Genomic DNA, 118,475 nt, shown 5'->3' with positions numbered 1-118,475 from the left:
CTCAGGTAAGTCTGGGAAACTTGTCAGCCTTCACTGTGTTTCCTCTGGCACTGAGGAAACATGGAGGAAGGAAAGGGCATGAGAAGTGCCACTGTTCCCGTTGTGCAGCCTCCCCTTAGCCTGCTTTCCCCTTGCCAAGCAAGTGGTGAGTTGAAAAGTGGAGGTCCCGCTCCAGGGCTGACGTTTCTGGGTGCGCGTAGCGCGCAGATGGGAGGCACGGAGGGCTAGAGGAAGGGTTGCCAATGGACAGTGCCCGGTGTCAGCACTGAGCAGACAAATGCACCCAGGCTGCTGCTGCTGCTGAAATTGGCTGAACCCCACAAGAAAGGCAGCCTACACCTCCCAATGTCACCTGGGGAGGGGTGGACAGCCCACTCACAGCAGGCCAGAGTCTCAGCTGGGGCTGAGGTCAAAGGGGCTTCTCCTCCCTCTCCCTTTTCATCACTCTTCATCCCCATAGCCTTTGTTTGCCCACAAGCAAGGGCAGGCAGCACCTCCTACATGTTCTGACTTGGTGACATCCCTTTGCACCAAAGACACAGATTGTGCACCCCCTGTGCAATTCTGTTGATCCTCCAGATGTGTCAGGGCTCATCCCCCAGCATCCCCCACAATGACTGCTATGACACCTTGCCTGGAAAAAGAAGACTTGAAGAAACCTGAGCAAGTTACACATCCACAAACCAGTTAATAAGAATCCTTGTCTAAGTCTATCACTCCGTCACTCTGCTGTAATGTAAAGACCCCGTGGTAGCTGCATTAACTGCTGACCAGACAGAGCTTCCAGGAGGCTCTTCTGAAGTCAAGGGCATTGCTGTTCCCAGCCAAAAGGCAGGAGGACAGCCACCTCCAGGGGCTGGAGTCAAGTACAGCTCACTGAACCACAGTAGCTGTGTAGCTGTGGTCACTGGTGAATGCCTTCACAGAGAAGCTTAGAAGCAGGGGCTGTGTTGTAGCCTGGGAGTAGGTTTTGGGGGATTATGAGGGCACACAGTCAGTGTTTGGGGAGTTTCATGGCCTCATGGCAGCTCTGAGATAGGGTTTTGGGTCTCCAAGGGTCCTGAAGCAGGTTTTAATGGGGCTTCAGAGCCCCTGGGCAGGACTATGGGACACTGGGAAGATTTGGGCGCTGTGTGGAGCAAATGGGGTAACTGAGGCTGTTGGGCAGGTATGGGAGACCTTGGGTGTACATTCTCTGAGGAGTGTTCAGAGGTACTTGGGATGCTTGAAAAACAGGCTTCAGGAGTGTACTGGAGCAAAGTTGGTGAATGCTGTGGATATAGGGTGTTTTGGGTTGTTGGCACCGGGATCAGGGCATCTGGGGACATTTAAGCAGGATATGGGAAATAGGGGTGGAATGAAGACACTGGGACCGGGAGAGAAGGGAGGGACCAGGAGAGGACAAGACATGCAAGGCCAGAGGTGGGATAGAGAGAATGAAACAGGGACAAGAAATGAAGGAGTGGGTGGAGAGAGCAAAAGGGAGATGGTGATAGAGAAAGAAGGGGGCAGACAGAGAGAGAGGGTTGAGAAGCTGAACAAAAGGCTAAAGAAAGTCTGAGGACACAGTGGAGAGGGGGCAGAGAAAGAAATAGGGTTGTGACAAATCCAGGAGCAGAGCAAGATAAACAGGGAGTGGGTCAAAACGAAAGGCATGAAGAAGAGCAGGGAAGGGGAAAAGGCAACCAGGTGCATACTGAGAAAAAGCAGTATAGATAGGGGGAGCAGGACACATAGGAAGAGGAGGCCCACAGTTGTCTGGAGCACAGGTGCTAGTTTGCCACGTTTTTCCCCTCCAAAACAGGGAAAGACCTCTCTCCCCTCCTCACTGCCCCTCACCATTGAGGAAATGGTCTCCAGCAGCCTGTGGCAAACAGGGCCAGGAGTGAGGGATGAAGCTCGGGGCCAGCATGGGTGCAGCAGGAAGGGATGCTGCATCTTGCACAGTGTTTTTTTCTCCCACAGGTCAGAGGAGAGCAGGGATGTGTTTTGGGCCCTGCCACTTCTCCATGACAGCCAGGGCTGCGCCCAGGACAGATCCCCTGGGATGGAGATCTTCATCCTACCCAGCCCTGTGGACTGTGGGAAGCAGCACAGCAGGAGGCCAAAGTGCTGGGATCTGTGCTGATGGGGGTGGTGGAAGCACAGCTGGTGAGCAGGGCACTGCCAGCCCCTGCCACAGCTGGCAGGACCTCTCTGGACACAGGGCTGTGCTCCCTTGCAGAGCAGATGCAGGGGCCCTCCCTGGGCCCATGCTACACAGCCGCCCTGGTTGCACATATTTGGCAAGCAGTCCCCAGCCCTCCCCTGTCAGGCCTGTTCCAGCACCTCTGCCTCCTCTCACAAGCAGGCTAGTCATGACAGAGTGCCTGGGAAAGGGAAAAGTCCAAATCCCTGTGGCCACAGCAGTCTGCCTCTGAAGCCTCCTTGACCCCATGCCAGAGTGTACCTCCCCATGCCCCGGGCACCACCCTTCACTCTTCTTGCCCCAGAGCTGCTCCTCCAGCTGGGGTGAGCACTATTTCTCCTGCAAAGCAATGGGCACACAGTGCAAGGCAACCAGGCTGAGACGCAGACATTGTTGATTGTCTCCAGCCCAAGCACTGCACCCCTCACTGCCTACACCCCTGCCCCAGTGCTCAGAGACAACTGCTGGTGACTCGCAAGGCCAAGAGGAGTGATGAACATTGGGACCGATGCCTTCCCCAAGCTGCTGGCTGAAGGGGCTGGGGTGCACAGCCCCAGCACAGACACCCCATCTCAAGCACTGCCTGTACCTTGTCCAGGTCTTTCAGCGGAGTGGCTCTCCTTCACTGCCTGCAGGAGTGAGAGGCAACTGAACACCACTGGGGGGTGTGAGAGAAGCGGAGCAGAGGGAGTGGCACTCCCGTGAGAGCTCTGGCTGGACAGAGGTCCTTCCATTTCCCCTCGTGCATCCCTTCAGGTATTGCCTCCACACTGGGGACTCAGCAGACAGGGAGAAGCAGCCCTTGGTGTGGGTGTGGACCTCATCTCTGGCTGTGGCAGCAGCTACTGCAGCTTCCAGAACTGCTGGTGTCTGAGGAATGGCCCTGAAGCTCCCAGCTGAACTCTGGCGTGGTACCGTGCACCTCTTGCTTCTCTTTCTCCTGTGTGGGGAAACAGCAGAATAGAGACTGCAGCCTTAGCACCTCAGGGGACACTGTGTGCCTGACACTGCTGGAGCTCCTTGCTTTCATCATGCAGCTGTGCCCCATACGCCCTTGGAGCATACAGTGCTCTGGCAGCAGCTCCATCGCCACGCTGGATGCCCACTGGGGCCCCTGCTGCCTACGGTAATGAGGAGCAGTGAGAGCACTAGTTCACACAGACCCTCCTGTGACCGTCTGCTGCCCTTCACACCAGCACTGGCCCAACATTGCACCCTTCCCCATCCTTGACTGCCCCAGTACCCAAAAACGGTGGGATCACCCCAGCCAGCTCCCTGCGCCACCAACCAGATGTTGGCATCCTGTTGTGCTTTCTTGTCCTCCTCCAGCATTCCCAGTCTCGCCAACAAGGCCACCACTGATGACCAGTGCGCTGCAGAGCATCACTTGACACCTTTGCCAGAGTTCCCCAAACCAGTCCTAAAACACTCAAGCCCCTCCTAGGGAAAAACAGCATTATGAAAGTCAAAGGCTCTCATCATGATTTAAGACAGCCACACATCTTTTCCAGGGAATCAAAGCACAGGGTCTGGTACCTCTGCTTTGGCAGGGGGGTTGGACCTGATGATCTCATGAGGTCCCTTCCAACCCCTACGATTCTGTGATTCTGTGATATTTACCATCTTAGCAGAGTTAAGTTGATTATGCTTTCTGAGGAGGTTCTATAATTATCCCTGTGTAAGGAAAAATTTGTTTAAACATAAACAATCAAACCTATAGGTAACTAAATTATTCGTTCTAAAGAACAACAAAAAAATAGCTTTGTGAGCATTTAGTCTCTATTTAGGCAAGTTGTTGTTTTTCAGGTACAGTTCATCAAGGTTTAACTTCTCAGTCGGTGTAGAGGTCCATTCATCTTCATTACGCCTCGGTGCCCCTTTTATAATGAATCCAGGAATTAATTCTTTCTATCTTGACCACAGTATAAGTCTTCAATAGCAAGGTATAGGGTTCTTTCTATTCCTTTTTAGTGGTTTGTCTTTCCAGGTCTGTATGTAAACATCTCCTGGTTGGAATGGGTAAACTGGTGTGTCCAAAGGAAGGGAAACCTTTTCATTTAGGTACCTGTGTGGTGAAGATAAAGTCTGCAAAAGAGAAATCAAGTACTGTTTAATTGCTTTTGTATGCACTTGGTCCCCCCTGATGTTTAAAAGGTTTGTAGGATATGCTTTCCCATATATGATTTGTTTCCTTAACCCTGGGGGTTATTTGAATTCACAAAAGACCCCTGGGTAAGGCCTCTGTCCACTTAAGCTGTGCTTCCTAACAAATTTTAGAAACTTGTCTTTTGAGAGTCAGATTCATTCGTTCTACTTTCCCACTAGACTGAGGCCTCCAAGGGGTGTGTAATTCCCACTTAATCTGCAAAACTTTGGAAATTTCCTGTACTATTTCTGCAATAAAATGAGGCCCAGTATCAGAGGAGATTCCCTCCGGAATACCAAATCTAAGTAAAATTTCTTGTAACAAGATTTTAGTTACTTCTCTAGCTTTGTTGGTAAGACAAAGGAAAGCCTCTGGCCAGCCAGAGAAAGTATCTACCAATACCAGTGAACATTTATACTGGTTGTGTTAGCGGTCACAATCGCAAAGAACTTACCTACACAGAGCAGGTACGCAGGCACTTCTTTATTCCAGCACTGGGGAACACAGGGGTAGCTCCACCAAAGACCTGTTCCCCAAAAGGTACAGAGCACAACATTTTTACACAATTTTTAGCCAAATCATTGTGCAAAGATGCTCGCTGTTTAGCTTGACCTTTGCAGTGATTGGCTTTTGACTGCTTCACTTTTTCTATATTCTTATTCTATGAACATCATTGGTTGACTTTGCTGATTGTTTTAAATACAAAGAGGGGAGGGTGTTGATTAGCATATTTATGTTATTTCCTGGAGATCAGTATCATATATAAATGTCCTCCCTGCATGTGTAGTTGTGTTGAGTGGGGCTCCTCTGGTGGCGGTCGATAGTCTTCCTCACAGTGTCCATGAGTGAACCCCGCTCTTGCGCATGCTCATTTCATCTTCGACTGATCTTTAGTAACCACAAGCAGTTTCTTCTTGTACCTATTGTTTTGTTGCAAGGTCCATAACCAGTACCCATTGTTTTAATTTGCAAATATAAGATCTGGGCATGATGTAGATGGTGTGGAAAAGGGGTGGATAATGCCCTGGTTCTGGCTAGGCCACAGTCAACCTCCCCAAGAAGTCAGCACAGGTGAGCTGAGTCAGCACGGGCTGTTTTTCACACCACCTGACACCACTTCCTCACAAAAAGGGCTGGTTAGGGAGGTGCATGGCCTTGGTGCTTCCAGGGCAGTCTGAGTGTGGTTGGTTCTTGTGTGAACAGCATACCAGTTGTTGGGTTGGTAAGGTTCTCTGTGTTGTCACTGGGTGTGAGTGTAATTGGCTGTTATTGTTCCACTTTCACGGTGCTTTTGTCAGTAAACTGTTCTTATCCCCACCCCTGGAGGTTCTGTCTGTTTCTCCTCTGGGGTGAGTGGTGTGTGGCGCTCAGCCGCTGGTTGGGGCTGATCCACCACACATTCTGACCACAAACCTGGAAAGTTACTTCTGTGTCACCTGGAAGATGTGTTAATAGTACATGATAATTTCTAGCTGGTATGTTCTTTTTAAAAACAATAATTAGATGTGAGAATTATATGCAGAATTAAAAGTGTTCTTATGTAAAGTTTCTTGGATGCTTAGCTCATGCAGGAAACTTTTTTCTTACTGATATCTGTTCTCTTATTGGTACCTATCCTTTCAGATCTATTTTAATCTAACTGGTAGAAATTCTGCTGCCCTTGCTTTACATTTATCTTAACGAAAATGTCTCATCTTGAAATCTTCTGAAAAACTGGTTTGGGTTTCCACAGCATTTTGGTAGTGGTGGGGGCAATGCTTCTAGAGGAAGCTTAGAAGCTTCGCCTAGGTCTGACACAGACAACGCCAGGTGGCTCAAGGATGGACCCACCACTGACCAAGGGTAAGACAATCAGTGACAGTGGTAGCCCCTCTGAGATAACAGTTGTCAGGACCTGGAACGAGCTGCCCAGGGAGGTGGTCGAGTCACCATCCCTGGATGTGTTCAAAAAAAGGGTTGATGAGGTACTTAGGGATATGGTTTAGCATAGGATGGGAATGGTTGGACTTGATGATCTGTGATTCTGTGGTTTAAGAAGGAAAAAAGCCGCAGGTTTTTTGCTGCCAGAGAAATGAGTGAAAAGATAGAAGAAAATCTGCAGACACCAAGGTCAGTGAAGAAGTGGGAGAAGAGGCCATCCAGGTGCTGGAGTAGAGATGCTCCAGCAACCAATGGCGAAGACCATGTTGAATGGATTGAGCTCCTGGCAGGACCTGCAGCCTGTAGGTAGAGTTATCTATGCCAGAACAGGTTTGCCAGCAGGAGTGTGACCCTGTGGGGGACCCACACTGGAGCAGTCTGTTCCTGAAGGTCTGTACTGCATGGAAACCACACTGAGGCAGTTCATGAAGAATGGAAGCCCCCATGAGAGACTCCCTCCTGTGAGTGGGACCCCACACTGGAGCAGAGGAAAAGTTTGAGGAGTTCTCCCCCTAAGCAGGAAGGTGCAGCAGAAACAATGTGTGATGAACTCCATGACCCCCATTCCCTGTCCCCACTGTGGCCCTTGTGGGGGGAGGAGGGAGATAAATCATGAATAATGTTGGGTCTGTAAAGGAGGGAGGAAGGGATGGGGGGAGGTGTTTTGACATTTGTTTTGCTTGTTTTATTTTTCTCATTATCTTACTCTCTTTTCATTGGGAAATAAATTAGATGCATTTTGTTCTGTGTGGAGTCTGTTTTGCCTGTGCCATTAGCTGCTGAATGATCTCTCCCTGTCCTTGGCTCAGACCTGAAAGCCTTTCATTATATATTTTATAGGTGAGGAGAGGAGTGATAGAATGACTTTGGTGGACCTCTAGCCACCAGCCAGTGTCAACCCACTACAGAAAGACTCAAGAGAGTGGCAAAGTAAGAATGGAAACATAACTACAACCTTTTAGAAAAGGAATTTAGAACTAGGATGTATTGCTGAAATCTATGTTGTGTTGACAACAAAACGCATAGCAATGACTCTTCTGTGGAGGCAGCTGTTTCTCCCAGGTGTGGATATACCTGTAGAAATCTATAGGTACATAGGTAGATGAGGACATATTTTGTGAACACAGTGTTATGGATTGCATGGACAATCTTCGAACAGACAGTGGTTATCAACATCTGTAGTTCCTGCTGCCAGGGGATGAGGGTGGCAGATGTATGCGGAGTAGTGTGCACAGCAAATTCCAACAATAAATACAAAACCCTACATTAAGGAGGAAGTTATCACATTGACCAGTAGTATTAGCTACTTTGTAGAATGCATTAGGTTGAAAGGGACCTTTAAAAGTCATCTAGTCCAAGCCTCCTGCAGTAAGCAGGGGCACTGCTAACTTGATCAGACTGCTTGGCGTTTCATCAAGCCTGATCTTGAATGTTCTCCAGGCATGAGGCCTCCACCAATTCTCTGGACGACCTGTTCTAGTGTTTCACCACCCTCAACCAAGAACTTCTTCGTAATGTGTAATTCAGTCAAAGAATAGCTTCCTCATTCCATGTGTCTACTCAGCCTTTTTCCAACAATTGCCTAAAATTTTTCATCTCCTTTTAAGGTCACTGTCTAAATTGTTCACTGATCCACACCTGATTCTGAACAACCTCTGAGACGTTTTAGTGAGACAATGAAGTAACTTTCTTGTCTTCAAACAGCTGGTGTCATAGCAAGTTCTCAACCACAAAGCTCTACATTCTACTACAGTACATTTTCTTCTTATATGCAGATCTGGCTGGAAAAAAAAAAATAATGGAGACTTTCCACTATGTCGAGAGCATATTTGTACATTTGTGTGGCCAAATCTTTGTTCCCCTCACCAGAAAAATAGAACAGACCAAAGAAGGTCTGAGTCATATTTCTTGCTCTCCAAAAGCTGAAATACCTCAAGCATTCTTAGAGAAAGCAGGTCTTCAAAAACAAGAAAGAGGCAGGCTTCCTAGCAATCATTTTACTCCATGGAAAAGCCTCAGTTAAGATATTTTTGAATGGAAGCTGCCAAACGAAGATGAAATGTGTCACTAGAGGTGTTTTCTTTAAGTATATATTCAGGACTTTAAGTAATTAAAGCAATGTTTTATTCTGCACCTAAAAAACCCAAATGACATTGTGGTACTGGTTGACTTGAGGCCTGAAAAAATAAATTCTTCACTTTTATCTAACAATCGTACCACTAAACTGTAGCTAAAACCTGAAAAGGATCTGAAAGTTTTGTAGACAATATTTTTTGTCATACCGTAGAAATTCTGGCTTTTATCAACTGCAGAAAAACTGGAGCTTCAATTCTGCTTTAAATGATGTTATACAAAATTACACTGAAACCTTTTTTACTGTAATATTGTACAGAGGCAAATGGGCAGTACTGTGAAATAATATCTGCACCTAACTTCATCTATATGAATATTCCCCTTTGTAGTCCCTGACGTATGGAACTAGCCTCTGTAACTCGGAAGTTACAAAGTAGGTATGTTTATTGCCCACAGATGCACGGGGGGGGGGGGGGGGGGGGGGATCGCTCCATGGGGGATCGCTCCACCACAAGCGTGCATGCCTGGAGTAGCAAAACTGTCCCATATTTATACAATGAAACAATGAATATTCAAGTGACGCCTACACATATTCATTACCTAAAGCCACCTACTCCCGCTTCATATGCTAATTAGCTCATCAGTCCTTCGGGCTTGTGCAGATTCTTCCAAAAATTGTGTGTAAGGGTCTTCGGACGGTGGTCCTTGTTAACCATCCTAATTCATGTCCTTGTTAACCACCTGTTTTCCTTTAGCAAGGATGTTTATTGATGTATTTGTGATGGATGTCATCTTGGTTTCGAATTCTTGCTCCTTATAATCACTCCCTCAAGATAATGTGAGACTGTTTCTTACTCCTCACAAGTAAGCCCTTTGTCAGGGAAAGAAAAACAGACTTCTTCCTCCATTAGTTGTTTTCTGCAAACTATGTGACTAAGTTCTATGACTACATTCTTTGAGTACACATACATAGTTGTGATTAACTTATTGTCCCTATTTCTATATGGCCCCATATATCACTCCCTTATAACTTGATTTTAATAGGAAATCCAGATATGGAAATTTCTGCCTGTGTAATGAAGCATTATCTTATTTTAGCTCTTCTGCTAGATATGTCATGCTAATTAAGGATTTTGGATTGGTAAAAACAAAGAATGCCGCAAGTAAGTGATGACAAGTTAAAAAAAAATGTTATTCAGGCCTCTCTGCAGTCTTTGCATGACACTGCACAGAATCCCAACATGGGAGAGTTATCTATGATTCTTTAATGTATTTAAATATAGTCCAGACAGCAACAATTCTTAGAAAACAAAGGTCATGCTATTAAAGGAAATGCTTTGCCAATTTAATAATGTAGTAAGCTTCTGGGGATGGGCCGTTTTCATATGTTACGGATTGTCAAATAGCCTGTTGATGAATAAATGGTCAGTTCTGTGCCCAGCATTACGGCTAGTATTAAACTCCAAGGAGTTAGTATGAAACATAATGACGGCCTAATTTATGCTACAAGGTTGTCAACGTTAACTGTGCGAAGCTCCCTAAGATGTGTGAACCGTGCAGCTGTAAGTTTATGAAACAGTGAGAACAGGTACAGGCCTGGGAACAGGGCCTGGACTCTTGTGGACATCTTGCCTTTCCCACCCAAAGTACCCCTAAGCGTAGATTTCTTCCAGGTTTTTTCTTTTTTTCAAAACAGCGCGTTTACATTTGGACATCTTCAGGATTAATCAACTGTTTTCTTTTCCAACAGTCAGAAAACAAAATTTTTCCATATTAAAGAAAAAAAAAAGGTATTTAGTCATCTGATAGCAGAAGTGATCAGGGAGGGGAGGCCAGGTGAGGCAGTAATAAAGAAAAAGGACAGGCGAACAGCGGGAACAGAGCAGGGCTGTGAGCTCAGGGAAATGTGGCCTGGCCTGGCTCAACAGCACTGCCACAGAAGCTGGTCGCCTGCAAAGCTTCTCGGCTCCTGGCCGGGGAGCCCCAGATCCACGGAGGCCTGTGGGACAGCGCTGGGGTACCGCTGCGGCCCGGCAATCCCGCCCCTGCAGCCGCAGCGCGGCGGCCGACACTCGGCTCACCCAGGCGAGCGGAAGGCCGGCACACCCACACCCGCTCCCCAGCGCCACAGGGAGCCGCACAGCGCGGCGCCCGACCCAGCGCCTTCCTCGTCCTCCCCAGACGTGAGGCGGGAGGGAAGGCGGGTCTGTGGGAGGAGTAGCCTGTGTCGGGGGGTGAGAGGGAAGTCGGTGGCAAGGCCCGGGCAGATATTTGGTAGAGCTCGCTGCCCTGAAGGAGCAGCTGAGCAGGGAGCCGCTGCCCGCGCCGGCGGGAGAGGCTGCGTAACGTCAGCGGTGACTCTGGTGGGCCACACCGGGCCAGGAGCCCGAAGTAGCGCCCGTCCTTGAAGCATGCTGCGGCCGGAGGAGGAGTGAGTGAGAGCTGTGGCTCCGCCTGTGCGCGCCCTCCTCTCCCCATCCCAGCCCTCGCCAGGGCTCCGTTGTCGGGGGCTGCGGGCGGATTCCGGGCGGAAAATGGAGCAGTTTCCCAGCGGTGAGTTGCCGCGGCTGCCGCGGGCGCGCGTGCCGGGCGCGCGCGGCCTCCCCGCGCGCCGAGCCTGCCTCCCCGGCTGGCAGCGGCGCCCCCGGGCGGGCCCCTGCACCGCAGGGCCCGGGCGCCGCTGGGACTGCGCCCGGCTGGGGAGCTGCTGCTGAGACGAGTAGCGGGGAGGAGGGGGGGGTAAGGTAAGGAGGGGGGGGGGCTTCTTGCTCGTGTAAACCCCACATGTCCGCGGCTTGAAAATCACATCAGGTCTGGATTTGGGTTGGTCACGCACGCAGTGCCTTGAGGTGAGAGGGAACTCCCCCCTCTCCTTCGGCGCCGCTGCGGCTTTCATTGCCCTGCCGTAGTTCCACCGCGGCAGGTAACGGCCGGTAAGGAGCCAGGACAACTTCTACAGCAAGCTGTGCCTATTGCCGCGGGGAGAGAGCCTTGTGCGTGCGCTGGGAGTGCCAAAGCCGTCATAGTTCTGAGGTGGAAAGGAGGAACCGGAGCCTCTTGTTGACGCCGGTTCCCTGGCCGAGGCACTCGTAAACATCGTCTCCTGTCGGCGAAGGAACGGGGAAAGGCTTTCGTGGTGTTCCTAGGCGCCAGGAAGCTTTCCTAGCTGCCTGTGCATTGGCAGAAGCGCTTGAAATAACTAGGTGGCTGCAGCTTGGAGGGAGACGTTGGCTCGCAGAGTGACATCCTGCGCTGGTGACGAGGCGGAGCCATGTGTGCCGCCGCCGCCTCGCCGCTGCTAACACACTTCGCCGCCCAGGGCAGAAGGGGAAATCAAGCTGCGAGGTCAAACTGAAACTAAAGTGTGTTCTGTTAGGCACAAAACTATAGCCAAATATGGAATCAAGACGAGACACCGGGTAAAACAACAGCCCTGCTGTTGAAAACGCAGCACTTTCTGGGGTGGGGGGGTTTCGACCTGTTGTTAAGTGACAGACGTGCTGGGTTGCCACAGCTAAAGCACAGGATAAGAGTTTGCTGCACTATATTTTAACTCTTCAGTGACCTGCCAAGGCCGATTACAAAACTTTTTTGCGAAATTCAGAAACAAAAATGCAGTAATAATATTAAATTTTCAGTTTCACTTAAGAAATGTGCTGCCGTTGCCTTGTGCTTCCCTCTCTAATACACTAAAAATACCCTATCCTTTATACGATACTGCTTTTAGAATCCAAAGGTTATGGGCATGTGTTGTTGGGTTAAGGAGCAAGATGGACCTTTTTTTTTTTATTATTAAATTTCTATGCAGGATTTTTATCTTCGTGTTAAAATAATAGTTCATACAAGCAGTTGGTGTTTTGGTTTTGTGCTTAATCCTTAGTAGAAGGTCTTTCAACTGCAGTTTATTACGGGGTTGTAATTTGCATTCCCGTGTGCAGGGTAAAAAGACTTTGTAATGCAGTTTTAGGGAGAGGGTTTTTTTTAAAGTGATCTTGTTGCGGTCATCCCCTTTGAGAGACACAACCATCGTGTGGCTATCGCTTTCAAAGTCCTTTTTACATAATACTGTTACTCCATTGTGCAACAAAACATTTTAAAATATCTGCTTTTTCTGTGCAACTAGAAGAAATCGTGTTGTGGGCTTGAGCATACAACTCAAAGGTGCTGTTGCTGAGAGCAACATGCACAGAGCTCCCTGATTTTGTTGTTTGAAGTGAAAAGCCTGGAGGTGATGGTAGGAAATGTGGAGCCGAAGCATGTCAGTAAATTTCCTTTACAAAGCTAGCTCTGGTGGAGAATACACTAAAGAGGATATGAAAGTATTACAGTAGAGATGTTCCTTATTTTCGTGATCTTGAGGCAAATTTGGTACTCAGTCTTCTAAAATACAAAGTGAAGAGGATGCTTGGTTCTTTAATAGTTTTCATTTCCATAGCTGGTGCTCTGGAAGCTTTTGTGGGCAACAAGTCTTTTATGTAAATGGAAGTTTAAGTTTGTTTTATACAGTAGTAATTAGTTTTATTTATGAGTATGTATGTTGATTTCCTGTGCAAGGTGCCATGTAAATTTAGAGGAAAAGATAGCTATCACAGGAAGCTTACAGTATTATATTTGTAACTCTCTGAGTTCTTCGTGGCTTTTACCCATGTAAGACAGAGGGAGTGGGCTTAATGTCAAAAGTATTTCCGTTGGATTCAGAACTCTGATGAACGTTTGTCAAACTGGCAAGAAAACAATTTATCTATATCCTGGGCTGGGAGGTGATTTTCATCTGCTACTCTGCTCTGGTGAGACCCCCATCTGCATCTGGAGTACTGCATCCAATTCTGTGGGGTCGCCAGTACAAGAGAGGTACTGAGTTGTTGGAATGAGTCCAGAGGAGGGGCATGAAGATGATCAGAGGATTGGAGCACCTCTCCTCTGAGAGGCAGTCTGAGAGAGTTGGGCTTGTTCAGCCTGGAGAAGAGAAGGCTCTGGGGAGACTTTATTGCAGCTTTCCGGTATCTAAAGGGGAGTTACGGGAAAACTGGAGATGGGACTGTTTATCAAGGAATATAGTGTTAGGACAAGGAGTACAGGGTTTGAATTAAAAGAGAGTAGATTTAGATTAGGCATTAGGAAAAAAGTTTTACTGTGAGGGTGGTGAGTTACCGGAGCAGTTTGCCCAGAGAAGCTGTGGTTCCCCCCTCGCGGGAAGTGTTCGAGGCCAGGTTAGATAAGGCTTTGAGCAACCTGGCCTAGTGGAGGGTGTCCCTGCCTGCCCATGTTAGGGGGGTTTGGAGCTAAGTCATCTTTAAGGTCTCTTCCAACGCAAACCATTCTCCCTTCTCCAGTGGCAAAATGCAGCTGCTTGCATTTTTTTGTCTCCTAAATGTAATTCCCAGAGGCATTGTGACCATTGCTGATTGGCTCAGCATTGGTCAGCAGCGACTCTGGCCTTGAGTCGGCCGATGTTTACTCTCTGGGGCCTGCAGAGAGCTTCTAGTTGCTTCTTGCAGCAGCCATCCCTGCAGCCCCCCGTTCTCTGCCAGTACCCATCTAGGCAAAACTGTGACACACCACCCCTCGCCTCTGCGAATCACATATTGGAGAATCATCCTTAAAATCCCCATCCCAACAGAAATTCTGTACAATTATTATACTACCCAGCTATGTTCAGTCTGTTCTGCCCATTCCCTCATCAAGTTAGTGTCCTTATCTCAAATTCCTTGAGCCCCATGTTGGGCACCAAAAAGAACTGTGGTGGTTTAGGCCTGTCTGGAGGCCAGATGCCCACTAAAGTTGGCCTATCACTCCCCTTTTCAGTTAGACAGGGGAGAAAATACATCTTGAGAGGCGAGATAAGGACAGGGAGAGAACATCCTGTAACGAACGACACGGACAAAATGAACTCAACACACAGTGAAAGAAAGAAAACTCTCTAATTTATTACTCTACACAGTGACACCAGAGTCAGATAATGAGAAGTGTGACCAGATCTTAAAGAAACTCGACCAAATCTTAAAGCTTCTTCCCCCACCCCTCCCTTCTTAGCAGACTTCTCTTTAGTTATGATTTTGCTCCCTTCTTCCTCCGCATTGTGGTACTGGGGAGAGGTGGGGGGGGGGGGGGGGAGGGAGGGCAGGGACTAGGGAAATAAACCAATAAAAGCTAGGATGAAATCACTTGTTGTTTAACCAGATTTAAAAAAAAATATTTGATGGGCATTGGTATAATTATTACCTACAGAGAATCTGAATTTATTTAATGCATGTCTCTGATTTCAGTAGTGATGAATAGAGCTCCATTCAGACAATTCAAGTTTTCCTCCTTTACTAAGTGATTTGAGTGAAGGAAGTTCAGTGAATTTCCAGCTCTTATAGATAATATTTTTTTCATTAAGTACAAAAGCAAACTTGTGTACCTTGTAGCCAGGAAGAGCGAAAACATATGGAAACTCTTGAAAGAAATGGGGGGAGAGAAGGGGAGGGAACAGCTCTCAAAACTCATCCAGGTGATCAAAGAGAGGAATTTCAATGTAAAGTGGTATGATGGGTTCTGCGCAGGTTGTCTCACTGGAACTTAGCTGATGTTTTATTCCATCATGAGGGCTGTCTCACAAAAGATGCTGAAAGAAGATCTCAGTGCCCAGTTTGTCTATTGGATTATTCAGGATGTCCCATATCTACACATAATCAGTGAAAGCCATCCTTGTGGAGTATCTAAAAGAAAAATATGTAGATTCTAAATCTTGTCTTTGCCAAAGTTGGGTGTTTTTCACAGAAAGACTGGCCCATATTGTGGTAACTTTTCATGTGTAAAAATTATGATTGTGGGATTGAGACCTATGAAGACAAAAACACCTCATATATGGAACAGTACAGAACTGTTACTATGAGGGGTCGTATCACTGGCAGCACTATGATTTACAGAAATTCATTTCTAAATAAAAATATGATGTGCCTAGAGAGGAGCAAAGGGTTGTATTTTTTGTTTCTGTTGTACCGTTTACATCTCTTCCTCTCATCTTGCTCTTTTCTTTCTTTTCTTGGTAGCAGCATATGTATTCTGAAATGTAAATACAGTGTAGTAACAGTGGTGTGGCCAAGGGTACACTGCTGGGCAAAGTAACCTAGAGCACTCACAAGATCAGAAGAGCTGTCTGTGTACACAGCTTGTTGATTCAAGCTCCCTCAGGCTTGGCTCATGATGCTTGGTGTTTCTGCAGAAGCCTTTCACAAACCCTGTGCAGCATCGTCATCTGCTTGATCAGAACTCTTGTGCAGTGTGCAAGCTCTTCCATCTGCTTTTTCCATGGCAAGAATGAGTGAAAGGCACACTAGGTTGTTCAAGATGAGAGAATAGTTTTAATTTATTGCTTTAATCCGCAAACCCACAAGCAAAAAAAGCTTAACAAGCATAAGGTTCTACGCGGTTTGTCAGATTCTATGTTTGATAGTCTGCTAGATGTTTTTCAGAGTTCTCTAAAATTTTTCCCTCTGAATGATACTGCCAGAGAAGTCTTTTGTAGCTTCAGCTATGATAAGCCTGCAATTTATCAGTCATTAAACCGAATGACAGATACAGCAAAGAATATAGTTACCAGTCCTGAATATAGGAGGGAGTTCAGTAGCACAAGAAATTTGAGACACAACCTCCTGTTTGTCTCCTCATTTCAGGGCTTTTTCATTAGACCCTGTTGCTTAACATCTAACATTTTAATTGCAAAACATGCCCATGAGTAGATTTGAAACAGGAAATTAAACCGCTATGTTCTAAACTGAAGTTCAGAGACCTCTTCCCCATTCTGTGTTTTGTTCAGCTAGTTACTGAGGGTGAATTGACATGATATACCTGTGTTGGATATCAAAATCCAGACTAAGTTTCTATTGGTTAGACTTAAATTCTTCAGTTTTATCCACTGACCTCCAAAGAAATACTTATGAAAAATGTTACTTATTTTTTTGCCAGTTGAAGAGTGTTTAGTAAATGAACCACACTTTTTTTTTTTTCTTCCACAATGTTTTCTTTTTGTTGGTGACATGAAAGTAAAGATCTGAGAAGATGTATCAGTAATAGTCTGGCTATCTACTTATAAATTTAATTTGTAAATATTGAAATGGAGTTGATCCATATGATTCTTCAGCCTGAACGTCTGTCAAAGGAAACACACTTGTGCTTTGCTTCAAAAGTTTGGGAAGAGACTTGCAGAAAACCTTCTAGAAGTATGGAAGACTAATAAACAGTGACTTACATGAGATTGCAGTCTTAGCTCCTGTTTCCTATGTAATTTAAGGTAAGGGTGGGTATTAAATTAAGTAATCTTGTAATGTTTTAATTCCCATGATACAGCCCCATTGGCAGCATTTTGCTCCAGTGTATGTGCAGAAGTTCGCTGTTGCATTATTTGATCTCACATTCTTAAAAAAAAAACAAACCACCACCCAACTAATCAAACAGCAAAAGCAACCTTCCAGTACAGGCTGAAGAAGGGGGGAGTAGGGTCACCTTGTATAGCTTGGAATTTATGTTTCTTTGTTCACTTTCCATAGGCAAACAGCATTTTTTTTTTCATTTGCAATACAGAGAAAGTAGTCATTTTCAAGTTAGGATGGTAGAAAAGTTGTGGAAAAAGGAGTGGGTTTTTTTTCCCAAACCAGCATCTATTTTACTCATTTTTCATCCTTTTGCAGCTGAATTATGGAAGCCATGATACATGCTTAACTAGACAGATTCTTGTAAACGTCTACCAAAAGGATTACCCTTAGCATTACAGCCTCACCTGTTCCCTGAAATCAAATAGTGTCAGCTTTTTGATAGAGTTTACAGTAAAACTGTACAGTCATCATATACGTTTGTATGTAAGTAATGCCAGTGCAGAAAGCAACAGACCCTGTCTTGGTTTTTACTTCTTCAGCGAATGGAAGTGTTATCTGTGTCAGTGAAAGGCAGTGACAGCCGAAACAGAATAAATTCCCAGTTGAATTTAGTGAGATTGTTGTTTTATCTGAGGCTTTTTGGAGTTTGTTCTGAGTCAGTATGCATCGTTGTCTGGTTGAGGGGGTTTTGTACTTAAATAATATTAAGAGGACTAGAAAATACTGGTGTAGGCTCTTTATCAACAGGAAGCACACATGGCTTCAATGTTTCTGTTTTTTTTTTAAATTATTACATTCAGCATATAAAAGTAAATGTGCGTATATGTAGGTGGCTTAGATCTATTAAAAATGTTACTTAATCTTGCAACACTGCATATTTCCCAGTATTTCTAGATTGTGCTTTTTTCTATTGGATTATTCCCTTCTGTCTTCTGAATTCGGTAATTTAAGAGAGACAGTGATGACACCTGTTTTGTACCAGCTTGATTGTTCCTTCCCCCCCCCCTCCCCCCCCTCCCCGAAATGCTATTCTCATGTAAAGGATCTAAAAACAAGATGTAACATGTAAAATAAATGGAACATGAAAGCTTTTATTTCCTGTGGCATGTTGAAAGTGACGGGCTCGGCTGCGGTGAATAACAACCGAGCAAACTTTTATACCCTCTGTGTGGCTGCCGTGGCAGCCTGGAGTCAGGTTTCAGTACCGGTCATTAACACAAGAACCACAGCTTTGTTATACAAAAGGTTGTTCCACCCTGGGGAACTCACGCTGTGTGAGAGTCTTTCTGACTACACGGTCCTTCACGGTACAAAGCACAACGTGCCACCTCCCTGCTAAACACCACACAGACTTAACGGCTCTACAAGACCCTCCATCTCGTCCTTTACTGCTTTTTCTCTTGCTTTCACAGCTTCCCTCCAACAAGCATAACTGTGTCTCTTTTCCACGATTTCCAAATCCAAAGATTTGTAGTTTCCTCTGAGACTGTATATTGCCCCTGTACATTGGCTATCCCAGTAAATAAACCTCTGCTTAAAGTTTCTTTTTCTGGGTTAACCCCATTAGGCAGCTGTGCCCCTCACAGCTGCTTGCTCACTCCCACAGAGTGGGATGGGAGAGAGATTTGGAAGAGTAACAGTGAGGAGACTTCTGGGTTGAGATAAGGGCATTAAACAGAGAAAGCAAAAGCTGTGTGCACACCAGCAAAGCTGAACCAGGACTTCATCCCTCCACTTCTCATCAGCAGATGTTTAGCCATCTCTAGGAAAGTAGGGCTCCATCGTCTGCAATGGTTACTTGGGAAGACAAACACTATTGCCCTTTCCTTCCTTCTTCCCCCAGGAAGCATGACATCATACAATACAGAATATTCCTTTGGTCAGTTGGTGTCAGCTGTCCTGTCTGTGTGTTCCCTCACAACGTCTTGTGCACTCCAAGCCTATGCACTTGCAGGACAGTGTGAGAAACAGCTAACACCTTAGTGCTGTGTAAGCACTGATCAGCAATAGCTAAAAAATGGATGTGTTATCAACACTGTTTTGATTGCAACTAAAAAAAAAAAAAAACACTATAGGAGCTACTGTGATGAAAATTAACTCTATCCCAATGAAAACCAGTGCATTGCTGAAGGACAAAACTTAATCCAGAACAGAGCAACAGGAAACAGTGGACTGTAAAGAGAGACAGTTAACACTTTTCAGTGAACAGCAATTGCCTTTTTGGTGTAAAATATTGTATGCAGAGAGATATGCTTTATACAACGTAGCAGTGGTTAATGTACTCCCTGCACATACAGGGCTCTGAATTCATGGACTCTATGTAGGTGCATACCAACATAATTAAAAGTTTCTTAGAGGAGTAAAATATGTCCTGGACATAGATTAAAACCTTTGATGGACCTCAAATTCAGATTTGATCTGATGGGAATAATAAGGTTATCACTTACAAGCTTGTCTGTTGTGTTCCTTCTTGAGGATTGTTGGGGTTTTTTTAAGTATTAATATGCTTGTGGTATTTAAATGATTTTCAGAGCTGACATCCTATAGTAGTCTTACTAAGGCTGGTCATAATGTGTTTGTGGCTGACAGTCACCCTAGGTATAAAATTGGATAGAATGGCCAGGCAACTTGAACAGATTCACAAAGGTTGTTCACCGTGTTGTCAGCGAGGCTAAATAAAAAACAAAGGGAAGACCTGTTGAGGGATATTAGTTGTTTAGTGTAAATAAGAAAGTTTTAATTTGAATAAACACTTAGGATTACAATAGGGTATGATTTATGCTGTCTGCTTAGCTTTACTGAGCGTGAGTAGCTAGATTTACCGAAGCCTTTAGATTATGGTAGAGGTAGCGTTTTTCCCGAGTCTGGGACTCCACTTCTCTGTGTTCCACCAGCAAGGGCAGATGCACAAGGAAAGTAAACCAGAAGAGAAAGAGACTCCAGCCTTTGGCTGAAACTGCAAATCAACAAGAGAAGAATCCAATTAGGCATCAGAAGGCCCCAGATCAAAAATGACTAAAGGATGCATGGGCAGTGCATGAAGGGCACGTGAGGGGCAGATCTATGAGTCCCAAGGGTATAATTGCCCAGGGATTTCTTTGTTCTGGTTCCCTGGTATCCAGTCCCAGGCTGTTCTTGCTGTTTTATCCTTCAGATAAATTTTATAAAATCTGAGGCCTGAGGCTCTGCTGCAGGAAACCTAGAGTTGAGTGTTGAGGAAGTGTGTGTATGTGTGCAACATCATGAATTATATGTGAATGCTCAGGCAGCAGCTTTGTATATATACTGCTGTTGTCTGTACTTCCATTGCAAAATTAAGATGGCTTCAAAAGGAGCACACAGTCATGAGGATGGAGAGGTTTGCATTCTTCAGAGTTTGCTTCTGAAACTATGTAATGCCAGTAAAGAGGAGCAGGGGAAGGGTAGCAGCTTAACTTTCTCACCTCTTCTGGTCGGTTCCTTTTGGTACCAATTTTGCTATCCCAGCCTCCAGCTACAGTGTTTTGTAACTTTTTCATTGTATTCTTCAGTGCTGAAAGGATTATGAAGCAAGCTGAGTTTCCCACATACTGTTGCATGGGTGTTACTGTTAGACCACTAGGAAACATAGTGAGGAATGTCTGTAATCCTCAGACAGGTGGGAATTTAGCTGCATAGCTCTCAGTGGTCATCATGAGAAGTGAACCAAAATCAGTGCAATACTTCAGCAAGGTCTAAAATTAAAATTCTTTCCTTTCAAATTAAAATGCTTAAAATCCTAACTGTTGAATGCAGAAAAAACATCAGTTCCTGTTTTGGAAGATGGAAACTGAAGTATATAGTGGGTTTGGGGTTTTTTTTATTGATATATTTATTCTAGCTTTCAGGCTGTTTTGCAACATATCGTGGCCTAACTACTGGATGCTCTTGGTCATTTTTCCCAACTTGAGACACACTTGTATGAAATTAGCTTTCAGAGGACTTCGTTCACGAATCAAGGGGGACACTGAGTCTGTTCTTCTGATACTGGATTCCTCTGGGTCTGTGTTGTATTACTGTTTTCAGAAGGTACTTCTGTATCTGTTTTTTTGCTTGAATGTTAACTTCGTACCGTAACTGAATTAGTAATTTGTTGTTATTTTATGAGCTGGCGTATCAACAGCCCTAGATTGCAAGTATTAATTCCTGTGAAGCCAACTAAAATATTTGGAGGAGTATATGGAATACATATAAGCCACTATTGAGTCAAATCCCTAAGCTATTTTGATATTATTCAAGTTCACTCTCTAATGTGCAGTTCTGAATGATTCCTGTGTCTCCTGCTTCTCTGCGTAGTGATTGAAAACCACATACAGTTTGAACATTCAGAATAATGCATGTAATGTTTCCATCCAAACCAGGTATTTACAGCTGTGTCTTATTTATACTTACAGAGCTGACCTGCCCTTCTAATGAGTTTCACGCACAGGTCTAATTTTAATCATATTTCTACCTGTGTAAAAAACATAATTCTTAAGAGGAATCTGTTGGTTCATTGTTTTCCTTCCACAAGTAGAAGGTGTTGTCATGACCCTGCATTCAAATGAAGCTGTAGTAGCAGAGCCACAGAGATGGGAAATCTGTCCAGCTTTTGCTAGCCCTTTATTAAGGAAATGTGGGTTGCTTTGGTGCATCCTGCATGTCTGGAAAGGGGTGCTTCAGCTGCAGGCACTGCACCTTAAGTTGTGCCTGTGGAAATGTCATAGAAACTGGGGACTTCAGCCACTTGTGGAGGTAGATGCTGATTGTAAATTACATGGACAGCATTGTCTATTTTTCTCTAAAAATAGCAAATACTTTTTTTTTATTAGAATTGGCTTTTCTGACTCAAAAGGAATTTGAAATGCATGAAACACTTAGGGAGACATAGTAGACAAGAAGGAAATGTTTAATCAGGATCTTAGCATAACTGACATGTTTGCAGATACAAGCTTTGTTTGCTGAACAAGCTTGTTAAAAAAGATAAGATGAGCTTTATTCTTCCTCCTCCCCCTCCCCCTCTCCAAACAAGTAATAGTTTTTTTATCAGTGAGCTGGAGACAGACCAAAGCATGACAGTGCAGGCAACCTTTTGCATTATAGCAGGAAGAACTACATGGATATGACAAGAAATAATGACCATAAACGAAAAAGTATCTGGTTTATAACAAGCTGAAAGATTGTAAAATTAAAAGCCTGCTGTTGAATTCTAAAATTTTAATCTGTGATATACCTGTTAATACTTATCCACAAGAAGAAACAGTGTAGTGCAGTATCAAAGTATGACCTTAATTACTGCTCCAGCATCACGCAGTTTTGGGGCAATAATTTGAAAATACAGAGATTTATTTTTTACTTGCACAGTTTCCTATAAATGTGTGCACTCAGAGATTTGAGCATATCTTGAATGTAAGAAGTTTATGCCTTATATAGAATCTATGTAGGGTATCACTGTATAGAGTATTTTTGTAAGCTTCAGAGGCAGAAATCCCTTAAGATCGGTAATTTGCAGTCATGGAGACTGAATAAATGTAACATACTGTTTGAGGTTCTCCCTCCCACTCCCTTTCCTCAGGGAGGGAAAGGCAGTAAGCAGAAACTTTACAACTTGCCTGACCCTCCAAAGCATGAGGTTTTGGTTAGGATTTTACATAGGTTTTCCAGTGTATTCAGGGGTTTGCCAGTGAACATTAAAAGTCTGTGCCAGTGCCCTTCTACTCTTTCTGAAAATTACTTTCTGTGTCTTAGAGAGCTGTGTGCACATGAAAATAGCAAAAGAGTATTTGCTGACTATGCTGTAAATCTGTTGTCCATGGGTAAAATACAAGTCCTATATAACTTCTGCTGGGGGGGTATTTTAGAAGAATAACAAAGCAATTTTTAAATTACTGTTTGTTATTTGAGTACTTTTTTTCTACTGTCTACATCCTCCAAAGTTTTGAGGCATTTATTTCCAAACTGTGACAAGGCATATTATGACAGAGAGGAAGAGCTGGCAGTGAGAGGTGAGGAATTAGTAGTTGAGTGAATCCTGTGCCTTTGCTTGGAAAGTAAGGTAAGGCAAGAACTAGTTAAGAGTTTGTGACCATCCTACTCTCCAGAGTGAGTAACCACAAAGTAATTCCGATGTTAATGGCTACTGGAAATAGGTGTGCAGTCCTTGCAATGAAGCTGTGGATGTGGTGCTCACAGGAGAAATAGGAAGAGCATACTCATGCTTTTAATCATTTCATACTCTGGGTAGCAGCAGTAGGAAGCCCAAGAGCTGTAGCTCTGAAAGGTGCAGAGGAACAGAGAGTAGGAAAACACATCTGCATTATCTTCGACACAGGTGTCCAGGGAAGGATGATAGGATGTAGTGAGAGGATGATGTATCTTTCTGTTAGAGGTGAAAGTGGTGAGTTAGAGAAGGAATAGCCACAGTGACGTTTATTATAAAGTGTTTACAACTAGGTGGCCTATCCAGGGTGAGTTCAAGATGATAAAAGTGTTACAATAATGGTATTTATATTTGATTAAGATTCTGGTTAGAGAGCACTAGAATGAGTCTGGAAGACAGACTAACTGACCATTCCATGGTCTCTGTGTAGTGGTGCATTCTGCAGTATATTAAGATAGTGATTGACAGGCAGATCAGTAGTAAGAAAAGTCCATTGCCAGCAGAATTTTTCCTTCTTGTGGTGGTTTGACCCTGGCTGGAGGCCAGATGCCCACCAAAGTTGCTCTATGACTCCCCTTTTCAGTTGGACAGGGGAGAAAATACATTTTGAGAGGCTTAGGAGTCAAGATAAGGACTTAGTGTCATGGGCAAAACAAACACAGAATAAAGGAAAGAAAACTCTCTAATTTATTACACTACACTGCACTCTCAGTGAAACCAGAGTCAGATAATGAGAAGTCTAACCAGATCTTAAAGCATGTCCCTCCACCCCTCCCTTCTTAGCAGACTTCAGTCATGATTTTGGTCCCCTCTTCCCTCCCCACTGTGGCAGGGGGAGGGGCAGGGACTGGGAGAATGGGGGTTTCAGTCAGTTCCTCACAAGTTGTTTTCCTTCTTAGACTGGGGAGGGCATTCCTCACACTCTCCCCCTGCTGCACTGTGGGGTCCCACCCACAGGAGACAGTCCTTCATAAATGTCTCCAACTTGAGTCCTTTCCCACAGGGCTTCAGCTCTTCACCAACTGCCCCGGCGTGGGTCACTGCTATGGGGTGCAGTCACAGAATCGTGGGTGCATCCCATCCGGGCCCATGGATTTGTGTGTGTTAATCCCTTTGAGACGCTCCTGGACCACCCCCACCTCAACCAGAGGGAAGCTCTTCATTTCCCAAACTCTATTACTTTCTTCCAGTGTCTGTGGGTCCCGGGGGACCTTTGAAGTGAAGACTAAAGTAAACAAGGCATTCAGTATCTCCACCTTCTCAGCATCCCCCGTTAGCAGGACACCCGCCTCGTTCAGCAAGGGACCCACATTATCCCTGGTCATCCTCTCACTATTCACATATCTGAAAAACCCCTTTCTATTATCCTTTATGTCTCTTGCCAGTTTCAATTCCAAGTGGGCTTTAGCCTTCCTAGTCACATCCCTACAGACCCTGACAACTTTCCTATATTCTTCCCAGGTGCTCAGACCCTTTTTCCACAATTCATAGACCTTCTGCTTCCCTTTGAGTTTACTCATTAGCTCCCTGCTCATCCAGGCAGGTCTTCTGCCTCTCTTTTCCCATTTCTTGCTCGAAGGGATGCACCGGTCCTGTGCTTGGAAGAAGCGCTGTTTGAATGCTACCCAGCTCTCACAGGCTCCCTTACCTTCTAACAGCACAGCCCACCTACGTTTTGGCTTGCTTCTTCCACTCAGGATCTTGACCTCTACCATTTCATGGTCACTTTGTCCCAAGCTGCCCCGACCTTCACTTCCCCGAGTCCCTCCTTGTTGGTAAAACAAGGTCCAGCTATCAAGTAACACCCTTATCTCTTTTTTCTTTTTTTTTTTTTTTTTGTTTTTTATAAACTCTGTTTTACAGAAGAGGAGAGAGTTTTGTATCTTTAACAGAGCTGGTAACATAAAACCACTGTTCCTAATCAGAGCCTTTGAATTTTTGTTGTTGTTGTCTGCATCAGCAATTTCAGAAATCAGATGTTAGACATTTGAGTAAAGACAATTTTTTAATAATTGCTCCATGACTTCAAGAACTTCTTTAGCTCCTGGAAGCCTGAGCATTCAGTTGACTTTTGCTCAAAGCTTAAAATGCTCCCTCTGACTCTACAGATGTCACTGAAAGGTTCTACTGTCACTGAAGCCTAATGATAGGCCATACTAAATACTGTCCCAAGTATTTTGCATTACTGAATAAGTATTTAATTTCCACTACACTGTTTTTTGTTTCTTTTTTTGTTTCTTTTTTACTGTTAAAGACTTTTTCCTTGATTTAGTGAGTAACCAGTGAAATAGACAGAAGGCAGTGCTAAGGTAAGGTAAACAAGTTGCAGGTCTGGGCTTCGGGCTCATATTTCTGTAGATTATTTCTTTCTTTGTTTTTGAAAATAGAATTGCGTGTACAGTCTCTCTGGATTGACCATTAGCAGTTTTGGTTGTCTTTAACCAAAAGAACTGGACTGCATTGCTCCACTGGCTCCAGTCAGTACTGTATTCCTACTGTTTAGTTCTCTTGATTCAGCAGAAGGGAATTCTGTTTCACAAGTAATTTGGGACACAATCTAATTTCAATTGTGTCAAAGGGTGATGAAGCTACTATGTATTCAGTGTTCAGGTGGATCGAGAGGCTTCATTCCATTCTTCTGGACTAGCCATAAATATTTATATAACAAGCAGATGAGTGCAGATGAGTGGGTCTGTTTATTTCTTTGCTCTAGCTATTTGAAAGCTAGACTCTACTTCACATATATACTCCATGCTAAGAAAGTGTGGCTTTCCTTTCATTGCTGCTGATGCTGCATCAACAGGGAACCACGATTTAAATCAAAGTTAAGGTTAACTACCAGTACAGTATCTCTTGTATAATTCTTTGTGAAGTGAAAATTATTTGCCTAAGGAAGCAACCAGTTGTAAGGCTCAAGATATGTGGTGATTTAATAGAATTTCTGCTCGCTTGTCTGGTGCATTTCTTCGTTGTGGGCAAACACAGTCGAGTCTGAGAGCACTTTTCATTTAAATATTTGCTCTATATATTTTATATTTTATCTAAGGAATCATGTTTGGGGATTATTACAGAGCTGAGTTTATTTCTGATCTAACAGAACTCATAAGCACTTGCAGACTCGTAGCTGCATTGGTATATGCAGCTAGGAATTAGTCAATGATAATTGTTTGTATTCTTTGATCCTTTCTTGGGGAAGAAAATGGATGTCATATATATTCAAATCCTGTGCCAAAAGTCTTATTATACAACATAGGAGATAATAGATAGATAGATATGGATTTGAATAATGCCTAAACAAAAAGGGAAGAGGGCATATACAAAAAAAGAAACCATTACCTCAGTATCCATCTCTTCTGAGGACTTAATTATCAAATATTTATTTGTCTTTCATTGTTACAAAATACTGTAGATTTTCTGCATTCTCAGTTCTGTTTCTTGATCTTTTTTTTTGGTCTTAGTTCATTTGCTGAAGTGGCTATGGGTGGCACATAACAGCGTCTGAGCCACTTTCTCCTCTGCTGTTTTTTTGAAACTTCTTTTTGACTAGAAGATTACACAGTTCATAAATAGCATTAAGTAACATTTGTAGCCTTACTTTATCTTTGAATTTAGAAAAATATCAAGTTTCTTTCTGTAACAATGACAGTTTTAAGCATGTGTTTTCAAAGACTACCAATTCAGATATTTTGTTGTCAGTTAAACCTCTACTACTTTGCAAGCTAAGGAAGTTTTATTCCTCATCTGTCAAAAAACTCTTAAAGAACAAGTTTTACTTATATACACCGGGTATTCTTATTTCTGTTGACTTTAATGGTTGTTTGCAGTGATAAAATTTCTAAGTAGTAGTGTTTGGAACTAGTGATTTTTAGTTGGCAGTCTCAACCAATGATGTGATTGGACTTTCTGAAATAATTCTCACATTTTGAATTTCCAGTGTAGCATTTAGAATCTTTTTCAAGTGCCTCTGTATGCCAGTTTCAGCACCTGTGACAATGAAACCCCCTTTGGGCTGCTTGTCTGCCTTCTTTCCCATTAGCTAAGGCAGAAACAATAACTGCAACTATAGTTTTGTGTAAAAATAAGATCAAGATTTGGAGCAAGACTCAAGAAAGGTGCCTAATATGCGGCTCACAAGAGTGAAAATTTTATTGTTTTGTGGTTTGGAACTGTGGAGATTGATTCACTTCCTGTTAAGCAGAATAGTAAACTAAGATAAGTAGAAGCAGAGCCTGGGTATATAGTTGTAGTTTTTACTATTCTGTTGAAATTATATTTTTTCAAGTAACTCTGCATAAACTAATAAATTTATGGCTTTGAATTGATAAATGTGGGAGATGAGTCTATGTCAAATGGAATTTAGAAAAAAGCTTAGAAAAGAGTGATTGAAAATCATGCACTATGTTTTTTTTTCTGTAGAAATACTCCAAAAATTTTAGTCAGGACAATTCAGAGATTTGGAGTAATAAGAAAACGTTACTCTCTCGCTACTCTCCTTCTTTTTAAAACCTGAGGCTGAGGATGCAGATTTAGGGATATACAGTTTAGGAGAAAACGTGCAACCCTTCAGTAGTCTTTCCAAAGCCTTATTTTAGATAGATATTTAATGTGAAAAATTACATTTTTGTTTCTATAGTCACATCTAAACTTTCTCTCCTGGCATGCATTAACAGTATTTTTTTTCTAATGACAGGCTTAGTGGTTTGTATATTTAAAATGTAGACTTATTTTATATTTAAAATTAAAGCTGGTATTTGTTTATATGTTGCTTTAATCTTAACAAACCCATTAAACTTCTGAAAGCTTGCTAAATATTTATGTTGTTTTCTTATAGCTTGTTTTTCTCCTTCTTGCGTTCAAACTATACAAGTTCCTCTTTTTCTGTTGACTCTCACGTTTCGTGTTGTTCTTGTCTGTAACATGAAAGGACTGATGTCATAAGATATGTGTAAGGAATTTCCCTATGTAAACCTGAAATAGGTATATTTTTCTTTTCCTCTTATACATAAAAAATACTACTGTACTATAACATGTTCATCCTTTTCATAAAAGATCAGCTATTATTCACAAAAATTCTAGTCCCATGTCTTCATAGAATTATAGAATGGTTAGGGTTGGAAGGGACCTTAAAGATCACCAAGTTCCATCCCCACTGCCTTGGCCAGAGAAATGTCTCACTAGCCCAGGCTTCTCCAGACTCCATCCAACCTAGCCTTGAACACTTCCAGGGAGAGGGCAGCCACCACCTCCTTGGGCAACCTGTGCCAGGGCCACACTACCCTCGTATTGAAGAACTTTTTCCAAATATCCAATCTAAATCTACCCCCTTCCAGTTTAAAACCATTGCCCCTTGTCTTATCACTACATGACCACCGAAAAATCCCTCCTCAGTTTTCTTGTATGCCCCCTCCAGGTACTGGAAGGCCACAGTAAGATCTTCCAGGAGCCTTCTCTAGGCTGGACAACCCCAGCTGTCTCAGCCTGTCTTCATAAGAGAGGGGCTCCAGCCCTCTAGTCATCTTTGTGTTCCTCCTCTGGACCCATTCCAACAGTTCCATGTCCATGTTATGTCGGGGACTCCAGAACCGGACACAGTACTCCAGGGTGGAGTCACAAGAGCGGAGTAGAGTGGGAGAATCCCCTCCCTTGACCTGCTGGCCACACGTCTTATGATGCAGCCCAGGATGTGGTTGGTCTTCTGGGCTGCGAGCGGACATTGTCAGCTCATGTCAAACTTCTCACTCACCATCACCCCCAAGTCCTTCTCTGCAGGGCTGCTATCTTATCACATCATCTCCCAGCCTGTATTGATGACAAGGATTTTCCCAACCCAGGTGCAGGACATTGCAGGTGCTTGTTGAACCTCATGAGGTTCACATAGGCCGGTTTCTCCAACTTCTTCATGTCCTTATGAATGACATCCTGTCCTTCTGGCAAGTCAACTGCACCACTCAGCTTGGTGTCATTTGCAGACTTGCTGAGGGTGCAGCATACCAGTCCCAGCATGAACCCCTGAGGGACACCACTTGTCACAGATCTCCATTATCAAGAGATTGTCAACTACGCTTTGGGTGTGACCATTCAAACAATTCCTGATCCACCAAACAGTCCACCCATCAAATCCATATCTCTCCAGTTTAGAGAGAAGGATGTTGTGGGAGACTTTGTCAAAGGCTTTACAGAAGTCCAGATAGATTACATCTATTGCTTTTCTTATGTCCACTGTTGCTGCCACCCCTTCAATGAAAGTCACTTGGCTGGTCAGGCAGAATTTGCCCTTGATAAAGCCATGCTGACTGTCTCAAATCACCTCCCTGTTTTCTAGACATAGCTTCTAGAAGGATCTGTTCTTGTTGCTTTTTGCCCCACTGGATGGTCTTAGCAAATGCAACCAGCCTTTAGTAGGAAAAAAATCCATGTGGTTTGTCTATGGAATTTTCTGTTTGGTCAGCACCTGATTCTATGAGGAAAAGATCAATGCTTTCAAAGTTGGACATAAAAATTAGGTAAACCACTATTATGGCCCTGAATAGTTAACCCTATTGTTAAACACCTGTAGCAGCTGCTAAAATTATTGGACAGAAGTATTCTTTGAGGTGATACCAGTGAGTTGCTTAGGAATGAGTCACTTAGATTCACATAAGAATTTTCAATGTTGAAATTTCAGTTCTCAGATAGAATACCCAGATGTGAATCCTGATAGATAAGAGATTACTGATTTTGTTTCTAGAGGGAAAATATATGCTTCTAGCATTACAAAAAGTTATCAGTAGCATTATAGGAAGATACTAACTCTGAAAAAGAAAGGAAAATTATTTCTTGTATTTTACAGAATATTTGTAATGAATTCCAAAACCAAAGCATCATTGTTGCATGTAGTGAGACTCATTACATGGTGTTGTCTGAGGCTTTTACACTTTGGGAGAAAGCTTACATTTCGTTGTTAATGGGAATGAAGCTCTTCAGACAAAATGAATACTTAGAGTAAATATAAGGCACTTTTACTGCAGCCCCTGATTGTCCCTGCATGACCATCTTTTATACTGAAGTTGAGTATTGTAGTAAAGTTGCTTTGTAAGTAAAATCACTGATTTGTGAAAAGTTATAGAAATGAAAGATAAATGTCTTGTAGGAACAAGGTAAAGGACATCCTTCTGTTTAGCTTGGTCTGATTAATTACTCATTGTTGTATCCTGAAGTCATGCCACCTTTTACCACCTGGCTATGACTATGCTGTTTACATTAGCAAATGATGCAATACAGACAGGAAGCTTATTGTACTGTTGGCTTGACTTGTGAGCTGCATGTCTAAACATTCGGACCTGTTTTCAGAAAAAAACAATTGGACTTGATGATTTTAAAGTTCTTTTTAAACCCAAATGATTCTATGACTCTACAATAGACCAGGTTTTTTATGGTTCCCTGAATGTTGTAATGAGGAGATATGTTGTGATACGGTTTTGGGCACCTGCAATGCAGGAGGCAGATCTAAAGAAACTTCCAAATCCACTAATTTTGAGAACGTGTGCCTTCTTTCAGCTTTGCAGTACTGGGAAGATTTGCTTTCTGGATTAGTTTATCACATTTAACTTTTAAGCTCACATCTCTTCTCAGGATTGTTTCCAAATTGAGCATTCCTGTTGTTCTCTGCTGGATGTTGCAATAGATCATCTATTGAGGAAGATGCTGAAAATCTCTAATTTTCGGATTACAAATTTCTGGAAGAGTGGTGTTAAATCACTTTTACTGAGGTGTGTCAGAGTTTTTAGCTGGTCTGGCTAAATGTTAAGCTGTAAACTTCTAGCACCATTTTAATAGTCCTAGTTAGGGAGCAACAAGACTCAGACCCATGCCTTCTTTTTTTTAACCTCTGTTCACTCTAGCAGTTGGCTTATATTTGGTAATGGCTTAGAGTTAAATTCACATGCCTGATGACAGATTATTTTTGTAGTGCTTTTTAGAAGCTTCAGTGAGTACTTCCTTAATTGTGAATTTGCTTGTCCACAAATGCCTGTAGTGCACTTGCAGCCTCTGGGCATGGCAGTTGTAGCTCACTGGAACGATGCTTCTTTACAGGTAAAGGTTACAAGACTTTGATTGGGGGTTTTTTGCAAAAACTTCTGTAGAAATTGGTCTTAACTTCCTAGAAATTAATGTCTCTCAGGTATTAAAACTATGATTTGACTTGAAACTAACTTATGTTTTCTATCTAATTTCAGTTCAACATTTTTGTGTAATCCTTTTTGACTGAGTTGTCAGTGCTTGCATACAATTTTGAAAATAGTAAGGTAGTTGGCTTTAAAAGAAGCTTGTTAGATAATAAGCTCCACAAAAAGGAAACTGTAGAGTGAGCGGCAGAGCTAATGAAGCACACCTTCTACTGGATTTATGCTCTTTCTCTTTCTCCTCCTTCCCTCTGCAGTGCCTCCCCTGTCTTCTACCTCTTTTGCCTGCCATGCAGCAGCACATGCCATGGCTGAGTTTGGAGCTGTGTACTGATTGGCTGCTACCTTTTGGAGTGGTTAAGATGTGAGTCTTCCTTTTCTATATATCAGATACTGATTTGGTTGTCTTCCACCAGCAGCTGGTTGTTTTGGAGTGGGATTGTACTGAATTTGAAGAAATTTGGACTTGTGTGGGTTTTCAAATTTGACTTTTGCTAGCCAGCAGATTAGAGAAGGAATCAGCTGAGAGAGTGAGAAGAATCTGCTAGAAGTAGTTAGTGAAATTTTGATAAACAACTGTTTGGTGGAGGAATTGTAAAAGAACATCCATTGCACAATACTTGGGCTTTCCACTTATTTTTCTCCACTAGTTTATCTGTGTGTTTTCATGTGTAAATTAGCTTTCTGTCCTCTTAGCTTACACTGTAAGGACTACAGTCTGATATACAAGTGTACATGATCCAGTGTAGAGACCATAGTGCTGGACCACTGAACGGCAACCACAGCCTTAAGGCTTGAGCATGCACACTGTATTGGCAAATGTTACAAGGACAGAAAGTTTTAGAAGCTGCTTTTGCCTGGATGTTGAAGTAGATGATCTCCATGAGTCAATTCCAACCTCAGATATTCTATTTCCCTATGATCTTATTTTCCTAGTCAGCAGCATGTTTACAAAAGGACAAAGGGTGAGCAGGTAGATCAAAATACCAGCAAACTTCTTGGTTTCATCCATCTCTATATGCTTGTGCACCTTCTTCTTACTGACTTTTGTGAGATAGGGTTTTTTATTTTCTTATTTTAAAGTGTTTGCAGAAAAAATGTTCAAGGTTGGTCTTTTTTACAGTAATGCAGTAGTTTTTTGTTAGAGATGCAAAGTGCTGATTCAGCAAACTATTGTTTGTTTTGAAGGTGTCTGAATAGTCTGTCTAACTGAAATAAGTGTCAGGCATGTTATCAGAGGTTTGATACACAGATATCACTCAAAGAGAAAAGCATGGTAGAACATGGGCTAGAATAAAAATTCTTGCTCCATCTTTTTCAGTGTTATGGCTACTGACACAATAGTGTTACAGTTCTTTGAGTTTGCGACCTTGAAACAGTCTTGATATATTTTAGTGTAAATGTTGAGGAGTTTGGGATATCTGGATTGAAAAGATTCTTGCCATCTTTTCTTTAAGATTTTTCATTTTCACCTTTGAGAATTTCATCCATATAGAAATCTGTTTTAAAAAAAAAACCCTAATACTACTAAACCACAAATCTCCACACTCCAAATATCTTCCATTAGTCGGTTTCAATATTTTAAGTCCTATCAGACCTATATATAATTATATTCCTGAAATCATTAATGTAATTTCTTTCTCTTTAATATTATTATTAGATGGGAATTTAACAATATAGATAAAATCAGTAATGTATTACAGGTGCACCGATACACTAAGCTGTATACAGGTTGACAAAAATATACATTCTTGTCAGAAATTAATAGAAATCAACCTACTTTTTGGTAAGTTTAGATCCAAAGAAAAACTTTATCTTTCTCATTCTGGAAATACTGAATGTGGCAGATAGAGTTATCATGTGATTACTGTTCAGTTTGCAGTAGACCTTTATGTCTGAGAGAAATAGCTTAATTTTTGAAGTATTGCAAATGGACAAAAGCTTTGTCTAGTCCCCTACAAAGAAACTGTCACAGGGGACTAATTCAAATTAACTGTAATTTCAAGGCTCTGTAAAGTTGGTAATGAGATCTCATTGGCTTTTTGCGAGAGAAATCTCCATAAGACTGCTTTTCCATATGAATTGTTTTGTTCTCTGAGCAGCTCAGTGGTATCCTAACAAAAGCCTATACACATTCTTTCCATGTTGTTTATAGTGCTTTTGATGAAATACAGAATGAAAAAATGTTCCTTGCTCCTAAGTTACCTACTTTTAGGGTGTCCATGTCCCATTCCCTATTTTTTCTTTCCTAGCAGTGTTCTAATTTTTTGCAGTTTCTGATGAGCAGGGTAGCTGAAAAATAAACTTTTATATAAACGGTTACAGACATGGCCAGAAGTTTGATTAAAATATAACTGCATGTAAAATATGAGAATATGCTTTTAAAATTTGGTACAAATTTCAGTTCTTCAGTGATCTGTTACACAAATTTTATGGATACAAAGAGACTGATTTGCACTGTTTTAACTTCTTACTTGTATGGATTATTTCAAGGCTTATATAAACTAGATTTTAAAGGAAGATGTCAATTAGAATTGTAATTTTTTACTACCATTTTTATGTGAGAAATATTTTTAATATTATTTTTTATTTTGGGGTTGTGTATGAAAAAGGAAGTTTAAAAAATGGATTTTTAATTTTTGTAGCTGCCAGTATATTGGCAGATTTTTCTCCCCTATAAAGAACTCATTAACTAGCCTGTTCAGAAACACCTCTAGGTATTGGCTACCTGTGCTTTACCCTGCAATGTAAAGGATATTCTATCATATCCAATTTAGTTGAATATAAATACAGTTTACTGGGGTAGAGGAAATGTAGTCAAGACCCTGACATCAATGAACAGGGAGAACCATACAGTGATATACTTGATCTCTAGTTATGGGCAAGATGTGTGATTGAACATACTAAACAAAAAAATTACAGGAGTCAGGAAAGTATATAAATGTTTTCTGGAAACAAACCGGAGAGAGAAAATTGAAGAACCCTTGATCATTTGTGCTACATAAGTATTTTACATTCTGTAATTCAGTAAGCTATCACTGAGGCATTGTAATCATGCCTTTTGTTTATCGTGTAACACATGGTCTTTTATTTTTCAGATCAAATTCAGTTACCCAGGAACATGATTGAAAACAGTATGTTTGAAGAAGAGCCCGATGTGGTTGACTTGGCAAAAGAACCTTGTTTACATCCCCTGGAGCCTGATGAAGTGGAATATGAGCCAAGGAGCTCACGGCTCTTGGTGCGTGGCCTTGGAGAGCATGAAATGGATGATGACGAAGAAGATTATGAGTCATCAGCAAAACTGTTGGGGATGTCCTTTATGAACAGAAGCTCTGGTCTCCGGAATAACATGTCTGTCTATAGACAAAATCCAAATGGATCATGTTCATTGTTGTCTATAAGGGCTGTGGTGGTTTGCACAGCTGTTTTTGCGATTGTAGTTTCATTAATACTGGCAATTTATCTTCTTCCTACATGTACCTTTACAAAGGAAGGCTGCCATAAAAAAAATCATACAATGGAACTAATATACCCTTTGGCAACCAATGGAAAACTGTTTCCATGGGCAAAAATTAGACTTCCTTCTGATGTTGTACCACTGCATTATGATCTTGTCCTGCAGCCAAACCTAACTACATTGACATTTTCAGGCTCTGTAAAGATAGTGGTTAACATTGTTCAGGTAACTTGGAAGATCATACTTCACAGCTCAGGACTTAATATCACCAACGTAACCATTACTTCAGCAGGAGGGCATCAGTCAAAGGAAGTTGAGTTCCTGGAATATCCATTGCATGACCAGATTGCAGTCATGGCTCCTGAGGCTCTCCTTGTAGGGCAGAATTATACTGTCTACATAGAGTATTCATCTAATTTATCAGATACCTATTATGGCTTTTACAAAATTTCCTACAAGGATGAGAATTCTACACAAAGGTAGGCCCACAAATGCAGTTTCTCTCTTCTGTCACTTCTAGGTTGTGTTTTGATAATGGAAATAACAAGGGTTGCTTTTTCTGTTGGATGTTTCGTACAAGTGATTTAATGTTGATCAAAATAGATATTTAATATCTTGATTATTCTACCTGAAAAATGCCTTTCATGGATGAGTTCATTAAGTTAGGGCAGCCTCTTCATCAGATAAATGTACTACATTATAGTTGTTGTAGGTATATGCAGTGTAGCTTTTTGTTTGTTTAATTTTTAGTTTCTCTGTTGAGCAATCTTCCCACATCTCTTGAATCACTGAGTCTCAAGGCAGGGTCTGGGTTGTGTCTCAGCATTGTAGGTGAAGGCCATGTTTGAGACCATCTAAAGAACAGGAACATACATGAGATTCATCCCACAGTCCTGAAGGAACTGGCAGATGTAGTTGACAAGCCATTCTCATCATATTTGTAAAGGCATGGCAGTCAGGCAAAGTCCAGTGACTGGAAGAAGGAAAATTTCACACTCAGTTATAAAAAGGGTAAATCTGTGCTTTTTTTACCAAGAATATTAATGAAATTGCCATTCACCACCACCCATTTAAAATGTGCCTTCCAGTGGTTATGTACATGAGTGTTTATACCTTTGTTGGCACATAATAATTTTACACATAATTATCTACACAGGTTTTCTAAAAACAGAGTGGTGCAATAAATAAAGATGGAAAGAGCAGTATGGGTCAGTCCAGGGTAAGCTGACAGGAAAGTAGATTTGATATAACGACAAAACAGTTACTAAATAAGGACATAAAACACTTATGAGCTTGTGCTAAGAGATGCTAAAATCTCATGCTTTAAAAAAAGAAGTTAAATGCAAGGTAAAGGAAAAAAAACAATAAAATGTTATCAGTGTTACAAATCTTTGCAACACCAGAGAATTTGTATGGAAAATTCCAAAATATTAATAAGGAGATTTTGTTTCCTGAAAGGGAGAGACAGAACTTACAATTAGGAACATCAACCCAACCTTTGACAACATGTCAATGTAAAAATTTTGTTCTGGGAAGAGGATCATGTGGAGATTTTGTTTCCTTTCAGTTACTTAAATACCCTTCATTGAACCATTGAAAACCTTTTCAGTAAGACTGCTGGAAGAACAAAACAGAAGTGTTGAGAACGTAGACATATTTTTTCATCTGATAACTATATGCTGCTGATATTTGAATTATTAAGTCCCTCAGTGATATAGCTCATCTTTTAAAAAAAATAGACACAACAACATATTCAGTGTAAAGATGATTTCATAGACTTTTAGGAAGTTGCATGACATAAGAAAGTTGTATTTCTACTCTATTTTCTAAACAAAAAGCCAGTGTCTCTAAGTATTAATAACAGATATATTAAAACAAAACTTGTTTATTTTTATAAAGTTTAATCACAGTTTGCCTTCAAAACTCCCTTTATTTAGATCTTCATGATTCTATGACATAGCGCTAAAGTGTACAAGAAGATACGTTAGCTGCAACAGTTGTTTTCAAATATATGAAAAAATCTGGTGCATTCAATGGAACTGTAGAATACTGAGTGGGTTCTTGAACTCATCAGCAACTGAGATAAGGCAGGAACTGTATCCTTTTTACTCCCATGTTGGTCCTCATGTGAGGTAGTTCAATGGGCTTTCTTTAAGAGATCAAAAATTCTAAGAAATAAACTAGAGTTAAAGGATTAGTGATCTGTTTCAGTTTACCTGTATCTCTGATGAAGGTGTGTGTGTATTTTACTGAGGTACAAGAGTAGGTTACTGTTCAGATCCCCCAGGTAGAGTGCTGTTTATAAGCCTCTCATGAAAGGGCTGTTCTTAAGCATATACTAAAAAGTGCCAGTGTATGCATGATCATTAGAAATATGGCAATATATTGCCACTTGTGAATCTGATGATAATATTTCTGGATTCTATCAATATAACTAAAATGTGACAAGTTGTCTTCCTGTTGTGGAAGGCATTGGATAACAGGGAATCACGAAGGTTGTAGATCCGTCAGAAAACCACATGATGAAGTTAAATAAAGCTAAGTAGCTTCACAAACATTAATAGCATGCATTACCATTAAATAAGTGGGAGTAAGAATACAGAAAATGTAGAAGGCAAAAATTACTTAAATAATTTTTTACTTTTCTATTCTGAAGCTTAGTTTTCTCTTTGCATTTAGTGTATTAGAAAGACAGTGTTCACAGAGTGAAAAGACTATTTGTCAGTAAGTTTTAAACTAGGCTTGAAGCAGGAGTGGGATAGTATCAGGCTTGCCTGTGACAAGATGAGTGATAACATGCCATGGTTGGAGGGCCCTCAGCCTGTTACTCAGAGGCCCATTGGACATATCACAGCACACTTGGAGTCTACCAGAGATGAGCCAGGAGCTCCTGAGGTAATAGGATCCAGCAGGGAAACAATTGTAAAATACCTCAAAGGAATTCCAACCTCTTCAGCCAGACAGTCACCTTCATCAGGGGCCCAACTGAAATGCCTCTGTGTAAATGCATGTGGCATGGAGAACTAACAAGAATAGTTAGAGACATACACATGCCTGCAGGATTGTGATCTTATTGGCCTCATGGAGACGCGGGATGGTTCCTATGACTGGGCTGTTGAGATGAAAGGATACAGGCCCTTTATGAAGGACAGGCAGGGAAGATGAGGCAGGGATGTTGCCCTCTGTGTCAGTGACCAGCTGAATTGGATGGAGCTCCGTCTGGGCATGCATGGTGAGCTGACTGAAAAGTTTATGGGTCACGATTAAAGGAAGTGCAGAAAGAGGGGACATTATAGCAGGGATCTGCTACAGCCCAAATAACCAAGGAGACCAAGTGGATGAGTCCCTTTATTGACAGATAGGAACAGGCTTATGTTCAAAAGCCCTGGTCCTCACTGGGAACTTCGACCACCCTGACATCTGTTGGAGGGAGCACACAGCAGAAACAACACACAAGAAATCCAGCAAGTTCCTGGAGTGTGCTGATGACCGCTTCCTCTTCCAAATGATGAGGAGCGGACAGGGAGAGGTGCTGTGCTAGACCTCATGCTTACCAGCAAGGAGGGATTGGTAAAGCATGTGAATCTCAAGGACAATCTTTCCTGCAGTAATCATGAAATGGTTAATTTCAAGTTCCTCAAGGTAGCAAGGAGGGCTCACAGCAAGCTCACTACCCTGAACTTGAGGAGGGCAGACTTTGTCCTCTTCAGGGACCTTCATAGAACACCATGGGACAAAGCCCTGGAGGGAAAAGGAGCCCAAGACAGCTGGCTAACATTCAGGGATCACCTCCTCCAAGTTAAGGAGCGAGGCATCCCAGCAAAGAGTAAGTCAGATAATAATGCTGGGGAGCCTGCATTGATGAACAAGGATCTCCTGTGCAAACTCAAATGCAAAAAGGACGCTCACAGAGGGTGGAAGCAAGGGCTGGTAGCCTGGGAGAAATACAGAGGAGTTGTCTGAGCAGCTAGTGATAAGATTAGGAAAGCTAAAGCCATGATAGAATTAAGCCTGGCCAGTGACATCAAGAACAAAAACAACATGAGTGATAAAAGAATTAAGACACCTGTTTACCCAGGATTTGGAGAAGGCTGAGGTACTCCACAAATTTTTTTGTTTCAGGGGTTCTAGTCACACTGACAAGGACACAGAAGGCAAAGGCATGGACTGAGAGAATGATGACCCACCTAGTGCAGGAGAAGGTGAAGTTCAAGAACATGTAAAGAGCCTGAGGATGCACAAGTCCATGGGACCTGATGAGTTACATCTGCGGGTCCTGAAGGAACTGGTGGATCTAGAGGCTAAGCAGCTCTCCATCATAGTTAAGAAGTCATGTCAGTCTGGTGGAGTTCCCACAAAGTGGGAAAGGGGAAACATACTCCACTTTGGAAAAAGTGAAATACGGAAGACCCATGGAACTACAAGCTAGTCGGTCTCACCCCTGTGCCTGGCAAGATCATGGAGCAGATCCTCTTTGTGAACACTGAGCCACAGACGGCAGCTTTTGAGTGCAACCATCCAGCCAGTTCCTTACTCATTGAGTGGTCCATCTGTCGAAATCATGTCTCTCCAATTTAGAGACGAGGATGTTGTGCTGGACAGTGTCGAAGGCCTTGCACAATTACAGGAAGATGATGAACATCTCTTGTCCACCATCTCTGTTACTCCATCATAAAAGGCCAAGAGATTTTTCAGGCGCAATTTGCCCTTAGTGAAACTGTGCTGGCTGTGCCAAATCACCTCTTTACTTTCTATGTGCCCAAGCATAGATTCCAGGAGGATCTGCTCCATGATCTTGCCAGGCACAGAAGTGAGACTGACCAGCCCGTAGTTACCCAGGTTTTCCTGCTTCCACTTGTTAAAAATGGGGGTTATATTTCTCTTTTTCCAGTCAGTGGGGACTTCACCAGATTGCCAGGACCACTCAAATATGATGGAGAGAGATTTTGCACTTGATCCGCCAGTTCTTTCAGGACATGCAGGTGCACCTCATCAGGCCCCATGGACTTGTGCACCTTCAGATTACTTAGGTGTTCTTGAACAGTCCCAAGCACAACTACAGACTGGGCAGAGAATGAGTGCAGAGTAGCCCTAAGGAGAAGGACTTGGGGGGTTTGATTGATGTAAAGCTCAAATTGATCCAGCAGTGCACACTTGTCATCCAGAAAGTCATCCATGTCCTGGGCTGCATCAAAACCTATGTGAACAGCAGGTCAGGGGAGGTGAGTCACCTCTGGTAAGACCCCATCTGGTGTACTGCATCCAACTCTGCAATTCCCAGTACAAGAAAGATACTGAGTTGTTGGAACAACTCTGGAGGAGGGGCACAAAGATGATCAGAGGGCTGGAGCACCTCTCCTATGAAAGAGTCTGAGAAAGTTGGGCTTGTTCAGCCTGGAGAAGAGAAGGCTCTGGGGAGACTTTATTGCAGTCTTCTGGTATCTAAAGGGGACTTACAGGAAAACTGGAGAGGGACTGTTTATCAAGTGTTAGGACAAGGAGTACTGGGTTTGAATTAAAAGAGTAGATTCAGATTAGACATCAGGAAAACCTTTACTGAAGAAGCTGTAGCTGGCCCCTCTGTGGAGGAGTTCAAGGCCAGGTTGGATGAGACTTTGCCTAAACCTGTTCTTACGGAGGGTGTCCCTGCTCATGGTAGGGAGTTTGGAACTAGGTGGTCTTTGAGGTTCTTTGCAACCCAAACCATTGTATGATTCTGTGATCTTACGATTCTCAGGTTTTTGTCCCCCTTCAGCCAATGCTACATGCTTTTCAGGAGCAGGATGTAGCACATGCTTTCACTTACATGCTTTTCAGTATTTTATTTTCAGATAACTCTTTGGTGATATTATTCCCGATTGCCTTGACTGCCTCTTTTATTTCCAGGGATTGTGTCTTTTGATGCTTAGTGTCAGTGATTTTACAAATGTAGGCTAATTTGACAACCTCTGTCACTATTGCATTTTCTGTACAATACACAATGTATCAAGCTGCTTTTACAACAAGATATTTTTTCTCCTAGTTTAGTTTTATTTTCTTTTTGAGGATTTATTATATTGCAACAAAAACATTAATATGTTTTAAAATTATCAAATGGCAAAATAACTCACTGCTTCCAGACACACAAAAATGTTGGGTCTTATTTATATTTTTATGCAGACTGATTCTTTATTGTTTGTCTCTCCTGTAAAATCTTGGAGTGAAGGAAAAAAAGTAAAAGAAACTTACTGCCCCAACTTCATTCCTGTCAATCATGAGAAGTGTAAGAAATCAAAAGCAGCATAGAGATTAGTCTTAGGAATTACCAGCACTGTACCTCCTCAGAAAACGTGTAAGTCCAAACGTGTTGGAGTCATGGTGTAAAAGAAAAGGAAAACCCCAAACACTTGCAGGTAGCTTGGCACAGGTTTTAAAAAAAAGCAGCGTGAACTCTGTTTCTCTGCTGTTCAGCTCCAGTAAATCACAGAATTGTAGGGGTTGGAAGGGACCTCGAGAGATCATCAGGTCCAACCCCCCCGCCAAAGCAGAGTAAATACAAGACTCAAATCTGTAAACTCATTGTTGAGCTCTTCAAATTGTCTTGCACAAGGACAATATAAGCAGAGGAGCTTTTTAGGAAAAGCTGTCATTTCTGCAGCTAGTTAGAATTCAAACAGTGTGGAGGTAATACAGACATCTGAGAAGCTCTCTTGTGGTATTACTTGCTGTTGGATTAGAGACAAGAGTCTGCCTGAATTTACCCAGAATCCATGCACTAGCCAGCAAGGGGAGCAGGTGTACAGCTATATGCACTGTGGGAGCATCTGCAGGAGGAAGCATGATGATTAGATCAGAAGTCTTCCTCGTAGTCTCTTCTGTTGCTGAGGTTCCAAAACTTCATTTAATGGGCACGCTCACTAATTTAATTTTTCAACTTCCTTTTTGTAAAAAGCTGTCTGGTTTATAGTTTTGTGCTTCTTCTGTTAATTGTGTTATTCCAGATGTATTGTTTGTTAAGAAAGCAAAAACAGACACACAGATTAGTCCAAATATAAATACCTTTTGTTGATTTTTAAAAAAACCCAAATTTATGTTAATGAAATATTTATTCTGACCAGGCCAACCCTGTCATCTGCCATTGAGAAAACTTCTATAACCAGAGGTTACAACGCTTGCTGGGAATATAACTGTTCTGTCATAAGTAAATTAACATTTACCAGTTTCATCATTCTTAATTTGCGCTTCTTGTCTCATTAGGTGGTTTGCAGCAACTCAGTTTGAACCTCTGGCAGCAAGGTCAGCTTTTCCATGCTTTGATGAACCAGCATTTAAAGCTACATTTTTAATCAAGATCAAAAGAGATGAGAAGCTTTTCACTCTGTCAAATATGCCAAAGGTACCTTCTTTTGTAGAGGAATTTTAGTAGAGCTGCTACCTAGGCAATCTGTTTAAGTGCTTTGCACTGTGTTTTTGTTGCATTAATGTCCAGCAGATTGACTTGGATGGATAAGCTATAAAGCGTTTGACTTTACTTAGTTTTTGATGAAAGTTCTTTTATTATAGAGAAAACAAGTTATGTGTACAGCACAGTGCAGGGTGTTATTCTGGGGATATTTTAATGGCTATGGGAGGGATTCCTGTTGAATTTAAATGGGTCACTATTTTGCAAGTCTGTTGTTGGCTACATCAATCTCAACAGCATTTAAGATTCTCTTGTGAGTTTTCTTCACCAATGCAATCAGAAGGCTGGAGCACCTGTCCAGTGAAGACAGAATGAGAGAGTTGGACTTGCTCAGCCTGGAGAAGAGAAGACTTGGGGGAGACCTTATAGCAGCATTACAGTACCTGAAGTGGACCTACAGGAAAGATGGGGAGGGGCTGTTTTGTAAGAGCATGCAGTGATAGGACGAGGGGCAATGGTTTTAAACTAGAGCAGGCTAGGTTTAGGTTAGACATTAGGAAGTTCTTCATGAGGGTGGTGAAACACTGAAAGGGTCCCTCTGTGGATACTAAAGTTGTGTACTTGATGTGGGTGTACAATGAGGTATCATCTACATGGAGAAAACGTACTGATAAGCTGCCTTTACTGCAAGGTCATTAAATGCATCTCTTTCTCCATACTTCAGGGCCCATTTACATTTCAGTTTCTAGCCTTTCTTGCTGTAGAGTAGCATTCATTGCATTGCTCATTTTTCAAGGAGATAGGAAGCCATTCTGAAATATGAACATTTGAGAGATGTGACCTTGTTCCTGTTCTATGTGCAGTGAGAAATGGGTTGGTATTGCACACTTTCTAAAACATTTCCCCTAGTGGTCACATTAGATGTACACTGTTTGGCTGTACCCATATTGCTTAGAAACCTTATCTTTTTCTTATGCACAGAATTGTTCTTCCAGTGACTTGCACAACTCCTGCATCATGAATTCCCTTTTAAAATATGTAATGCCTCTCTTGCATCTCTTTCTGGTGTTTTGATTCCTGATACTGTTTGTCATACCACTTGAATTACCTTCAGATCTGCTTCTTCTTCTTCTGCCTTGCATACTCCATGTCTTCTGCTCAGTTAACTATAGATGCTGTAGATAGAAGGTCCTGTGTTTTTTTCAGCTGAGATTCCTCCTTCCTTCCCATATTGTCAGGCTTTCCCATCATCTGGTTCTGTGCTTTTTAACCCACCTTCTATGTCTTGCTACATTTGTTCTTGGTCTCAGACACTTTACACAGGACTTCCTGTTTGTCTTCTTTTTGTCTCTTTACACTGAATTTGTTATAGTGAGAATGTGTTTAAAAGCATATTAAAAATGTAATCATTGTTTCCTTCTATTGTTTCTATCTCTGTTTTAAAAATTGGTTGTTACATCTTCTGTATGATTGATAAAGATTTGAGAAAGCTTCCAGATGTGAAACAGAATCACAGAAGGATAAGGGTTGGAGGGGACCTCCGGAGATCGTTTAGTCCAATCCCTCTGCCAAAGGGGTTTCTGAAGGCAGAAATGTATGAATTCACTGAAGGCCTTCTGTTCATATGCAGTGGTCAGACTATGTTACTTTATTAATTTGTGTCTTCAGGTTTAAAATTTTTCCTTTTTAAGGCCAACAGTTAAATTTTCAGTGGTGCTTAAATGTTAAATCACTGTCTGATCTGAAATGATCTTGTTTAAAACCATTGTTACTTTTGCTGATTTTTAAACATCTGTGTTCTCTGGAATAAAAATTATCTATGGAGTTTCAGGTAGCACAAGAACTGCCATCAGTGTCTGCAGACATTTACTGTTGTGCATTACAGTGGTTTTAAACATTTCACTTTATGTAATTCATATTTTTGAAGAACTATACAGAACAGTATTTTTAGCATGCCTTCCCAGGACTAATATTAAATAAAAACTTTTGCACTAACAGTAATTTAAGATACACCGTGCTATCTTACTTCGGATGTCTAGGCAGACGGTTATTTTGTTAGTATGTGTTTAAGGTGAACATGGTTTTGCTTTGAATTAAATGGAACTTTAGGTTTTCTACATTTATTTATAAGCAATCTCTTTTGAAGTGTAAGGGTATGTGTGTGGGAGGGTTTTTTTGTTCTGTTGATTTAAAATAATGAATATATCTGGTTGCCTAGTTTTGAAGAGGCTTATGGGAAGGCAAAATTGCATGAGATCATGCAATAAATACTTCCAGTATTTTTAGTAGGCTACGCTGAACTGTGTTTCTGATCTAGCTTAAAGCTCTTTTGAATTAATGCTAAACTTTATATTGACTTTGAACTATACTGGGGCTTGAAGTGTGAACTAAATTTAATCAGTGGCTTCTACAATAATGCAGTTGCCTGGTAATACTGCGTAATACAAGCTTGACAAATAACTTTTGGGTGTACAGGCTTAAATGTTCCATGTCTCCTTAAGTCTTACTACACCATGAGTGAGTTGTGAGAAGCCTATATCCCACTGAAACATAACCAAAATATAAAGATGTTCTGCAATTTTCTTTATAACTGTTGAATGAAGTACTTCTTTGATGTAACATTGATTCCTTGCATGTTTTAGTGTTCTTTCATCTGCATTAATAACAATGTTTTCTGGTTACCGGCAGAAAGCCACTACACCTGTGACAGATGGAATTGTTCAAGATGAGTTTATTGTGAGTTTGAAGATGAGCACCTACCTAGTAGCCTTTGTTGTTGCAGACTTGAAAAACATCAGTAGGGAAACTAATAACAGTCTGGTATGTTTGTTCTACTTTAAGTTCTCCCTCACCTCTCACAAGCCAACAAGCTAACCAAAGCAAACTAAAAAAAATCCCCCAAAATAAGCAATCTCTGTCTCTTTTAAATTTATTTATTTTCTTCACTTTATTATATTCATCATAGATTGAAGGCGAAAAACATGCTATAAATTGGACAAGCTTCAGGGCTTATAACACATTTAGAAGAATTTTACAGCAAGAGACTCAGCATTAGATTTGATTAACCGTGGAAATTTAAAAATGTAGAATTCCTAGAAGCTTTCAGAGCTGGAAGCATTAAACTTTTACTTTTAATGTTTCATCTGCAACGGAGCAATGTCATGCAAACCAGTTGTTCAGATGGTGTACAGGAGCTTAGAGTTCCCAGACAAGTTTACATACTATTTCAAGCTGTGTTGCAAATATGTTCTATACCAGCAAAGATAACCTACCTAAAGAAAGCCATCCCCTGCAGAAAGGAAATTTAGACTCACTTTAAGTCTGCATCAAGTTACTTGAACACAAATCATTCCACTGTGGAGTTTTTGTGTTTCTGAAGGTTCCAGAAGTCAAACAGTTAGCCCTGTTTGATCTTCACCCTTCACAGGTAATGGCTTGCAAGGTCAACAGGCAGTACCTACACCATGTGCAATTTAAGTAGCTAAAGAAAAAAACATGGTGATATTGGGAGATGCTCCTTACTCTTATTATAGGAGTTGCAAATGAGCAAAAATTTTCATGACTTTCTGGCAGGAACTGCCCTTTTGTGATGAAATGTCAGAAGTGCCAATACCTGCCTATAAGGAGCCAGAAGGATTAGTTCTACTGGCACTACAGGAGGAGAAACTGTCTTCTCTTTAATCCAGTATACAAAAGTAAAGATACTGGCAATAGGCTTTGTTTCTGAATTGGACAAATCTTTACTTATAGATGAGATGAATAGGACAGACTGTTTTGTCTAACCTGAAAAGTTAGACCACAACCTCTTTTTTCCCACCCCCCTTTTTTTTTGTCGTTATAGCTGCTATTCTGGTTTATGTTTGAACTGTATTCTGGTGAAACCATTTATCATACTGATAGCATAAACTTCTAGGTTAATTGGAGTATGCAAGGAGGGTCACTTATTAATTTATGAGGAAGTAAAAAAGGAAATGGATTTATTTGCATTTTTGTAGATCCTTCTTGAACACCCTCCTTAAAGGTGTCAGCCTTGAATATACATTGGTCAACTGGATAGTCTGTCAGTATTTTGACTAGTGAACAAGCTGTAGAAAAAACCTAACTCTTCACTGGCAGCTTCATAACTCGTGTTTGTAATTTATGTGTGTGCTTGCTCCAAAAAACATATATCCTGTTTCAGTAACTTCTGCCAGCTCATCTTTCACTTCTAATACTTTTGTAGCTATGTATTTCAAAATGTTTCCTCTTTTCTGTTTGGACTAGGTATCTGTGTATGCCATGCCACAGCATCTAAACCAAGTTGGGTATGCCCTAAACACTGCAGTGAAACTTCTAGAATTTTATCAAAACTACTTTTCAATAACCTACCCTCTTCAAAAATTAGGTAAGTTCTTTTGAACATTTTTAAGTAGAACAATAAACGGGAAATGGAGGGGAACTTGTGTTCTGAAAAGGTGTGCTTAAAAAAAAGAGAGATAGCATAAAACATCTGTTTGATAAAGTTCCCCAAATATTATTTTAAAAATTCATTAAATGTCTAAGTAGAAATGTTAAGTGATTACCAAGCTGTAATTTTTTTCTGAGCTTTTAATTGCTTGTACATAACAACAAAGAAATAATTCAGTGTAAATTTAACACAATGTAGGGAGATGTAGAATTCTTAGTCTGTGAACCATGTTCACCAGTGCATGATCTGCAGCCTGACTTCTCTACGTGTATGAGTTTTACTGGAAAGATAATGAAAAGTAGTCTTCTAGGGCATTACATTCAACAGAGGCAGCTCCATTTCCTTATTGTGTGCATGCAAGATCTATAGGCAGTGTCTGTGTATTGCTTTCAGTTGTTTGTGTAAGACCAGTCCTAGAGAAACATGTCTGTAAATCTATGTGGCTTCTGAGATCTGTCTACACTACGGGATTTAAACAAAAAGGTTTTTAGGGATTACATAATGCAAGAGGTAGACTTGAAATGCAGAATTTGTTTTAACTGGCAGTTTTCAAAAGCTACTTTCAAATCTTTTCCAGATCTGGTAGCAATTCCTGATTTTCAGTCTGGTGCAATGGAAAACTGGGGCTTGATCACATTCAGAGAAACAACACTCTTGTTTGACAATAATACTTCTTCAGCAAGGGATAAAAAGTTAATAACTGCAGTGATAGCACATGAGCTTGCCCATCAGGTACTACACTGGGGAGGTCATTGTTTAAATGTGGTGGGTTCTCTTATTTTTTTGTAAATACGGTTCTGTCCTTAAACTCAGCCCTGCCCTCACTGTGACTGGGTTGTGCATTGTTCAGGATACCTGCAGGTATATTTTCTCCTGTACAAGAGGTAGAGTGCAAATCTGTCATGATGCAGTTAGGCAGCTGTTCATGCAAAACCATTACTGTGTTGTGAACGGGCATGATTTTGTCACAAAATAAAGCTAAGGATGGATGGATTGTTACTGTACTCATTTGATTTTGTTTCTGAAAAAGAAAGATATTTTTGGTCTCTCACAGTGGTTTGGCAACCTAGTAACTATGGAATGGTGGGACGATCTCTGGCTGAATGAGGGATTTGCAACTTTCATGCAGTACTTTGCCATGGAGGAGATCTTTCCAGAATTACACTCAGTAAGTACTTTATGTAGCTACACTTTCTGTACCTGCTTTGTAATACCTCCCAAAAAGAACTGACAGTTATAAACCTATATTGAAATTCACTTTGGGCACAGTTTAGATTATACTGTATCTGTTCTGCTTTGGCACATTTGGAAGTGTTTTGGGAGGTGGGGCTTTGGACAGGGTACATTGTTTTTGTAAGGATTTTATTTATTTATTTTAGTGGTAGACTACATGCAGTCTTTCTGGTTTGTGTAGGTTAAAACATTTGTGCAAAATAGCAGATGTTAAAAGGTATAGGTGTCTAAAAAGTTACCATTTAAAATCTTTATACAGAAAGCCCAGGCATGTTGTTGACCAAGTTTGTAAGTCTCTATTTTTCCTAAGAGACTTAGGAGGCACCAGAACTTTAGTTTACTAAACATACCTGTAGTAACTCCTGTCTTTCCACCCTTGTGGTACTTTGCTAGTGTCTGAACACAAATCAGGGGACCTGATGTAAAAGTATCATCTGGACCCACCCAATAAATTCTTATAGCTTTGGGTTACACTACTAGTACAAACCACTGCTCCTACAGGCACTTCTGTTTATACATATGACTGAAGGATAGAATCTTTTTGGTATAACAACCTAGTGATCATTTGAAAACTTATTCAGGTACTAAGTGATCTAGCTTCTCAGATTCTGGAAAACATAAAGGATTTAAATTTGATTTTTCCTCTCTAAGGTAGCAATACCAGATACTTCTATAAAGCACCCCTGTAACTGAATGCAGACAGAGATGTAAAGGTTGGTGGAACTGAATAGAAGGGGCAGTGGAGAAACTAGTTTTGCATTCTGGCTGAAGGTGTCTCCTAGGAGAGAAGATACGTGGGCTCTGGAACCAGCTTTCAGAAGTATTTATGTGATTTGCATTAGTCAGTGGATTAAAACCCTTATGTGTACTGCTTCTGCTTGCTGGACTGTGTTCTCAGCATTCTGATTGAGTACAAGTTTTTCTCAATTCACCCTTTTTAGTGCATTAAGAAGCTTGGTTTGCTAACTTGGTTCAGTATAATTCTTTCTCAGAGATGGGTATTCTAAAAGTTTTTCATTTCGCTTAGCTTAGTTGTTTAGTTTGGCACCTGAAAATTCGTCTGTGTAGTTGTTACTCTGCTTGTTGAGTACATTCATGGTGAGGGGAAGACATAAAACTAGTCTAATGTTTTAACAAGGACACATGTAACACTCATGTACTTAATTCTAAAAGGTGCCTGACAAGGTGCCTTATTCAAGAAAAATACCTTTAAAATTGAAAAAATTTTTTTTTGGTAACCCTCAACTGCATAGAAAAATCCTGTACTCAAGTCTCAGTGCAAAATGGATAGTTGGACTGGATGATTCTGGAGTTCTCTTCCAACCTTAATGATTCTATAATCAACTTCTAGTAACAATGCATTGAATTCAAGTATCTTCTTTATAGAAGAAAAGTAGTAAGAGACTTTGGTACTAGCATCACTAGATAAGGTGGTGTTTGCATTTATGTGAACATCACTGCAGTGTGTGATTTGCCTAGATTTCATGCTTTAATAGTAAACCATTCTCAAGAATTCAGGCTTTTGTATTTCCTGTTTCCTGTAAATGAACTGAAAACATCTGTGAACCAAATCTGAAATTAAGAACACTGTTACGTAGCAGGTACATTTATTTTCTCTAGTGCCAATGATGCATTTACCTGAGATGGGACCTTAGGGATCTCGCTAATGGTGTGAACTCAAGTGAGATTTCTCAGCTAAAATGTGGCAGTGAAAGAGGAGATTTTAAAAATGCTACCTTGACAATTATTTTGCTGCCTTCATTGGTAGAATAGCAAATAATGGCATGTAAGACCAATGGAAGAGCAAAGCAGAGACAACTATTACTGTTCTGCTTACCATGGATGTTCTAGCTTCTCAGACATTTATAGATGTTTCTCTTTTAGGATGAAGATTTCCTTAATTTGATTTTCAAGGCTATGATGAAGGATTCCTTGAATTCTTCACATCCTGTCTCTTCTGCTGTTCAGTCTTCAGAGCAAATTCAAGAGATGTTTGATGCAGTTTCTTACGTCAAGGTAACTTTGAAAATATTTGGAAATACTTGGGAAGTGAAATGCCTATTGAAAACATGAGTCTGGAATCACGTGTTAAGGCAGTATGTACTGGCAGTTGTCTGGGGGCACCTTACACCTAGCACAAACAATACAGAATATCTCAGCTGTGTTTCTGAGTGTCCTCATAGCTTTTAATTAGGAAAAAACAATGTGTGTTTGCATCCTTACTTAACATCCTTCTGCTTGGTGCATGCTTCAGCACAAAGTAAAATACCCATTAAGATCTAGGGCAGAACCCAGTAGATGAAATGAAATATGCAGTTATACATAAATTCTTTTTCTGATAGCAGACTGTAACAAGTGACAGTAACAGCAAGGCACTTCCTGAGGCGATTGCTCCTTCTCACAGAGTATCTGTTTTTAAAAAACATTATTTTAGAAACTTTCTGATCTGGAGTCTTGCATCTGGAATGTAAAATTATCTGCACATCTTGGTTATCTGCAACTTGATTATTTCTAATGTCTAATGAGGATTGGGTGTGAGTTTATAACCACAAATCATGTGACTGTTAAACACTGTCTCTCACAAGTTCAGTTCTGTAACAGAGGAGTACTGCTAATGAAATATGACAGCCAGCAGAGACATATCCATAAGAAATGAGATTATGTTAACTGATACAAATGTCAAGGTCTATTAGCTTGTTTTGTAACTGTATTTTGAGCCTTTGAAATATAAAAGCTAAAGTTTTCCAAAGCAACTAAAAATATTTTAAGATGTACTAGCCTTTTTTGTAGCTGTATTTGATTTTATGCAAGAGTGAAATGGCACTTTTTTTTTTTTACTTTTCCAAGGCAAGAGACTGTTATGGTAATTTTTCAAGTTATACTGTGTGGGATAGTATCTGCCACGTTCTGAGTTACTCTTGTACTCTTAAAGAGCTATAATATGCATATGCTTCAAAGAACTCTGTAACAAGAACTTACCGATTTTTTTTCCTCCCTAAAGGGGGCTTCACTTCTTTTGATGCTGAAGCACTATCTCAGTAAGGATGTTTTCCAAGCTGGTATTGAAATATACTTGCATAATCACATGTATGGATCTGCCCGGAGTGATGATTTGTGGGATAGCATGAATGAGGTATCCATTTGTTATACTGTGTTTTGGTTTTCATTGTGTATGAAAGACATAAGCTAATAGATACATTGCAAGTAAATACTTTGAATTTCTTGCTCATCGTAGTCTGAAGTTCTGTCATACAGATATGTGGATTGCTTCTAGGACTCCATTGAACCTCATATCAAAAAAAGTCCTGGAAGTGGGTATGTACTCCCATGCATATCCACATGTGTGGACACATCAGAATGTATATTTCTGCTCTAGATTTGCCTTGTTAGTGTGTTAAGATGAGAATAAAAAGTCATCTTAAATGCAGGACAAAACTTCACTTTCAAGGAATAATTGAGTCCAGTTACTGTAGATGTCTCTCTGTGAGTGTAACTTAGTTTCAGTGATAGCTTCTGTTTAAACAAGGGGTGCTAGAATTGTAGAAAAACAATGTCTGGGAAAATTTCATTTAGCAGCTCTCAAATGGTTAAGCAGGCATAAGGCTGTGTCTGATCAAAGTGGCCACGGGAGGAGAGCAGTTGTGCAAGAAAGCAGGAACACAGACAGGAGAGCAAGAGCAAGAGAAGAGAAGCCTGTTGGAGCCAGGAAGAACAGGGACAAGTGCATGTGAAGGAGCGGGGAAAAGGGGCAGGAGGAAAAGAGGTTGAAAGAGGGAGAGAGAGCAAGGAAGGGGTGAAGGTCATGATCATGCAAGGAAGAGAGTACATGAGGAGGAGAGAGTATGAGTGGAACAGTGTGCATGAGGAAGAGTGCAAATGTAACAATATTGTAATAATAATAGCTTGTGGTAACAAGACAGAAGAAGAGGAATTAGCCAACAGTGGGTCTGGGGAGTATATAAAAATGAAAAGAACATGTAGTCTTCAAATTCTAAAAATTTTAAACTTTTTGATAGAGAATTGCTTCCTGGAATCGAAACCTCTATTTAAAGTTTACAGTTCTCGACATAAATAATACAGTATTTTTCCATGAGGGTAAGCTGTACATGTTGTAGTTGGCTTGAACAGTGGGCAGTAATTTGCTGATGAGTAGAGGAAGGCATGCTATAGGTTGGTAAAAGTTAAATGTAACTGGAATCACAATATATTAATTTCCTTATCTTCTTGATGGCTTAGTCTAAAACATACTTATGATTGTAAATTAGGGTACATACTGTATTTTCAGGATGGATTATCATGTCTGCTAATAAAGACTCAGTATCATGTAGACATGATAGGTTTATAACTTATCCCTTAGTGGGGATGTTGTAATGTAAACAGTTCCTGAAAGAGTACAAGAGGTCAGAGGCTAAGCTGTGCAAAAGCACAGTGGGAAAATAAAAAATAATAAAAAAAAAAAGAGAGAGAGTGTTTAATATAAAGGATAAGATGGGGTTTCTTTACAACATTTGTAAAACATCATCAGTTTAATTAAATTTATAATATTCATTTCAGAATAAAAATAAAATCTTTAACTTTAAATACCCATATAATATCAGAATACCAATAAGGAAAGAGGGTTGGGGAAGCTGTAAGTCTTTTCTCTAACATTCTCTTATCCACATTCAGTTCAACATACCTGATATTTCCAATTTGTCTTCCACTGCTTGGCTAGGATTCTCTCAAGAAAATAAAAAACACTTGCTAAATTTTTTCTTATGAAATTTACAAGCTCAGTGTTAAAGTAATGGTTTACAGATGCAGAACCATGCTACTGTTTTGTAAGTCAAGGAGGAAGGGTTAAAAATATTCTCTATTTGCCATTTTCCTGTTACAATTTTTTTACAGATTACCAATGGAACACTAGATGTAAAAAAGTTGATGAAAACTTGGATTCTGCACAAAGGATTTCCTCTAGTCACTGTTGTCCGAAAGGGAAAGATTATTTCTGTGCAACAAGAGAAATTTTTGTATCGTGTGGAACCAGAAAATTGGACATCAGATGCAAGGTTACTACCTTCTTAATACTTTTTATCCATTAAAACGTATTTGCAGATACCTTTCTCGTACCTTGTACATCTTTCTCATTTGTGTTCAGGGGTTTCAGTATTTTTCTTGAAGACAGGTAGGGATAGAGAATTTGGTACCAAAATTCACACATCTAATATGTCTTTTAAGATAAGGGAAATAAGTTTGGAAATTAGTCTGTTTCCAGTCAAGCAACTGGCAAAAGTCTGTGGTGTCTTTTGTAAACAGAGTTTCATATTTGCATCCTTTGCGGAAGATTTTAAGCTTGAGATTAGTTGGGGTAAATAATAGAATTAATTCCTCAGGCTTTCTAGTACCAAGAAGACAGAACACACAGGTAAAGTTTTATTTTAATTTCAGAAGCTTTTGTGTGATTATTGAGAAGCTGTAGAAAGTCAGGTTGCAGAAGTTTGTAGAAGATACAGATGCATGTGTCTTTGGAGCCTCTAATCCTTCTTGCCAAAATTCACTGTACATCTTGGCTATTGTTAGAGGAAAGTAGGGAAGATGGAATCAAAGCTTTCTTAGCATTAAATTTTTAAGATGGCACTAATGCATAACAACAAATATCTGAGTATATGAGAGAGGCAATATCCATTGTATCAAAATGTAAAAGGAAGTACATATACAAATGCTGGAGAAGCAAAGATGTGGCAGTTGCTAATTGTAAAAATAAGGATACTTCATATATGTCTTGTACAATAAACCTTACTGTATTTTGTAACAAACCAAAATATGTAGGTTTGAATCCATTTCAGGTTTTGGTGGTTTTACTCAGTTGTCTGAAGTCTTAACAGGAACTGAGACCTTAGCGTCATTTTGCAGAATCAGGCCTGTGAAAGGAATTTGTCTGTTGAAATATTGGCAGTTGAGCTTTGTTTTAGTTTTGCTATGTGGAGGAATGAAAACAATGTGTGGTTGAAGGGAAGAAGGCTTAATTATTCTGGTTTTGGGGAGTGCATGAAAAGTTTTTGAAGAAGAGTACTCTGTATGATTCATACACAGAAGGGATCCCTGTCAAAACTGGAGTGCATATGTGCATGTCTTTTCAACTTAAAGTTGTTTCTTTCTCGAAAGTCAAGTCCTTATCATCATTATGAGCCACTATAGCATTTATGCTTCCACCCTGCAGTTCATTTGAGACAGTCTTTGTGGTATGTTATCAATTATGGTTTCTATTACCATGATTTGGAACTTGAATGCTGTACTTGAATCAAGATACATTGCTTATTGAAAAATAATAGAACTTACAAAATTTCAGGAAGATGTAACATTGGATTGAAGTGAAAATTCAGTAATGACTGAACTTCTGATACAGACAGAGATTTCCTGTCCAATTGACTTTGGACAAGTTACTTAGCATGCTAAAATTAAGGAAGAAGTACTAGGAAATGTGGTGTCCCTCAAGGAGTCCCTATTGGGCCAGTACTGCTGAACGCCTTCATCAGTGATCATGGGATTGAGTGTATCCTCTGCAGAATTGCAGATGACACCAAATTGTGTGGTACAGTTGACATGCCTGAGGGATGGGATGACATTCAGGGAGATCTGGACAATCTTGAAAGTGGACCTGTGTGAACCTCATAAAGGTGTTCAACAAGGACAAATGCAATGACCTCCCTGTGGGTCAATACAAGATGGAGAATAAAAAGATTTGAGAGCAGCTCCACAGAGGAGGACTTGGGGATACCAGCGGATGAAAAGCTAGATATGACTGAGTGATGTGCACTTGCAGCTCAGAAATTCAATCTTGTCCTTTCTTCAAAAAGAACTGTCCAGCAAGGAAGTGTTTGTCCTTCTATTCCTCTCTGGGGAGACCTCATCTGGAATACTGCATCCAGTTCTGGAACCCTCATCACAGAAACAATATGGTCCTGTTGAAGCAGGTCCAGAGGAACACAAAAATGAGGGACAGAACACCTCTCCTATGAAGGCAGGCTAAGGCAATTGGGGTTGTTTAGCCTGAAGTCAAGCAGGCTCCAATGGAGACCTTTTTGTCTTTCAATACCAAAGGGAAAGATGGAGAGGGGCTGTGTACAGGGAGTGCAGTGATTGGTCAAGGAGTAATGGTTTTAAAGGACCGTAGATTCAGACTGCATATGAGGAAGAACCTTTTTACAATGAGCTTTGTACCTGTCACAGTTTTGCCTAGCTGGGTCCTGGTGGAGGAGAGGCGGGGGGGGGGGGGGTGGGGGCTGCAGAGATGGCTGCTTCAAGAAGCAGCTAGAAGCTCTCTGCAGGCCCTAGAGAGTAAACGCCAGCCGATTACAAGGACAGAGTCATTGCTGACCAAGGTCGAGCCCATCAGTGATGGTCACAGCACCTCTGGGAATCAGAGTTAGGAGAAAAAAAAATGAAAGCAGCTGAATTTTGCCACAAGAGAAGGGAGTGAGAAGATGTAAGGAGCTGTGCAGATACCAAAGCTAGTGAAGAGAGACTGAGAGACATTGTGACTTATGACTGTGCACCATAGCAGTGACCCACACCAGGGCAGCTGGTAAAGAGCTGAAGCCCCGTGGGAAAGGACTCACGTTGGAGAAGTTCATGAAGGACTGTGTCCCATGGGTGGGACCCCACGGTGCAGCAGGAGAAGGGTGTGTGGAATGAATGCCCCCCCGGCCAAGAAGGAAACCAACTTGTGAGGTGCTGACTGAAATCCCCGTTTTCCCAGTCCCTGCCCCTCTTCATGCCACAGTCGGGGAGGGAAGAAAGGAATGAAATCATGGCTAAAGGGAAGTCTGGTAAGAAGGGAGGGGTGGGGGCAAGGTGCTTTAAGATCTGGTCGTGCTCATTATCTGACTCTGGTTTCACTATGTGTAGTGTAATAAAGTAGAGAGTTTTCTTTCCTTCACTCTGTGTTGAGTCTATTTTGCCCATGTCCTTATCTTGACTCCTGAGCTGCTCAGTATATGTTTTCTCCCCTGTCCAACTGTAAAGGGGAGTGATAGACTGACTTTGGTGGGTGCCTGGCCTCCAGCCAGGCCTAAACCACCACAGTAACACCCTGGAATAGGTTTACCAGAGAGGCTGTGGTTGCCTCATCCATGGAAACGTTCAAGGTCAAGATGGAAGGGGGTCTGTGCCTCTGACCTAGTTGAGGATATCACTGACCTTCCCTTCAAACCCAAGCCATTCTGTGATTCTATTAAATTTTCCCATTTGTTTTATCTGTCATTTATCATACTCTGATTATATGGGTGAGATTTATATTTGATTGTTTTACACAGCATACCGTGGTTTTAATAGTGGAACATATTAAAATGCTTAAATTAACCCAAACACTTCAAGAAAGATATCTGTTTGCTATATCAGTAAATGTTTGCTTTCCTTTGCAGTTATCTATGGCATATTCCTCTCACCTATATAACTAGTAGCTGCAACTTGATCCATTGTACTAATGCATACTTACTGGACCAGAAGTCAGGTATGTGACTCAAAACTCTGGTAGCATGTTATTTAAGTGTTACAGATAACTGATCTTTCTGTGCACATACTTCCTTAAGAAGTGAAAATGAAGGAAGTGTCACAAAATAGTCACAGAAATATGGACCCAAACATTACTGGTGGTGTCATCATAAGGGCATTAGTTCCCAGTAAGCATTATATGTACAAGTAAATGGCAGGAACTGGGGCAGAATCACCAGTTTAAAATTTGTAAAGCCTGTAGTCTTTTCATCCCAGTGCAGCAACAAAATGTCTCAAACTGATACGGTCTATCGAGTGTGAGTAATGGGAGAGCTGCTGTACCAATCTGCTAACATGTAAGGAACTCATGTTCCACTGAAATACTATTTTTCTTGAATGGTAGAAGAGAACGCTGTATCTGCAATGGATAAAGCTTTTTAGAATGCTATTGTAGATCATTAACCCTTAGATCTTGTCATATAAATTATCTGCTCTTGCCACAGTGGCTAACTTGAACCCAGAAATCAAATCGCTTGTCTGTGTTGATTTTTTTATTCAGCCCTGGGTTTCGTCCTTACCAAGTGATAAGTTACTATACACTTTTTGTAGTAGTGTCCTAACATCACTTTGGTTGTCTCTCTGCACTGAAATGAATAGTTTCTGCATTTTATTGAAGCTGTTCTGACTCATCATCTTATGTCTGATACTGTTTTCTTCTCAATTTATGTTACCATTCAGTGCATTAAGTTGGCAGTTATTTTAAATAAACCTGTTTCTCACTTCTACTTTTTGAAATAAAACTGTACAAATTTAAATCAAGTTCTTATAGATGATCTTGACATTTTTGCAGTTTTGCAATCTTTACAAACTTCCAGGCCTCTAAAGTTACTTTAGAAATAAAATAATTAAATATTTTGTTTATGCCATTCTGGCATTAGTTTTACAAAGCCTTCAAGTTATTCCTAGCCTTTTTCATTTGAGATGGAGTTTTGAAATAAATATTATGAATTACCATAATGGAAAGCCAAAGCTGTTTAGTTGAATGTGTTCTTGATCTTACTAGAACTAGTAGGTACTTAGCCTGATATCGTAATTTTTGTTTCAACTTCAACAGCCCTGTTGATGGTCTTATATTCATACTAAGCCATCACTCACTTGGATGCATAGGATATGAGAGAGGGGGAGAAGTACATGGGGTAGAATATCTTGAGCAGATTGTGATACTGTTCATTCAGTCAGATGTAGGAAGAAGGAGGAAGAATTTTGGAGTCCTGTGGAACCATTGTGCTGGCCTTTCTTCATAGCTGGGGAAACTAGTGGGCTGATAAATATTTTTTGGCTCTCTGGAAACAGTCTAGTTCAAAGATTTGGATTTAAACACACAAATGCTAAATATTTCTTTCTGCTGATGATTGTCTGCCCATTAGCTGTCATTGAGCTTCCAGAAGAGGTGGAATGGATAAAATTTAATGTGGATATGAATGGCTATTACATTGTACACTATGCTGAAGACTGGAAAACACTGATTGATTTGTTAAAAAAAAAACACACTGCCTTGAGTCCTAAAGACAGAGCCAATTTGATCAACAATATCTTCAGTCTTGCAAGGTAAGACTTTTATATAGGAAAAAATATTTAATACGTGTTTTTTCCAAGTCAAAAAAGATTAGACTTAGATTCTAGAGGGGACAGCTATAGAGGAGTTTTAATTCGGTCTTCATTATCCTATTGAAAGTGTTTCCTAATAAATATTTAATTTAATTTACTTGGTATTAGATGTTATCTCCCTGTTCTATATAGCAGCATCCATTTATTTGCATCAGAAAGACCCACGTGATAGCTTCCATTTTTGGAAGACATTGTGGTTTTTTAGTGTTTGATAATCTGGCTAATGGACTGTTTTCCTGCATTCTGTCAATGAGTGTTCCTCTCTTTCATTTTTGTCAGTTGATGGCATGTGTGAGGCCATTATTGCTTTGTTGCTATCTTAATAGTGTTATACTATAAAAATCTATAGATCTAAACTGTTTCTTATGTTACTTCTTCTATTCACCTACCCCTCTGTTAATGTAATGGAGAGCACCACTTCTGACCTTGTTTCAGGGAGTGCTTTTGTTCTGTAAACCACCTTAATGTTTGTGTTCATTGACCTATAGTCTAGGAAAAGAATCTCTGGAAAAAGCCTTTGAGCTGATTGATTACCTTAACAAAGAGAACAGCACTGCACCACTCACTCAGGCTTTGTTTCAGCTGAGTCTGATATACAGCCTTTTAGAGAAAAACGGCGAACAACAATTGGCAGAACGAGTCATGGTATGTCTTAGTTTTCAGTAAGTTGCAAATTAGCTGCAATGTTCTTTAAAATTACATTAGGGTTTTAAGTGTGATTGTTTTAACATATTCAGTAATCTCACAAAGTTGGGTGGGAATTCTAGACAGTCACTGGTTTTACCTGCTCAAGTAGTAATGATCTTTTCCTGAAATGGTGATTTTTGTCACCAATAGTTTGGTGATAAATTAGTCAATGTAGTTTATATATGTAATTAAACAGAGTCCATGACATTTTTCAAGTACAGAAAAGTTATTTCCAACGTTATTAAACTGGTTGCTTTGTATGGAGGCAATGGAAAAAATCAAAGCTGTTTTCTGTAAAAAAGAAACACGTAAATAGTTGTTATTGTATCCTTCCAGCTGCAAAATAAGGTTAATATGATGTGATGCTACAGGATGCAATGAAATCTACATTGTAGCTTCAGTTCTTGTTGAGGAAATGTCTTTCATTTCTCTGTCTTCCTTCTTATTAAGAAGCCTTGTCTCTATATTCATCTATGGGATTGAAATGAAAACGCTGCTTTACTTAGTAGAATGTCAACAAAGGAATTTAGTCTAGAAGGAAGTTATTAGGTAAAATCCCTTTATACTGGGTAAGAATAATTAGTGACTGCTTTATAAAACATTTAAGGAAAAAAATACTCAATACAGATCTGCTGTGATAGCCCAATCTGTGGTTTGTAACACAGTGTCTATGACATTATATTTAAGGTGAAGTGATTCAGCTGAAATCTAGTAGTTGGTCAGGCACCTAGCTGTGATTTTTTGCAGGTTCCAAAATTACAAATGTGAAGAGTGGTCACCCTATAGATAAGGGTTGATTGGTGGGTTTGTTTGTGCTAAACTTAGATGTATTAACTGGAGTTAATTATTGGAGTTACAAGCAGTTAAGCATACCTGAGTTGTAGCTATTGCAGATAGTAAGCTGAGAACACACAAGTCTGAACTGCAACCCCACAAATAGTCTTCAGTTTCCATGTGCAATTTAAAATAGCACACCTTTCAGGTCTATGTTGTATCCAGTATGTATTCATACAGTTAAGATGTAGAATATGAGGATTGGAATAGTATGAAAATCTACTATGTTTAGTTTCTGCAATTCTAAAACACAACTTTTTGTCTTTTAAAAAACTAATATGGTATATAAACATACTCTTGTGAAGAACAATTATTTTAGAAGAGGGGTAATTATTTTTCTTCCTTTAGCATAGAATAGACCACCTGCTTGGAAATAAAATTGAACAACAGAGCTGGACTGATGATGGAACCGTGTCTGAAAGAGAGCTCCGGTCCACGCTGCTTGCTTTTGCCTGCACCCATGATATTAGAAACTGTAGAACAACTGCCACTGAAATGTTTGAGAAGTGGATGAAGTCCAATGGAACAATGAGGTACTACAAAAAATGGGCTTCCATTTCTTTTACCTACCTGTTTCCCTGTTACCTTGACACAATTATTTTTGGGGGAAAACCACAACAAGTAAAACAACCAAACTGAGAAAAAAACCCAAACCAAATCACACCACCAACAACTGAATATTACAAAGCACTTCATTCTTTCTTTTACTGTTCCTCATGATGATGTTACTGCTGTTTTAAGGTGGGAGGGAGAACTGTGCTAGAATTTAAGACTTCATCTGCAGTCTCATTAAGTGTGACTGCAAAACTAAATGAATTGTTTCCATCAGTGTTTCCTAAGCTGAATGCTCAAGGAAGATTACTTAGCAGCAAAGTCAGAGCATACCCTTTTATTCTGCAGAATTCCTTCTGCTCTGGATTTGTGAGCATTTTGAGCCACAGAGAATTGCTCAGACTTTCTATTTATTGTTATTTCATTTACTAATACTAGTTGCTTTTTCACAGTGACTTCAAGTAGACTGGCTTGAATTCAGTCCAACAAACTTAAAATTACTACAGAATTTAAAATTCGAGAGAGGGGGAACTCTTTCAAGCTGATCTTTTCATTTCGTGACTTTCTTCCTTCTTTTCTCAGATGACCCTTTTTATGTCCCCTTTTTTGTGTATATGTTTGGTTTTTTTGTTGGTTTGTTGGTTTTGTTTTTTCCCTGTAGTCTGCCTAGTGATGTTATGAAAGCCGTATTTACAGCTGGAGCCAAATCTAGTGATGGCTGGGAATTTCTTCTAAAGATGTACTCCTCTTCAGTGTCTGAAGCAGAGAAAAGCAAAATGATTGAAGCCTTGGCCAGCACGGATGATGTCAGAAAGCTTATGAGGTACGAAGCAGCCCAAAAGATGTGTAAATTAAAAGAGCTAAAATCTTCTCTGAAAATAAATACTGACTTTTTTGTATTGAAAAAAATTTCAATTTCTGATTGAAAGGTGTACCCACATGATTTATACATACTTCCACAAACATGAAGAACCTGATAATTTTCACCTAAAAATACTTAACAGAGTAGCTCAAAAGGCCGAATTTGGAATACACACAAAGAGGAAACAATTTAATTTAAAGCATTTGAAGTACTGATAACACAAAATTGCAGATTTTGTGGTAAATTGAACAAAACTGCAGATTGGTCTATGGAGTCGTAAAAAATGGTGTATCTTTATGATCTAGATAATGAGTAGTTGGGATTTTTGGGGTTTGTGTAGGTTTTCTTTCTTTTCATTGCCTTTCCTTTTACTTTTGCCTTTTCTTTCCCTTTTCCTTTCCTTTTCCTCTTTCCACTCCTTTTTTCTTTCCTCTCCCTTCTTGTCTCTTTTCCCTTTCCTTTCCATCTTGACCTTACATTGTAATCCAGCACTTCTATACAGAACAAATCTCATTACTTCATGGAGGACACCAAGGTTGTCCTGCTAGGTGATTTCTGTTACAGCTTTTCTTTTTTGACTTTTCAATGTATTATCTTTTCTTTTAGAAGTTGTTAGAATTTACTTCATCTTTTCCAACAGAGAAGATTCAGGTACTTGTCTTAAAGCTAAGCTTACTTTGAAACTAAAGATAAATAAGTACAGTGGTTATATGATAGAGCATCAGTGTGTTCCAGATGCCAGGTATTGCTTGTTGTTTGATCTATTATATAATCTTTTCCCATCTAATTCAAGAGTCTTGTCCCTTTTCATATGCTTTGTCTTTTAGGTTAATGCAGAACAGCCTTGAAGAAGAAGTCATCAGAGCACAGGAGATTTCACATATTGTAGCAACTGTTAGCCAGAGTTTGCCTGGATATTTGCTGGCCTGGGATTTTGTCAAAGAAAACTGGGAGAAGCTTACACGAAAGTAAAGGCTTTTAATGTAGCTGAAACTCCACACTCACAGTGGCAAAAACACCTGTTTGTTTCTTTCAAGCGTAACATAATAAGAAGATTTGTATTAAAATTACATGTAAAGCCTGGTTTAAAACCTGATTTTACAAAAACAACTTGGAACATAAACTTTGAAGCACTAACAGTAGTTGATGGGAATTTGGAGCCTACTAGGGCCTCATAGTAATTTTTTTAAATCATGATTTGAATTTATTTTAAAAGGATGCTGTCCCTAAGACAGCAGCTCTGCCTGCTGCAGATGCAAGCAGGATCAACTGCATTCAAAAGCAGACCCAGAGAATTAGTTCAGCATTTTTTCCCTGTCCCAATCCCAGAAACAAATAACTAAAAAAATCCCACTCGCTTTACAAATAAATGTTCCCCTAATTGACTTTGAAAGGGTACGCAGCAGGAGAGCTGGCCTGCAAATTTCTACTCTACCAAGTTCTTAATAACCAATATTACTTTTCTTGAGATTAAATGGGGCTGCAAATTAAATTATTGTAGAGTTTTGGAATATGTAATACAAATGAGAATCTTGGTATTCATTGTGTGGTGTTCTCAGTTCCTTACTATTTGAACTGTGACAAAAGCTTGAAATTTTTCAATGTCTTTTGCTTTGAAGTTCAGTATTTAGAGGGATTAGGGAACCAGAGTCTTTGACTTCTAGGACTTTGTATCTCTTGAAAAATGAGTTATGTAAACTTCAGTTTGCTTTTAATGATTTCCAGCTACTAAACCAAAAAAGTAGAAATATGATTGTGTACATACACTGAATCTGCATTTTAAAGTGGGCTCTAGTTTTAAATACCTTCTTTGTATTTCAGGTTTCACCTGGGCTCATATACTATCCAGAATATCATTAGTTGTTCAACTTCTCAATTTGCAACAAAAGCACATCTACTTGAGGTTGGTGTCTTAATCTACCAGATTAATCTACCAAATCTACTATTTCCTAGTACCAGTGATGTTTCATTTAATTGAGGGATGAGGAAAATGGGTTATTTCTGTCCCTGAGACCCTTTTCAAGGATATATAGTTATTGCTTTCCCTGTTTCACACACGGAGAATATATGCATAAACATGCTGAAGATTAAATACTGAGTCTGAGAGAGTTGTGTGTAGAGCTGAACCCAGCCATCAGTTTATGCTGTCGTGTTTTCCTGTTCACTGCAACACACCTTCTCCCCAAACAGTGGTTTGATCTAGATAGAATTTTGGTACAGATTTTGCAAACAAACTGTTCTGCATCCCTGAAAAGTCATGGAGCACTATAAAAGTTGTTTTATGCTATTTTTGCTGTAAATGATCCCAAGCAGCTATTGTGCATGTTGAGTATTAATTAAGATACAGTTAATAGACATTATAACTCTCTGTTGTCTTCCCTAACAAGGCCTTGAAGTTAATATGTCAAGAATGTTTTATGGTTTAGTCTAATGTTATCATTCAGACAATTTGGTATAATTTTTTATGGTTTGATCAGTAGTATTTTAAGTGTTAGCCTTGGCAGTTGTACTGATGAGTGGGTATGGGGATCATTCCAGAGCACTGAAGAGGGTTGCCTTAACAATCAGTTCTTTGTCACAGAATGAGATTCCTTTTACAAAACTTTGAGTACTCTGCGACTGCTCCGTGATGCATGTGATAAATGAATGTCTGTTTATTGATAAAATAATTTATTGGAACCAAGTAAGTTATTGCTGCAGTTCCCATGAGAAATGCTTCCCTTGCATTTTGGGAACTCTTTTGAGAAGTTTGCTTTCTGCATAGGAACAAGTGGTTGTCGGGAATAGCTTTCCTTTGCTTCTAAACCTATTTGTGTGGCCAGCGTTGAATTTAGGTAAAATTTTATTTGTCTTTCTTTTCTCTTGCTGTACAGGTAAAGTCGTTTTTTGAATCAAAATCAGAGGAGACTTCTCAACTACGGTGTGTAAAAGAGGCAATTGACACAATTCAGCTGAATATCCAGTGGATGGAGAAGAATGTAGCCAAGCTACGGAAGCTACTGTAGTGCACATTATGCTGTCGTGTCAGCCATTTAGGAACTCTGTGGGCAGTTGCTCTGTTTCTTTTGCAAAAGCCAACGTGAAACCAGGCATCACTGCAACATTGTTTGCACTATTAAGGAGTCTAGATAGCTCAGGGCATGTCTCAGACAAATAATTTTCTTTGGGGGATATATAGGACAGATGTATTTATTCCGAAACTGTTTTCATCTATAAACCCAACATCTGCACAGATTATTAATTTTATATTTGAAGCATATGCTCATTCATTTGGAGTTCTGTTGCAATTTCTTAGCAGGGGGTTAATATTGACAAGGTACAAAAAGAAAGAGTACAGATTATTTTTTACTCCTTTGCAGACTGCTCATTGGGTAGACTTTTATAATGCTAACTGTAGATGGTTTCCACATTTGTAGATATAGACATGTTGTGAAACAGAATCATACTTCAGGTATATAAGTAGTAGTGGATCTTATACACCAGTTTGAGGTGAAATAAATAAGGTTCCAATTTTATTTAGTTTGGATTTTTTATTTTCACAGTATTCTTCAGTAATTATAAAAAAAAAGAAAAAAAGAATAGTATCTCATGATAACAGTATACACTTTGATGTGTGGGTAGTAGTATGGAAGTGGCTGGGTAGTAGTATGGAAAAGAAAATACAGATAGCAAAAATGACTGGTTTAGAGATGGGATTTCCAAAAACAGTGATGTAATCTTGGGACTTTTAACTCTGAATTTGTTTGACTTTTTTTAGTATCTCATCATTAATCATTGGACTTTAACTGATTTTTGCTGTATTGACTTCTGAGCAACTGCACAAAATTGTACTTCTACAGCTTGGTTTATCTATTAGACTGACTACTGATTTGTGCCCTTTTGACTACTGATTTTAAACTTCACTGCTTGTTGGAGTGGGTCTGCAATTAATAGATTTATCAGCCACTTAATTTGGGTAAACATCTGTTTTTTCCTTGCCTGATAACTTACATATCACAGCATAATTTATGAACATTGCTCACTCTTTAGGAAAGATTCTCATTTAGATCCTAATGATTTGTTCTTCTACTGTTACGAAAAACCTTTTGAGACAAATCTTCAAAGCCTACATTAGGAAGGTACTATACAATCTGAATCTCTTTCAAAAGCAGTGAAAAAAGGCCATTTTTGAGTTATTATACATATATATACAATACATGCAAGAGGAAACTTGCCTTTTTATATGGGGATCTGGTCTCATCATTTCACTGCTTTTGTGGTTTTATGCAAGCAGATTCAGACCTATTGTCATCTTATCACTGTTCAATTATGTGATCCATTATAAAATAAGATGAAAGCACTAGCAATTTTAAGTTTTGCTGTTTTAATTAATTTAATTTCAATGACAATAAATTCTGAAGGAGATAATAGTTGTGATTAGAGTTCTTTCTCACAGGATAATTCAAATTGAGTGCTTAATTTATGAAACTGCAGCTGTTTATTTGGCTAGCAAAAATTGTAAGCTATGATTGATTAAGCTTACCACATTTTTCCCATTTTTTCAGAGTATCTGTCAAAACTCCTGGAAAAGAAATTCATAATTTTCCACTTCATATTGGAATTGCAAATATAATTTTTTACCTTCACATTATCAGAAAAAATATTAGAACTTAAGAGTGTTCAAACAGGTTTTTGCCCAACAATTGTATGATTTTTACATGCACTAAAGAAGGAAAATACTATTTTATTAAAATGCTTTCATGGGGGGATTATTGAATAATTTTCATTGCATACTTCTGGTATGTCAGTTGTAGAGCCTTAAAATTCTTTTTCTGCCATGGAGTGTCCAAACCTATTAAAAGTTGTGCTGGAGTCCTTCTTTGAGAAATGCTTAAATATACTCCTCCCTTTTTGAGTATTTTGGGAGCTAGTGAAGACTGGAATGGCTAAGTCCTGGTGCAGTACAGCCAGCCATTGCTTGCAAGGCTCCATTTTGGAAATGGGGGCTTACAGTAGGGTAAGGGTCAGGAAAAGGGTTAGGGTTGGGTGCAAGACAAAGAGCAGAGCCACAGTGTTAGGGGCAGGTGTGTCCTTCTGTCAGCCTCCACCCACAGCTTTACTGCTAAGCATGATGCCTTACAATATGGAGTATCACTTTTGGTAGTTGGGTCAGCTGGCTCAACAGTGTTTCCTCTCACCTTTTTGTGCAGCTCCAACATACTTGCTGGCAAGGTAGTGTGAGTCGAAAAGGCCTTGACACTGTATAAGCACTGCTCAGCAGTAGCTAAAACATGAGAGTGTTAGCAATAGTATTTCAGCACAAACCCAAATGTAGCCCTATACTATGCAGACATTTAACTCCACCCCAGCCAAAACCAGCATATTCTCCATCCCTTTTTCCATAACACTTACATCATGATCAGGTCCCACACTATTGCAATACATCCTCATTAATCACCTTTTCCCCTTTACAATGTTTGTAAAATGTCCATATGTACCCATAAACTGTTACTTGAATTAATTTGGTCTATGACATTGGGCTTCATCTGTTTATGGTAGTCACTTGGCACAGGAGAAGTGGTCTAGTGTATGGAGTTACCACGAACCAAAACCAGCCCATCAACCTGCTGCATTTGTACAAGAGGTTTGTTCTTCTTTGGTTCAGGTGGTTTCTACTGTACTGCTTCCTATAACATACAACTGAAATCAGGTTACAACTTAAAGGTGTATCTATTACAGTGTCCACCCTGGTCCCTTTGGACTAGGCCATAAGGTTTAACATTGCAATGAATTCCTCCTCTTGCCTCTAGCCAAACTATCAGTGAGAGGTATCTGATGTAATACCTTTGACATACGGTGGCCACAGCAATGATGACATGCAGCATCATGTAATTTTGACATCATACAACTCAAATCATGGATTATTTTACCCAGGATTGCATCCCATCCTTCCACATTACCTGCAAAGTATAAGCAGGCCCCTGACCTAAAACAATCCCATGAATACCTTTGCCCTTTCTGGAGGAAGGAATAATCCTGACTGGTTTTCCCAGCCAGTTTCACATATGTAGTGCAGGGACTTTACCTCCTTCCAGAGAGCACTGGGGGTTTTGATTGGGCATGGCCATTTTGACTGGCCTCTAGAGTTAAGCAGCCAAGTGGTTTCTGCTAAATGTGTATCCCAGTGTTTCAGGATTCCACCACCCTTCTGCTCTTCCCAAAAGACACTGGAACAGTATTTTTTTTTCTTTGGGATGTTGTTTATTCTTGCAGTTATCTACCTCAGCTCCTAGCTTCCAGATAGATTCACCATCCTACTTCCTCATGTCCCACCCCTGGACACAGATAGAACCACAGGGTTGCAAGTGCTATGTGCCACCGGTACCCTCTCTGACATTGGTTGCTGCATGTGAGGAAGACCTATCCTTCTGGGATTGCTGGGACAATGTTTGGGTCAGTTTCCATAGCTGAGATGCAGGCCTGTAGGCAGGAAGTGAGGTAATCTTTGTATTCCCAGAGTTGTCTGGCCAGTCCATCCAAAGGTGATGCCTCCATGTCTGTCCAGCCTATCATTGCCCAGGTGTATGATGTCGGTGCACTTCTGAAAACTTCTGCTACACGGACCATACGCATCGCATTTCATCTCAGTCTTTAGATGAAAGACCTGGTCATCATCTGAGTTGTTACAGATCACCTCCACCATGGCTAACTCCTGTGACTAGCAGTGTTCCCTAGGGGTTGGTGTTGAGTCTGGTCTTCTTTAACATCTTCATCGACGACCTCAATGAGGGAACAGTGCCCACCCTCAGCAAGTACCCGATGATACAAAGCTGGGAGGAGTGGCTGACACGCAGGAACACTGCGCTGCCATCCAGCGAGACCTGGACAGGCTGGAGAGCTGGACAGGGAGAAACCAGATGAGGTTCAACAAAAGCAAGTGTGGAGTCTTGCACCTGGGAAGGAATAACCGTTTGTATCAGTACAGGCTGGAGGATGACCTGCTGGAGAAGAGCTCTGTGGAGAAGGACCTGGGGGTTCTGGTGGGTGACAGGTTGACCATGAGCCAGCAGTGTGCCCTGGTGGGCAAGAGAGCCAATGGGATCCTGGGGTGCATCAGGAGGAGTGTGGCCAGCAGGTTGAAGGAGGTGATCCTCCCCCTCTACTCTGCCCTGCTCAGGCCCCACCCGGAATATTGTGTCCAGTTCTGGGCTCCCTGGTATAAAACAGACAGGGATCTCCTGGAGAGAGTCCAGAGAAGGGCTACGAAGGTGATTAAAGGCCTGGAGCATCTCCCCTATGAAGAAAGGCTGAGTGAACTGGGGCTGTTCAGCCTTGAGAAAAGTCTGAGAGGGGATCTGATTAATGTTTATAAACATCTCAAGTGTGGGACACGGAGGGGAAACGTCCAGCCCCTTCTCAGTGCTCTGTGGAGACAGGACAAGGGGCAATGGCTGCAAGTTGGAGCACAGGAAGTTCCACACCAACATGCGGAAGAACTTTTTCCCAGTGAGGGTGACAGAGCCCTGGGACAGGCTGCCTAGGGAGGTGGTGGAGTCTCCTTCTCTGGAGATATTCAAGACCTGTCTGGATGCCTCTCTGTGCAGCCTGTCCTAGGGAACCTGCTTTGGCAGGGGGGTTGGACCTGATGATCTCTCGCGGTCCCTTCCAACCCCCACGATTCTGTGATTCTGTGATCACTGAAGACTCTTGACACACAGGCACTGCCTTTAACAGTCCCCTGCACACACCTGGCTGAGCGTGCAGAGGAGAGACTGCTCTGGCAGGGGGTTGGACTAGATCATCTTTCGAGGGTCCTTCCAACCCCCAACATTCTGTGAGTCTGTGGGTGTGCTCAAGCGCACACAGGCCAGTCCATTGCGTTCTACATGCGGACTGTGCCTGGGTCCTGCAGGGGCGCAGCAGGGACTTGTGGCCGCCTCGAGGGTATGGAGAGGGGCGTGGGGCAGTGGGTGGTGCTAGAATCCCTCTCTGTAGTCTGTGCTGTCACCCCACCACCACCTCAACAGAGCCCCAGTGGCACACGCCCTTCGTCTCTGTCAGCGTGGTCTTCTAGGAAGTCGGCCTTGAAAGCTTCACAGGCAACCCAACTGCCACCGGTCCCTTCCAACACCTAACATTCTGTGATTTGCAGTGTTAGAAATACCAAAGGTCCTAAGAAAGGACATGCAGTAGACATACTACTGAAGCAGCAATTTATTATAACGTTCTTGCAAAAGTGACCTAGCAAAGCAAGCAGAGCTGTGGGCAGAGTTTGCAGCATTTTCATACCCTATTCCCATCCAAAACCCCTACCCTGTTTAACTATGGATTAGGTATTTCCAAGGTTTACAGGCTCAACCAAGGTGCCTTATTCACAGTAATACATAATACACTATGCACTGCATGTCTGGCAGGTTTCAGCTTTCCATTGGAAATGAAAATTAGTACTTAAGAGCTTACTGAGCAAAATGCAGTATCTTTCCAAGTTACTATCTTACACAGCCCTAACTGTTGTGCATCTTCGTTTTGTCTAGGCCCATTGAAACCAACTGGGGACCCTCTAACGCTTGCCTTTATCTTGCTGCTAGGCAGCTGAACAGTGGGGCTTGATCGGGACTCAGGGCATATTGTTTGTTGAAAGAATTGAAGGCTCAATGCAGAATTCAGTTCATTGAATTATGTGGCAGTGCCCCGATGAATCTCATTCTACAGGACAACTCCAGTCTGAGCTATCTTCACAGCTCCCCATGGGTTGTCTCTGCTGAGGTGGGCTCAGCATTGCCCAAACCTGTCTGTGGAACTCCTGAGCCCGTCGATTCCTTACATTCCGCCCCGTGACCTGAGTCACAATTTAACCACTTACATGCTCTCACTGTCCGATGTATGGGTATAAGCTTCATCTATGTATTTCAGCAGAGCTATGGGCTCCTCGGTTTCTGACTGAACCCTTGAGAGGCAGGTTTTACCGTCATTCTTTTAACACAACCAACAGCAAAACTTACTACAAACGATAGTAATTAGCCGCGTCCCCTTTATCTTATGCGCTATCTGTTGCGTATCCCCAGTGACGACTGTCCTTTGTCTTCGCAGTAGTACAGAAAGAAACCAAACCAGCTTCGGAGCTCGTTTTGATGAGATTTTGAGCCGACAACAGCTCAGTGAGGAAGGGTGCGCGCGCGCACCTCCGGGAGGGGACACCCGCACCATGCAGCTGCCAGGACCCAAACAGGCAGCAGCCGCCGGCCCGGAAGTAGCTCACTGCGGCGGTGCCTGCGCATGCGCCGGGGCGGTGGGTGGGCTGGGTTTTCTCCGTGTTTCCGGGCGGGCGGAGAGGCCTGGCGGGTCCCTGCGTTGGGCTGAGCGAGGTTCTGGTGCCGCTGGCGGGTACCAGCAGCGTCGGTCATGGGGAAGCTGAACGTGGTGATGCTCCGGTACCTCTCCAGAGAGCACTTCAGGGTCCTGACAGCGGTGAGCCGGCGGGGAGGCCTGGCTGGGCGGGAGAGGCCAGCGGGGCATGAGGCGCGGCCTGCCCAGCCCAGCTCCGCGCACGGGGCTGGGCAGCTGCTGAGGGGCTGGGAGCTGGGTCAGTTGTGTCGCCAACACAGCGGAAGGAATGCGGGGAACGGGGCCTGCCTCTGTCCCGCGCTGGTGTTTCCCGCTCTGGAGGGCCCCGGTCGTGCCGTTTATCGGTAGGCTGCCTCGGCCCCTGGGACTGCCCAGGTGACTGCGGCCCAGTAAGGTACCGGTTTCTCCACCCTCGCTAGTGAAGGGTGAGCAAAGGCGTGCTCGTGTGTGTGATGTGCTGCCTTCGTTGGTTGCAGGGTAAGCATGGGCCATGCTACTTGGCCTGTTTGATGGCAGGAGTACTAGTGGAAAAACAAACTGAGCCGTGGCTATGTAAGTGTAAGGGAAGAGTTGCATTTCAGAAATGTAGAACAACTTTTTTGCCCACCCTTTGCCCACTGATATCTAATAAGCCATTCATCTTCTGGCCATTGCTGCAGAAGTTTCAAGGTGGAATTCAAGGGATAGTGATGTATATTAAACAGTTTGGTTTAATAAAGGAAAAAATGCATCAGTGAAAAGTTATTTTACTCTCAATTAGGTTCTTATTTAATTTTTAAACTCAGGGGCTAACAAATCTATTTTGCTTTCCCTTTTTAGGTGGAAATGGGCATGAAGAACCATGAAATAGTTCCTGCTAGCTTAATTGCTTCCATTGCTAGCCTTAAACATGGTGGCTGTAATAAAATTCTGAAAGAGTTGGTGAAGAACAGACTTCTAGCTTATGAACGAACTAAAAGTGAGTTTGAATTTTGTGTTGGGCTCCTTCTCTTATTCTGTCCTCAATGCCCTACAGTGGTACTTGCAGAACTACCACACCTTGCCACATATGGGTAAATAGAGCGCCTGTTAGCCTTACTTTCTCTAGGATTTACTCTGAGACTATGGTTTTGTGCAGCACCACATTCAGCTTTCTGCCAAGTTGCTGGTGATGAATAAAGCATAAAGATGACAGGCAGACACGACATGAACAGTGAACTTTCTTTTTAGCTCAGTCACCATAGTTGCGGAAAAAAAAAAGACTCGTCAGTTAGGGCAGTATTGAGATGCATACAGGGATCAACCCAGTTCCAGCCTTTTATAGCACACAAACTGGAGCAGAATGCAAAAGCCTTCTACGTTTCTCCCTCTCGTAAAAAGCTACAGTAGTTTTTGTTCCCTGGTATGTGACAAGTAGTAGCTGCGCAGGCCTTACCCCAATTCCTTCAGCCTCTTAGTTGCATCTGGCTTCACAAACATATTGTAGGAGTCTACAGGAAATTCCTGTACTGTTTCTCCAAGTTCTTCAGAGCATTAAGGGTCATTCTAGATCATTGCAGCAATCCCAGACATCTGCTCTGTCTCCAAAATGCTGCTAGGATTTTCCCAGGCTATTTAAAGTACGCCTGTTGCTCTGTAAAAGAGGCTGAGTGTCTGTCTTTTGCTCAGTTGTGAATTTTCATACATTTTGCAGGATTTTGAACATCTTTATACCATTTCGTCAGATGGGGCTAATACTAGCCAATGGGTGAAATATCACTTGGTGTTGTATGCTGTAAGCTGAAGTGAGACCACACTGAGAATTACTTTTAATGTAATGCATGCATTATGTGGAATTAAATGTCCTGCATTTTATTCTTGCCCAGCTGTCCAGGGTTATCGGTTAACTAACTCAGGATACGATTATCTTGCTCTGAAGACTCTGTCTTCCCGACAAGTCATAAATTCTGTTGGAAACCAGATGGGCGTTGGCAAAGAATCAGGTAAGTAAAAAAATAAAGTAAAATTTAAGCAAATACAGCTGTAATGTTGAACGTATTTTGCTAGAAACTGGGTAAGTTTTCCTCCGGATAGACATCTCAGTTAATACGTCAAACACAAGAATTTGTCTCACTTGTTGCGATGTTACATGAGGTTTCTGGCTGGATTTCAGTATTTCTTTACAAGACTGTCATTCTGCTTTGACAGTTTTGTCTGGTTCGTGTTTAATCCCTTAAAAAATTGCTTGGCCCATAGATGCTCTTTGATGCTTTGTGAAGAGATCTGAACCATTTTAGCAAAAAGATAATTTAAGTATTTTCATTCCACGTAGATGTAAGATGGTGAAGTGAAGTAGAAGTGTTGGAATACTTTCTATGTGGTTATCTGTAGATGGTAATTTGATACAGCAGGTAACATGTAATTGTAGAATGAGAAGGGGATTTTTTGTGAACAGATGGTAGCAATGAAATATAAGCTAGTTGTTAACACTGTTTAAAGTAAGGGACTGGTCCCTTGGGTTATCTGTCTGGTAAATAGCAGGATGGCAACTCATCCACAGTGTGGTTAAGAACACCAGCATCTGCACTAAATTTCTCTCAAGGATAGCTTATTCTTTGCTGTGCAGGTATCCTGGGTATATTACCCTGAATATAGGAACTTTAAGATCTCATACTCCAGAAGACATTTCATGTTACATCAGTGTTTCTTCTAATGGAGTACCATTATGTCTTCAACAATACTTCTTCTTATTCAGATATCTAATGTATCATATGTAAATTCAGCTGACTTTACTACCTGTAGTAGAACTTGCCACACCAGAAATCTTAATTGTGAGAAGTAACAACCTTAGCACTGTGGTTTTTCATCCGATACTAGATGGTTAGGTATTGTTTACGTCTTAGATCTGTGGCATTTTGTGTCCTGTAGATATTTATATTGTTGCAAATGAAGAGGAGCAGCAGTTTGCACTGAAGTTACACAGGCTTGGAAGAACTTCCTTTCGCAGTCTGAAAAACAAACGTGACTACCACAAGCACAGGCATAAAATGTCGTGGCTTTACTTGTCCCGCCTGGCAGCAATGAAGGAGTTTGCCTATATGAAGGTAGGTGGCCACCCACACAACACCAGCAGTGGTGTATGTAAGATGCTGGAAGGTGCTGTTCAGACTGTCTTTGTGTTAGTTTGTATCTGCAGTATTGGTAGAATTTACACGTTTATATTTTTTATAACGGACTTACAGTGTGTGGCTCAGAGGGTTCCTGTGGTGTGTGTTCTGTGTACTTTCCAGCGACAAAATGAAGCTTTGCCATGGAAGTTGTATGGAGCAGAAGTAGTTCTCAGAGAATTTCAGATTGGCGGTGTTATTTGTAGATGGATAATATGTATCACCAGTGCTGCATATATTTTTAATATATGTTAAAAATATATTGCATAAGCTTGCAAAACCACCTGTAAAATAAGGAAATTCAGAGTAACATCAGAATTACTCTTTCCCCCATTTTTTAAATTTCCTTTTTTTCAGTTTACCATGTTTTCAATTGTGCTGTTGACAGAAATCTTTTAGTTGAGACTGATTTTTCTCATCTGAAAAGGCCCACTGTGGGAAAAGATTTCATTTCCAATCATATGCTACTCTGAGTTCCAGATCTTTTGACCTGCTTCAAAAAAATGCAGGGGTTATAGTGATTGAAAGTTGATAGTGGAAAAAATCATTATTTCAAAAAAAAAACCTCTCTTCTCCTTTTTGCTATACAACAGTATTATATACACTAAATATTATTTTCTTGTTTCTTTTTAAAAAATCTTGAGGAAGTTCTACCAGAACTATTACCATCATTTAGAACCTCTATATTGTTCCAGTTGGTCTAATTGGGAAAGCATTATGAGCTTGGGTCTTACAGGAGTATAATTGTGGGTTTCAGTTTTCCTGACAAGAGGGAATTATTTGTGTGCTGAAAAGTGATAATAGTGTAATACTAAAATAACAAAAACTGCATTTATGATTTAACATAGAATTTTAGCTTAAAAAAATTACTGGTAACAAGACAATGATAAAAGGAGAATGAACTCGTAAAGAAGTTGAGTGAATCAAGTGAATGACTAAATTTGTATTAGACAAGTCAAACAGGAGAGCTTAAAACCACTATTTTCTACCTTTGGTTTATCTTTAATGTGGTGTAATGCTGTGTTTTAGTATTTTATGTAAGTATGGATTAACTAGTCAGGCAGAACTGTATTGGCAGCAATTTAGTCTGAAATTTTTTTCTGATGTGTTTTTCTAACTATTCTAACTGACTGTTCCTAGTTACCTGCTTTTGATTGCTCAGGCTAACAGACCAGATACGGTTCTGTCATTCTTCCATTCTGTGGTGTTTTTCTTCCAGGTGCAGAATAATTAAACTGTAGTAATGTGCTTAGTGTCCAAACTTACATTTTATCTTTGCAGTGAAATTCCAATTTGCTGTTATGCCATCTTCCTTCTTAAGCATGTGACTTCATGTTTCATTAGCATTTGAGTAATGTGTGCTGCTTCCACAGTAGTATTTATTGCTTAGATGGGAATTTGTATTGTTTTCTGAGCTATGCAATTTTAATTTTTCAAAATACTGTCTCTTTCCAGGCTTTGCATGACAGAAAATTCCCTGTTCCAAAACCTGTAGACTACAACAGGCATGCAGTTGTTATGGAACTTATTGATGGGTATCCTTTGTAAGTACTGAAGCTTGAATTTTCTGTCTTATAAAAAAACTAACACTGCCAGGTTCAGTAAGGTAGCAGGGTTAGGTTTTTCCTTGTCATGTGAGTGAATCATGACTTCACCATGCTGAATAATGCTGTCTTGCTCACACTTATTTGTGTTCTACTTATAGTCTTGCTTTTCTTACCTCTTCAGTGTCAGAGAAACAGATTTTTTATAGTCCAAAGAAACTGGTGAAATAGACTGAATACCTCAAAAAAGTGGTATGACATGGGTTAGTACAACTGTTTTCTACACAGAAATTGCATGTTATGTGTGTTACTGGATATATACACAATTAAATAATATATTGTTCACATTCTGAGCTATAGTTTGTGATCATTGCTTTGGTAATTCAGGTAAGATTGCAATTGTCCAATTTAGAACTTCTGCTATGTTTCTGTAGAATATCATGTATAATTGGATTTGCTTCTTCAATGAAGATAGCTTTGCTTGGGGTGTTCAACATTTAGAAACATTACTCTGCCTCATGATCCAGCTCATTAATGAAGAAGTTCCAGGACTGGAACCACTTTTTGACTGCTGAGGTACACTGCTAGTCATTGGCTTGCAGCTAGCTTTTGTGCCCAGCCATTCAAGCAGTTTTCAGTTCACACGTAGTCTGCAGCTGCACGCAGTACATCAGCAATTTTTCTATGACAGTCTTAATGAAATTCAGATAGATAATATTCACCTATCTCACAGGCTAGTCACTTCAGAAAAGTTTAAGTTTGTCAAGCATGACTTTAGTGAAGTTGACTACCTTGGATGATTTTCCTCGCCTTAATGTGCCTGACAGTGATTTTCAGGATTAGCTCAAGGCAAGACTGAAGTTCACTCGGTCTTCCTTCTTGAATACAGGAATGACATTTGCCTTTCTCCAGTCTTAGGGTACTTCCCCCAGTCACCACGATTGATCAAAGATCAGTTGGTGGTTGTAAAATGACACCTTCCACGTCTCTTAGTGCTCAAGTACATCTCATCAGTAAGTCTATGGACTTCTATATGTCCAGTGTTCCCTGAATACTTAAGTATTCTCTTCTACAAAGGGTACATCTTTGCTCCAGCTCTTCTCCCTGGAACCTGAGATTCCTATCTCAGAAGATACCAGCTAACATGACTTCAAAGAGCAAGTGGGGACATTTTATGATACAGACCTGTTTGTGTCTGAGATGTACCACCCATGAGGTTTGGCATGAGTGTGGAAGTGCTCAATGATAACTTCTTAAGAGATCTGAAAGACTTCCATTGTTCATTCTTTGTACTGTTCAAGTTATCTGTTCTCATAATACCATAGTGTTCTGTTGGGACAAAAATATTTCATGTGATAACTGTAAATGCTGACTACTTCTTGACCGTTTATGGTGCAGTAAGATGACTGCCTTTTTACATGTTTTGTTTCTAAAGAGGACATGATTTGTATTTTTTCCACTTGAGGTACTTGGCTTTCTTGGGTCTATATTCAGGAGTGCTTTAAGGTTGTGGGTTTTTTTTGGTTTTTCCTTTCTTTTTCCTTCACTTGGTCTAGAAAATATATTTTTATGAAACAAAATGTTCTGGGACACTGAAAATTCCATACAGGAAGACCTAGTTCCTGTTGACACCATAAGATAACCCAAGCCAGGAGAGAAATTAAAAATTATGGATGAATTATTTTAATAATGAATTATAACAATGGTGCCTGATGGGAGACAATGAGCATAAACTGACATGAGAAATTTTCTCTCATTGAGGACAGTGAGGCAGTGGCATATAGTGCCTGGGGAGGTCTTTCTATCCCTGGAATTTTTTAGCACCCAACTAGATGAAGAGCCCTGAGCAATGTGGTCTGATCTCAGAGTTGATTCAGCTTTGAGGATATTGGAATAGTAGACCTGAGGTTCCTTTTAACTTGAATTACGCTGTGATTCTGTCAGATGTACTTCCTATACTTTGTCTATATTTTAAAGCTAAGTCTTTCAATGTTCAGAATATTTTAATTAATTAACTTTTCAGGTGTCAGGTGCGCCAAATGGAAGATCCGGCCTCTGTCTACAGTGAATTAATGGACCTGATTGTAAAACTTGCCAATCATGGTTTGATTCATGGTGATTTCAATGAATTTAATCTTATATTGGATAATGATGACCATGTCACTATGATTGATTTCCCTCAGATGATATCAACATCGCATGCAAATGCAGAATGGTAGGTTTAAAGTTCTCAAAGTATATCTGACAAGTGCTAATGACAGCAAATGGACAACCAGGATTTATTTCTATCAGCTTGTTTTTATTATTCTTCTGCCATTGTTGTCATGCAGCACAAATAATGCTCCAAACATAATTTGAGTAATGAATGGTTAGAAATGTCTCTCTAGGATAAATATATAATTAATTGCTTCTCAGAATTACGTTATTTAGTTAAGAAATGCTTAGAAATAAAATGCATGCGGTTTGTCTCCCTAGCTTTTTATCTGGGGATCACTAATAAAAATAATTTTCAAATAAAATCAGTGAAAGACAAGAAATGCAGGGTAAAAATTTGTCGTTGCAGTAGACACCATTGATTTTGTGTTTGTACAATTCTCTATTTTTACAGGTATTTTGACAGAGATGTTACCTGTATTAGGGAGTTCTTCAAGAAACGTTTCAGCTACGAGAGCGAGCTCTTCCCAACATTCAAAGACATCAGGTAGAATCTGCCAGATTGATTTGAGGTCTTCTGTTTATCACACTTGAGTTGGTTTTGTGAGAGAAATCGGTGCCTGTGAGATGCTCTTGTAGGGGAAATAAAAAAAAACTCGCATAGGCAGAACTATAAAATTTTGTCTTTTTGTCATCCCTGTTGTGTTCTCTTCAATGAGAGTTTCTGTCATTTTCAAAAGCTAAAGTCTGCTTTAAAATCCATTGCTGCCTCCTTGGTCTTTCCTCTTGCAGTTAAGGGAGAGGAATTGATCTGAAAGCTGAATACAACGGGTGTATATCTAGGAAATGTTAACAGTGGTGCAGAATCAGTTTCTTCCACCTCTCAAAGACTATTCTAGTAAATTAAAGAATACTTTGGTTCTCAATTTTCAATTTATTTTTAAAGAGCTAGTAAATTTGGTGGTGCCTGCTTTTCCAGACATTATTATGTTCAGGTTTTTCCCTGATGTCTCTTGTCCCTTTTGAAAAATAATTTTCCCTTATTTTAAAACTGAAGCTGTTAGAATGAAAAGGGTTTTATTTTGTTGTGAGCTCTTTTGTGATGTCTACTACACTTAACTTAGTCTCTGTGTGCCTGTTATTTTTCTGTCTGCTTAAATGTAATTTGAGCTTAAAGCCAAATTGTGGTCCTGCTAAAATAAAGTGTTTTCCTATAAATAAATAAACAAATGCTGTTTATGGAGATGGAATAATTTTCTCTAAGTTTGCTCCTCTCCACTCACTTTCTGTTAATACTTTATCTAAAACTTAGCACTGTCAGGTGTTCTGTGTGTTTCAACAGAGTATATTGTCTTTGTGAATAGTATGGGTAATTACAGTCTAGCTTGATGAATATTTTTAATACAAGATGTGGGATATTGGTAGTGTGATTGTTCTGCATACTAAAAGACAACATACTTCTTTCACAGGAGGGAGTGTTCTCTTGACAAAGAGATTGCTGCCAGTGGCTATGTAAAAGAAATGCAGGAAGATGGTGAACTGTATTACTCACCAGGTTCTGATGATGATAGTACATCAGAGGTGTCAGAATTTGTAGAAGATGCTGAGAATATGCTCAACTTGTTCAGCAGAGATGAAAACAATGCAGACTGCATGTATGAAGTGGATGATGTCTCCGAAAGTAGAACCTTTACCGACTTTGTGTATAGTGATGAAGAGGCTGATACAGCTGAAAGTAATGAAGACTCACAAAGGCTGAATATGTCAAGGTTGAGTTCAGCCTTAGAAAAAGTTGAAGGGCAAGCTGTGCTTTGGAAGCCTGGTGAAGAGGCAGAGAGTTCTGCAGTTCCTGTTTTGGAGGGCAAAAGTATATCTGACAAAGCTACTGAAGTTGAAAATCAGACAGATGAAAAAGGGTGCTGTAATGATACAAAGAATGAAGACAAATGCCCTGATCTAGTAGACTTGGCAACTTTAAATGAGAAACTCAGGCACTACAGGTAAAGATTCATATTTACTCTAGGAGTGTGGTTCTCTCCCTTCCCCCCCAAAAACGGAAATCTTTCAAATAGCTCAAAAAAGACTACTCTTCAGTGACTTTTGTTTAAATTGAAGACTAAAAATTCGGTTTATTTTTAAAACATAGCAGTGAATATCTTTTCTGTCATTCTCAGGATGAGATAACCTGTTGATTGATGCTATGTGCATAATGCTTGTTATGTAATATATGACATACCAGTTGTCAAGCTGTCTAGAAGCATATAATGAGAGAACAGATCTTGAGTTTAGTTTGTAGTCCATCCTGTTTTCTATGGTGGAGTTCCCCCGCCCCCATTTTTCTTTACTTCATTTAATATTGATAGTGAAATAGTTACTGATATTAAAATTCCAAGCTTATTGGAATGTTTTATTCATATACATCGTACTTTGTGGTGTTCTAGCTTTCAATTCCTTTCTAGACATAATTAGAAATTCCTGCTTATCTTCAGGCCAGCCTCTCGTACATAAAATGCTAACTCTGAGCGTGCCTGTCTACCATGCACCTGGATGCATATACCAAGCCACACTTCCTTACATGCTTTTTTTTTCTGAAATGACTCATCAAGACATTGTGCAGAATCTGAAATACTTTATTATAATGTTTTGAAGATTCTTTTCATCTGGTTGATATAATGTGGCTATTGTGCAATAAATTCTTCCTTAATACAATGCCTGTTTTCAACAACTAACGTTAGTACTTCATGTAAATGTTCTGTAGTTCTTGCATGTTCTGTTGGGAATTTTCACATTGTGTCTCAAAGTTAAGAATGAAACATGATGCTCATAAAGGTGGAGGATGTTTCTATTGCTAGTGGAGTAAAACATTGATTTATGTATTTTAGAGATGAAGAGGGTGTCGTTCACGTTGCTGAGCACAGAACAAGGACTAGAAGTGTTACATCAGTCAGAAGTGTTGGGAGCTGTTCAACCATTCCAGCGGTAAATATTACTGGTTTTACATTATTACCTGGTTTACTCTCAGACCATTTCAAATGGTACATACCTGTTAGTATGTATTTGTAAAAGTGTTACCTATCATCATCTTTATAAACACTGGTTGTTTAGGACTCTTTCAGTTAGACTGTCTTCCTCATTTACAGTCGTTTTGGTCTGCAGCTTACTGCTTCAGTACTTTTGTAGCAAAGGCTTTGCTACTGACCTATAAATGATATGTTCTTCTTCGAAGCAGCCTTGTTCTATACAAGGTGCCTGTTGGACATTATGCCAAAAAGAGAAAGCATGATGAGTTTTGAAAAATCAGCTATTCCACATGAAGTACAGTGTCTTTCTGTGCCTGTACAAATCTTTCTGTGCACTGATATAATTGAATTAGAGGAAAAAATGAGAATGATCAGAAATTTAAATAATAAAATATAAATGTGCTTACTCTGAAGCATTTCTCAGTATTTGCTTACATTGAGGTTATGATGCTGCATTAGTTCTTCCACCATATGCTGTTGATTGAGCAATCGAATTTGGTGAATTTACATGAGGACCAAATGTCCAAGGTTCTTAGAAAATTCTTCTAGCAAGTTTTGTATAAACTGTGAAGGAAGGCATTTGTCCTGGACCAGAGTGGGAGAAGCAGAGAAACCCTCTCTGAAGATTCTGCCTACAGAAAACACAGAATGACAGATGCTTTGTTGACAAAGGGAAAACATCAGTGAAACAGCTTAAATTAGTTCTGATCATTTTTTCCATTAGGAATATTTTTAAAGAGAATCTGGAAATAAACATTGTAAAGAGCTCATGGTTAAATACTGAGTGCTACTGTGTACCCAAGGAGAAGAGGGACATACCAGCTGCAGTTGTGTTCTTTCCACATTTTGGCAGTCAGCCCGCATGCAACGTAACTTAGGAAACTGCTGTTCAGATGGATCCCTAATTATTACAGGATTCCTGCTGACATCAAGATTCAGTAACTGGATTAATTGACTACGTTGTTTTTGTTATATGTTACTTATTTTAGTCATAGCATTTCTTAAAGAGTGTGACTTGCTAAAATGATGCTTTCTGGTTCCTCATTTACTCCCAATTTACTACTTCAGATGCTCTGATGAATTTGAATTGATAGTACAATCAGCAAAGCACAACAGGGCATTGTGAAATTTGGGCACTTGTAAAGGAAGTGTAATTAGATCAATACTTTTCCTCTTGCATAGTTATTTGGACAGCAGCAGATTTGTTGTAGAGCAGATTTATCACTTAGGATTGTTTAATGCTTTATTGATTAGAATAATGTGCTCCTTTGAGCTTTGCAACAGGATGTGATAGCATAGAATAATTCAAAGGATTAAAATAATTTAATTTTTTTCTTCCAAGACAAGATAGGCAAGTATGCACTCAGTAACAGTGTAGCAGCTTGAGCTGGGATCATTTTCCAAATGGCAAAATCACTACCCCAATCTATTAGTTCATGGCTTTTTTTATTATCAGAGATACTTACTGCAATCATTAGGGAGAGCAGAAATTACAATGAAGACCTGGGTGTAATTCACAAATTAAATTCCATAAACCTGCTGCAGTTTTATGGAGATAACAGTTGCTGTTTCATTGCTTTTGCTGTGGAGACATGAGACGGTCCTGACCTTGTGAACTGGGAACCTTATGAATAGCAGCATTCCTCACAACAGGGGAAAACTGTAGGAGAGATCGTAAATTACTCCTGACTTCATCTCTCTTTTAGCCACATTTGTGGTGAAGAGTTGTTTTCTGTTAGAATCATGCTCAGATCTTTGCAATACAAACTTCAGAAAAAACAGGGTGCTGGAAGAAACAGATGCAAACCAAACAACTACTGCAGGATGGGAAATGTTGTATTGGTTTGGGGTGTTTTTTAACTTCAGAGGTATTTGTCAAATCATCAAGCATAGAATGTTACCAGCTTTTGCATTTTTTGCAGAAGGCATGTGTTTTTGTACCAAGAGGTCCTGGTCCTTTAAAATCCCTCTAAGAAAGATACTTAAACTCTGTAAGGCATGATTTGTTAGAGCTGAGACTCAACAGAATAGCATAGATAATACCACCCCCCCCCTTTAGACACTGGAGCCCTAAGGATGGAGCCTTGAATAAGACTCCAGTACACATGAGTATGCTGTGAATGCTTTGTCCACAGCAAAGAATCTTTTTAGTCAGTGCAGCTTTTTTACTATTTTCTTAGAAGGAAACAACACTGTTCATAACTTCTGCAGTCAAGCTGAAATGATATTCACGTGAGAGCTTCTAGCTGCACTTTCAGATAAAGGCAGTGCCACATAGGGAGACCTAATTGCCAGTACTCAGTGCTAGCTGGTTTAGTTTATCTTCCTGACAGTGCACCTGTGCAGTATGATATGGGCCTGAAGACCACTCTGTACATGCAGCTCAGTGCAACACAGCACAAACCTGGGCTTACTCACAGTAACTGTTCTGTAGTTGGCTGACGTCTCAGTATGCAGCGGTTTTCTGAGTAGGATCGTGCATGTTCACGTTGGTAGTGACAATACACTATCATTGTATTATGTCTTGTTACTAAATGACCTTTAAAAAGTTCTGATAGTGAATTGTTTATTTATAGGAACTGGTGAAACAGAAAATAAAACGTCACCTGACAAAACAGCAGAAGTCTGCTCTGAGGCAGCGGCTGCAAAAAGGAGAGGCAAATATCTACACCAAACAACGCCGAGAAAATATGCACAACATTAAGTCAAGCTTGGATGCAGCTACTTTCTGGGGATGATTTAATAAAGCTTCTGTAGAACATGAGAAAGCTCAAAATGTATAGAGTTGAAAGAATTATGCTAATGACCATATATCCTTTTATGTAATGGATCAATCTCTTCTACAAAACCAGATTTTTTAATGGAATTTAATAAACCTCATTCTGGTTGCTGTCACTTTCTTTTGGTTTGTGTTTCTGGTTAAACCATCAACTATAAATGAAATCGGTGCTACCATCTAAGATCATTTAACTACAGTAATTTCCAACGGTATCTTGTAAATCAATTGTACTGGGTTTGTTTAAATTAAGAATCTTCTATTGTGCAGAGGATTCCTTTTAAGAGGGAGGGAAGGGAAATTTTTAAAACCAGTTTTTGCAATGACATGAAATCTAAATTTAAAACGTTTCCCTCATGTTATAAAGTGATTGTTATTTAATTTAAAATGACAAATATGAACCTGATAGCAGTTAGTGTTCATAAGATCTATTTCATACCTGCACAAACATGATCAATCCATATGATGTACGTGTGTTCTTTGGAGCCAGCAATTCTCATTTATTCACTCTAAGATCTCAGATATAAATCTTGACCAGAAAAATATGCAATAAGAGACTACTACAGACCTAAAAACTACTCAGATTTTTAACATGTTCTTTCATATCTAATAACTTTAAGTGATAAGGATTCTAGAACTCCTTTCAGAAATACTACCATGACTTTTATCATGGTAGATTCTTGCAGTTTGAAGACCTAGAAGAAAAATAAGTTTCTTGATTTTTTTAAATAATTTTTTTAGATGTGTCTATTCATAAACTGATGTTTTTGTTAAAAAAGCTGTGATAAACTTCAGTATTTGTGAACAGTGAAGCTAATGAAGGAAGAAAGAATAGTTCAAATTTTTATTTGTTCTTTTTTTAACCTTCCAGGCACTGTATCTGTGCTTGGAATATGAACTGAAGCCTTTCCTAGGAAGGACGACTAGATTTAGTTACTGTTCTTTGGCTAAGATTTGCATGCATGTTGGCTTCTAATTTAGTACTTCTCATATTCAATGTGTTCTTTTTTGGTGTGCATTCAATTCTTGTAGCTAAAGCATGTTGTCATAAAACTAACACCTTATACCACACAGTCTCTATTTAACCCCAGACAGAGCTAATCTAACCTGTGCAGCTACAGAAACAAAGTGTCCCGATGGCAGGGAAGTAATAAAAGTATCAGTATGTAATTAATTCCCGCCCAATTAAACTGTATTTCCTGAGCAGGCGCATCCATACTCCTTGCGCTGCTCTGGTGTGTTCTCTCATCAGTTCAATTGTGGTTTTTTTAATACTCTTTGAAGGAGAGTAACGAAGCACGGAAGGGATCTGAGTTGATGGATTCGGTAAGGAGTCCAGTTAAATCACAGAATTGTAGGGGTTGGAAGGGACCTCAAGAGATCATCGGATCCAACCCCCCTGGCAAAGCAGCTCCCCAGCTCCTATTGCACAGATAGGCCTCCAGGCGGGTCTTGAATATCTCCAGAGATGGAGACTCCACCACCTCCCTGGGCAGCCTGTCCCAGGGCTCTGTCACCCTCACTGGGAAAAAGTTCTTCCGCACGTTGGTGTGGAACTTCCTGTGCTCCAACTTGCAGCCATTGCCCCTTGTCCTATCCCCACAGACCACTGAAAAGGGGCTGGACATTTCCCCCTGTGTCCTACACTTGAGATGTTTATAAACATTGATCAGATCCCCTCTCAGACTTTTCTCAAGGCTGAACAGTCCCAGTTCACTCAGCCTTTCCTCATAGGGGAGGATGCTCCAGGCCCTTCATCATCTTCGTAGCCCTTCCCTGGACTCTCTCCAGGAGATCCCTGTCCTTTTTATACCAAGGAGCTCAGTACTGGACACAATACTCCAGGTGGGGCCTGAGCAGGGTAGAGGAGAGGGGGAGGATCACCTCCTGTGACCTGCTGGCCACAGTCTTCACATCCCAGGATCCCATTGGCACTCTGAGCCACCAGGGCACCCTGCTGGCTCATGGCCAAAGGTTGAAGCACGACAGGTTTGTTTTTCTCTGAAGATTTCTGTTAGATCTCGGAGAACATACGGTATCACTTGACATCCCAACTGGTTTTTACATCTCACCGTCCCGGTACCGCCCGGGAGCCGCCACAGGGAGGGACCCGGGCCAGCCGCGCGCGGCCTCTGGCGGCAGCGCCTGGCGCTGCGGGCCTTTCTCCCGCCTTACGCGCAGGCGCCGCCGAGTGCCGGGAGTGGGGAGGTGCTGGGGAGCCGCTAGCGGGCGGCCGAGTGACGTCACCATCGGGGCCGGCAGGAGGCAGCCGAAGCTGCGTCGGCCGGAGGGAAGGGCGGTGTATTCGTTAAGCGTCATGTAGGCAGCTGGCTGGGCTCGGGGGGGCCGGGGGAGCGGGGTGCAGCCCTCCCGCCCGAAACACCCGCCTCCCCGCGGGGCGGGGTCACGCCCGCCGCATGCCGCCGGGCTTGCCGGACAGGCAGAGGAGCCAATGGGAGGCGGCAGGCCGGGCGGGGCGGGCGCAGGGAGCCGGCCGTTCTCTGCTGCGTCCCCTCTCGGCCTCGGCTGGCGGCCGGGCGCCTTCCCTTTGTGTTTGTCTCCCCCTGCCGCCATGCCGCGCCGCCCCGTGCCCGCCGCGCCGGGGCCATGCGGCCGCCGCTCGGCATCGCGCCGCTGAAGGCAGGAGAGGAGGTACCGAGGGGAAGGTCTCCCGCCTGCCTGCCGCCTCATGCCGCGGCGCCGTCCCGCCGCCAGCTCGGCCACCTGCATGGACGGGCATGGGGAGAGCCGCGCTTTGCCGCACCGCCGGGGCTGAGCCGCCGCGCCGCCGCCGGCCGCGCCGCCCGTCGCTCGCCGTCCTCGGCCTCCTCGCCGCCCTGGGGCTGCTGCTGGGCTCAGGTACCGGGCTGAGGCCGGGGCCCGAGGGGGGTCTGCAGTGCGCGGAGCTGGGGCTCGGCGGTGCAGCCGGAGCTTCGGCCCGCTCACGGCGGACTGGAAGACGGGGAGGGGGTTAACGCGCTGGGGCGTAGCGGGGTGGCGCGGCCCCGCGGTGCCTGGGCTTGCCCGCCCGCCCTGCGGATGGGGAGGGAGGCCGGTGCCAGCGGAGCCGGGCCGGGCCGCGCCGCATCGCATCGCGGGCTGCCTGGTGGTGACGCGAGGAATGACCTGGCCTGCTTCGGCTTCAGCCGGCGTTGGAAGCCGGGGAGGACGCGTGAAGTAGCCTGCGCGTTGCAGGTGTGGGCTGGAGCAGCCAGCGCTTCCATCTCCGCAGCCATCGGAGCTGCTGCTGGTCAGTCAGTCAGACAAAAGCAGCAGGCGAGCTTCCCAAAGCCGCAGGGAGGGACGGATTTATTAGGTGGCGTGATGGCTGACTTGCTAACCTGGGCTTGTCTATGTGTGGTTAAAATGCTGCCACAAACCACAGCTGAAGGGAAATCGAAGAAAATTTTCGATGCTTAGAAAGTCGGGCTCTGAGCCAGCATTTCCTGTGCTGTTTTGCTTGGCTTAGGTCTTTTTTGTTTGTCTGAAAACACGTCATTTGATTAGGGTAGGGGGTGCTTTTGCAAAGCTACCTGTCACTTGCACAGAGATCAAGTGAGGAACTTACTGCTTAAGCATATAATTCGTGGTCATGCTTAGCTGTAGGTTAGAGACTTCCTTCTGCTCAGAGATTTTGCCAGGAGATTTGCATTCGTTACTGGCAAAACATATTGCCCTTCTAAATTCATGCTTCTGATATTCAGAGTAAATCATAGGAGGGTCTCCTAAATGATGGCAAGCAGATAAATTGCTAATGTCCTCCTATCATATATATTGCAGGAAACAATTGTGTTTAAAAATGAGGAGTGCTGCTAGATTACTATTCGCTCTGTTTTTGCTCCTCATGCCTCAGGACTTTAGGAACATTTTAATTAGACTGCCAAAATCAGACTAGAGCCATGCATATTTTACTTTGAGGACACACAAAAAAAGTAGGAGATCTTCTAAAGAGGGGTTTGAGGGAAGGCAAAGGCTATCTGTTAGGTATATAACATTTTTCGTTTTTTTCACTACCATGTAGCTTTGTAAGCATTTTTGTGATGTTCAAAATCTGCTTTATGACAGTGTGAAATTAAGATTAATATATATACAGCTGAGTTTTATACTTCATAAGATGAACAAATAAGCACAGCATATTTTTAGTGGGTAGTTTTGGATGCTTTGATTGTTGCCACATGAAGAGCTGCACATATTCTTCATGAACATCCATTTTCTGTTAAGGCTGTTTTCAGATAGGAGGGAACTGGCTGTTTCCCTTCACTGGGGCCCTCCTTGTTTTAATGCCTGTGGAACATTTGTCACTTTCCTTTACTGCAGTATGAAATCTTGTTAATTTCTAGTCTTCATGAATCCTTGTGTAAAAGTTATCTGCAGAAGATCATTGTTAACTGCCATGACAATCTAGAAGGATTTCCTATCATGACAGTGAAAGCTGTGGAGAAGAGTACTCCAAGACTCCAAAAATATGCTTTGCTGGGATGGTAGTTATGCTTTATTTGTGGAGATCAGGTGACTAGATGAGGCCCAACTCATTTTTGCTAATGTAAACTGAACTGTGTACCTGTCATGCTTAAGGTTTTCATGGGGAGAGAGTTTCTTTTCCCCTTGTTTTATTACTGAATTACACTCTTAAGGGGTACTGCTATTGCAGTATTGGATTCCTTACCTGGCAGCTTGCACTTAAGACAGCTATGGGCTTTGCCACTCCTTAGTCCCAGAGAGCAAGCAGTGAAGTTTTAGCTATGGCAATGCCAGGGAAATCAAGCAAACTGAATTTATGGCTGGCCCACTTCCCCACCCTCCTTTCCCCATTCTGCTTTCTAGAATAGAAACTTTGGTTTCTGCTTTATTCAGTCTGGTTTTCTCTAAACAGACACTATTGCTTGCCGTCTTTACTACATCCTTCTGAGGGGCAGGATTCTGTTAAAAATTTGAATAGCTTGGTTAAAGTACTGAAGGACTAAATGTAGGCTTGCTTATTCTAAGTGATTAACTTAGTGTCACTTGTGAAGTTGGTGATGCAATTCTGTAAGAAATGCTGGGCTCATTCTTGGCAGGAATTGGTGCTCTTAATTTCTATCTAGACAATATGAAGTAATGGATTAAGTCATGCATGGGTCATCTGAGCCTTTGAGATGGTCTGGTGTGATACATTTCTGCTTCTTAACCCCTTTTGCTCTGTTATGTTGTGTTTCTGCAACGGGTGAGCATCGTCTCTACATTATTTCCTGCAGTAGTTGTGGGTGTGGAAGGGGATATTGCAAGCTGAGAGGTTTTACATGATTTCTCTCTGGATCTGTTTTGTGCTTAGGTGATTGCCAGCTGCAAACACCGTGTCAAATCCAGAAGTGCACCACTGATTTTGTGTCTTTAACTTCACATCTAAACTCTGCTCTGGAGGGCTTTGATTGGGAGTTCTGCAAGGCCCTGCGAGCCTACTCTGCTTGTACCTATCGCAACTCTAAAGTATGCCGTGGAAACCTGGTCTACCACTCTGCAGTGCTTGGGATCAGCGACCTCATGAGCCAGAGGAACTGTTCCAAAGATGGACCCACATCTTCCACCAACCCTGAAGTGACCCGTGATCCCTGCAATTACAGTGGCTACACAGAACCCAAGGAATATCACGGAGGGGAGAAGACTGCTCCTCCTACGTACCTGTTTTGTGGCTTGTTTGGTGATCCTCATCTAAGGACTTTTAAGGATCACTTCCAGACGTGCAAAGTGGAAGGTGCCTGGCCCCTCATAGACAATAACTACTTATCAGTGCAAGTGACCAATGTGCCTGTGGTCCCAGGATCCAGTGCTACTGCTACAAATAAGGTATGCGTTCTTAAGCACTTGTTGTGGTTCTGCCCCCAGCTGGCAGCTGAGCACCATGCAGCTGCTCACTCTGGGGGTAGGGGAGGGGGGGGTAGGGGGAAAGGCAGCAGACCTGAGTTGGGATAAGGATAGTTCTCACTGAACCACACAGCTTGGGGTCTACATCTCAGAGCCATCCCAGAGCTGGACCGTTGCCAAAAACTGCATATCCTGGAGCCACATGCTCCTCCCCCCTCAGGTTCCCCTTTATGCTGAGCGTGATGCAGTTGGTATGGGATACCCTCTTTGGCCAGTTGGGGTCACCTCTTCTGGCTGTGTCCTCTCCCAGCTTCCTGGGTGCCCCCAGCCTTCTTGTTAGCGGGGCCATATGAACAACTGAAGAGTCCTTGACTGCCTGGCAACAACTAAAACCATCACGGTGTTGTCAGCACTGCTCTTACCCTAACTCCCAAACACCTTTACACCAGCTGCTAGAGAGAAAATTATCCTAGCTGAAACCAGGACAGCACTGTGCATGCAAACAGACTTAACAGGCCGAGACAGCAGAGTAAGTCCTTAACAGCTAAGAAGTGTAGCAGTTACTGCTGTTCTCTCAGCCACTTCAGGTGGAAGGAATACTTATACTAGGAACTTGTGCTGTTACCTTACCAGAAGAAAAGTATTTGTCTCTTTCTGCTGAAGGCAGATAGGAAGTCTGTCTTTAGAAAGAAAATAAGTGAGTATAAGCGTGAACCTGGTTGAAGTGTTCTCAGATTTACCTCTGGAACTAGGGGTGAAAAATGCTCTGAATTTTTGGGGTCATCTTTCTATCAATAAAATAAATAAATTGAACATACTATTGAAACTGATGCTGTGACGTGTCTTGTTCCCTTTTTGTAATGAGATGATCTTTTAAAACTGTGCTATTGTAATTCTTACATTGTCAGGGTTTGTCAGGCTACATGTACACAGTTTCAAGACCATCATTCACTGTTTTATTAAACTTGGAAGTAGGTGGTTATCATTACTGGGGTCAGAAGCCAGTGGGTGCTGGTCACAGTACGTTAGAGACTGCACATCTTCCATGGAGATGTCTGTGGGGTAATGTTATTAAGTGAAAATCAGTCTTCTGTGAGAGAGTTGTCTTCTCTCTCCAAGACCTCTGGGACTTCAGTAACCCCAGCAGCCTGAAAGCTATCCAGTAAAAGAATGTCTTTTTTGTTTTCATAAAGTATGTTTCCTTGTCCTCCTTCCCATACTGTGCACCTGGCAGGAAGGTGTGAAAAGCAGGAAAACTCTTCCTTTGATTTATTAATTGGAGGGATACATCCTCTTATGGGAGTTGTATTTATTCACAGAATGCTTTTGGCAATTTGTTTGTAGGTGTTCTGCATATCTGCAATGCCCATAGTAGCAACATCTGTTTCTTCTCCACAGTGAACAAAGATACATGTGTGTTAGTCTAGCTGAAACCTGCAACTCCAGTCTTTGAGCTTAACTGATGCCCGTTGGCGTAGGACCTTACAGCCTTTCAGTTGGAATATGAAGGATCATCAAGTAGATGGGAAACTGAGTTCAATCTCCTTTCTGACAGACATCCTGTATGAATTTTGGGTAGATCACTGGCAACTTTAGGTCTGATTTTTTTCTCCAGCTATAGACACAGATTTCCCCTGTCTTGGGAGCTGGTTTGGGATTGATTTTTAATTGCGTGCTTTGTTTGGAGGGATACCAAGTCTTTCTTGGCTTTCATGGCTGTGACAGGAGTTCTGGATATCACTAGTGTAGTTCATAATTAGCAAACGAGTCAGAGATGCTTCTGCTTGTCTATAGAAAATTTCCTTCATCTTTGCAGTAATTGGAAATAAGAGATTTTCCTTTTTGTTTACTTCATAGTGAATAGCTTGAGTGTGAGACAGTGGATGGAAGGTCATTGAAGGAAAAAACCACAAAAATGTACTGTGGAGGATTTCCTGGGCATAAAGCTTTGAACATGGGAATTGATTGTATTAGCAGTGTAGGGGAACACTGGGTATAAGTGTTCTTTTCCCAGAGTCAAAATTTTATGTATGTCTTTTGCAGCCTGTTTTCTATTTTTGCAGGAAGTTGTTGCAGACTGAACACTGTGTACTTAGTCTCCCTGGAGTAATTAGTACTAGAGACTCTAAAGAGTCATGTCCCTTCAAGCCTCATCTTCTTCAGACTAAACAACTACAGCTCCCTAAGTTGCTCCTCATAAGATTTGTGCTCTAGACCCTTCACCAGCTTCATTGCCCTTCTCTGGAGACACTGCAGCATCTCAGTGTCTTTCTTGGAGTGAGTGGCCCAAAGCAGAACACAGTACTTGAGGTGCAGCCTCACCAGCACTGAGTACAGAGTGACAACCACTTCCCTAGTCCAGCTGGCCAGGCTGTTTCTGACATCACCCAGGCCACCTTGGCCACCTGGGCACACTGCTGGCTTGGGTTCAGCTGTCTGTTGACCAGCTCCTTTTCCACCAGGCAGCTTTCCAGTGACTCTTCCCTAAGCCTATGGCATGGGTGTGGTAGTGTAACCCTGGCTGGAGGCCAGATGCCCCCCAAAGTCACCTATGACTCCCTGTTTCAGCTGGATAGGGGAGAAAAATATCTATTGAGAGGCTTAGGAGTATTCAGCGATGAATGTTGTGGGCAAAAGAGATTCACCATGGAATTAAAAAACATGTATTTTTTACGCACACACACACACAGAGACTCTGAAAATAATACATAAAACCAAATCTTAAAACACTCAGGCTCAATTTTATTAATGATTTTTCTCTCTTCCTCTCCCCTTGGTGTAGTGGGAGTAGCGGGGGAAGAGGCTGGTTTTGAGGTTTCAGTCTGTTCCTCATGAGTTGTTTTCCTTCTTAGTGTGGAGTGGTGGGATTCCTCACACTCTTCCCCTGCTCCAGCATGGGGTCCCACCTATGGGAGACAGTCCTCCATGAACTTCTCCACTGTGAGTGCCTTCCCACGGGGCTTCAGCTCTTTACCAACTGCCCAGTGTGGGTCCCTCCCATGGGGTGCAGTCTTTCAGTCCCAGACTGCTCCAGCCTGGTCCGTCTTGGAGACACAAGTCTGCTCTGGTGTGGGCCTCTCTCTCCACAGGCTGCAGGTCCTGCCAGGAGCTTCCTCCATTGAGGGTCACAGTGTCTTCCATATGTCTCCACCTGCTCTAGCATGGGGTCCTCCATGGGCTGCAGGGGGGATCTCTGCTCCCCAGCATCTTCCATGGGCTGCAGGGGGGATAACCTGCTTCACCATGGTCTTCTGCATGGATTGCAGGAGAATCTCTTCTGGCGCCTGGAGCGTCTCCTTCCCCTCCTTCGTCCTGACCTTGGTGTCTGCAGAGTTTCTTACATCTTTTTGCTCCCTTCTCTGGCAGCAAAAAGTGGCTGTTTGTGGGGTTTTCTTCTTAAATACGTTATCACAGAGGTGCTTCCACGGTTGCTTCTTGGCCCAGCCTTGGTCAGTGGCGAGTGACCTTAATCCTAGGCGGTGTTTACTGTGGGCCTAGAGAAGGCTTCTAGATACTTCTCTCAGAAGCCGCCCCTGCAGCTCCCTGCCTCCACCAAGACCTTGCCACACAGACCTACAACAATAAGATTGTTGCTACCCAAGTGCAGGACCTGGCCTTGTTGAACCTTTATAGTTGGCCTAAGCCTGTCGGTCCAGCCTGTGCATATTCCTCCGTGGTGCCTTTCTACCCTCATCCAGATCAACATTCCCACTCGGCTTTGTGTTGTCTGCAAACTTCCTGAGCTTAGCTGGTGTGAAGATAAACAATTCCTACTATTCAAGACAGCCAGGCCTTACTGAGGCTGGGTTTGTGGGACAAGGTGTGGCAGTTTTTCAAGTGTAAGTGTCGTCTCATCTGGACATTTGTGGGGCTACTGGGCAACTGTTATCAGACATTTTAGTGCCTTAATACCTGCCTTTGGGAGGTGGAGTGGAAAGGATATGCATTACATATTCACTCAGCAGCACTTACCTGAATGTCTTTAAAGCTTCTAGAAGGCTCCTAGGGGCAGTGTAACAGAGAATAAGTTAACTTGAAGTTGCAGGTGTTTTCTCAGATGTGGTAATGGGGGTTAAATGTTTATGTTATGCACTTAAACAGGGTTTACTTTTCCATTTGATGCCATCTAAGCTTTATAGTACCAGTGTAGTGAGGAGAACCTTTCTTCTTGGGTTGTCCTCCTGAAATAAGGAGGTGGATTGTTTCAGCTACCGTTACCATTGATTAGGGATGCTTACCTACAGTTATCTTCTGGGTATTTTTTAAATTCATGAGTAGTAGTGATTTATGACCAGTGTCCTCCTTGCATAACCACATTCAAGAAGTGCTTTTGAGTGATCTTGGATTTTCTTTTGGAAATCATCTAATGCTGAACTGTCGTGATTTTAGGTTGACTTCCTCTTTGTGTTGTACATGGAATCCACACTCCTTTCCCTCCCATTTTGTCCTCTGTCAGAAAATTTGAACGTATCATGGAAAAATGTCTTGTGGTGGTACAAAAGCAGGCTGAAGTATGGCAGGCTGTATTTAATTTTCCAACACTCCCAGCAGTGGTTGCTTCCAAGAAGTTGGGACAGCATCACTGAAGTAGTCCTTAAATCTCCCCTGAACAGTTTGCCCTTAAAATTCCTCCACTATCACCAATATGCATGGAGGAAGCAAAGGGGGTTTTGTACATAAACCTCTTGCTGGTGTCTTTGAGCTACATCGACTTCAGCAAACACTGGAGAGAAAGGTGAAGAAATCCTGCTTTGAGTGATGCTTAGGCTGTCTGATGGGCTTAACAGCCATTACCATTTGTAAGGTGTAACATACCTTTTAGTTTTGCTTCATCCCAAAGGACTTGCTATGCATATGACAAGGAACTAGCCTCTCATATGAGGCTATTGAGTAAAAACTTTACAGTGAGCCCTTGTGACTTTCCTTAAATCTCTCTACTTCCACCCTTTGGCACAGGCCATTTTTCAGTGAGTGACAAGTGGTGCTTGTTTTCTGAGATGAAACTCACATGCTGTTGCAGGCTTTTGGAAAGGGAAGCTGTGACATTTTCAGTAGGTGATTGGAAAGTTAATTTAATGCATTCAGGTTTAAATTTTCCTATATGTATGTATGAAATCTAAAAACTTCTGGGTGTCAGTGCAAGATCCATTTAGAAATATTGTTGTGGTTCAGCTCCAGCCATCAGCTAAGCACCACTCAGCTGCTTGCTCACAACACCACCAGTCCACCCTCCTATCCCCCAGTGGAAAGGGAAAGAGAATCAGAAGAAAAAGGTAAATATCATGAGTTGGAATAAGGATAGTTTCTTAGGACAATAAAGGAAGAGGAAAATAACAACATAAGTCAGAATATACAAAGCAGATGATACACAGTTCCTTTTGGTCACTTGACACAACTCCCAGCAGCACCTCCTCCCCTGCCAGCTCCCTGTATATATTAAGCATGATGTCATACTGTATGGTACTCCTTTGACTACCATTTGGCTATTCAGGGTTACCGGTTCTGACTGGGTCCCCTCCCAACTTCTTGTGAGAATTAGCTCCATCCCATCCAAAAACCAGAACAGTCATGTGTGCCATGCAGTTTTCTTATGAACTTTAATAGCTGCCATTCACAGATCGGTTGTTCACTCCTTTGCAGGCTTCCCACGGATATTTGAAAGACCATTGGTCTAGCATCATAAAAACTCCTGCTGAAATATCTCCTACTTGTTCTCCAGTGCTTGATGAAATCATTAGTCAGTCATCAGGGCTGTGTTTTTTCTTTAAACATCCTTCCTTGTCTTTTCCCATAGACTGAAATGGTGCATAAGGAGAGCATCTGGATGTTTTCTCGTGATGCTGGGCATGAGGTAGGTTATACAGAGTGATGGTGAAGATAAAGCTGAGAAGCATGAATAGCAAGGTGTTTCTTCAGCTGCATCTCAGTGCCATCTCAGCAGTCTGCCTGACCTACTGCACTTTATGCAGACTAATGGACATGCCACTAGATCCACTGTGGGGTCTCATCTGCTTCCCTGTTGCTCTGTTAGGAGAAATACTCTAGCAAAATGTAACATCATAAAACATTGCAGGGGTGCTCTTTCAATATGCATATTCCACTGGCCAGGTATTCAGTTATTAAATAGTTGCATAATGTAATCAGTGTTCCCTACCTCTCTGGCTAGCTTGCCTTGTTATATACCTGAATGTTGACTGCAAGCTTCCTAAGACGTGTCGTGACCACCTGTGCTTGGAGTAGCAGGATGGGGTGGGTCTGTGAATCTTAGTATCACCTTGGGTTTTCAGCAGTATTGAGGTAGGTTTTGCATGATTGTGTCGTGATACAAGCCCTGGTGTCAAAGTACAACCCAGTCATGACAAATGTCTGGGGAAGAAAATGCACTTGGGGACTACTGTGGTAAAATTAGGTGTAAAACTAGGCAAGGTCAAAATCTGTCCATAAAAGGACAGGAGACATTTATCCTATGTTAAACAGGAAAAAAACCCCACAAAACACAAAAGAACAACAACCTTCAGATTTTTCCAGAGTTGCTGCCTGTTCAGTTAGTAGTGTCACCTTCGTGCATGTCATCCATCATATCGGTGGTGTTTAACATCTGGATGAAGTCTCACACATCTGGGTTTTGTCTGAACTCCTTTCATCATTCATTTTGCCTGTAGCAGGTGTGGAAGACTTGAATGTATGAAATTACATTTCTAAAGACAGGAGTTGGATTTGTGTCTTGCTTTTGTGAGAGAGCTAGGCAGGGTCAAAGATATGAAGAGACTTCCAACCCTGGTATGGCCCTTGTATTGTTATATATTATGGCTTTATCATGTAGGCAGTGATGCAAGTTGCAATAAGAAGACCAGCGGTGATCAAAAGAGACTTCAGGGTCTTGGGAGGACTTGTTAAGCAATCAGAAGCACAAGTAGTTTTTTCCTGTATCCTTTCAGTTGCAGGGAATGGTGTTGGAAGAAACAGGAAGACCCAGCTGATCCACATCTGGCTCCTTGACTGGTGTCACCAGCAGAATTTTAAGGTTTCTTATCACACAGGTCAGTCTACATGACACCAGGCATTCTGGTGACAGGTGGGCTACATCTTTCTCAAAGTGGGGAGAAGATCTTTGCACAAGAGTTAGCAGGGCTCGTGGAAAGAAGTCCAGATTAGATTTGAAAGGGGAAAAGTTTAAAACCAGGCCATCACAGTGGGGTAGGGGATGGAGACCCACCCAGCAGCAAAGGCACAAGGGTAATTGTTGTGTTGGAAATCACAGAAGCACCTGACAACAGTTGCACAGGAAGTAAGGGCTTCTCCCCCAAAAATGGTGGCAGGATCAGTAGTCCAGCTGAAAGCTTTTTGGCTGGTTACAGTTTGACAATGGTGGTAAAAAGGTTGAGTGTTTAAGTCTAGGGGTAAGGAAAGGCCAGCAAGGCACATACCATGGTGGGTGTCTGTTAGAGACCACCCAACCAAGATGAAGGGGCAGGAGAAATATAAGCAGGTGGGAGAAGTCTCAGAATTGCTAGGCCTTGCTCACATGGGAGGGCTTCAACTTTCCAGGTATCTGCTGGCAATACAATACAGTGGAGAGGAAACAATCTAGGAGGTTCCTGGAGTGTGTGGAAGATAACTTCCTGACACAGCTGGTGAGTGACCTGTGTAGGTAGAGTGCTCCACTTGGACGTTTTGATTGTGAACAGAAGACTTGTGGTTTATAAAATGCATCAAGGCTGTCTTTGGTATAGAGGTGGGATTTTTTATTATTGGAGAAGTAAGGAAGAGGGTCAGCAGATCTGCTGCCTTCAACTTCCAGAAGGCAGACTTTGGCCTGTTTAAGGGCCTGGTTGACAGAGCTCCTGAGGAGGAAGGCTTGAAGGAGGGAAGAGTCCGAGAAGGCTGGACATTGTTCAGGAAGGAAATCTTAAAGCCAGCGGTGTGCCCAGGTGGCCACGGTGGCCTGGCTGATGTCAGAAACAGCCTGGCCAGCAGGACTAGGGAAGTGGTTGTCACTCTGTACTCAGTGCTGGTGAGGCTGCACCTGCTTTGGGCCACTCACTCCAAGAAAGACACTGAGATGCTACAGTGTCTCCAGAGAAGGGCAATGAAGCTGGTGAAGGGTCTAGAGCACAAATCTTATGAGGAGCGACCTAGGGAACTGTAGTTGTTTAGTCTGGAGAAGAGGAGGCTTGAGGGGAGACCTTATGACTCTAAGAGCTGCTACTGGGAAGGAGTTGGTAATGAGGTGGATGTCAGTCTCTTCTCCCAAATAAGAAGTGATAGGACAAGAAGATAGAAACAGCTTTAAGTTGTACTAGGGGGGGGTTTAGATGGGATAGTAGAAAAAAATTCTTACCAAGCACTGGAACAGGGTGCCCAGGGAAGTGGCTGAGGCACTGTCCCTAGGGGTATTCACATTACATTTAGACATGGTGCTTGCAGATGTGGTTTAGAGGTGGACTTAGTAGCATCAGGTCAATGGTTTGACTCACAGGTCTGTTCCAACTTACATTATTTTATGGTTCTATGAAATGCATACTGAAATTAGGACATGTGGTCAGAGGTACAGCACTGTAATTGCATTATCACACTAGTGAGGAGTACTGAAGAACTCAAGAGTTGTCAGAGGTGCTTTTGTTTCAGGCGTACAAGCCAGCCACCTTCTGCCAATACGTGGTCTTACGGAAAATGCACTTCGGCATCTCTGTACCACCGTTCTTGACAGGCTTTGCATGTGCTTGGAATTTCAGCAGTTATGACACTCAGATGATTTTACCTGCATCAATAGGAGTGGGATGAAGTCATCCAAAGTAAAATACTTCAAGTGTAGCTTGAATATGAGGGATTTCTTTTTGGCTTTAGCAACATTAGTATCACTGATGTTTGTATGTTTTATCTGGAGATAAGCTCCTTCACAATAACTTTCTTCTGGCATTAGGATTTTTTTATGTCTTAGGTTTAGAAATGGCAGCTAGTTTCTAGTCTACAAGCAGTGACAACATGAGCAGCTTTGTGAGGGTGTTCTTATAACCCAGCTGGAGTGTATAAAGTATTATAGTGCTTGTACTTACATAAGACATGTTAAATTTGTTTGTAATAACCTTTTACACTCAATGCTTTTTGTTATCTTGAGAACTTACAAAGCTCTTTGGTGAAATTTGCTTCATCCCCTTTTGCAACAAGTTCATGAGTATCCCTCAAATACCCGAGCATGAGATTGAGGTTGGAGTGGGTGATAATGGAAGGACCTTACAGAGTTCTGGTCTTACTGAGCTGGCCTGTGGATTAGATGGATGTTATGTGATAGAAAACACAGTATCTAAACTTCATGTCCTGAGCTGCAGTGAGTAGGATCCCTTCCAACCAAGGATCCCTTTCAACCAAGGCAGTTCTCTGATTGTATCCTGGGAAAGTCTTCATGCTCTCTGTTGGTTCCCTTTTTGGAGCATCCTTGCCTTCGTTCACTCATGAGTTGTTCAGCCCTTATTTGGGGGCTGAACTGACCTTTCCATAGGGTGATTGCTTCTGTTCTCTTGTCTCTGAAATTGTGTACATTTAATTCTTACAGAGAAGGGAGCTTTGGAGAGAATAGTTTGGTGGCTGCTGGCGGATAAGTTTTGCATTGCTTAACTGTTTTATCAAGTAGCCAGTTTGGTGTGTCATTAGAACCGTTAACTGTATTTGACTACAGACTTGTTCTGATGCTGAGAAGTGTTAGAGCTTTACTTCTGCTGAAATGTAAAGCATTCTTCCATTGCAGAGCCACACAAGTGTGCTCAAGGAAGTAGGAATGCTTCTTTGTCTGATCAGGCTGAGACAGAAGTCTGTTTTATTGAAACTGTTATGTAATTTATAAGATGATTTATTGCACGAGGCTCTGGATTATATGCAGAAACACTAATCACTTGACAGATCTCAGGTTTCTCATCTCTGGGTTGCTGATCTTACTTCACAGTGCATACTCATGAGGTGGTCTTCACAGCAACAAGGATATGTGTGCATGTTCTGAATTTTGGGCCTAGGCATTCAAGCCCAGCTGTGCCCCAAAGATGTCAGTTTACGAAATTGTTTGACAACACATGGTCTTAAGCTAGCTGTGTAACTGATTAATGCAAAGAAAAGCATTGGAAAATTCCAGACAGATAGTTCCAGTGGAAACACAAAATCAAAATAGTCTGTGTGAGAGAGACTGAAAGACTGAACATCAGCTGTGACAAACTGAAAATCAAAAACTTATGTAATGCTGTCAAGGGTATATCTGCATAGATCAAATGAGAAATGGCTGCAGGGGAAGGAAGGAAGGAGAAGGGAAGACTTGTATTATGCAGCTGATATGGAGAGTTGAGGCTAACGAAGGTGGAGATTTTATTTGGATTGATTTGCTTCGGAGCAGAGGGACAGGAACATAAAGCTGTTGTGTAGAAATGTGCTGGTTAACCAGAATTAAAATGTGAGTTTGCTATAGAGTAGGGCTTAATGGTAGAGTGTAATGTTAGATTGAAAATGCATCCTAATATGTTTTGGAGTACTCCAAATCTTGTAGCAAACTGAAAGCAATTTTGATGTAAACAATCAGTGATGAAAATAATGATTAAAATACCTGTTCCTGGTGCAGAATTCCTTTTGACCTGTTGAAGAAGTCACTTCTCTCTCAGCTGTAAAAGTAGTAACGTACCCGTTTCTAATATTTGTGTGGGATTCCTCATTCTACTTTTTATTTCAGAAAAAGCCACTAAGCACCCCAAACTTGTTCTGCCAGTAGCCTAATTATTCCCGTCAAGTAAGACTGGAGGACCAACTCTTTCTGTTGTGGCTTATTCAAATAAGTAAAGCTTTAAAAGGCTCATCATAGTGTTAAAAGAATGATTGCATAAAGCTCATGGTTTCTGTGTTGGAAGTCACTGTTCAAAGGCATGTCTTTGAGTGTCTTTAGGTCTTGCCTCTCAATGGGCACATTTTCTAAGAACAATGGAGTGGAAGTATTAAATCTCTCAGTTCCTAGGGCTAACTGATCCAGGAGCCCTAAGCCAGTTACTTGACTGATGGTTTTTCCAGGTCATGTCTATCTCATCTCACAGTGTGTTGTGTTGATGGCTGATAAACCACTAAATGCATCAGTGCTTTCAATGTAGCCTCACACAGCTAATCCTGGCACCACATCCAGCAAGTGTGTAGTAGCCCGACAAGGTTCCTGCGGTCATTGTAAAAGGAGTGGTGAGAACATCATGAGTGAGGGAAGCTGAGTTCTCTTGTGCTGTGATTTTATACCCTCTCGCTCTGGTTTTGCCGTAGTGGCCAGAATTGTGGGAATTACTTGGCACTTACTCTTCTCTGTGACTGCAGGATGCATTCCAAAGTGTTAAGAGTCCATGTCTTTGCTTTTCCTGATGTTATGGCTGTTGCTACATGCTAATAGTCTTGCTGCCAGACTAACCTAAGAGCAGATTTAATAATTGCCATCTGGTAAAATACTGCTTTAAGCATGTGTACGGACTGTTGTGTTTTAGTCATGAGATGGGGACAGCTGCCAAGCTCTGAGCTGATGGGCAGTCACAAGTATGTTCAGCTGCAAAATGGAAATGATGCAGAACAGTGACATTGTTTTCCACTAACTTTGCTTTATTTTTTCCCCCTCCCTCACCACCCTAGATAACTATTATCTTTAAATCGTACCAAGATTGCACAGATCAGAAGGTGTACCAGGCGGTGACTGATGACTTGCCTGCGGCTTTTGTTGATGGCACCACCAGTGGAGGTGACGGGAACGCCCAGAGCTTGCGCATTGTGGAGAAGGTCACGGGCAGGTACGTGGAGATGCACGCGCGGCACATCGGCACCACGGTGTACGTGCGCCAGCTGGGGTACTACCTAACGCTGGCGATCCGCATGCCGCAGGAGCTGGCGGTGGCCCATGAGGAGAGCCAGGACCTGCAGCTCTGCGTGAATGGCTGCCCTGCCAGTGAGCGCATCGATGGCACTGGCCACCTGGCGCTGCCTGCGGTAGGGCAGTTACGCCCTCGAGACGGTGCCGCTCACCCGCCGTCGGCGTACACGCTGGATGCTGCCACCGCCAAGTGCCATGAGAAAATGCTGGTGAAGGACATCTATTTCTACTCGTGTGTGTTTGACCTGCTCACCACTGGTGATGCTAACTTCACAGCTGCTGCGCACAGCGCCTTGCAGGACGTAGAGGCGCTGCACCCCAGAAAAGAGCGCTGGCACATCTTCCCCAGTAGTAAAGGTGGTAGCGTGGACAAGAGTGGAAAATTCTTTGTGGGTTTTGGACTCGTGTGCTTGAACCTTGTTTTGTTTTTGTAGGGTGGTTTTTGTCTATAACAAAGCTTTGTAGTATATATTGTCATAATATATTGAATAAATGAGTATATATGTATATATCATGTATATGACGGGACGCTGTGTCTTGGGACACCCACCAGATTGTACATATTGTGTTAAATTTTAATGTGTGATGTATTTGCTTTGCAGTTGTTGAATTGTTTTATAATGTCCCAGCATTGGGGCCTGATAGAAAGCACTTTATTTTTTATATATTAAATATTTATGTGTGTATCAGAGTATGTATTATACATATAAAAATATGCATACAATTCTTCCTCTTAAGTACTACTTGGTTTAACACATTTTTTAAACGGGATTAATTTATGGTTTTCTTTTATATTTTCTTCTACGTCAGAGGCTGCAGGGTCCTGTAATGACACTGGTGAGTTCACAGATTCACTAGTTAAAATCATTAATTGAATTCTGTCCCTGAAACAAATGACCATTCCTTCTTTGGAAGAAGAGAAATAAGGGCTTCCCATTAGGTCCATCTTGGATAAAATAAATTACAGAACCTTCTTTGTAATTCTGACACTTCCTAGTTTTCATGGCATCAGTTTCAAAAGAATGAAAGGGAATGTGTTGGAGGGAGACTTATGTAGCTCTCTAGATCCGGTAGAAAGGTAATTTCTGAAAGATATTAATGGTCTGGTTGTGTAAGCATGTAACATACTATTGCAACTGACTGTAATCTGAAGGGTTAAATTATTCTTGAAGATGAACTGCAGAAACCAGAAGCTTGAATTCTGTCCCTTGCTTGAGTGTTAATTCTATCTGTATGTTCAGTAGGAGGAGTAAGGCTGCAGGCTCTGGCAATTTTTACTGAGAACCTAGGAGAAGAGTGGTTGGGTGGCCTGAAGGTTAGTTTTGCTTGGTGCCTTTATCTGCTGCAAGAAATGGAATAATACATGCTCCAATAAACACAGCTCAAAGATGGGCTTATTTCACTCTGAAAGCTGTTCATCTGAGACTGGACTGGTAAGTCTCAAATAGCATTTGCATTTTTTTTTGAGCAAACCTGAGCTAGTGTTTGCCTTAGTAGAAGGAAATGGTATTTATTCATGAAATGAAAGCTCCTAGCAGAACAGTCTGTAGAAAGCTACAGACTCTTCTGACTAGGTTAGGGACTGTTCACTGTAAGTAAGGTCTTTTCAAGAGAGTGATTAATTCCCTGTATGGATGGGTAACTGCATACCAATGTTACCAGAATAACACTTAAGTATTACCAGAGGAACACTTGAAGGTAAAAATGTATCTTAGAGTAGACTATTGGCAGCTTGTTTTGTCTGTGCTGTCTGATGCAATTTCAGACAAGTTAGATTTGTGAGTGTATGATGTCTCATAATGTGGCTGTGCTTTCACCTGGTGGTGACAGGCTTCGTCTATTTTGTGTGGCTGAACTTCATCAGTGCTCTGAATCAGAAGTTCTCATGGCTAAAAAGCTGATGGATGAACCTGGTGTGTTTCTTGGCGTGGTTCACATTCATTGAGCAGGCACTGTGTACTAGTTGATTTCCTCTGTCCCAGGATGCCCTATGTATATACATATATATATGTACACACACTATATATGTATACTGGCATTTAGTTGTGAGCTTCTCAAATAATGTCTCATAATACTTCAGCTATTTCAATGGTAGTAATTGTCCTGAAGAGTTTTTCCATTTTCTTGTTCCTACTGTGGAATTTCTTTGATTTCTTGGCAAAATGTTATTTCAGCATGTTCATTCTTGAAGTTTGCCATCATCAGGAGAGCTCCAGCTAGTGTGGGGATATTTTGAAGCTAGTGGTGCTGCTTCAGCACCTCATACACTGAAATGGGAATGATACAGAGAGGTTGGGCATGGCCCTTGCGCGAGGGTGACACGCACACCTCTGAGGTGTCCCATATTTTTCCTCACACCCTCCCCCTGCTGCACCATGGGGTCCCACCCCTGGGAGACAGTCCGTCACAAGCTTCTTCAGCGTCTTTTTCCCACAGGGCTTCAGCTCTTCACCGCCTGCCCCAGCGTGGGTCACTGCTGTGGGGTGCAGTCTCTCAGGCCCAGGCTCCCAGATGGTTCCACCATGATACCCCACAGAGTCAGAAGTGTCCCCCACTCCCAGCAAACCTGCTCCGCTGTGAACTTCTCTCCACAGGCTGTGGGTCCTGGAGGAGCTTGCTCCAACATGGGTCAGTGTCTTCCATGTGTTTCCACCTGCTCAGGCATACATCTCACTCCCTTCTGTGGCAAAAAGCAGCCACTTCTTGGGTCCTATTTATTCCTCTTAAATACAATTCACAGAATCTCTATGACTGTCTGACTGGCTCAGCCTTGGTAAGCGGTGGGTCTGGCCTTGAGCCCAGCTGGTACTTACTCTGTCAGGCCTAGGGGAAGTTTCTAGCTGGTTCTTGCAGAAGCCCCCCCTGCAGCCCCTCCCTTCACCATAAGCTTGCCATGCAAAACCACAATGTTAGTGAATAGTGTCTGGGGAGAATGTCAGCTTAGAGGGAACACTTTTTCATATGCCTTCTGAATGGCTGTCTCTTAGAATGCCACAGGTACAGTTTTTCCCATGCTTGGAAACCTCGTGTCAGTCTTTGCAAAACCTTCTAAGTGTGATTCATGACTACAGTGGTAAGTGTATGTTTGTGTCATCAGAGTGGCTATGCAGTGTGTAAATACTTTTATTATAAGAATAGGAGTCGCCTACCCTGCTGAGGAGCATCTCTAATGTGATGCATCCTGGTGGGGTGCAGAGCAATTGGGGACATGGTCTATGTACTGGGCAGGCAATCTCTAAACAAAGTCCCACTTAATTTCCTAGACATCTCTTGTTGGATAGGAATGTGCTGGGTGCAGTCATTCCACTTTATTGTAGATGCTTGTTTCTCCTCTGCTAAATAAGCTGTGTAGTGAGATTGATGATCAGCAGCTGTGACTTGAGGCAGTAGGAAGCATCCTCTCAGGATTCCACTTGTACAGGTTCTCTGTAGTGTTTGCAGAGGTACTTAGAAGAGCTTCAGCACAGTCACCTGGTATTGCTGCATCCATCTTGGGAGGCATGGAAGGCCTCTTCTAAAGTAACTGGACAGCTCTGACGTTAGAAGAGCCCTGGAAGGTTGCTTTGGGTTTGCATGGCAAAGTTTTGGTCATGGGGGAGGGTGCTGCAGAGGTGATTTCTGTGAGAAGCTGCTAGAAGATTCCACCGAGTCCAACTGAGTAGGCTTCAGGATGGACCTGACACTGCCCACAGCCGAGCCAGTCGGTGAGGGTGGTAGTGCCTCTGCAATAACGTGTTTAAGGAAAAAAAATGCAAGCAGCTGCTCTTTGCCACCAGGGGAGGGAGTGAGAAGACAGCAAGGTCAGTGAAAAAGGAGGGGGAGAGCTGCTCCAGGCTTTCTTTTCCTGAAGGTCTGCACCCTTGTTGGAGCAGTTTCTGAAGAACTGAAGCCCCCATGAGAAGGACTCGCATTGGAGAAGTTCATGGAGAGCTGTCTCCCACTGGTGGGACCCCATGGTGGACCGAGGGAAGAGTGGGGTGTGTTGAACTCCCATTCCCTCTTCCCTGGTGCTGCTTTGGAGGATGAGGTAGGGAGATAGGGAATGAAGATGAGCCTGGGATGAAAGCGGTGGGGGGTGGGGGTGGGGGAGTGTTTTCAGATTGGGTTTTATTTCTCATTATCCTATCTCTGTTTTGATTGAGTAATAAATCAGATGCATTTTTATTCCGTGTGGAGTCTGTTTTGCCTGTGACATTAATTGCTAAATGATCTCTCCATGTCCTTACCTCAGTCCATGAGCCTGTCATATTTCTTTTTCCCTGAAGCTAGTTGTGCTGCTTCAGCACCTCATACACTGAAATTGGAATGATGCAGAGAAGGTGGGCATGGCCCTTGCGCAAGGGTGACACGCACACTTGTGAGGTGTCGCACGTTTTTCCTCACACTCCTCCCCTGCTGCACCTTGGGGTCCCACCCATGGGACACATTATTCATGAACTTCTCCAACGTGCGTCCTTTCCCACAGTCCTTTACAGTGGGTTGTGGGGAGGGGCACCTGCTCCACCATGGAGAACCCAGCCAAACAGAACTACAACACTATGCAGGTAAATTTATTGTGATGCTCATGTAAAACAGCTACCTTTGATCTAATTCAGAATTCTTTTAGCCTGACTATGTTTTAAATTATACTTCATTGAAATTAAAAGCTGGTGATTGATTTGTAAATCAACTGTGAACTGTAAGATTGCAGACTTTGGATGGTGAAGGGGTTGTTACAAGAACTGTTAACTAGATACAAAAAGGACTTAACGTGGTGTATGTGGACTGGCAGGAAGGGTGGTGGAGTTGCCCTCTATGTTAAAAAATGGATAGACTGTGAGGAGCTCTCTCTGAGAAGTGGTCAGGAGCAGGTTGAGAGCCTGTGGGTCGGAATTAGGGATGGGACTAATAAAGAGCAGCTGGTGATAGGGGTCTACTACCAGCCACCTGATCAAAGAGAGACAGAAATGTTGAGGACAGCTGGCTGCTCTTTAAGGATGCCTTTCTGAGAGCTCAAGGGCTCTCTGTCCCTCTGAATAAGAAAGTGGGCAGGAGGGGCAGGAGGCCAGCATGGCTAGGTAAGGACCTGCTGGCCAAACTGAGGGAAAAGAAAGGCAAGTACAAGCTCTGGAAACAAGGGTGTGTTGCCTGGAAAGAATACAGGGATGCTGTTTGGACTTGCAGAGACAGGATCAGGAAAGCCAAGGCACAGACGGAACTGAACTCAAGCATAGCCCCATCCGTGTGTAAGCAGGGGAATTGGGAGAGCCCATTGACTAGACTCCAGATGTTTGTAGAACATCTTAGGGTGAAAGGCTTGACAATTCAACAATGTCTTTCTGCTGCTGAATTAGAATGTTCTGTTAAATTAAGAAAAGCCATGACATAATCTCCTGAGGCATTGTTCCAAGGGGATTCCCCCTTTTTGTTTCAGCTCTAAGTTTCAGCAAGCAATCTACCCATTCCACATTGGCCTGTCCAGTGGGAGAATGGGAAATACCAGTTGTATGAGTGATGCCCCAGTCTGGGAAAAACAAAAGCATTTTTTGTGAAACGTAAGATGGGCCATTGTTGGTCTTGATTTCCCGTGGAACACCCATTGTGGTGAAACAAAGGAGGAAACGTTTAATAATGTCCTTAGCTCATTCACCAGTATGTCAAGAAAAACCTGAAAACCTATCAGCAGACACATGAACATCGTGTCAAATGACCAAAAGAGGCTAAATGCATGATGTCAGTTTGCCACAAGTCATTGGATCACAGTCCCCTCAGATTAACTCCCTGTAAAACTGGGAATGGTGCCAATTGTTGACAGTCAAGGAGCCTGTAACAATCACCTGAGCTTGTTCAAGAGTCAAACAAAAATTCTTTGGCAGAGAATGAGCATTCTGATGAAAAAAATTCATGTGCCAATTTTGTCTGTTCCAACCATCAGGGCAAGACAACTGCCATAGTCAACTGATTGGCCATGGCATTACCCTCTGCCAAAGGACCAGGCAAATTGCTATGAGGCTGAACATGAAAAACAAAATATGGATCCTTTCCCAAAAGATGAGCCAATTCTAACAATAACTGAAACAATTGCTTGTTCTTTACTTCTCATATAAATGCATTCTCCAAGCGCTGGACAATACCTGTAACAGAAGCAGAATCAGCAATGACATTCAAGGGCTCATCACAAAACAATTGAAAGACATGCACGGTGGCCATCAATTCCATAATCTCTGTAGATTTGGAAACAGTAGAGACATCAAAAGACCATTTGTCTTGGCTGTCAGTCTGCTAAACAACTACAGCTTTGCCCGTCTTACCAGTTCCATTTACAAATACATTAAAAATAGGAGCGGATGTTAACAGTGATCATGGTTGAACAGGTAAAGAACATTAACAATCCCCAAAGTTTATGCTGGGGCAAGGAATGTGTCATTTCATTCAGGTAATCTGCAAAAGCTGCTCAAAATACCAAACTTTCTCACATAACACCACAAAATTCCTCATGGGTCAACAGTAAATGATCATTCCCTGTCAATTGCTGACATCACAATTGACCATTAGATACTAAACAGAAATCAGTCAATAGCAGTACTTAACATTTTAGCAAAAGAATGAGGCAAAAGCAGCCATTCTAAAATACACAGAGCAGATCCTTCACTGAGAGTCTCTGCATCCCATTGTCCTAAGGATGCGCGTGATAAATGACAGTCAAATTGGTAGGCTAAAAGGCATGCAGTGCACAAAGGTGTCACTCCTTTTATCCATAACCTTTTGAGCAGGCTCCTGCAGACGCTGTGGAGATGTCAACACAGGATAGCCTTTTAAAAGTGAAAACAGAGGTGACAGCTCATTCTTAACAAGGGACACAGGCAATTGATAGTACCCAATAATTTTTGCAACTCCCTCAGGGTACTTACAGTAAGGCAAACAGATTGATGATAAGGAAGAAAATTATTTTCCAAATACCCCAATTACTTCAGCAAATACTAAACACATTGCAACTATAACTCAGTTGTGTCCTTAAGAGTACTGCAATAATAAAAGCTCTTGGATTAATTTCTTATATGTGTTCAGTGGTACGTAACTTTTCTGACATGATTTCTGGATTTTTATTTTCAGAGAAGGCATACTTAAAACTGAGCTTGCTGAAAAGGAATTTAATAATAATAATTATGTCCAAGTATGTTCTTTGGGTTCAGTATTAGTGCATTAACTCAAATTACATATAAATATAAGCCTTTTAAGGGGACCAAAACTTTTTATTTTAAAACCTCTGAAAGTCTCACATGAGTGATTTCTGTAACACTTCAAAAATGATGTATCTTTCATCTCACTTTCAATAAAGATCATGAAAAGTACTTTGACAGGAGCTGTTCTTAGGATAACTTTTTTAATACAGTATTTCTCCTGCTACTGAACTACTGTAATGATCTGCAGAACTCTGAAGAACAGGGGTATTGCAACAAGAAGAAGCATCTGTATTAAATCCCCATGCACTGGAGCACTCTGTTTTTACCAGTTCCAGCAGTTGTTCCAATTCCTTGTTAACAGCTTAAGAACAGACTTGCAGGATATTTCACTTTCTCTCCCTCACCTTGATTTTTATACGATTTTTAGCCTAGTTATTACAGTAAGCCCCCATCTTAGCTGTATGACCTCAAGCGAAATATGAACTCTTGACTAACATTCCCACAAATTCACAGAATCCTGGATATGTTACATTAGTAACACATCAGAGACATCAGTACCGGGCTAGGTGGGCTTGGATACTTCAGGTTTCAGTAGTAGGAATCAAAGGGACTGTCAGTACAGGGAGGCACCAGGTCCCCAGCCATCACTTAGCTGGCACCCAAGAAATACATACTCACCTGACTTGTCTTCCACAGAGTGTAGCCAGGCATCTAACAGACAGACCTAAGACAGTCATTGTTATAAATTTGAGACATAGTCCAGTTGATAAAGCCAAACAACAATTTATTAATTAAGCAAGCCCGCAAGATATAGGCAAATATCAGCGCTGGGCGTCCGGAGGAGACCCTTGCTCCTGCAAACGGCACGCACCTCACCCTTCTGGAGTCCCCTTTTTATAGTCCTGTAGTTCCGGGTACACGTGGCATATTCCAGTGTTTTTCTGTAGCTGTGTAAGCTGGTAGTGGGGGTCGTCCTGGTCCCCCGTAGTCCTCCTCTACGTTGTGTTCAGTATCTTATTTGGTTAACTCATTTAATCCTATCAGGATGTTGCTAGTGATAAAACAATGGTTCCCCTTTTGACCTGGTTACCTATTCACAGCCATAGTCTACCACAGGCACCAACTCAGCAAGATCTGAAGTTCTTTCAGGGTGTTACTAGTGATGGAACAATGGTTCCCCTTTGCCCTAGTTGCTTATTTACAGTCATAGAAGGTTTGAGAACAATTACTTATTACAATCCCCCCTTTCAATTTTGACCAATTTGTTTCTCAAACCGACTAACAGCTTTTTGAGATAATAGCATCGATGCCTCTTCTTTTTCTAAATCGGTTTTAGGTCATCATTCAAGAAACATTAACGTGATCACCTTCGTTACATAGGTACTTGGCAGCATCTATGTATATACAATAGCTGGTATTCAAAGAATCCATTAATTCCAGTTCCTGTGGTTCTGGACCAATTGGGACTCTATCATCCCAAGAATCATACCTTGTCATGCCCTCACTGGCATTATAAATATAAGGACATCTTGCTATTTTACTCATTGCAACCTCAAAAACTTTCCAGGTAGAACTATTCAGTGGCACTCCTATCAAACATGTGATAAATGGAGTACTTGGTGTGGCAAGACTAGCACAAAAAGTAGTAGCATTCAAAGCTTGAGATAATGTAACCCAATACGTTTTGCCTTGGATCTAATGCGGTCCCAGTCCCCAAATAACAAAATACAAAATTTAAATAAATCTATAAAAATACAATTATTAGCCCCCCTTTATTTAAGGCATTTGGTGGGTTCATAATAACTATTCTAGAGTGGTGACGCTTGGACTCAATCGTTTTTGTTTGGTATTTTCTGGTTCTTGGGTATCTGGTGCCTTTTTCAGCCTTGGTGTATGGAGCCATCTCGTGATAGGACTGGAGGGCTTAATACCCCACGATTTCCTTATGCCTCTGCCTCCTTTGCCTACTCCGTTGCTTGGAGCAGCAAGGTGTTCCATCTTCTCGGCAGCAGTCATAGTCTTCAGGGGTTCTTCCTGTCCTCTGCTTACGAGTGTTATAGGCTTCCCAATTTTTATGTTTCACTTCCAGGGCTGAACAATCCAAATGTTTCACCTGGGACCGGCACACTACCCGAATTATTTTTGAGCTAGCTTGTTTATATTCATTAGGATATGTACAACCTAATTTGGGATTTATCCCTTTTGTATATATCCTCCACCACTCTTCAGACCCTTGGATAATCTCTCCAATTTTTACTGCTAATTTAAGGGTTAATTCGGTTAGTTTTCTTTCTGCCCAATAACATTTTTTTTACAAATGTCTGGGGTATATTCTCTTTCTCTATAATGTACCCACCAATTGTCTTTACGCACTCGACACTCAAAACAAAAGAAAGTATAACATATACATCCAACATTTGAACAAAATAAATTGTCATTCATAGACAGTTTTACTCGCTGGTTCTTCGAAAGGTGGCGTTTAAGTTGTCAGGATTGTTTGTAGTTTCCCACCGAGATTCTCGAACTGGTCTTTATTCTGCTCGTGCGTCCAACCTCTTTCGGCCGTTCAAACCGCAGTATCTGTGGTAAGCAACACAAGAGAGGGTCCCTCCCCCCCGGTATCTTTTTTTCTGAGTTGTTGTTTATTGACCTTCTGGCATGTCAGGCACTTTCCCACCATCCTTTTGGCGATTTTATAAATTTCAATACACATATACTTGGTTCCAAAGTGGTCCACTAGTGCCTGTACTACCCAGTGGATAAATAAACGGAGACCTGTTGGCAAGGGTATGTCCCTCAAGTCAGGTCACACTTTAGTATGATATTCTATTATGTCTAAGCAGTTATGCTCAAGTTCTTGGTTATTAGTCTCCCCTTTTGATAAAAAGGTGGCAGGATTGAGGCATGATCCAGCAGTTATAACTAAATCATCTTTTTCCATTAAAATTGCCTCATACTTCAAAATCCTAGAATCAGTGAGACCTCTTCCTGCCTTCTGAGTCAGAATTGTCCTTACTTGATGTGGAGTGCTTACTATAAGTGCTCTTCCAAAAGTTAGCCTTCTGCTTTCTACCACCAAGAGGGCTGTGGCTGCTACTGCCTGTACACATTCAGGCCACCCTCGGGATATTGGGTCCAGCAGTTTAGATAAATAGGCAATTAGCTGTCGTTTGCCTCCCCACTTTTGAGTAACTCCCCCCCTCTCCCCCAGGGCTGTTTCCTTATCTATGGTAGCAAACAAGTGGAATGGTTTGTTAAGGGAGGGCAGTGCCAACACAGGAGTAGTGATCAAGTTTTGTTTTAATCCTTGTATTAATTCTTTTTCTTCATTACTCCATACCAAGTCATTAGGCTCTTCTAACAATTTAAAATATAATCCCTTTGTTTTTAGTACAAATGATTCAATCCATAGGCGACAATAGTCTGTCAATCCCAAACATTTTCACAGCTCTTTCTTAGTTTTCGGCAGAAGTAACTCAACTACTCCTCTTATCTTCTCAGGGTTTATTTTCTGTCTCCCTTCACTGATTAGATGTCCTAAATATTTAACTTTCTTTTCCATGTACTGCAGTTTGTTTTTTTTTGATACTTTTAGTCCCTGTTTCCCTAGGAAATTTAGCAAAGCATTTGTTGTTTCCTTTACGATTCTCTTATTTTTCCCTGAGATTAAAAGATCATCTACATATTGTAGAAGGGTGACTTCAGTTGGGACTTTAAACTTTTCTAATACTTGTTTCAATGCTTGTCCAAATAAATTTGGTGATTCAGTGAATCCCTGAGGTAAAACTGTCCATCTAAATAATTTGTTGCTTTTGTCCTGTGAAAGGATCTTCCCATTCAAAAGCAAACATGTCTCTACTATCAGGGTCCAGTGGACAGGTCCAGAAAGCATCCTTTAAATCAATCACACTAAACCATCTGTGGTCATCTGGTATTTTACTCAATAGAGTGTAAGGTTTAGGAACTACTGGGTGACGCACTTGAACTATTTGGTTTAACTGTCTTAAATCCTGTACCAAAGGATATGACCCATCGGGGGTTTTGTTTGTTTGTTTGTTTGTTGTCTTTTTTTTTTTTTTTTTACTGATAAGATTGCGGTATTAAAAGGAGACATACATGGTTTCCAAAGCTTATCTTTAATTAAACTCTCTATAAATGGTTGGAGACTTTTACAGCCTTCCAATGAAATAGCATACTGTTTTTGGCAAATAATTTCATTGTCCCTTTTAAGTTTAATCTTTAAAGTGGTAATGTTTAATCCACCTCGATTACCCTCTCGCACCCACGCTATTGGATCAATTTGGTTTTCATCTTCCTCTGTTAGTAAAGCCATGGATACCACAATTTGGTCATCCTGGGTTTTCAATTCCAATCCTAATTGTATTATCGAATCTCTTCCCAATAAATTAGTTCCGGAATCAGGGATATATAAATTGCCCACAAATTTTCTCATCACCTAATCTTAAAGTGGTATTTTTCAAACATGGGGACTGGGAATCCTTTCCCTTTTACCCCGATACAGTTATACTTTGGTCTGATAGCTTCAGTCCTTGAGGTATAAAATTTAAGGAAGTCCTAGAAGCTCAACCAGGGAGACAACATCCTCCTCCTCCTGGGGTCCCACCTTCAATTTTATCAAGGGTTCTTGGTAGGACCTTAAATTAATAAACCCCTGACTTCCCTATTCATGTTCAAAGGACATGAAGGGAATTACCCTTTCTTCTTTTCTTAGCTCAGGACATTCTCACTTAAGATGTCCCTGTTTGCTACACCCGTAACATCCTGCTGAGAGAAAACCAGCCCATAGGGATTGCCAAAGTTTTCTCCTACCTCCGCCAATTCCTCCTTCATTCATGTTTCTCACACCCCTCCCACTTCCTTTTGTCCAGCTTTTCCCTCTGCCTCTCGGTGAGACTGGCTCTGTTCTTTTCTTTACTACCTCATCAACAGCAGATACCATCATTTTTGCTTTCTGCTTCCTCTTTTCTTACTCTTTCACAAACACTTTCTGAGCCTCTCTTAGTAAATCTTCCAAAGATCTTTCACTCCAACCATCTATCTTCTGTACCTTTCGCCTAATATCAGGTCATGCTTTAGTCACAAAATAAACTTTCAGAAGACCTTGTGCTACAGGATCTTCAGGATTCATACCAGAATATTTTCTCGTTTGATCTCTCAGTCGCTGTAAAAACACTGAGGGTATCTCATCTTTTTCCTGCTCAATCTCAAAGGCTTTAGTAAAGTTTTGAGACTTAGGAGCAGCCTCCTTTATACCTTCTATGATTAGGTTTCTTAAATCTCCCATGTTAAAACAGGCTGTTTCTGCTAGTTGGGGTAGCAAGTATTGTGATCAATTGCTCGCAGAATCTTTTCCTTTAGGCTTTGCACATAGATTTTCAAGCTATCAGGAAGACCCCTAATCAGTGGTTTAAGGTGTGGCAAGGGGAATGCCTTGCCTCCATGGCTCATACATGCTTGAATACACACAGCCTTTTTGCACTGATTCTGCCAGCCCAGATAATTTAATGGAGCCAGCAGTTTTTCACCCAATCCTGTCCCTGGGGTAAGGGACAAGATCAGTGCATCTCAAGATTGCAAAACTTATCTATCCCCCAGGCCAGGGAAGAAGCATCATTAGAGATACTGACTGCCTTAGAGGCGGCCATCCTATAATTACATACAAACTTCACAGGGGCAATACATCCTGAGAGGGCCACACTGTAGTATCCAAATTTCCCCTGTTCACTCTCAGGAGGTCACACTGTAGTTACACAGTTTACGTTACCCATATCATACACTCTTTATTCTTTCATCGCCTAGACAGCTAGTCCCCTCAGTGGGCAATCATTAACCCCAAAGGACTGTCTGGCGGCTTACCGTGTAGCACCGTCCTTGGGCTACCCATGGGATCAGACAGCTTGCTCTTCTTCTGTCCCATCGTCTGGAGCGCACTCAATCAACAATATATTCACTCGCTTCCCCTGGTTCGTGGCTCACGCCCTCGCGGGCAGTGAGAACCGCACTACTGAGGGTCCGCACTCGCTTGGGGAATCCGAGCTGCCGGTCCCCCTCTCATGCACACACACACTCGCCGCGCTTCCAGGATCCCCGACCCAGACCGAACGGATTTCCCCCCCAGATACTCACGCGTCCTGCGTCTTCGTCCGGACCTTTGTGCACAAAGTTTATAGGGTCTGCCGGCCTCCCTTGCCTAATATCTTGGAATTTGGGTTCGTCGGTGCAATCGAGATGGGAAATGGGCTACCAAGGCCGCCAAACAACAGGCGGGGCGCCTCCCTGATAAGACCAAGAGTCCCATCTCGTGAGTTGCATCCGAGTCACGGCACCAAATTGTTATAAATTTGAGACATACTCCAGTTGATAAAGCCAAACAACAATTTATTAATTAAGCAAGCCCGCAAGATATAGGCAAATATCAGCGCTGGGCGTCCGGAGGAGACCCTTGCTCCTGCAAACGGCACGCACCTCACCCTTCTGGAGTCCCCTTTTTATAGTCCTGTAGTTCCGGGTACACGTGGCATATTCCAGTGTTTTTCTGTAGCTGTGTAAGCTGGTAGTGGGGGTCGTCCTGGTCCCCCGTAGTCCTCCTCTACGTTGTGTTCAGTATCTTATTTGGTTAACTCATTTAATCCTATCAGGATGTTGCTAGTGATAAAACAATGGTTCCCCTTTTGACCTGGTTACCTATTCACAGCCATAGTCTACCACAGGCACCAACTCAGCAAGATCTGAAGTTCTTTCAGGGTGTTACTAGTGATGGAACAATGGTTCCCCTTTGCCCTAGTTGCTTATTTACAGTCATAGAAGGTTTGAGAACAATTACTTATTACAGTCATCATTCCAACAACACCATCCTTTTTGTTCATACAAACATGATACTTCTAACTGTGGTGATGCCCATTTCTCACAGTTACACTAACTACATCAGTTTGCTTGTGTTTAGGATTAATTTTTTTTGGCAGGAAATCCTACACAGAAAAATATTTCACTGAGTAGTGTGTATTTCCACTGGTTTTCATTTATAACCTTCACACAAAAAGGCACTAACTATGTTGTATCTGAAGTTTGCAAATTAATTCCAGAATAGAGCTGGCACAGCTGGATTAATTTCCCCATTAAGAATGTGCCTGTGCTGTGGTTTGATCTGGCCCATGACCCAGCCACTGCAGACTTACCACAGGTCCTTGAAAATATGTCTCAAGATTACCCCTGTTTGTTCTAGCAGTCTGTGTCCAGCTGCCCTTTTCTAAAAGTGCTGCAGGGTCCTTGGTGGCCACAGACTGGGAGGCAAATTGATTTTCTTGAAATTCAATCATGCAACAGACAACACATGCTGGCAAGGAAAGGCTTTAGGAGGGTTAGGTCAAACACACACTGCCTGATTATTAACAGATCCGTGATATGCATGAGGTATCTTCTATCTTAGTCCCAAAATGGAAGAGGTGTCCAGGTGCACAGCATTTCCATATATCCTGGGTTCATCCTGGATGGGGTTAATTTTGACCAGAAGCTCAGACAGGACACAATCAAGATAGGTGACTCAAACTAGCCAAAGGGAGTGTGACATATGACACGATGCCCAGTGTATGAAGGGGAGAGGTCAAGGGCAGGGGAAGAGGTGAGGAGCAAAGCTCCAGGCTCTGCAGCTGGGGGCAGGTGTGAGCACATGGGATGAGTTGTGCGATTTTTGGTGAGAAATTGCATTGTATATCACCATTTTTGTATAGCTGAAGTACTGTAATTTTCCTCTCTTATTGCTGTGCCAGTAAGGTGTCACTAGCTCAATTAATGAGGTTCTCCTCTCCTCCCCACCAAAGGGGTAAGCAAGTGACTGCATGATGCTCAGCTGCCAGCTGGAGCTAAACCATGACACCATATGAGGCCACATTGCTTTTGGACAAAGGTTCTGGGTCGCTTAGTCCTTCTATAATAAGCAGTTATACAAGGTTCAGAGAGCAGTTACCTCACAATTCATATAGATTCTTGTATTGTTACACAGCTCCATTTTCCTTATAGCTAGAACAAACTAAGTGCTCAAGTGAATCAAGCTTGGGCTAAGTGGTTTGAGGTTACACTTAGGTCTCAGGTGTTGCCTCAACACAGAACTATAGTTTATCACTTTCACATTTCTTCCTAAAAGCCACACAGCACTTCTCCACACACTGTTGGAGAACTGTTGCTCAGCTAACTTTGTGACCAGGTAAGTCATATTATAAAATGGAAGAAAATAAATTTGAAATACAGTTTTGATAAGCCACAATAAATGCATGTAACTTTTCTGTATTTATCAGTTCATACATATAAAATGAAGGTTTGGACTAAACTGAAAATTACATGCTAGACCAGGACTTAAAACGCTACCTCATTTTCTTCTTCAATATCACACATAATATATACAAATACCTAAGATTTTTAAAAACTGCAGTCTACTTGTATATTTTAAGTAAGAATTATATGAATCAAAAGCCTAATGCAGATTACTTTGCTTTAGTGTAAAGCAAAGTAAGCAGCTTCAACAATAGGTTTATGAAGTTTGTAGTAACAAACTTTCTTTTCAACAGGACAATTGCAATTCTCTTTTGCATAAATTAAATCATTCAATGTTATTTACCATAAAGCAATTTTTCACTTGTTAAAAAGTTTTCAAAATAAAGCAATAGTTACCAATAAATTAGTAGGGCTACAGGCTTACAAAATATGTGCTTGAAACATTCACTGCTTTAGTAGTGGCCATATCCAAAGGAAGATCTTTCACTGACCCCATAAGGTGTGAGAGTACAGGGAAAAATGGACCAGAATGTGCTCCCCAACATTCTTTCATTCTTGACTTGTATCATACTAAGAATAAATAGACTACAGAGAAAAATGAAAAGGATGAGAAACAAATAAATTCCATGAAGCTTCTCTTCTTTCTGCTCCCAGCAGCACCTCACACAACCGTATTTCTCAGCTACTGCTTCAGGAGAATTTCACAAATAAAAGCTTCAGCATGAAGTTTTAAGAACAAAGTCTGAATTTCAGGTATAACCATAGTGGTTTGTTGAAAGACTGAAAACACTATGTATCTGGCCCAGTATAGTTCAGTGAAACAAACCATTTTCAACACAAATAGATGACTCATACCAGCTGTTAACTTTTTACTACTCTCTAATAGAAGGAAGAAAACATCTACATTTATTTCTGTAAAGGTAAAATTTAAAGAACCTAGTGTCAGCCACAGCACAAAAAGAAGCTTGGATTTAATTAAGATGCTGTTGAAATAAAACTTGATGATGAAAAACATGCAACAAAATGCCTGATCAGAAAGAAAAGCTTTATCAGGGTGATCTTTTCACATTTTCAGTCTTGCCCACCTCCTCAACAAAAGGTGAGGCAATTTCCTACCAAAAAGAACCCCCAAAAATTGTCACTGAACATGACACTGAGCATAACAGCTCCTTAAAAAACATCACTGTCATCAGCATACTTCACTGGGATTTTACACTTTAAGTGGAAAATGCTGCAGCTGAACACTAAGGGCTGTGGAGGTGACAAGATCTATTTGTGAATGACACAACATCATAAAGGGACAAAACAAGCACTGGAAAGAAGGAAGACATGTCTCAAAGGGGCAACTAGGGCACACTCCTCTTGTAGCAGTATCATGTTTCCATAGAAACTTCCCCTCTTTGCGACTGGTGCTTGAACCCTTTGCAAGTCCTATTCTTGATAGCAGTGAAAAAGCTCTTAGAGACAATAAGCTGTCTGAGTGCCACTCAGACACCAGGACAGCTGCACTGGAGATCAAGATGCAGGAAACATAGTGTCTGTAAGCCTGTAAATGATGAAGCCAACACAGAAGCTGATGAACTAGTGGCAACAAGTCAGAGCATGCATTTCTCTGACCCTAAAACTAACAGCAGTACATTATCACATGTGCTTTCTCAGACAGAAATCTTAAGGCTTCAATGCGTGGTAGAGTGAACACCTTTACCAACAGCTGTATGTGGAGTTCTTACAAACACCAGGATTCTTACTTTTCAAAACCTCTTATGGACAGAAAACATTGCTATCTGATGGATGCTTTGGAACTGCACAGACTCCTGTAAGACTTTTCATTACACATAAACAAGAGCATCAAATTTGCTTGCGTGAAAAATTAACTGTAAGTGGCTTATTTGCAGAGGATACAGGATTCTCCTTAGTAAGATACAGCTCCTAAGACTCAGCCTCCTAAGAAACAAAGGCTATCTCCACCATCAAGCTTTATACCAGAGTGCAAAATTTTAAACTGTTGCAAGCATTGGTTGTAAATCAAAGTATGGCATAAAGTTGAAAGATGATGAAAGTTTAACACAGCCTAAGTAGACCAACTGCCAAAGACCCTAATCAAGGCCACAAGGTAAGTCTTTTCTGTCTTGCTTATTTCAGATGCCTGTTCAGCCACAATATAGCTACAATGACTGTGAACCTGTCTTAGAAGGACTGCTCTATGCTCTCCTGATTGATCTTTGCTCTACCCAAGGTGTAAAAATGTCAGTGGTTAGAGATGCTCTAACTTTCAGATTTTCACAACTGGAAGTGGAAGAAGCATGGCACACATGCACAACCTTGCCAGACACCACCACATTGCTTAAAAACTGCTTCAAGCAATTAAGCTCAAAAGCAGAACAACTCAAACCCCTCCTGATCCTCAGAAGGCAAAAAGTTTAAAAATGAAGCAGCAGTAATTGAGTCCCAGCCTACATTGAATAACCTTGAAAACTGATGTGCAGTAACTATGCCTACAGTGAGATCCCAAAAGATACTCCATGGATGAGTTCTGGCTCTATATTAACTCTTCCATACAACCCGTTTAATTGGAAAAAATCTGAACAGAGCAGAGAGAAACTGGAGCAGCAGCTATAGCTCCAGCCAGGTGATGCTAGGCCAGATATTTGCTGCTTAAGAGTTTAATGTTTTTTATGGGTATAAACATGAGAAAAAGTAATGCTGTAGAGAAAAACACAGCAGAAAACTACAAGAGGCCACATATCCTTTTAGTGTAAATTTAATTTGTC

The 118,475-nt window shown here is 41.6% G+C and overlaps 3 protein-coding genes across 3 annotated transcripts; all 3 read left to right on the top strand.

The window, feature by feature from the left end:
* Positions 1 to 34,103: 34,103 nt before the first annotated feature.
* LNPEP (leucyl and cystinyl aminopeptidase) lies at positions 34,104 to 65,528 on the top strand. The gene is made up of 17 exons (XM_084278733.1): positions 34,104 to 34,942; positions 41,700 to 41,838; positions 44,533 to 44,664; positions 46,108 to 46,228; positions 46,869 to 47,023; positions 47,346 to 47,459; positions 49,409 to 49,540; positions 50,526 to 50,657; positions 52,412 to 52,572; positions 55,927 to 56,015; positions 57,424 to 57,604; positions 58,153 to 58,309; positions 59,534 to 59,718; positions 60,399 to 60,560; positions 61,427 to 61,567; positions 62,421 to 62,502; positions 63,473 to 65,528. Exons 1-17 carry the CDS (start codon positions 34,125 to 34,127, stop codon positions 63,602 to 63,604), a joined length of 3,033 nt encoding a protein of 1,010 aa, XP_084134859.1. The 5' UTR covers positions 34,104 to 34,124; the 3' UTR covers positions 63,605 to 65,528.
* Positions 65,529 to 69,904: 4,376 nt separating this feature from the next.
* Positions 69,905 to 82,661, top strand: RIOK2 (RIO kinase 2). The gene is made up of 10 exons (XM_084278247.1): positions 69,905 to 70,046; positions 70,743 to 70,881; positions 71,768 to 71,884; positions 72,810 to 72,985; positions 74,504 to 74,592; positions 76,616 to 76,807; positions 77,201 to 77,293; positions 78,216 to 78,746; positions 79,629 to 79,725; positions 82,343 to 82,661. The coding sequence occupies exons 1-10, from the start codon at positions 69,981 to 69,983 to the stop codon at positions 82,502 to 82,504; spliced, it is 1,662 nt and encodes a 553-aa protein (XP_084134373.1). The 5' UTR covers positions 69,905 to 69,980; the 3' UTR covers positions 82,505 to 82,661.
* Positions 82,662 to 85,265: 2,604 nt separating this feature from the next.
* Positions 85,266 to 100,686, top strand: RGMB (repulsive guidance molecule BMP co-receptor b; the record flags this gene model as incomplete). Its single annotated transcript, XM_084278790.1, has 3 exons — positions 85,266 to 85,401; positions 87,854 to 88,365; positions 100,018 to 100,686. Exons 1-3 carry the CDS (start codon positions 85,281 to 85,283, stop codon positions 100,684 to 100,686), a joined length of 1,302 nt encoding a protein of 433 aa, XP_084134916.1. The 5' UTR covers positions 85,266 to 85,280.
* Between the last annotated feature and the right edge of the window lie 17,789 nt (positions 100,687 to 118,475).

The sequence above is a fragment of the Gallinula chloropus genome, assembly GCF_964237585.1.
Source record: "Gallinula chloropus genome assembly, chromosome: Z".
Taxonomy (NCBI): Eukaryota; Metazoa; Chordata; class Aves; order Gruiformes; family Rallidae; genus Gallinula; species Gallinula chloropus.
The sequence above is the reverse complement of the archived record's forward strand: the minus strand, read 5'-3'. Positions and strand labels throughout refer to the sequence as shown.

Bases quoted from the DNA above. Each gene is read 5' to 3' on its own strand.
- LNPEP (XM_084278733.1), top strand. From the start codon at position 34,125: ATGATTGAAAACAGTATGTTTGAAGAAGAGCCCGATGTGGTTGACTTG. The intron at 34,943-41,699 runs GTAGGCCCACAA...TTGTCTCATTAG, and splicing joins GATGAGAATTCTACACAAAG to GTGGTTTGCAGCAACTCAGT. The intron at 47,024-47,345 runs GTACTACACTGG...GGTCTCTCACAG, and splicing joins CACATGAGCTTGCCCATCAG to TGGTTTGGCAACCTAGTAAC.
- RIOK2 (XM_084278247.1), top strand. From the start codon at position 69,981: ATGGGGAAGCTGAACGTGGTGATGCTCCGGTACCTCTCCAGAGAGCAC. The intron at 70,047-70,742 runs GTGAGCCGGCGG...TTCCCTTTTTAG, and splicing joins ACTTCAGGGTCCTGACAGCG to GTGGAAATGGGCATGAAGAA. The intron at 77,294-78,215 runs GTAGAATCTGCC...CTTCTTTCACAG, and splicing joins CCAACATTCAAAGACATCAG to GAGGGAGTGTTCTCTTGACA.